General features: G+C 37.5%; 2 protein-coding genes across 3 annotated transcripts; both read left to right on the forward strand.

Moving 5' to 3' along the window:
• Positions 1-9939: 9939 nt before the first annotated feature.
• On the forward strand, positions 9940-11116 carry LOC132351617 (heterogeneous nuclear ribonucleoprotein A3-like). 2 transcript variants are annotated; one of them, XM_059901529.1, is made up of 2 exons: positions 9940-9951; positions 10024-11116. In XM_059901529.1, the coding sequence occupies exons 1-2, from the start codon at positions 9946-9948 to the stop codon at positions 11086-11088; spliced, it is 1071 nt and encodes a 356-aa protein (XP_059757512.1). In that variant the 5' UTR covers positions 9940-9945; the 3' UTR covers positions 11089-11116. The 2 variants fall into 2 exon arrangements, with proteins under 2 accessions (XP_059757512.1, XP_059757511.1); XM_059901528.1 differs by having other exon boundaries at positions 9946-11116.
• Positions 11117-24850: 13734 nt separating this feature from the next.
• UBE2W (ubiquitin conjugating enzyme E2 W) lies at positions 24851-93590 on the forward strand. The gene is made up of 6 exons (XM_059901988.1): positions 24851-24923; positions 64821-64912; positions 72787-72889; positions 81948-82103; positions 85350-85425; positions 93497-93590. Exons 1-6 carry the CDS (start codon positions 24909-24911, stop codon positions 93508-93510), a joined length of 456 nt encoding a protein of 151 aa, XP_059757971.1. The 5' UTR covers positions 24851-24908; the 3' UTR covers positions 93511-93590.
• The last annotated feature ends 40978 nt before the right edge of the window (positions 93591-134568 follow it).

The following is a 134568-nucleotide window of genomic DNA, read 5'->3' on the forward strand; positions in this document are numbered from 1 at the left end:
TAGTGTTTTTTTAAAAACCTATTCTGATCTTAGAGCTGTCATTAGCATTACTAGAGTTATGCAATTGCATATAATTGCATTATAAACATGTTTATAACTTAGCCAAAATATTGATTTTTATAACTGTCAAAGACATGAGAGTTGAAATTTCTTATGTGTCTTTTGATAAACTGCAGTATTGTTTAAGTGTATCTTGTCTTTTTGTTTATTGCTACAATTTAAGAACTTTATTTAAAATCAATTTTGGAAGATTACTAGGTACAGCTTTTGGAGCAGAGACTTTTTGAACTGTAGCCACATGGTCAACAAGTAAACTACATGACTTAAGTTTCATGTGCATTGTGCATTTCGGCCAGTCCATTGACTATAAAGTTTCCTTTGCAATATTCATTCTTACATAGTCCCTTGTTGTGATTACACTTCTCATTATTTAAATATGTTTTAAAAGACTCACTATGAACTTTTTCATCTAGATCCTAAGAGCAAGACTTCTCTGACAATTCCAGTCTTCCTCCATTCAACTGAAATGTTATAAAATAAGAAAAACGTGGAGAGATGCAGTAATAATGCACTTTGATGTAGTATATTAATTATCTTCTGTTAATTAAAGTATGTCCCACTAGATGTGATATCCATAATCTGGGTCTTCTACTGAACTCAAACTTATAGAAGAGGTCATTCAGCTTTTACACTAAGACAAAAAAAATTTGAAGAACATTATATAATAGAGCGTCTCTGCTTAGTCGTGGAAAAAGAAGCACTAGAGTTGGGTTTATTATTGTCTCTGTCTTAGTAGTAAAACAAAGCTGTTATTATAGGGTCTATAAATTTAAGTCTTCAGCTTACTTCTTTAAGACTGGTTCAATATGGACCAGTTTTTCTAGAACCTGCAAAAACCATAAACAACCAAGATCAATAAAAGTAATTTTTCCTCTTAGAAGACCTAACATTGTTATTGAAAGCAATTAAATATAAATGTTAGTTGCATATATTTTAGTAACATCTTAAGACATACTGTTACATATTTTAGTATAGAATTATCAAGTACAAGAATTATATTCTGCTACTTGGTGACAAATAATGCCAATTATAAACCTAAGTGGTGATCTTAAAGGTCAAGGTGATAGCTAGAATACAGTTTAACTTTGACCCATTTTAGTAGGTTACTTTATATGTTAGGTCCAGAAGTTACCTTAAGTTCAAAATATTGAAACAGAACTGAAAGATTAGGAAAAACTGTATAGCTTGCGACAAATGATACTTGCATGTTAATAAAGACTATTGACTGAAAGGTTTGATGAACACTTGGTGTTTGATCTTTTTAGCCTTAATTTTCTCTTTTTCTGAAGATGTATGAAACTATTGGCTTCAGGACATCTTGCCATATGATTGAATAGCAGGAATTTTAATTTGGTTCAGTTTAAGAGACGATTTTATATAGTATTGAGACCTTAATAGTTTTCTGACACTTGGTGATTAGTTTACTTTTTGAATTATGTGCAAATCTACCCAATACTTTTTCTGCACAGAAAATAGTACCACAAAATCCTTTGTTTTATTCAGTTAATATTTCATTTTTGTATTGTCTAGATTATTATATGCTTTTTAGACTGCTTATATTTCATGCAGTTATTATTGGCAGATAAGTCTCCTTTTGAAGAGCTGTTAATATTGAGGAATACAATTTACTATAAGTAAATTCAGCTCATGTTAAAAGAGAAATACATTTAGAGACATCTTGCTATATATGGAGCTGTCAGCTGTGGGTCGTTTTGCTAAATTTATCAATTCTTTCAAAATGGTGCAGGTATTCTGAGAAATTATATAAAGTTGCTGTTAAAGATTGAAGAGTGTTTAAATCTAGTAATTCCTATCTATGTAGAGGAAAATTCTTACAAATTAACAAAGCTTGGTTGTATTTAGACTTAGCAGTGCTAAGTTGAGCTTCTGTTTAGTTATATCTAAGTTTGGTAAAACACATAAGATCTGGAAATCAATAGATGTGGTTGATTTTATATATGGTGTTTTATTTGCAATATATAAATCTGATTTAATTCCAGGCTAGTCATATTTGTGCTAAGTCTTTATATTCCTATTAGGCTACAATAAGAAACTCTTAAATATTATATATTACACCTAATGGTTTGTTGGTTTAAACAAATATTTATTAGTCTAGAAGTATTTTGGTATATCACAGCACCAAACTAAGAGTTAAAAAGTATAAAATCTTGTGCTAATAAGCCATGTTATCTTGAACAGGTGACTGGGTCTTCATTTCACTTCTAGGAAATTAAGGAGACTACACATCAACAGGGTGATGTTTACCACAGTTCTTAATGAACAAGATTGTGTTTGTGGATATTGCTTAAATCTAAGATTGTAACATTACAGATGATCAGATTAGAAGAATTATAAATGAGAAAAAAAGCCTTTCTTGCTGCATCTTTTAAGTAACAGTCTATAAATTTCAGCTTTTGCTACTTTTGATTAAGCATTAAATATTACACACAGTACTAAATACATTAACTAGATTAATTTAGATACTTGTTTTCTATTGCCTGCTATATAAAGAAAATTCAATTTTAGTGATGGTCATCATTAACTTTATGATACAAAGGGAAATTTATGTGCGGTTTTCATACCAGTATATGCAATGCCAGGTCAGCCCAAAACTCAGTTTTCATTTATGCTCTAATATAGTAATTTATCCTGAATTAGGTACATATGTATTTTCTTTATTTACTCCATATTTCTTTATCTGAAAACAGAAGACTTTTTTTTTTAATGCCCTATAGAATATTCAGTTTCCTTTCTCCACATTCCCTTAGTTGCCCACCCGCCCCCCTCCCCATACACACACACTATGTTTTTTAAACTGGGAAAATTTTAATATTGCTTTGAGATAGAACTCATGGTCTTAATCACCATATTCTATAAGTTTTGTGTTTATGTTATTATTCTAATATAAGACACAGGTGCATCAGTATTAGGTTTGTTTTCCGCTCTTTATAGTACTAGATGCTTACCATCATTTTTAATACAAAAATGTTAATATTAGATATATATTTATATGCTAACACCTTTATTTGTGATAGCATCTATTGCTTCATTATTTAGAGAAGCATGTATAAGATGACAGCTTATAAGAAAAATTCAAATTTCATGTCTTTTTATTCAACCAGAATTGTCTAAATTTTTTTAATTTCAGCCGCCTTTTACATCATGAAGTAAAGCTTGTGATTAATTCTGCCTATACATACCAGCTGGCCCAGATCCACTGTTAGGATTTTTTAAATACATCAGTAGAATTTTAACTATAGGCATATTAAATTTTGATGCAGACTTATCAAATATATTTTCCTTTTGAATCAGTATAGTGTCATTTCTGCTCTAGAAAACTTCAAGGGTCTGTACATCCATCTCAAGTATAATTTTGAATTGTACATTTTCTTCAGACCATCAAAGAAAATTTTTGTTTTTCCGTAATTTCACTCAGCTGTTTCTGAAAATGCATGTTTCCTTAGTTTCTTACAGCCACCATTTGAATCAGCCGATATGTTCCTTTTTGATATTTGGTTTTTGTTTTAATGAGGATCCAAGACAAAAAGTTATGGTAGTTCCAAGGTCACAAGCTAATTTATGGTGGGATTCTAGATCCAGATCATAGTTCAAATTAGAACAAACATGGTGCTTAGATTCTAGAAACACCCTGTGAATGCTACATCCAGAAAAGATGTTTGTTAAGAGTATTGAAAAATAATATACAGAATATTGAAATGGTGGCATTGGGATAGGGAGTTAATGCATGAGCTGGGCTTATAAAGTAATAAATGCCTTTTAAAGTATATAACATTTCTATCCAAATGAACATCTTCCTTCACTTAGTAGGGCTACTGTTGCTCAAAAATGTTTCTGGAACTGACTTCAGAGCTTATAATAAATGTTCTTTTGAATAGCCTCAGTGGTGGGAGATGCTTTTCTTTAAATGTTTTGCAACAGTCAATGAATGTTTTTGATCCAAACCTACTGAATAAAGATGAGTGGCCAGGCCAGGTCAGGAAGAAGATATGTAATTAAAGGAATTAGACTAGCTTTCTCATGCAGCCAGTAATCATGCCAGTAGCATGACATGTCACAAAACCAAATTTTAAAAAGCTGCATCAAAGTTGTGATTCAAATGGGTTTTATAAAATTGTTACCTTACAGTGTAAAACATCATCTGTGTTACTTTGTTCAAAGTAGACAAGGTTTAAGCCTTGTGCCTCCAGCAGTTTGGTTTCTCTGCAACATCATATTAACAGACAGTTTGGGGAACTCCCTGGCAGTCCAGTGGTTAGGGCTCGGCGCTTTCGCTGCCGGGCCCAAGTTCAATCCGTGGACATGGAACTGGGATCTCGCAAGCCGGGCCGCACGTTCCCCCCGCTCCCCAAAAAAAGACCGTTTTTCTGTTACCGAGAAGAGTATGATCTACCTGATAAAGTACCATTCCATCCTTAAATACTGAAGGAACTCTCCAATGAAAACTTATATTCCTAAAGAGCTGAGTCTATGAAGTTACTTTGACTGGTGGAATGGCAATAGTAAAGCCATAAAAAGCCAAGAGCTAATGAAAGCACAATTTAAGTTATGTGATTGTTCTTAAATACAACTATGTATTTCTTCTTTTCCTAATGGCAATTTTCGCCTTATCTTCTAAAAACTAGATTGTAAGAAAACAGGAACAAAGAAGGGAATTATTTCATATTTTGAGGGGGTGTTGATCTCATTCTCTCTCCCAGTCCCTAGCAGGGTGCTAAACATGGTAGGCGTTCAATAAATGTTGACTTGAATCAGGCTCATTGGTGTGGAAAGGTAGTACCTCAATCATATGCCACTGGATCCTTCAGTTTTATGTCTTAACTAATGTTGAAATAAAAGATTTGTCTGAGCCTAACTGCAGATGTCTACACATCATCCAGTCCGCCATTTGCAGGGAAGAATACTGAATGCGAAGGCAGGAAAGCTGGGTTCGAGATTGTTGTTGCTGAACTAGATTCTTGGTGTTCTCCCATGAAAAATAATAGCAGTCTCTGAACAAACATTTCTCCAAAGAAGATGTACAAATGACCAACAATTCCTGAAAATCTGCCCAAGTCATGAGGCATTAGGGAAATGCTAATCAAAACCACAATATGATATTTCACACCCCCTAGGATAGCTATAATAAAAAAGATGGACATTAACATATTGACCAGGATGTGTAAAAATTACAACTCAACATTGCAGGTGGAGACGTAAAATGGTGCAGCTACTGTAGAAAATAGTTTGGTGGTACTTCAAAACGTCAAACCATGTGACCCATCATGGTATAGGCCTAGGTATATACTCAAAAGTACCCGTTGAAGTTTTTAAACATCAAATAACCACAGAGAAAAAAGTTATGATTGACGACTACTCTTTAAAGAAAGGATAGAGTAACATTTTATGAAGTGCAGCTATCCATCCTAAGCAAATTCATAGCCTTTATTATATATGAGAGAATGAGAAAACAAACTAAGCATTAAATTCAAAGTGTTTGAAACAAATGCCAATGAAATCAGGATGAAAGAATTAACAAAAATAGCAAAAACAATTAGAAAATAGGAATTAGTAAGTTAGAAGGACATTTATAAATAGAAGAGCTGGTTCAGAACAGTAGAAAAACATGGGACATGTCAAGAGAAAAATGAGGAAGCAAAAATATATGGATGAGATAGAAAATAATACTCAACATTTGTTATGAGAAAGTTAATACCCCAAAACAGAGAAAAGCTCTTAAATTATAAGAGATTATTATTTATACCAAATTTTTAAATTGTGATTGATTTTCTAGGAAAATAGAAATTATGAAAATTAAACCAAGACAAAATCTGAATACATCAATAACCATGAAAGGAAAGTGAAGTAGTTGTCAAGATATTTCTCCCAAAGAAACATAAGACTAGATTATTCTAGTATTTTTTTTAATCTTCAAGGAGCATGATTCACAAAGATAGCAAATTTCTAAATTCCTGTTACAAAGCTAGTATAATCCTGATATCAAATCCTGAGATAACAGCCTTAAAAAAAAAAAAAATTCCTATAGGCCTATACCACAGGTATATAGAGACAACAATCCTAAATAAAATACTAGCAAATCAAATCCAGACTGTAGTCAAAGTATACTACACCATAATTAAATGAGGTTTATTCTAAGAAAACAAGGATGGTTTAAGGTAAGAAAATTTATCGATATAAATTTACTGAAAGAAAAATGTAGGATCATTTCAATAGAGGTTTAAAAATAATGTGGCAAAATATCATTTCCACTCCTAATTTTAAACTAATACACTAGGAATAGAATGTTTCATTTATTATTTTAAAGCAACATTAAGCTAAAGTTATCATACTTAACAAAAAACATTTATCAGAGGTGCTCTCATTGAAAATGAGGACCACTTAACAAGTGTGGGTGAGGATGTGGAGAAAAGAGAACCCTCATGCACTGTTGATGGGAATGTAAAATGATGCAGCCACTATGGAAAACAGTATGGAGGTTCTTCAAAAAATTAAAAATACAACTACTGTATGATCCTGCAATTCCACTTCTGGGTATTTATCCAAAAACAAAACCAAAATCACTAACTCGAAAAGATATACGCACCACCCCCCTGTTCATTGCAGCATTATTTGCAATAGCCAAGATATGAAAACAACTTATGTCCACCAAAGAATGAATGGATAAAGAAATTGTGGTATATAAATACAATGGAATATTATTCAGCCTTTAAAAAGAAGAAAAGCTTGCCATTTGCAACAATATGGATGGACCTTGAGAGCATTAAGCTAACTTACATAAGTCAGAGAAAGACAAATACCATACAATCTCACTTATATGTAAAAACAAAACAAAACAAAAAAACACCCAAGCTCACAGATACAGAAAGCAGATTGGTGGTTGCTAGAGGTGGGGGGTGAGGGGTGAGCAAAATGGGTGAAGAGGGTCAAAAGATACAAACTTCCAATTATAAGTCATGGGGATGTATGTACAGCATGGTGACTGTAGTTAGTAATATTATATTACACATTTGAAAGCTGCTAAGAGAGTTAATCTTAAAACTTCTCATCAGAAGAAAAAAAAATTTTCTTTGTATAGTGACAGATGTTAACTAGACTTATTGTGGTGATCATATTGCAATATATACAAATATCAAATCATGTTTTACACCTGAAAATAATATAATGTTATATGTCAACTATACCTCAAAATAAAAAAACATAAGAATACTTGCTATCAATACACTATTCAGCATTTCTTGGAAATATCCAGACATTGCTGTATATTTTGTTTATGTAGGTATAAATACTGGAAAAGGAGAGACAAAAATATCTGCAGGCAATATAGAATCTCACAGGAGAATCCCGGAAGTGTCAACTGAAAAATTCTGAAATCTAAAAGAGAGAAGTAGAAAATGTAGTGGACATTTGTAGAATGTTTTCTTTTCTTTTCTCTTGGCTGCACAGCATAGAAATCCCCACCCTGGGTTTGGGAAATACCCATTATCTAAATCCAGGTGAAGGGGGCATCCCCACCCTGCTACAGAAATCAAAAAAGAGACTTCTTGCGGACTTCCCTGGTGGCGCAGTGGCTAAGACTCCGTGCTCGCAATGCAGGGAGCCCAGGTTCGATCCCTGGTCAGAGAACTAGATACCATATGCATGCCACAACTAAGAGTTTGCATGCCACAACTAAGGAGCTCACGTGCCTCAACTAAGACCCAGCACAACCAAATAAATAATAAATAAATTTTTAAAAAAGACGGAGACTTCTTCCCTGCCTCCTGACTGCCAGGGCACAGGAACATGACCAAGGAACCCTCCACATCCTTCCAATAATTGCCTTCTCTTTTCTACCTAGGCTTTCTGTTGAGAATTATAACTCCTACAGAAATTGATATTGAGGGTAGGTTGCAGGCAACAAACCCTCCAGAAAATGGAGGAATCTAATTGTGATTACCTTGCCCAGGTAGGGCCAAAAGTGGTGGCAATTCCACAATATTCATAAATGGGAATCTGAAATCAAAGAGCTCAAGAAGGTTAAGTAGCTATTCAAGTTATTTCTTTACTGTTGAGGACAGGGCTTTGGATGATTTCAATGCACCTATGAAAGAATAAGATGGAAGACATCAAGAATTAATGGTGTGAAACACAAAAGACCCCCGAATAGCCAAAGCAATGTTGAGAAAGAAAAACGGAGCTGGAGGAATCAGGCTCCCTGACTTCAGACTATACTACAGAGCTACAGTAATCAAAACAGTATGGTACTGGCACAAAAACTGAAATATAGATCAATAGAATAGGATAGAAAGCCCAGAGATAAACCCACACACATATGGTCACCTAATCTATGAAAAAGGAGGCAAGAATATACAATGGAGAAAAGACAGTCTCTTCAATATGTGGTGCTGGGAAAACTGGACAGCTACATGTAAAAGAATGAAATTAGAACACTCCCTAACACCATACACAAAAAATAAACTCAAAATGGGTTAAAGACCTAAATGTAAGGCCGGACGCTATAAAACTCTTAGAGGAAAATATAGGCAAAATACTCCTTGACATAAATCGCAGCAAGATCTTTTTTGATCCACCTCCTGGAGTAATGAAAATAAAAACAAAAAAAACCAAATGGGACCTAATTAAACTTAAAAGCTTTTGCACAGCAAAGGAAACCATAAACAAAATGAAAAAAATCCTCAGAATGGGAGAAAATATTTGCAAACAAAGCAACTGACAAGGGATTAATCTCCAAAATATACAAACAGCACATGCAGCTTAATATCAAAAAAATAAATAACCCAATCAAAAAATAGGTGGAAGATCTAAATAGACATTTCTCCAAAGAAGACATATAGATGGCCAAAAAGCACATAAAAAGATGCTCAACATCACTAATTATTAGAGAAATGCAAATCAAAACTACAAGAGCTATCACCTCACACTGGTCAGAATGGCCATCATCACAAAATCTACAAACAATAAATGCTCGAGGAAGTGGGGAGGAAGGGAGCTCTCTTGCACTTTTGGTGGGAATGTAAATTGATACAGCCACTATGGAGAACAGTATGGAGGTTCCTTAAAAAACTAAAAATAGAACTACCATGTGACTCAGCAATCCCACTACTGGGCACATATCCAGAGAAAACCAGAATTCAAAAAGATACATGTCCCCCAATGTTCATTGCAGCACTATTCACAATAGCCAGTACATGGAAGCCACCTAAATATCCATCAACAGAGGAATGGATAAAGAAGATGTGGTACATATATACAATGGAATATTACTCAGCCATAAAAAGGAACAAAATTGGGTCATTTGTAGAGATGTGGATGGACCTAGAGACTGTCATACAGAGCGAAGTAAGTCAGAAAGAGAAAAACAAATATCATATATTAACACATATATGTGGAATCTCAAAAAATTGGTATAGACAATCTTATTTACAAAGGAGAAATAGAGACACAGACATAGAGAACAAATGTATGGATACCAAGGGGAAAAGTGGGGGTGGGATGAATTGGGAGATTGGGATTGAGATATACACACTATTGATAGTATGTATAAAACAGATAATTAATGAGAACCTACCATATAGCACAGGGAACTCTACTCAGTGCTCTGTGGTGACCTAAATGGGAAGGAAATCCAAAAAAGAGGGGATATATATACATGTATAGCTGATTCACTTTGCTGTACAGCAGAAACTAACACAACATTGTAAAGCAACTGTACTCCAATAAAAATTAAAAAAAAAAAAAGATGCATGCACCCCAATGTTCATTGCAGCACTATTAACAATAGCCAGGACATGGAAGCAACCTAAAAGTCCATCAGCAGAGGAATGGATAAAGAAGATGTGGTAGGGAAGAGGCGAGGCCGGTCTCAAAATGGAGGTAAAACCGCCGCCCGGTCGCCCCCAGCCCGACTCCGGCCGTCGCCGCCGCCGCCGCCGCCGGGGGGAGGAGGGCCATGATCCAAAGGAACCAGAACAGTTGAGAAAACTGTTTATTGGTTGTCTGAGCTTTGAAACTACAGATGATAGCTTAAGAGAACATTTTGAGAAATGGGGCACACTTACAGATTGTGTGGTGATGAGAGACCCCCAAACAAAACGTTCCAGGGGCTTTGGTTTTGTGACTTACTCTTGTGTTGAAGAGGTGGATGCAGCAATGTGTGCTCGACCACACAAGGTTGATGGGCGTGTAGTGGAACCAAAGAGAGCTGTTTCTAGAGAGGATTCTGTAAAGCCTGGTGCCCATCTAACAGTGAAGAAAATTTTTGTTGGTGGTATTAAAGAAGATACAGAAGAATATAATTTGAGAGACTACTTTGAAAAGTATGGCAAGATTGAAACCATAGAAGTTATGGAAGACAGGCAGAGTGGAAAAAAGAGAGGATTTGCTTTTGTAACTTTTGATGATCATGATACAGTTGATAAAATTGTTGTTCAGAAATACCACACTATTAATGGGCATAATTGTGAAGTGAAAAAGGCCCTTTCTAAACAAGAAGTGCAATCTGCTGGATCACAAAGAGGTCGTGGAGGTGGATCTGGCAACTTCATGGGTCGTGGAGGAAACTTTGGAGGTGGTGGAGGTAACTTTGACCGTGGTGGAAACTTTTGTGGAAGAAGAGGCTATGGTGGTGGAGGTGGTGGCAGCAGAGGTAGTTATGGAGGAGGTGATGGTGGATATAACGGATTTGGAGGCGACGGTGGTAACTATGGCGGTGGTCCTGGTTACAGTAGTAGAGGAGGCTATGGTGGTGGTGGACCAGGATATGGAAACCAAGGTGGTGGATATAGTGGCGGTGGTGGAGGATATGATGGTTACAATGAAGGAGGAAATTTTGGAGGTAACTATGGTGGCGGTGGGAGCTATAAAGATTTTGGAAATTTTAGTGGACAACAGCAATCAAATTATGGACCCATGAAGGGGGGCAGTTTTGGTGGAAGAAGCCCGGGAAGTCCCTATGGTGGTGGTTATGGATCTGATGGTGGAAGTGGTGGATATGGTAGCAGAAGGTTCTAAAAACTCAGAAGAAAAGGGCTACAGTTCTTAGCAGAGAGAGAGCGAGGAGTTGTCAGGAAAGCTGCAGGTTACTTTGAGACAGTCGTCCCAAATGCATTAGAGGAACTGTAAAAATCTGCCACAGAAGGAACGATGATCCGTAGTCAGAAGAGTTACTGCAGCTTAAACAGGAAACCCTTCTTGTTCAGGACTGTCCTAGCCACAGTTTGCAAAAAGTGCAGCTATTGATTAATGCAATGGAGTGTCAATTAGATGTACATTCCTGAGGTCTTTTATCTGTTGTAGCTTTGTCTTTTTCTTTTTCTTTTCATTACATCAGGTCTATTGCCCTGTAAATTGTGGTAGTGGTACCAGGAATAAAAAATTAAGGAATTTTTAACTTTTCCAAAAAAAAAAAAAAAGATGTGGTATATAAATACAATGGAATATTACTCAGCCACAAAAAGAACAAAATAAAGCCATTTGCAGCAACATGGATGGACCTAGAGATTGTCATACTGAGTGAAGTAAGTCAGACACAGAAAGACAAATATCATGTGATATCGGTTATATGCAGCATCTTTAAAAAAGGGGTACAAATGAACTTATTTACAAAACAGAAGTAGAGTCACGGATGTAGAAAACAAATTTACAGTTACCGGGGATAAGGGGGAGAGGGATAAACTGAGAGATTGGGACTGACATATACACACTATTATACATAAAATAGATAACTAATAAGAAGCTGCTGTATAGCACAGGGAAGTCTACTCAATACTCCGTAATGGCCTATAAGGGAAAAGAATCTAAAAAAAAAAAAAAGAGTGGATATATGTATATAACTGATTCACTTTGCTGTACACCTGAAACTAACACAACATTGTAAATCAACTACACTCCAATAAAAATTTAATAAATAGTTTTTTAAAATGTAATGGAAATAATTTCAGGAAAAATTAAAAACGCATCAACTGATATTTTGTTCTGAACAAAAGCAAAATGTACTAAACTCAGTTTCTGATTTTATCTTACCAGTAGCCTGTACTCCAATTATCAGTTAAAATAACTAAACCCTGTTTTCAATTAAAAAAAACAAAAAAGAATTAACGGTGTGAATTTATAGCCTGAGAAGTGGAATGGTTGCTTTTCTTTTTTATTTTTTTGGCCACGCGTGTGGCTTGCAGGATCTTAGTTCCCTGACCAGGGATCAAACGCGTGCCCCCCCTTCAGTGGAAGCATGGAATCCTAAACACTGGACCGCCAGGGAATTCCCTGGAGTGGTTGCTTTTAATGGTACTGGATGGCTTAAAGAAAGAGGACAACCTCAAATCCCACAAATTTCAAGGCACAGTAGAATCCTAGGAAATTTCTAGTATTCTGTTCTTTAACCACAGATAGCTTTCTGATCATTGTAAAACCAAACTTGAAGATTGATCCAATAAGCCGAATTAAAATGTCAGTTCAGTTAGCGTCTGGTGGTTATATGCCTACCATGTAAAATTTAAGATATTGATTGAGAAAAGGGTGGTAACCTAAAAAATTGAACAGGGATCATTTTGAACCCCTCATGACCCTCCTCAACAGTTAAATCAATCTGCCACCATCTTTTGGTAAGAAGCAGGGACTCCCTTATACCTGGAGATACCTTCTGGGGAGAGGCAATTCTCACCTCACCTGCCGTTGTTTCAGAGTAAGAATACAAATGGATCCCTGGGGACTCCCAGGATTCAGCATCAAAGTTAATGGAAGATTACTGCCAACTCCATAAAGACAAGATCACCAGGAGCTTAGATCCCTCAGGAATAAAAGTTCGAGTCACGCTACTGGGTAAAAAACTCCAGCCAGGAGGTTTACTGGCTGACGGCAAAGGAAACATAGTAATGGAAGAGGAAAATCATAAAAACCTGCTTCAACCTTACTACCTGTTGTAGAAATGACAATTACAAACTTTCCTTTAAATTCTTCCCTGCTATGCCCTGTGTATATTTACATGTGTTAACTACTTTCCTTTTTTGTTTTTCCCACCATCTCCTTTTTCCACCACTATTTTATTTAGGTCTTTTGGAGGTTTAACTTTATAATTAGTCCTTGAGGGGATCACAAGAGAACTAGACAAGAAACTGATATTATTTAGAGAACTCAGATTTCTTTTTTAATTCAGTAACTGGCAAGACAGTTGCTCCTTTTCAAGAAAAGAAGGGCTAGTGCTTATTTTTCCCAGTTTTACTGAGATATAATTGACATGCAGCACAGTATAGGTTTATTTATCCATTCCACCTTTGATGGACATTTAGGTTGTCTCCAGTTTTGAGCTGTTACAAAAAATACTGCTATGAACTTTTTTGTACATGGCTTTTAGGGCTCATAGATACACATTTTGTGTAAAAGCCAGAAGTCAAGTTGCAGATTCATAGGGAATGCATATGCTTGGTGTTACACGTTTTTGGCTAATGGTTTCCTAAGGTGGTCGTACCAATTTATGCTTTCACCAGCAGTGTATGAGAATTCCAGTTACTCCACATTCTTATAAACCAACACTCAGTATTGACATTTTTATTTTAGCCATTCTAGTGGAGGTGTAGTTGTATTGCATTTATTTAGATATTCTCACCCATGCACCTGATGGTCAATTAATCTACGACAAAGGAGGCAAGACTATATAATGGAGAAAAGACAGTCTCTTCAATAAATGGTGCTGGGAGGGGACTTCCCTGGTGGTCCACTGGTTAAGACTCCACACTTCCACTGCAGGGGGTGAGGGTTCGATCCCTGGTTGGGGAACTAAGATCCTGCATGCTGAGCGGAGAGGGCAAAAAAAAAAAAAAAAAATAGTTCTGGGAAAACTGGACAGCTACATGTAAAAAAATGAAATTAGAATATTCTTTAACACTATACACAAAAATAAACTCAAAATGGGTTAGAGACCTAAATGTAAGACTGGGTACTGTAAAACTCTTAGAGGAAAACATAGGCAGAACACTCTTTGACATAAATCGCAGCAATATCTTTTTCAATGCATCTCCTAGAGTAATGGCAATAAAAACAAAAATAAATGAATGAGACCTAATTAAACTGAAAAGCTTTTGCACAGCAAAGGAAACCAATAAACAAAACGAAAAGACAACCCACAGAATGGGAGAAAATATTTGCAGACGATGCAACCGACAAAGGATTAATCTCCAAAATTTACAAATAGCTCATGTGGCTCAATATCAAAAAAACAACCCAATCAAAAAATAGGTAGAAGCAACTATACTCTAATAAAAATCAATTTAAAAAAATGCACGGAAGACCTAAGTAGACATTTCTCCAAAGAGGACATACAAATGGCAAAGAGGTACGTGAAAAGATGCTCAACATCGCTAATTGTTAGATAAATGCAAATCAAACTACAATGAGATATCATCTCACACTGGTCAGAATGGCCATCATCAAAAAATCTAGAAACAATAAATGCTGGAGAGGATGTGGACGAAAGGGAACACTCTTGCACTGTTGGTGGGAATGTAAATTGATACAGCCACTATGGAGAACAGTATGGAGGTTCCTTAAAAAACTACAAATAGAACTACCATACGACCCAGCAATCCCAATACTGGGCATATACCCTGAGAAAACCATAGGTCAAAAAGAGTCATGTACCAAAATGTTCATTGCAGCTCTATTTACAATAGCCAGAACATGGAAGCAACCTAAATGTCCATCGACAGATGAATGGATAAAGAAGATGTGGCACATATATACAATGGAATATTACTCAGCCATAAAAAGAAATGAAATGGAGGTATTGGTAATGAGGTGGATGGAGTTAGAGACTGTCATACAGAGTGAAGTAAGTCAGAAAGAGAAAAACAAATACAGTATGCTAACACATATATACGGAATCTAAGGGAAAAAAAAAAAAAAGGCCATGAAGAATCTAGTGGCAAGACGGAATAAAGACACAGACCTACTAGAGAATGGACTTGAGGATATGGGGAGGGGGTGGGGTGAGATGTGACAGGGTAAGAGAGTGTCATGGACATATATACACTACCAAATGTAAAATAGATAACTAGTGGGAAGCAGCTGCATAGCACAGGGAGATCAGCTCGGTGCTTTGTGACCACCTAGAGGGGTGGGATGGGGAGGGTGGGAGGGAGGGAGATGCAAGAGGGAAGAGAAATGGGAACATATTGTATATGTATAACTGATTCACTTTGTTATAAAGCAGAAGCTAACACACCATTGTAAGGCAATTATACTTCAGTAAAGATGTTTAAAAAATAATAATAATAATCGCAGTGAAACTTTGGTATAAGTTGCTGAATATATGTTACTTTATCAAGCAAGATGGAAAGAAGAGACCTATTCAAAATTATGTTTAACAGTCAATTAAGTGTTAAATTTTCATATTACTAAAGCAAAGTTAAAAGAAAAAAAAAAAAAATGCACGGAAGACCTAAGTAGACATTTCTCCAAAGAGGACATACAAATGGCAAAGAGGTACGTGAAAAGATGCTCAACATCGCTAATGGTTAGATAAATGCAAATCAAACTACAATGAGATATCACCTCACGCCAGTCAGAATGGTCATCATCAAAAAGTCTACAAACAATAAATGCTGGAGACAGTGTGGAGAAAGGGAACCCTCCTACACTCTTGGTGGGAATGTAAACTGGTACAGCCACTATGGAGAACAATATGGAGGTTCCTTAAGAAAGTAAAAATAGCACTACCATATGATCCAGTAATCCCACTCCTGAGCAAATATCCAGAGAAAAACATTGTTTGAAAGGATACATGCACCCCAATGTTCATTGCAGCACTGTTTACAATAGCCAAAACATGGAAGCAACCTAAATATTCATCAACAGATGAATGGGTAAAGAAGATGTAGTACATATATACAATGGAATATTACTCAGCCATTAAAGAGAATAAAATTAATGCCATTTGCAGCAATATGGATGGACCCGGAGATTATCATACTAAGTGAAGTAAGTCAGACAAAGACAAATATCATATGATATTGCTTATGTGCGGAATCTAAAAAAAAAATGATACAAATGAACTTATTTACAAACCAGAAATGGGAATTCCCAGCAGTCAGTGGTTAGGACTCCGCACTTTCACTGCTGAGGGCCTGGGTTCAATCCCTGGTCAGGGAACAAAGATTCCACAAGCTGCGAGGCAGGGCAAATTTAAAAAAAACAAAACAAAACAGACTCACAGACTTAGAGAATGAACTTATGGTTACCAGGGGGAAAGGGTCGGGGAGCGGGAGGGATAGATTGGGAGTTTGGGATTGACATGTACACACTGCTATATTTAAAACAGATAACCAGGGCTTCTCTGATGGCACAGTGGTTGAGAATCTGCCTGCCAATGCAGGGGACATGGGTTCAATTCCTGGTCTGGGAAGATCCCACATGCCGTGGAGCAACTAAGCCCGTGCACCACAACTACTGAGCTCCCACTTCCATGAGTTTTTGCTTAAATGATTCTAAAATTTAGGACCACATTTTCCCTTCCCCAAGGATTTTTAAGACACTAATTCACTGTTTGCTAATACTAAAGTGGAGGATTCTGATGCCAAACTGATTTGTTCTTGATTTTTTTAAGGCAATATTTACAGTTTTCTTTCTTTTTTCTTTTTTTTTTTTTTGAAGTATAATTGGCTTACAATATTATCTTAGTTTCAGGCATGCAACACTGTGATTCAAAATTTTTATAGATTATACTGCATTTATAGTTATTACAAAATATTGACTGTATTCCCTGTGCTGTACAATCACCACTCTTTATGTTTAAATACCAGTATTTTTATTAGGCTATGTCTGTGCGCTGATTGAGCTGTATTACCTTTCCAAAATTTTCATTAAAACACACTTTTAATCTTTCCATCAATTTTTATGATAAAAACTTTCAAATGTTGAGAAAAGTTAATAGTACAATGAACATCCATATGCCCTTCACCTAGATTTAGCAGTTGTTAACATTTGCCACATTTGCTTTATCTATATCTATATCTATTATTTTATCAGTCAGGATTCTCCAGAGAAACAAAGCCAATAGGATATATCCATATCTATCTTTCTATCAATCTGTAGCTCTATATAGATATATAGTTCTTTTTCTCTTTCCTTCCCTCTCTCTATAGATAGGTAGATAGATAGATAGAGATATATATACCAAGATTTAGTTTAAGAAATTGTCTCATGCGGGACTTCCCTGGTGGTCCAGTGGGTAAGACTCCACACTGCTCCCAATGCAGGGGGCCTGGGTTCGATCCCTGGTTGGGGAACTAGATCCTGAATGCTGCAACTAAAAGATCCTGCATGCTGAAATGAAGATCCCAAGCGCCACAACTAAGATCTGGTGCAGCCTACATAAATAAATAAACAAATATTTAAAAAAATAAAGTCAACTGGATTCTAGATGTACTCATCTACAAGGTACAGTTGTCCCTCCTTTTCCCAGGAAATTGGCTCCAGAAGACCCAGAAGCCCCTGTGGATACCAAAATCCTCCAATGCTCAAATTGCTTATATAAAATAGCATAGTACAGGGACTTCCCTGGTGGCACAGTGGTTAAGAATCCTCCTGCCAATGCAGGGGGACACGGGTTCGATCCCTGGTCTGGGAAGATCCCACATGCTGCAGAGCAACTAAGCCCGTGCACCACAACTACTGAGCCTGTGCTCTAGAGCCCGAGAGCTACAACTACTGAGCTCACATGCTGCAACTACTGAAGCCCACGCACCTAGAGCCTGTGCTCCACAACAAGAGAAGCCACCGCAATGAGAAGCCCGTGCACCGCAGCGAAGAGTAGCTCCCGATCGTCACAACTAGAGAAAGCCCACCAGCAGCAACGAAGACACAACGCAGCCAAAAATAATAAAATAATAAAATAAAATAAAATAAAATAAAATAAAATAGCATAGACAATATGGATACTGTCGGCCCTCTCTACCTGCAGGTTTCACATCTGCAGATATGGAGAGCCAACTGTACTGTCACAGCAATACCTTGATTAGTGTTTGATTAAATAACTGGGTACTATAGCCTAGCTGAACTGACACATCAAGTTAACTATCAAAATTATCTATATGGGACTTCCCTGGCAGTCCAGTGGTTAAGACTCCACGCTTCCACTGCAGGGGGCACGGGTTCGATCCCTAGTGATGGAACTAAGATCCTGCATGCCATGCGGCACAGCCAAAAAAAAAAAATTATCTATATATTTCTCTATATGTCTATAGCTCTCTCATTATATAGAACACATATACGTGTGTGTGTGAAATTTGCAATTTTCTGAAAGTTGCAGAAATCCTGACACTTCGCCCATAAATACTTGAACATGTTTCTCCTAAGGACTAGGTTATTCCCCGACATAACACAATACAGTGAGGACAAGGTAATTTAACTTTGATTCGATAACAGTAAAATTTCCCAAACTGTTCTAATAAATTTTTTTTTATATAAATTTATTTATTTTTGGCTGCATTGGGTCTTCGTTGCTGCACGTGGGCTCTCTCTAGTTGCAGCGAGTGGGGGCTACTCTTTGTTGCGGTGTGCGGGCTTCTCATTGTAGTGGCTTTTCTTGTTGTGGAGCACAGGCTCTAGGTGTGCACGCTTCAGTGGTTGTGGCTCGTGGGCTCAGTAGTTGTGGCTCGCGGGCTCTAGAGCGCAGGCTTCAGTAGTTGTGGCGCACGGGCTTAGTTGCTCCGCGGCATGTGGGATCTTCCCGGACCAGGGCTTGAACCCTCGTCCCCTGCATTGGCAGGTGGATTCCCAACCACTGCACCACCACGGAAGCCCGGTTCAGACAAACTTAAATGACCAACTCCAGGTCACAGAACTAAGTAGCAGAGTTAGGATTCAAAGTCTAGCCCTTCTGATTCCAAGTCTAGTGTCTTTTCTTTTTTTTTTTTTTTAATAAATTTATTTATTTTATTTATTTTTATTTTTGGCTGCATTGGGTCTTCATTGTTGCGTGCGGGCTTTCTCTAGTTGCGGCGAGCGGGGGCTGCTCTTGGTTGCCGTGTGAGGGCTTCTCATTGCGGTGGCTTCTCTTGCTGCAGAGCACGGTCCCTAAGCGTGCGGGCTTCAGTAGTTGTGGCCCATGGGCTTAGTTGCTCCGCGGCATGTGGGATCTTCCCAGACCAGGGCTCAAACCTGTGTCCCCTGCATTGGCAGGCAGGTTCTTAATCACTGTGCCACCAGGGAAGCCCTAGTGCCTTTTCTAATATGTGTTAAGTGGAGATAGGCAAAAAAGGGGCACACACACACAGGACGGGAAAGGTAGGCAGGAGGTAAAGTCATAGGATAAGAAAGAACTGTCTGGCAGGGACAAAATCACTAGGGTTGCTATCCCTCCTAAACAGCAGAGGAAGGGTAAATATGTGTTTGGGCAATGATGGCTTTATAAGTAGGTAAAGAAGGACAATATAAATTATGATAACACAATTATGGGATTTTTTGACAAGGGAAAGAATTTATCTGGAAAGCTTTGAAGAAACCATTGACTCTCCATTTTACAGATTAAAAATCTAGACCCAGGGAGACACCTGACCAGCCTCTGATCTTATATCATTAATGGGAAAGCCAGTCTGAAGACCAGCCGGGACTTACTGTTATGGTTGTTTTGTTAAAATATTGAAATGCTCTTGTTTTTAAACAGCTTTATTGGGGTATAATTCACATACCATAAACGTCACCCATAATAATTACTCAATAATTTTCGGTAAATTTAAACAGTTGGTCAATCGTCACCATAATTTTTAGAACATTTCTATCATTCCCGAAAGAAAACACTGAAATACTTTTATAGTGGTTAGTAAATAGCCACTGCCCTCAGACCCCCAAAAGAATCTCCTTCTGTGGCCTCGGCATCCCCCCCACAGCTACCCATGATCTGACTACAGATACCTGGCCCTTGGGGCAGAGAGCATCCAGGCCCTTTCTCCAGCACTGAGCAGCTTCTGTTCTGCACAGTTGGTACCTGTGCCACATCTGTTGTTAAGTAAGTTTAGTATCACCCCCGGGAAGAATCAAGTGATCAACTCTTCTGGTTCCCAATCCAGAGCTTCTCACACAGCACACTGCTTTTCAGAAGGACAGGAAAATAAACAAGAGAAAAAAAGAAAACAAGTGCTATGAAATTGTGTCTACGTAAAAGATAGACAGGTTTTAAAAGGGGCAAAGGGTATCCATCATTGGCTCTTCAGCGGAGGTGTTCTTACCTTGAGGTTTACAAACTTCCGCCAATGGATGGACTTCTGAGGGTCAGGTAACCCCCTAAAATACAAAATTTTATGAGTATGAGCATTTTTCTGTGGAGTGGGTCCATGGTTTTCATTCGGTTTTTAAACGGTTCCTCCTTCCCCCCAAAAGGATAACTTTCTAAGAGGTCTAGGGGAGAAGCAAGCAAGGAATGTGCTCAAGGTCTGCAGACCTGGGTAAGAGAATTCTTGATAGGGAGGCACAGGGAAAGGGGAGAAAGTGAAGACAAAGTTCTCCTGACTTGCAATCCTATTTACAAACCAGATATGTATATAAATCAATTGTTTTTGACATGTAAAGTAAGTCACGCAGAATAGGTCACATATACAAACCATCTGTTATTTTGTTAATTTTCGTTGTCTCTTCTTAGGAGATCCACATGAAATGACTAGTTTAGATTCAAAATTAGAAAAATAATACTTTTTTTTGTAGATATGCTTTTTTTAAAGTATCACTCTAAATCATGAATTTGGAGTTTTTGATACTTTTTTTTTTTTTGTCTGCGCCCCTGCGGTGTGTGGGATCTTAGTTCCTCGACCAGGGATTGAACCTGGGCCCAAAGCAGTGAAAGCAGGGAGTCCTAACCACTGAACCGCCAGGGAATTCCCCTGATACTTTTTGAAATCCCATTTACAGCTCAGCTGGATTACGTTAGCATTTTTAAATTGTTAACTAAAGCACCCCAGTATTTCTACAAAAATTACAATGAAGCCAAGTTCCTTATTTTACTTATAAAAGTGATTTTTTTTTAAACTCAAAATAGTACATCATTTCCATTGCATTTTATCTTAGACTTTTAAACATAGTATTTTAAACAAATCATTTCAAATTTTGATTCCCTCTGATAGGTGCGAGGAATTTGAAATCTGGAAAGAAAACTTGAAGATTTTACAGTCTGATTTACTCATTTTATTGATAAGGAAATAAACCCAGAGAAGTTAAGAGCCTTGACCAAGCTTGCTAATGACAGAGCTGGGATAAGAATACAAGCCTTGGATTCCTGGCCTGTTGCCTTTTCCAATCCAATAACCAAGCTGCTGGTTGCTAAACTGCCTCTATTTCTCTGATGAGATCAGCCAGTGGGAGACTAAGAATAAACCACTCTGGGGAGACACAGACTCAAGTAAGGACTCGTCAGCTCTGCCTCTTCATGCTCCAACAAGAATATTCTCATAGGACTGCTCCTAACTCACCGGTCTACTGAATCACTAGAATTCAAGCATTCATAAATCACATGACATTATCAATATTGCAGTATTTGCCCATTGATCCCTTTGTGGGTCCTTTAAGAAATTAGACTATTTGGTTTCCCATATTTCTTCTCCTTTTCTGCCAGAAAGTCCAGCTGCTTTTAGTCCCCTGTGTCATAGGCTCTGCCTTTTCCTTGGCAGGGAAGACCTCAGGCACATACACAGCTTGTGTATGTCCTGGTTTTATTCTTCCAGGGAGATGGAGGTGGGGGTAGTTTGTGAGGTGAAGGAGAATCTCTTCCTTGAACCTGAGGGTCATTTCTAATGGCTATGGAAATTTAAAAATGAACATCATTATCAAATCTAACAAAGACAGTTATTATTCCTTAATATTATCTGATACCTATTTTCTGCTTAAATTTCTCCAGTTGTCTCCAAAATATCTTTTTTTTTTTTTAAGAGAGAACTTTTATTTTTTATTTTTTGGCTGTGTTGGGTCTTTGTTGCTGCTCACGGGCCTTCTCTACTTGCGGCGAGTGGGGGCTACTCTTCGTTGCGTTGCGTGGGGTTCTCATGGCGGTGGCTTCTCTTGTTGCAGAGCATAGGCTCTAGGCTCGCGGGCTTCAGTAGTTATGCGTGCGGGCTCAGTAGTTGTGGCTCGTGGGCTCTAGGGTGCAGGCTCAGTAGTTGTGGCACACGGGCTCAGTTGCTCTGCCGCATGTGGGATCTTCCTGGGCCAGGGCTCAAGCCTGTGTCCCCTGCACTGGCAGGTGGATTCTTAACCACTGCGCCACCAGGGAAGCCCTCGTATAGAGTTTATGAGAGCGCCACTTCCTCTCCTACTTTTGGAATTGTCAGGCATTTTGTCTTTTGCCTATCTGATAGGAAGCTCCACTCTGTAAAGAAATGAGATGTGTAAAAAACAAGCAAAACAAAACAAAAACTGAAGAAATGAGATGTGAGCCTAGTCCTCAAACACTGTATAATCAATTGTTTTAGATATAAATATTTCATGCTTCCTGGAGTTAATTATATGCTCCCACCCCATCTGAAAGTCACTGTTTTAGCTCCTGAGTACATCAGGATCTTCTATATATCAATGAAAGAATGAAGAAGATAGTGAAGTAATTATGTACTATTTACTATTTCCTGGAAAGATATGACTGGTACTGACTTTTCCCTCCTATGAAGATCCTCTTTTTTTTTTTTTTTTTTAAACTTTGGGTTTATTTATTTATTTATGGCTGTGTTGGGTCTTCGTTTCTGTGCGAGGGCTTTCTCTAGTTGTGGCAAGTGGGGGCCACTCTTCATCGCGGTGCGCGGGCCTCTCATTATCGCGGCCTCTCTTGTTGCGGAGCACAGGCTCCAGACGCGCAGGCTCAGTAGTTGTGGCTCACGGGCCTAGTTGCTCCGCGGCATGTGGGATCTTCCCAGACCAGGGCTCGAACCCGTGTTCCCTGCATTGGCAGGCAGATCTCAACCACTGCGCCACCAGGGAAGCCCGAAGATCCTCTTTAACACATATAAAATCCAAGGGACCAGATGTTGATTTTACTGTGAGGAGTGTTAGGATTCCTGTAACCCTTTTCTTCCTTATTGGTATTTGTCATGGCAGGTTGTTGATTCTGATGAAGTCATAATGCTTTGTTTGTGGGGTCATCTAAAGACACATACCTTAGGAAGAATTGGCTTTTAAACAAAGTGAACCTTAGATGGTAAAGCGATCAATTTTCTGAGATCATAGGGATAAAGATCTCCAGAAGAAAATGTATCTGGAAAAGCTTTCCTCTTTCATGATATGAGTTTTACTCAGTTGAAATGTAGGCAACACAACCGGGCTGACACCTGATATGTTTCTGGATCATCCTTGGTTGCCAAAGGCTCCAAACATTCCTCAAGGACACAGTCATTTTGCACAACAAAGGGAAAACCAGCCTATTTCTGGCAATCGGGTGGAAGTCTAAGAGGGAAAAAAGTATACCAGTATAAATTCCTCTCTAGCGATGAAGAATAGGGTGTTTAATATTATACCATAGAATAAGTAGGGTATTTTAAGGATCTTTTTTCCTTTTCTGAACACATTTTACCTTAGAGAATTTCACAGAGAACATAATGATCTAAAGAGTGGGAAGGATGATATCTTACATTGCTCTTATATTTAAATCTTATATAAATTTCTTAAAAGAACTCCAAGTTAATAAAATGACAGATTTTTAAGCTTTCATTCTGGTAAAGTAAAAGCCTTCTACTCAATGTATCAGCCACCTGCATTAAAAAAAAACACACACAACAGAACAGGAAGTGCAAACATTTGGCTTCCAGTTTCCTTTTATAAACCAATAACATCTTCAGTTCTAGAACAGCTTTTAAATATGTGGCTTCTGATAAATGTTGGCAGAACTGGTGCACTCCCAGAATAAGTTCTGTGTACTCAGCTCTCCCTACTCATATACATCCCTAGGTGGAACGACCACAAAACTGCCCACTACAAAACAGGCTGAAGAGAAATCTGGATGTGACAGAAGGTATAAGTGTATATTATAACGTGACACTGATACTTTATTAAAAACAATTTCATGTCTAGGGTCAAATCTCTAACCAAATGTGAGTGCCGTAACAATATAACTATTACTGATACACGTGAAGTTTCAAACTGAGGGGCTAGGGTAATGGGGCAGAAATTGCACACAAACAAAAGAAAAACTTCCAAATGTTCTCTTCCCCTTCAGGCAAGTTTCAGTTCTACAAATCTACCCTTGCCTTTAAAATATCAAAGTGCTGTTGTGCCCTCAATTCTCATCCCGTTGTGCAAGGAAATCTGTGTCTCTCTTCCCCGAATTAGGAACATGAGAAGACTTCCAGGTCCGTAAAGACCAGAAAGCAGCCCTGCGGGAAGTTTTATCTTGCCCCAAAGCTGTGAAAGTGGGCATGGTAGTGTGGAAAAAGCATCCGAAAGGAAAAAATCTGTAAACCATACACCTGTGGTTGGAAAAACAAAACAAAACAGAAAAAAACCCCCCAAACCCACGGATCTGGACATCATCAGGATCTCGGGGTATAGACAGAAAAAAAAGAACAATCGTGGCTCGGGTTAAAACCCGAGCAGCGTTTCCTAAGCGATCGGGATAGCAAGTGGGGATCTTAGTGGACACTGGGGAGCTGGATGTGACCGAACGTACGGACACCGCCATTCACCGCTGCCGGGTCCGCGCCTCCCGCGCCGGGCGCCTAGTGCGCCAGCCAATCCCCTCGCGCACTCCCCTTCCCATTGGAGGCCCCGCCCCCCGCGCCCGGGATGCTGGGCCCCCGCGGCGTGACGCAAGCACGGCAGCTCCGCCCCCTGCGTCTCTGGCCTCGCCGGTGTTGGGGGGGGATGGTTCTATCATGGCGTCAATGCAGGTAAGAGGAGTTTGCAGCATCTGGGCGGGCTCCGGAGCCGCAGGGAGGATACGAGCGTTTCGTCCGGGGGGGTATCTGGGACTCTGGGGCACCTGGGCCGGCTCCGGAGCGGTCCCGGTGGCCGGTCCTTCCCCAGCGTCCGGGCGTTGGGAGGGGTGAGAGGCGGCGAGAAGAAGGGGGTTTCTCGGTCGGTCGAAGCGGACACCAGCCGGCCGGGAAGTTGGGGGATAAAGAAGGCTAAGGGGAGGAAAGGGCGAAGTTTGATGTTCGCTCAGCGGCAGTGATCTCGGAATCATCTCCAGCTGACACGGACGGCTCCCGCTGGCCTGACCCCCGCCCCAGGGATGTCTTTTCCTCCGCGGTCCCCGGCTGAGCGGAAACAGCTGCTCTCGCCGTTGTCGCCGGGGCAGGGGCGGCCCTGAGAGGGGCTGAGTGTGGGGAGCTGAAAAGGCGTTCCCGGAGAAGGCGGCTGGCTGCAGAGCGTTTCGCGGCCTCTGTTCAGGCCTCCCACGCCCGGCCTCCCTGGCTGCTCGGCCCCTCGGCTCCCCTTTTGACTCTTAGTCCTTTGCCCCAGGGGTACCTTCCTCTCTCAGCCTCCGCACTCTCAACGAACATACGTCCAGCAGCCCGTTTTCTCACTCTCCCCGAAGCTGCCCTTAGCCCATCAAAATCATTTGCCGCCTAATATGCAATCTCCTCGAGAGACAAGTCACCAGCTCCCCATACCTCCCGGGATAGATAGCTCTCCCTCAAATCTTTTTATTTCCTACGGTGCCCCACCCTTGCGGTCGCGGTTAGGCTACAGCCTTTTACCCCTCTTCCCCAGATCTTTAGTGGAACCTTAGTTTGGTAGGAGGTGTTTTGTTAACCCGTGTTGTATTTACCTGACTTGGCAATGCGTGGTTTTCTGGTTTTCCAACTTAATAGGCTCCTTTTTACCAAATCCACAAAGAGTTTGATTTTTTTTCAGGCAAAGATGGCATCCACAGTTGCAGTTTTGTAGAGATTAACTCTGCATTATCTATAGCTTGCGTTTAATTTACAGATGAAGACTAGCTCTGTCAAAACATAGGAAGAGAAGGCAGAACTCCCGTTTGGAGTGTCATCTGGAGCGCTTTTTAGAGTTTTAACAACATCTTAAAGAAGGAGACCACGTTTTTCTTGGAAGGATTTTATGCTTTTGTTTCTAGAAGAATAAGCACGTTTCCCTGTCCCCCTTCCATTTTTTCCTCTTTTTAGGAGAGAAAAGTGCTTTTCTTTCATCTCTTTTCTGCATCTTCTTCCTCTTCTGTGCACGTATTTGCTTCACATTTACTTCTGTGCTTTTGTGTTGTCTGTCCCCTTTCAGCCTCTCCATTCAAGACTCTTTTTACCTTTGCTTCTCCCTCTGGACTTTCCTGCAGAATAGAAAAAGAAAATTGTATATACCATTCCTAGTTGAAGAGATGTCATGAAGTAGTACAGAGGAAAAAAACAAGAACAATTTCAGGAAACGTTATACTTTACCCTAATCTCCCCAGAGACGTTAGAGAAGTTTCATCATTTGAGGCCAAAAAAGGAACTGTAAAACACTAGTTGAACAGTAGATCGGCTATATGACCAATTTAAGATTATTTGTATTAAAAGATTAAAATCCACTATACTTGTGATTATATTTGGCAGGAGGATTATAGAGATAACTAATTTGCTGATTAGATTTAGACTTTTAGTGTCTGGAGAAGACAGATTTCAGTTTTTAAGAGAAAAAAATTTGAGTCGGTACAAAACAATGTTGACAGTCTTGAATTTTACATGGCGACTTAAGCAATGGAAACAATGCTTGGCAGTGCAATACTGCGTTTTTCTGCATCCCAAGTACTACCTCTGACTGTCTTTTCACCCTTTATTCCTTTCTGTCTTCTGATTAGGGGAATGGAAAACTGATGTTTCCTATTTTAATTAAAACTAAATTCTTCCTTTTATTTGTATTTTAAAAATACCTGATACAGATTTTCTGGTAGTATCTTTTTTATTAAAAAAATTTTTTTAACGAAGCATAGTTGATTTACAATAGTTTATGTTTCAGACGTACAATATAGTGATTCACAATTTTTAAAGATTATACTCCATTTATAGTTATTAGGAAATATTGGCTATATTCCCTGTGCTGTACAATATATCCTTGTAGCTTATTTATTTTATACATAGTAGTTAATACGTGTTAACCCTGTCTCCCTATCTTGCTCCTCTCCCTTTTCCTCTCCAGTGTTAACCACTAGTTCTTTATATCTGTGAGTCTGTTTCTTTTTTGTTATATTCACTAGTTTTACTTTTTAGATTCCACATGTAAGTGATACTGTATAATATTTCTTTGTCTGACTGATTTTATTTCACTGAGCATAATACTCTCCAAGTCTATCTATGTTGTTGCAAATGGCAAAGTTTCATTCTTTTTTTTACGGCTGAGTAATATTTCATTGTTTGTGTGTGTGTGTGCGTGTGCGCACGCCAACATCTTATTTATATGTTCATCTGTTGATGGATACTTAGATGGCTTCCATATCTTAACAATTGTAAATAGTGCTGCTATGAACATTGGAGTGCATGTATGTTTTACATTAGTGTTTTCATTTTCTTCTGATATATACCCAGGAGTGGAATTGCTGTATCAAATAGTAGTTCTAATTTCTGTTTTTTGAGAACCCTCAATACTATTTTTCATAGTGGCTGCACCAATGTACATTCCCACCAACAGTGTAAAAGGGTTCCCTTTTCTTCACATCCTTTTCTGGTAGTATCTTGAAAAATATTTTAATATAGATAAACTGAGCTTTTTGAAACACAACACTTTCTGTGTGGTTATTCTGTGTCTTTGAACAAAATTTTTTCCTGACCATCTTAATGGCAAAATTTAACTCCTCAAAACAAATAAATTATACATAAAACTACAGCTAAATTATGAAATTTGTTCATTCACTCATCAGTTATTTTTTTGAGGGCCCACTATGTGTCTGGTATTCATCTAGGTGCTGGGGATACAGCAGTGAACAAAAGCAGGCAAGGTTTCTGCCCTTGTGAATGTAATAGTCTGGTTAGGGGCAATGGATAAGAACAAAATATTTAAGTTAATCACTATTATATTAGAAGGTGATAATGCTATGGAGAAAAATTGTGGAAGGAGGTTAGGAAATATTTTTTGGATTTTAGTTTGAGTGCTTAGGAAAAAATAAGCTATACATGACTGCTGCTCTAACCATGTCCTTACCTAAAAAAGTTTTCAGTAGATTTCTTTATCTTAACCCACACCAGGATATTATTGCTGATGAAGAGGTTACTTAAGCTGTAAGAGGAACTGTATTTTAAAAACATGCATATTATACAAATGTAACAAGATTTGATTACTTACATTGATAAAAATAAATAAATAAAATAAATTAGCTTTTAGGATCATCAGGATATCAAGTAAGGGTAGACTTTGAATTTCTTCTTTGGAGAGTATGTTGTTGTTTTGTCGTTTTTTTGTTTTTTTTTTTAATTGAAGTATAGTTGATTTACAGTGTGTTAATTTCAGGTGTACAGCACAGTGATTCAGTTATACATTTATATGTATATCTGTTCTTTTTCAGATTCTTTTCGGAGAGTATGTATTTTAAAGTTGATGTTGTAACTACTGCAGTATACTCTATCAGTGCCTCTCAACCTTTTTTTAGGCTGTGGCACACACAGAAAATACTTTTTGAATTGCACACCAGGGTGGGTGAGATTGTTGGAGGCTACAAGCACCTGGCCAGGCAGCTCAGAGTGAAACACTGGGGATGAGGATCAGTATTCTAGTACACCTGTAATGCTGGGGAAGCTCTGCTCTGTAGTTTTGCTAGAGTTGTTCTTCAATATACAGTTCAAGATTGTGGTTTTCAGATTTATATGAGCCCTTTGAGATGTTCTTTCCCATTTTTTTCTTTTTCTTTTTTCTTCCTACTGTTTCTTCCTAAAACAAAGTCACAAATCACCAAGTAAGATATGATTACATTATGTTTTAAGAAACCATTCTTTGAGAATGGTGGGTTCATGGTGATACTTAAAATTGGCAGGAGTTAGAGTAAAGAAATAGATTTACGTTTAATTTTTATGATTCTAGAATTCTTAAAATATTATGTGGAAAGTTGTCGATAACAAATTTTTAGATTTAGCATTTTCGGGACTTAGATAATTTGGTACAGACTTTCTATCCCCAAACTACAAAAGCATTATTAAAGTGAATTTTTATGTGATTCAAAGCATTTCTTAAAAGTGTAGCAATATTAGGGTATTCTGTTTTCAGCTAAACCATAAAATAGTATTTTTTGTGTTATGTTTCTTTTTTCATTTTGTACCTAATCTTTTTTTTTCCCCTATTGGCTCATTTCATATTATAAAATAATTAATATTGCCTCCCAGATATGTTTTCTGATTTTAGAATTTAGCTGTTTCATTCAGCCTTTATGTTGGAAGTTTTTAAGTATACCTGGTATACTTTTCTAAGTTAACCATCTAGATTTACTGATTTTAGGTAATGAACTACTTTTACCTTATGTCTTAAGATCTTAGAAAGTCAGTGTATAGTAGTTGATATTTGTCAATTCCAGAAATAGTGATATAATTGAAAGAAATGGTCAGTTGAATTATTTTTGCAGATTTTCTGTGTTTTCTTCCTCTCTCTTACTTAATTGGGTCTTAGACTATTGACTGTTGACTTGACTAGATGGAAGGAGATTGAGACTTAGTAACAGGAGATGGATTATGAATGTGTGCTTTTTCTTAGATGAGTTAGAAATAATAAATTATTTTGGATTATTCACAACTCTGCATTGCTGTTTACTCAAATAATTGGCTGTAGTGATTGAGAGAGGTAGAGTATGGGCTCTTGCTGAAATTATTATTGTAGTCATGTTACCTTGACAATTAGATTTCATATGACTGTTTGTTGACATCATTATGAAGGGTTACAGCATAATCAAAAGTTAGAAGACTGACTGTCATCATGGATCCTGAGGCTTACTGAGCACTGGATACTTGGGATGTATAGCTAGAATTACAGTATATGAGAAGGTTGGCTAGGTACCCTGGCTAGGAATGGGGCTGACAGGGAGCTGTTGGAGCAAGTGCTGAAGGAAAAGGGGAACAGCATAGAGTAGAATTGACGGTGTTCTGTGTGAATGAGAAGCGTAAGTAGATAGTAGACTACGTTGTGAACAAAAGCATAAAGTTGGGGTCATCATCTTAATTCTCAAAGCAGTCATTGTGGTATTTTTCTTTTTGCTATTAATCAATTACTACTTTACAAGATGCCTTTTATTTTTGTCCTAAAGTGTTGTTTTGGGTCTTTCATTTAACTTTTTAGGTCTCTTCCACTCCTCTGGGCCATAGATTACATTAGAATAGGAAAAAAAAAAATCCTTTCTCACTGTTCCTTAAATGTGCACATAGTGACTACAGTAAATGCTTGTCAGTCACTTGACATAGCAAATTCTGCATTAATTTAGTTCTATTTTAGAGAAATCCAAAAAATTTCACAATTTGTTTGGAAACACAAACGATCCTGTATAGCCAAAGCAATCTTGAGAAAGAAAAACGGAGCTGGAGGAATCAGGCTCCCTGACTTCAGACTATACTACAAAGCTACAGTAATCAAGACAGTGTGGTACTGGCACAGAAATAGAAATATAGATCAGTGGAACAGGATAGAAAGCCCAGAGATAAACCCATGCACATACGGTCACCTTATCTTTGATAAAGGAGGCAAGAATATACAGTGGAGAAAAGACAGCCTCTTCAATAAGTGGTGCTGGGAAAACTGGACAGCTACATGTAAAAGAATGAAATTAGAACACTGTATACAAAAATAAACTCAAAATGGATTAAAGACCTAAATGTAAGGCCAGACACTATCAAACTCTTAGAGGAAAGCATAGGCAGAACACTCTAAGACATAAATCACGGCAAGATCCTTTTTGACCCACCTCCTAGAGAAATCTAGTAAGCAATTTTCTTATAGTAAGGTTGAATACCTATAAAGGAATAACTTAAAATTCATATTTATATTACATGTGTATTCACCCCAAAGTTTGCTTTTTTTCTTGATTTATGTGTTTGCCATAACTTTATGTTTTTCAAAGTATTTTCATTTTCTTCCTCTCTGGATTCTTATTCCAGCCTTGTAAAATGGGAAGTCAGATAATCCCATTTCATTCTATTAGAGAGAGTGACTTTTGATAAGTAATCACTTATTTGGGAAGTGACTTACCCAAAATTTCATTGCAACTGAGTAGTGAAGCTGAATTGGAAACCAAGCTCTAAAATCTACTGATGCTGTTAAGTTGGAGGTAATGAACATATTAACAAGTTTGGTATTGTTGAGAAATCATTTGGATAATTATTTAAATCTTCATTCAAGAATTTAGCATTTACTAAAATATTTTATAGCTTCTATAGTTAAGAAAATGGGAGGAGAATATTCCTTATACTTTAAAATATAAAGTCACTTTATCAAAATTTTTACAGAGGTTCTTTATGCATATACTTGTGCACTGAGTAAAATTATAATGGCAAATCTTTACTGTTCAAAGATAATCTTTATTATTAAGGAGAATTTTTAAAGGGGTGATCTGGCATTTTTCTGAAAATATACTTCTGCATAGTATTTATCTAAATTGAGCATTTGTTAAATGAATTTTATTGCATCTTTATATCATTGTCTGCTTCATTATTTTACCTACATAATACTTGTTCTTGTTTGTCAGGTGTTTTAAGAATGTCTTCATTTGATAGCCTTTATTTGGGAATGCAGTTTTTGGAGTACCAACAAATGGTGCATGCCTTTGAGTTACTTTATTCTGAGAAAAACTAGTTTCATTCAGTTGCTTTTGTAAAAAAATTCATTAGGAAAACGTGCTCAGGATCTGGAATCAAAAGACCTGGATTCAGGTTCTGTTTCACTACATAACAGTTGTGTTGCACAAAAATCAGTGTAGTGAAGTGGTTAAGACAAAAGTAGATTAACAGAGAGGTAAAAATTTGTAAAACTCCTTTCTTGATTTCCCTTCCCAAACTTGTTCTTTCTATAGTATTCCCCATGTGGTACATGGCAACTTCATTCTTCCAGTTGTTCAGTCAGAAACCTTGGTTTCATCCCACTCCGTAGTCAAACCAGCAGATTCTATCCAGCTCTACCTTCAGAATAAATCCAGAATCCAACTGTCTGCTCTTCTGCATCATTACCTGATGTAAATCATCATCATCATCTGTCATCTGTATTATATCAACAGCTTCCTAACTGGTTTCTCTGCTTCTGCCCTTGTTCCCTTACAGTCTTTTCTCAACTCATCAGATTCTTTCAAAACAAAAGTCAAATGTCACTTCACTCACATCCTTACTGTGGCTTCCGTATTTTACTCAGAATATAATCCAAAATCCCTGTTAATGACCATCGCCCCACCCTCCTCACTTCTCTACAGCCTTATGGGCCTCCTTGCTATCTTTGCCCCTGTTATTTCCTCTGCTTGGAGTGCTCTTCTCCACGTATCTGATGGCTCACTTCCTTTTTTTTAAATCTCAGATCTTTGTTCAAATGTTTTCTCAGAGAAGCCTTCCTTGATCACCCAGTACAAAACAGTCCTCCCACTGTGGCACTTGCAGTGCCCCTTTCCCTGCTAAATTTCATCTTCATATCCCTGACATATTGTAAATTAACATACTATTTCTCCTGGACATACCCCAGTGCCTGGCATGTAGGGCCTCAGTAAATGTCAATGGAATAAGCACAGCTTTTGGATTCAGATAAACTTGGTTTGAATTCTAGTTTTGCCATTTAATATCTGTGTAACCTTTTTTTTACCCATACTATGGGTAATTACTTCATGTCATAGATCTTTGGAATTGTTTTTGAATTATATCTTATAATTCTTATAATAGACCTCTTATTTTAAACTACCTCTATCAAATACTCACTTTAAAAAAATTTTGATTCCTGGTCCTGTGTTGGCTACCAATGGAAAAAAACAAATTTCCTTTATATGAAGTCTCTCCTTGTATTTACACACCACAGGAAGGAGAGAGGAAGTATGATTTCTAATTAGCATGTATTCTTTGCCAATCTTCTTCAGAATTTGAGAGTTAGCCAAGTAAAATTTTGAGCCTCTTACATCAGTTTTACATGGCATGTTCAGTTTTTTTTTTTTTTGGCCATGCCGTATGGCATGCTGGATCTTAGTTCCCTGACCAGGGGTCGAACCCATGCCCCCTGCAGTGGAAGTGCAAAGTCCCAACCACTGGACCGCCAGGGAAGACCCAATTTTTTTCTTTTTTTAATTGAAATATAACTCACATATCATAAAACTTAACCTGTTTTTAAAAGTATAAAATTCAGTGGTTTTCAAAATACATTCACAACCATCGTCACTAAAAGAATATATTCACAAAGTCACCCCCAGAAGAAACCCCTTACCCGTTAGCAGTCAGTCTGTTCCCAGTGTATCGTGTTATCCGGTCCCCCACGTCCCCACCTCCACCCTTGGAAATCCCTAATTTGTTTTCTATCTTTTTAGATTTGTCTATTTGGGGCATTTCATATAAATGGAATCATACAATATGTGGCCTTTGGGACTGGCTTCTTTCACTCAGCATAATGTTATTGAGGTTCATCCATATTGTAGCTTGTATCAGTACTTCATTCATTTTTAGGCTGAGTAATAGTCCATTTTATGGTTATACATACCACAATTTGTTTATCCGTCAATTAATTGACATTTGGTTTGTTTCCTGTTTCTATCAGTTAATTGACTGTATTATTTCTGCTTTTTTTTTTTTTTTTTTTTTGAATAATGCTGCTATGGGTATTTATGAACATGTTTTTGTATGGACATGTTTTATTTGTCTTAGGTATATACCTAGGAGTGGAGTTGCTGAGTCATTTGGTAACTCTTATGTTTAATTTTTTAAGGAACTGCCAGATTTTTCCACGGTAGCTGCACTATTTTACATTCCCACGAGCAGTGTGCAGAGGTTCCGGTTTCTACATATTCTGGCTAATGTTTGTTGTCCATTTAAAAAATTATAGCTATCTTAGTGGGTGTGAAGTGGTATCTCATTGTGGTTTTGATTTGCATTTCCCTAATGGCTAATGTTGGACATCTTTTCTTGTGCTTATTGGTACATTTCTTGGAGAAATGTCTATTTAAATCCTTTGCCATTTAAAAAGATAAGTTATCTTTTTATTGCTGAGTTGTAAGAGTTCTTTATATATTCTGAATTTATCAGACATGAGATTTGCAAATATTCTCCTATGTGAGCTGTGTTTGCACATTTTTCATGGTATCCTTTAAAGCACAAATATTTTTAATTATGATGAAGTCCAGTTTATTCTTTTGTCATTTGTACTTTTGTTTTCATATCTAAGAAATCATTACTTAATCCAAGGTCATGAAGACATACTTTATTATACCTCTCTTCTTCTGAGAGTGTTATAGTTTTAGCTCTTACATTTATGTCTGATTCATTTTTAGTTAACTTTTGTATATGGTCTGAGGCATATTTAGCTTTTATAGCATTAATATGGCAGGTTGTTTTCTTTCTGAAGTTGTATAGGTCCAAGATGAGAGTCCATCAGGTTTGATAATATCCTGCTGGATTCAAATTATTTCTCTTGGTGAGTGGAGCTGTTAGCTCTTTTTCAGATAAGAATTTATATTGCAGCCCTACTACTAAAAAATGTGATTATAATCCTGATAAACTATTACTGAGAATATTTATGTATTCATATATTGGCTTTTATTATAATTGAAATAGACACACGAACTTTGGTTTTTAGACTTGCAAAGCATTGAGTCATTGGGCATTTTAGAGGTCATCTAGTCCAACCATCATACCTTTAAATCATTGCTGCATTTTGTGATTAGAGCTAGTTGATAAAATGATTACTTTTGTACTGCATGAAAGGAAGCTATATTGAGCAAATTGATATATAGTTTTTTTAGTATATAGATTTGATATGAGAAAAATTGTTACGTTTCCTTAAATAGGAAAACCATTTTAAGGATTTTAGTGGAGAAAATTATGTAGCTGGGCATATTGGTGCCATCTTTGCTCTTTATGTTGCTGGAAACCTCAAATTCCTATCTATATAGCAATTAGTTTGAGCTACTTGATTTGATATTTCTACAGTCTGTCCACGTTATTCATGAATTCTGTATTTGTGAATCCACCTACTTGGTAAAATTAATTTGTAACCCTAAAATCGATTCTCATGGTGGTTTTGTGGTGATTTGCACACATGTGCAGAGTGGGAAGATTTGAGTTGCTGATGTGCATGTTGCAGCTCAGGTAAAACAGGGCAACTTTGCAGCTGTCATACAGTAAACAAGTGTCCTTTCTTGGATCTGTTTAGTGCCACTTTCTTTCACATTTTTGTGCTTTTAGTGATTTCACTGTTTAAAGTGGCCCCCAAGCATAGTACTGGAGTGCTGTTCAGTGTTCCTAGTTGCAAGAAGACTGATGTGTCTTGTGTAGAAAATATGTGTGTTAGATAACCTTCATTCAGACATGTACTGTTGCCCTTGGGTTCAGTGTTACTGAGTAAACAATATATATTAAGAACTCTGAACAGGAACACACACAAATTAAGGTTATTACTGATTGGATGAATGTGAGTGGAGGATCACAGGAACCTAACCCTGTATTTCCCCTAGGAACAGTGTTTCACTGTTTGCTAATTAAGTATTTGCTGTGACTTTACAGAATGTAACTACTGTGAATAATGAGAATTGACTGTATTTTGATTTAAATTTCAGTCCACCTTTGATTTGAAATGTACTGAAGCCAGGTTAAAACTGGCAAAATGTAATGTTACTACATTCAGGTTCCTTGTTTGCCTTTTTTCCATTTCCTACTGTAGATAAGTACTGTCCCCCAGTTTTTTTCTTGAGTTACCCACACAGTCCAAGTTAGTGGTTTTCAATGTTGGCATTATATTGAAGACACCTGGTGAGCTTTAAAAACAACAACTATCCACAGAGATTGATTAATTGGTCTGGCACGCATCTTGGGTATTGGAATTTTTCTCAGCTCCTTGGTAAGTCTGATCTGCAACCAAAGTTGAGAACTCATCTTAGCTACAATGGGAGAATTTAGCTGTGCAAATTATGTAAATTGGATAAGATATAATAAATCTCCAGATTTAGGGTTCAGGAGATGGTAGACATTTCAAAGTTGATACTTCTGGAGAGATCTTTTTAAGAACCAAATTTGAGACTATGAAAATGTTTATGTTTCTGGCTGTTTACATGATCACAGTTCTATCAAAGAACATCCATTTTCTGTACGTATCAGAGCAAATGTTGACTGCCTTTTCAATTTTTGTGAAATCTCGTTTGGTGGCCATTTTATAGAAAGAAACAACGTATCTGCCCTGAGAGTTCTTTGTGGAGGAGGATTAGTAAACAAAGTACATTAATATGCTGCTGCTGGTTGGTCCTCTAGGCTTAGTTATGAGCTTAGTGATTCTTCTGTGCCAGTTGTCTACCTAGACAAACTTACAAATTTTACATCAGAAATCTTTGGAGTTGAATATGAATAATTACAGTCTTAAGGGTTTCTTTGTTTTAGTTTGGTTTGGTTGTTTTTGATTGTTTTAAATAATCTTAGGAGTCCTTTATTAAAATGTGAATAGCCCTTGGAATGTTAGTCTTGTTTTTAGTCTTTTGGCCATTATTGTTGTTACCCCATGCCGCTCCCATTTTAGGCCTATGCTGAGAGCTTTTTGTCAGTCTGTTAAAATCACTGAGAATCAGGCTTTTCATGATTCTGGGTCCTGGGTCTGTCTTTCCTGTCTTTAGGCTGAACTGGACATTACTGCAAATTTGTAGATTTTGTCAGTAGCCTTTCCCTGCTATGAATACTTAATCTTTTTAGTCACTTTTTAATAGTGAGCTTCCACTTTGAATTCTGGGTATTTTCACAGTTCTCAGTCTTGTCTTTTCATTGTTTCTGAGATTTTTTTTAAACTTATCTAGCTAACTTAGTCCTTCTACTCTTTGTGTTTTTGTTTATTTATTTTTAAAAATTTTTGGCTGTGTTGGATCTTCATTGCTGCACGCGGGCTTTCTCTAGTTGCCACGAGCGGGGTCTACGCCACGAGCGGGGTCTACTCTTCGTTGGGGTGTGCGGGCTTCTCACGGTGGTGGCTTCTCTTGTTGCGGAGAAGGGCTTCTCATGGGCTCCAAGTGCGCGGGCTTTAGTGGTTGTGGCATGAGGGCTCAGTAGTTGTGGCGCACGGGCTTAGTTGCTCTGCGGCATGTGGGATCTTCCTGGTCCAGGGGTCGAACCCGTGTCCCCTGCATTGGCAGGCGGACCCCCAACCACTGCGCCACCAGGGAAGTCCCTGTACTTGTTGAATTCAGATTTTACTCGAAACCCCATTAGTTCTTTAAATCTTTATATCTGGCATCATGAAAACACCAAACTTAGCCTCAGTCTCACAGCTGTACACACTTCTTCTTACCTTGCGTGCCCTCACAGCACCTTTTACCTCTTTCATAGGATTTTCACTTCTGCCTTGTACTTACTATAAAGGTACTTTATTAGATTTTTAAGTCACTAAGGGCAGTGTGTTGCTAGTAGTAAGTACTCCAAGTGTTTTCTGAGTAAATAAATAGAACAGTTACTCAAGTAAATACTTTTTTCAAAATAGATCAGAAGTGATATCAGAACATTGCTTTTTTGCCCTATCTCTGATTCCTTTGATGTCTGTCTTTTGTTTCAGCTTCTGCCCTGGCCCGATTAAAGAAACTAAAGAATTGAATTGAATAGGAAAAAGTATATAGTATTTTAAAGTTAATGTTCATTTCCTGTTAATTATATACATCTCTTTAAACTAGATTAATATTTGGTTTGTAATTCTTTCACTTTGGACGTAATGCTTCAATGGAAATCTTCTTTTTTTTTCTTCCTTATGGTAGGTTTTTTCCTTAAGCTTCGAGTCCACAACGCTTATTTTGACAGCAAATAATTTTAGGTCTTGCTTCATTGAGACTAAAATTATGTGATTGCTCTCTCCCTAAGTCCAAATTTGTTGTGTCTCAGGATACTTCTCATTCCTGAAATTCTATTCCTTTTCTAAATGTTTTATTTGTAGGGTGTGTCTGGGTGTGGATCTGTTTGTGCATGTGGGAGGAGGAGGTATGAGGTTTTATTGGGTGGAGGGGTTTTGGTATAGGGAGTTTGTGATTGGTTCTTTCATATGTAGCAGAGGACAGAACATCTGTTGATGGTCTGTGAAGTGTGGACTGGGCTTACTGATAAGCGTTATTACCCATAAACATAGTATTGACTTAAAGAAAGGCACAAAACGTAAGAGTTACGAGTTTAAATTTTATTCAGGGTCTCACTGAGGACTATAGCCAGGACATAGCCACTCAGCTCTGAGGAAACTGCTCGAAAGAGGCAGGGGAGAAGCCAGTTTTTTTTTTTTGTTTTTTTTTTTTTCACACACGAGAAGCCAGTTTATATATGACTTTTGGCTGGGAAATACATGCAGTCAAGCATACATCTTGGTAAAAGATTACTGCTAATCACCAAGAACAGATATCTCAAGTGAATGATTTTAGTGCTTTTCTATGTATGGGAAGATACAAGCATCTGGGATCATTGAAATTCTTCCTGAGATATGCATCTAACTATTTAAGGGCCTGTTTATCCAAAGCACGGAGTTCCTTATCCTGTTTTTCACTCTGAATTCCTCTCAGGTTGTACTGTTGTTGGGCAGCTGCAGTGGGTTACTACTTAACTCTTGTAGAACTGGGTGGTGAGCAACAAACACTCTTTGTTCTTTGTCTATGGTAGTGACAGTTTTTTCAAAGTGACAGAGCTTTACTTCAGATTTTTTCAATTTAAATTATAATGGAAGAAATTGGTCAGTTTGGAATACTTCTACCAAAAACCACAAAAAACAACCCCTACAAGGATATAGATGTCTGGCTTAATCCTTGCAAGCCTCTAGTTTTCAGAAGTTTGATGACAGTGATTGAAGTACCAGAGGAAACTAAGACAAGTTAATGGTGATGGCTTGGAAAGGATTATCTATGATCCTGAATAGCAAAAGTGGTGTGAATAGGTGTTACTTCTTCCTTTTTTTCTCAGCACCTATTCTAAAATTGGCTGTTGTATCTGGTTGTGACTGAAACCAGATTTTTCTGTTTAAGATACATTGAATTTTTTTTTTTTTCCGGCTTGTGGAGTTGAACCCGGACCACCACAGTGAAAGCCCGGAATCCTAACCACTAGGCCACCAGGGAACTCCCCCATTAACGTTTTTTATTATCTTATCTTAGATCCTCATAAACTGGCAAAAATTAAGACTAAATTTTTAAAAATTCAGCAGCCCTTGTTTTTGTAATTGAAAAAAACAATTGAAAGGTAAATTGATAATTTCTTAAACTAACAGCATAGGATGCCAAAATTGATTTTATAAGTCAGTCATTTATACTTTCATATTTCTTCATTCTTTATTAGAATGAAACTTGGTATAAATACATTTTATGTTTTCTTTATTTTTTTAATAAACTGAGTTTTGCGTTGCTCTCCGAAAAAAACGAGTTGTTGGTTTTTAAAAAAAATTAAATCCTAATAGCCTTGTATTCCCAGAGATTTTACATATTAATGTTAAAGAAGTTGTTGACTTCTGAGTTTGCATAGAGTGAGAGAAACATACTAAAGATATTCTTTCTGAGAATCTCAGAATCATACTGTTGCTATTTTTGACAGCTGAGGCCCAAATATGTGTAAATTTGTAAGCAAAAATTGTTTTAAAGAAGACTTAGAGATTTGAATTTGATCTTTATTTAAAATAGTGGTGTTTATACTCTGTAGCTTTTTTTTTTTTTAAATAAATTTATTTATTTATTTTTGGCTGCATTGGGTCTTCGTTGCTGCGTGCGGGCCTTCTCTAGTTGCGGTGTGCGGGGGCTACTCTTCGTTGTGGTGCACGGTCTTCTCACCGCGGTGGCTTCTCTTGTTGCGGAGCATGGGCTCTAGGCTTGTGGGCTTCAGTAGTTGTGGCTCGCGGGCTCTAAAGCGCAGGCTCAGTAGTTGTGGCGCACGGGCTTAGTTGCTCCGCGGCATGTGGGATCTTCCCAGACCAGGGCTCGAACCCGTGTCCCCTGCGTTGGCAGGCAGATTCTTAACCACTGCGCCACCAGGGAAGCCCCTGTGTATCTTTTTAATAACACATTGTTATTGTCTTTTATAAAACACAAATTGAAACTTCTGAAGAAAATCAGTTTTATTTTGGTCACTTCTATACGTATGAGACATTCTGCTGTCTACCTTAAACACCAGTTCTTAAGCATATTGCTGTATTCCTTATGTTAAAAAATCTTCCCGCCAGCATTAAATGTGATCCTTTTTTCTTACTTTCTAAAGTTAATGCGTCTAACTAGTATTATGAAAGTTTCCACCGACATTATCAAGAGAAAATATTGGTGGAGGAAGTCCCTAAAATCACAGCATGGCATAACCGAGCATACACATATTGAGGAAGAACAAATGGCTGTATACATTGAATGTAACAAAAAAAGTTGCCCAAGCTGTCTTTTCATTAGATGGATATTTGGGTTTTGTGAGGTAACTAACCAGGAATGTTAAGGTTAGTAGTTCATTTTATAAATTATTTTATTTATTTATTTTTGGCTACGTTGCATCTTCGTTACTGTATACGGGCTTTCTCTAGTTGTGATGAGCGGGGGCTACTCTTCGTTGTGTGCAGGCTTCTCATTGCAGTGGCTTCTCTTGTTGCAGAGCACAGGCTCTAGGCGCATGGGCTTCTGTAGTTGTGGCACGTGGGCTCAGTAGTTGTGGCACCTGGGCTCTAGAGTGCAGGCTCAGTAGTTGTGGTGCACGCACGGGCTTAGCTGCTCCACGGCATGTGGGATCTTCCAGGACGAGGGCTCGAACCCGTGTCCCCTGCATTGGCAGGTGGGTTCTTAACCGCTGTGCCACCAGCGAAGCCCTAGGAGTTCATTTTAAGATTTTATTCCTGCTGATAGAAACTCTCTTTGTAAATAATGCCTAGAAATGCATGGGGTTATAATATTTTGTGTATGTTTAAGTGGGTAAGGGGAGCAAGGGGGAGGAAAATATTTTATACTGACTAGCTTTTCCCCAATACTATTTTTAATTAAAACTGGAAATTTATTTGCCTTAGATAAGATACAAGGTAATGATAACATGAGTTATGAACATATTTGGTTTTATAGTGGTAATTTGTTCATTTGGTTAACAAAAAAAGTTTGTGCTAAAAACAGCTTTATATTTAGTTTTTTGGAACATTTTAAACCATTATAGTTATGTAGGGATATGAATATATATAAATAACACTACTCACATTAGATGAGGTTATTATATCACACAAGATTTATGAGATAATATTGAGAAGTGCTTAAAACCATAATGAGAATATGTATATCACTTGTAAAACTACAGAAAAGTAATTATAGGTATATATGACTGAATTAGGCTGACAGTGTATGTGGAGGAAGCTTTAACTTGTGAAAATTAAGTAGAACCTGGGTTCTGGAATTTTTGAACTAAAAGAACTCTATAGAGAGGGACTTCCCTGGTGGCACAGTGGTTAAGAATCCGCCTGCCAATGCAGGGGACACGGGTTCAAGCCCTGGTCCGGGAAGATCCCACATGCCGTGGAGCAACTAAGCCCGCGAGCCACAACTACTGAGCCTGCATGCCACAACTACTGAGACCCGTGCACCTAGAGCCCGTGCTCTGCAACAAGAGAAGCCACCACAATGAGAAACCCATGCACTGCAAGGGAGAGTAGCCCCCGCTCACCGCATCTAGAGAAAGCCCGTGCGCATCAACGAAGACCCAATGCAGCCAAAAATAAATAAATTTATTTTAAAAAAAAATAAAAAAAAAAGAACTCTAGATAAGTTAATCTTTTTTTTTTTTAATGAAAAAATGGGCCCAGAAGTTAGGTAACTTGCGTAGGTTTATGATACTTAAGGTGTACCTGCAATTCAAGAAGTGGCCTCCCTAATTTAAAGTATTTGTAATTTGTACTTTTCAGATAAATTTACCTGACAGAATAAAAATGTTTTCAGATTATTTATAGTATCAATTTTATTTATCCAAGATGAGTTCCATTGCAAAACCAGGTTTTATGTTCACTGAAAAATGTTGAACGTAGAACAGTAAAATTTGCAGTACGAATGCAGTACATCTTTAAGAATACATATTTGTTAGAAGAGTATTCTAACAGTAATGCCCAGTAAATTATAAATAACCAGATGTGTGTTCCTTTGAGACTAAATCTACAGGAAGGATAAATCTATGTAACTAAGATCCATCTATTTTTACAGCTTAAGAAGAATCTTATAAAATCTTTTTAAGTCACAAAACTTTAAAGATAAAAGTTGTGGAAGCTGCCTTTTGGTATAGAGTGTTGAGCGTCAGTACTTGTTCTAACAGTATGTCATGATCTAATTAGCCGTATTCCTGTTTCCACTTTTTTTACCATTGTAAGCTGTCTGTGTGCTGCTCCCTCTCCCCCCACACCCAGTTTTGTGTTATTCTTTTTTTTTTTTTAATTTTTTTCTTTTAATTAATTAATTAATTATTTTATTTTTGGCTGCATTGGGTCTTCGTTTCTGTGCGAGGGCTTTCTCTAGTTGTGGCGAGCGGGGGCCACTCTTCATCGCGGTGCGCGGGCCACTCACTGTCGTGGCCTCTCTTGTTGCGGAGCACAGGCTCCAGACGCGGAGGCTCAGTAGTTGTGGCTCACAGGCTTAGTTGCTCCGCGGCATGTGGGATCTTCCCAGACCAGGGCTCGAACCGGTGTCCCCTGCATTGGCAGGCAGATTCTCAACCACTGCGCCACCAGGGAAGCCCCTTGTGTTATTCTTTAGGGTAAGTTTTCAAGAATGCTGTTAGTAAGTCATAGAATTTGTATTTTCTAGCTCTCAAAATACTTGATAGTGAGTTGAAAGTTGTAAAATGTGAGAAGTATCGCAGAAATAGGAAGAGAGCCAAGTTTGGTATAATAGAATCAAAGGGGGAAAGCTCTTCACATGAAAGATTGTTAAGTGATATGCCTGTGAAATAAGACCTCCAGTAGGTTTAATAAGCAAGTGGCTTGAACTCTGAGAAGCTTGCAGGCATTGAAGTTTAAGTGAATGTATTAGAGGGGAAGTAGAGGCAGTGGGTGTTGACCAATTTCATGGAGTTGGACAGTGAGAGGAAAGGAAGGAATGGACAGAGAAGATAAATGATGACTGTTTTAAAGCTAGGAGAGACCCAAATGATGACTGAAGGGAAGGGGTTATGGACTGGGAAAGAGTGAAGTTATTAGAAACCAGATTATTAACCCTGAGAACAATATCCTGGATGAGTTGATAAGGCATGAGGTCCAGAGAGAGAGGTGGGAGGGTTTCAAGAAGGGGAGAGAATCTTCTTTCTCTGGGAGTTAAGTGAAGGACCAGAGATTGACTTTAGGGATGGTGTGATTTTTATTTATTTTTCTTTTAGTTATTGGCTAAAAATAGGGAAACAAGTTGGCAGTTTGCATTTTTTTGCATATTTAGTATTTTTGCTTAGAAGGAAGCTTTTCATTAATGAATTTTGGAGAATATTTGTGACAGAGTTTATAGATTTGAGCTGAAAGAAAAGCTGAAGTTTATTATTTAAAATATTACCCCAGGGAATTCCTTGGCAGTCCAGTGGTTAGGACTCTGGGCTTTCACTGCCAAGGGCCCAGGTTAAAAAAAAAAAAAAATTCCTTCAAACAAATGAAGTTGATACATATTTTCATGAACTTCAAAATATTTTTTAAAATTTCAAAATATTAAATTTGCTGACCCATCTCATTCTAACAATCTGAGGTAGATATTTAATTATGTAGAAATTAAGCTACAGATTATTATTTATCCAAAGTCACACATATTACACACTCCTGGAAAGCAGGTGTTGAGTTTGCCAATTGAATATATCCTTTATAGCACTTGTATTCTTTATTTTTTGGGGGGCTGCACCACATGGCTTGCAGGATCTTAGTTCCCCCACCAGGGATTGAACCCAGGCCCCTGACAGTGGAAGCGTGGAGTCCTACCCCTGGATTGCTTGGGAATTCCCATGTTCCTAAGGCTTGAATTTTACTTAACATTTTTAACAAATAAGTGACAGATCCTATTATCCTAAATCCTAATTCTTGTCTCTTGTGATAGATCTGCAGTTTGATTTGTAGGTCAAGCCAAACTTTGCACTCAGCATATATTTATTTAAGGCTTGATGTGTGCCAAACCCTGGCTATAATCTACATTTTCCACCACATAGCATGTCTTATGCTTTATGACATTATATTTGTTCCAGCAACTTTATTAATACTTATCAAAGCCTCTGAATGTAGCCCAGCATGACCAAATCTGGAAGGTATAATAAAAAATTTTTAATTGTACCTTTACAAGGAAAAAAACCACCACATTTAAATATTCTTCCAGTGTCAAAAAAGGTTAGCTAAAATGAGACCTCAACTCTTATCAGGCTTAGTGCTAATTACTGCTTTTTACCTATAGCATGAAATGTAGTGATCACAAGGGCAGAACAGTAGACTCAGAACTGTAGTTTATTTCATTTGGAGTCAAGGTTTCTGGGTAACTTAAATAATTTTTTTGGAGCGTTAATTTCCAAAACACCGGACAGATAACTTCTGAACTAGCTTGAGAAATTTGGGTTTGATATTTTATTTGGAGCGTTAATTTCCAAAACACCAGACAGATAACTTCTGAACTAGCTTGAGAAATTTGGGTTGTGAACTCATTGCCTCCTGGAGCTGAGGTGGTTTAAAAAGTACGCGTGATGGATCCATTAGGTTCATGGTAGAGAGCATACCCAGCCTAGAGTTTTAAAAGGCCAGGGGACTTCCCTGGTGGCGCAGCAGGTAAGACTCCGTGCTCCCAGTGCAGGGGGCCCCGGGTTCGATCCCGGTTAGGGAACTAGATCCCACATGCACACTGCAACTAAGCAGCCCGCCTGCCGCAGCTAAGACCCGGCGCAACCAAATAAATAAACAAATAAAAATAAAATAAAAGGCCAGGCTTCAGCTCTGGTTGATTCAGCTATTTTTGTCTATCTGAATATTCACGGGAAGTTTGAATCCACGGGTCCAAATGTCAGCTGCCTCCAACCCCACATAGACAGAGACTAGCTGCCTCTACCTGTTCCTCCTCCTGCATTTGTTTCAGATTAATAGTACCACCGTTACTCAAGCTAACATCCTGGAGTCGTTCTCATTTTCTTCTTTCTTACTCCCCCTATCATTTACCACTAAATCCAGTCTTTTGTATCTCGATTGTTCACTAGTAATGTCTCACCTCTTTATTTTTCTAAGTAGTTTTCAGTATGGCTTCCTGGCCTTCATTCTGTCTTAACTCCAGTACATCTGCCACACTGTTGTCAGTTATCATTCATTTTATTAAATTTTTATGTATGTTCATTGTTGAAATGTTAGAAAACTACCGATTAGTAAAAAGAAAAATCACTACCCTGAGAAGATGAATGGATGGTGAGATTAAGGGGTTATTTTAATTTTTAAATATTTTGGTTTCTATCTTTTCCTTATAAACATGGCATTTAACGTTGAAAAAAACGATTCCCTTGTTAACTCAGTCCCTAATCCTAAACATCTCCTCACAGATATTTCACATGTCAGTTATCACTCCCCTTTCCTCTTTTTTTTGATTCGTCTCATAAATATTTACTTATGCTAAAGTTTCTTCTCTGTTCTTTCACAACCAAACTTTTTGAAGTGGCCCCCAAAAAAAAAAAGGGTATGATGCCTAAAAAAGAATTTAAAAATCATAAGTGACTATTTTAAGGAATATTAATAAAATAATAAAGATATTAATATTCATCTAGCTTAAGAGATAAAAGTTACCATTACTTTTGAAGCCTCCTCTATGTACCTCTTCTAATTGTACCTCATTCCTTCCCAGAGTAAATTGCTCTCCTGGATTTTGTTTATCATCCCCTATTTTTCTTTACTTTTTTCTGACTTCTTTTGTTTAACCTTTTAAGATTAATCCATCTTGATGGATGTAACAGTACATTTTTTAGACTAAGTAATATTCCATGTTACAAAGTCTTTTATAATTGTTTATTTTACTCCTAATTTTTTGTGAACATAGCTGCTTTAAATATTCTAACACACCTTTCCTGATGCACATGTGCATGGTTTTCTCTGGGGTATGTGTATATATCTAGGAGTGGACTTGCTGGGTTGTACTATGTCTTTGTTCAGTTTTACCAGGTAATGTCAAAAGTGGTTAAATAAGTTTATGTTCATGCTGGTAGTACAGGAGTTCCAGGGACACCACATACTCCCCAGCACTTGGTATTGTCTGACTTAATTTTTGTGGAAGACATCTCATTGCAGTTCTGTTTCACATTTCCTTGAATGATAAAGAGGTCAGATATCGTTTTTATTTGTTTATGGGCCATTTGTGTTTCCTCTTCTATGGAATGCCTATTGACTGTTTTTCAGTTTGGTTATCCTTTATTGATTTTTATAGGAGTTCTTTTGTATGACTAAATTCTTTTCCCAGTTTAAGATTTGATTTTTCACTTTCAGTGTCTCTGAACTGCAAAGAGAATTTATCAGTCTTTTTCCTTTTTGGTTTGTACTTTCTCTGTTTTAAGAAATCCTTTTCTACTGTGAGCTCATGAAATTTTTCTAAAATTTTGTCCTAAAATGTTGTCTTCTAAAAGTCTTGCAGTTTAGTCTTTCACATTTAAGTCTTTAATCCCTTATGGGTTGAGTTAGGGATCCAATTTCTTTTCTTTTCTTTTCTTTTTTTAACGAATACCCAATTTGTCTTAGCGCCATTTACTAAGAAGCTTTCCTGTTTGGTCAACAGTCAAGTTTCCAAATATGTGTGGGTCTGCATCATCTGGGCTATCTCTTCTGTCCCATTTGGCCTGTATGTGTCCATATTTGAGTTTATGATGAAATCTTGATGCCTACCAGGGCTAATCCTGCTGCCTTTCAAATCTAGATGTCTTTTTAAAAAAAATCCAGATGTTAAAAGAAACTAGCAAAAATGTAAGATAAAGCCACCTTAAGAAAAATGAATAATTGAAAGGAGTTTTATATTTCACTTAACTTTGCCTTTCCTGATCAGAGTATGTTTACATATGCTTGTATATCATATGTTTACCCTTATTTTTAAGAGCTTATGCTTCTCATTTTATTTTTTATTGAAGTATAATTGACCCACAACACTATGTTAGCACAACATTTAATATTTCTATGCACTACAAAATGATAATGGTAAGTCTAATTACCATTTGTCACCATAAAGTTATTACAGTATTGTTGACTATATTCCCAATGTTGTACATTTCATCGCTCTGACTCATTTATTTTGTAACTGGAAGTTTGTACCTCTTAATCTCCTTCACCTATTTCTCGTTCCCCCACCCACCTCCTGTCTGGCAGCCACCTGTTTGTTCTCTATATCTATGAATCTGTTTCTGTTTCTTTTTGCTTGTTCATTTGTTTTGCTTTTTAAATTCCACATATAAGTGAAGTCATATAGTATTTGTCTTCCTCTGTCTGACTTGTTTCACTTAACATAATACCGTCGAAGTCCATCCATGTTGTCACAGATGGCAAGATTTCATTCTTTTTTATGGCTGAGTAATATTCTGTTGTGTATATATACCACATCTTTATCAGTTCACCTTTCGATGGACACATAGGTTGCTTCTATGTCTTGGCTATTGTAAATAATGCTGCAGTGAACATAGGGATGCATATATCTTTTCAAATTACTCTTTTTGTTTTCTTCAGGAAAATACCCATAAGTGGAGTTGCTGGATTGTATGATAGTTCTATTTTTAGTTTTTTGAGGAATCACCATGCTGTTTTTCATAGTGGCTGCACCAATTTACATTCCCACCAACACTGCATGAGGGTTCCCTTTTCTTCAAACCCTCCCCAACATTTGTTATTTGTTGTCTTTTTGATAATAGCCATTCTGACAGGTGTGAGGTGATATCTCATTGTGGTTTTGATTTGCATTTCCCTGATGATTAGTGGTGGTGATCATCTTTTAATGTGTCTGTTGGACATTGTATGTCTTTTTTGGAAAAATGACTGTTCAGGTCCTCTACCCATTTTTTTAAAAATAATTAATTAATCTAGTTTTTGGCTGTGTTGGGTCTTCGTTGCTGCATGCAGGCTTTCTCTAGTTGTGACGAGTGGGAGCTACTCTTGTTGTGGTGCGCGGGCTTCTCATTGCGGTGGGTTCTCTTGTTGTGGAGCACGGGCTCTAGAGTGCAGGCTCATTAGTTGTGGCGCATGGGCTTAGTTGCTCCACGGCATGTGGGATCATCCTAGACCAGGGCTCGAACCTGTGTCCCCTGCATTGGCAGGTGGATTCTTAACCACTGTGCCACCAGGGAAGTCCCCCTCTGCCCATTTTTAAATCAGGCTGTTTGTTTTTTTGATGTTGAGTTGTATGAGTTCTTTGTATATTTTGGATATTAATCCCTTATCAGATAACATTGTTTGCAAATATCTTCTCCCATTCAGTAGGCAGCCTTTTTGCTTTGTTGATACTTTCCTTTGCTGTGCAAAAGCTTCGTATTTAGTTTGATGTAGACCCATTTATTATTTATTTTTTTTGCTTTTGTTTCCCTTGACTGCAGCAGCATCCCCCAAAATATTACTAAGACTGATGTCAAAGAGTGTACTCCTTAAGTTTTATTCTACAGGTTTTTTGGTTTCAGGTCTTACTTTTAAGTCTTTAATCCATTTATAATTTATTTTTGTGCCTGGCATGGGAGAGTAGTCCATTTTGATTCTGTTGCATGTATCTGTCCAATTTTTCCAACACCGTTTATTGAAGAGGTTGTCTTTTCCCCATTGTGTATTCTTACATCCTTCTTGCTGATTAATTGACCATGTTAGTGTGAGTTTCTTTCTGGGCTCTCTTTTCTGTTTTATTGACTTATGTGTCTTTTTTTGTGTCAGTACCATATTGTTTTGATTTCTGTATCCTAGTAGTATAAGTTGAAATCAGCAAGTGTGTTGCCTCCATCTTTGTTTTTCTTTCTCAAGTTTGTTTTGGCTATTTGGAGTTTTGTGTTTCCATTATAGATTTTAGATTTGTTCTGGTTCTGTGAAAAATACATTGGTGTTTTGATAGGGGTTGCATTGAATCTGTAGATTTCTTTGGGGAGTATGGTCATTTTAGAAATATTAATGCTTCCAATCCATGAGAATGGTGTATTTTTACATTTGTTTGTGTCATCTTCACTTTCTTTCATCAATATAGTTTTCAGAGTAAAGATCTTTAACCTCCTCCGTTAGATTTCTTTCTAGGTATTTAATTTTTGATACAATTGTAAATGGGAATGTTTTCTTAATTTTACTTTTTGATAGCTTCTTGTTCATGTATAGAAACACAACAGATTTCTGTATATTACTTTTGTATCATTCAACTTTACTAAATTCATTTATTAATTTGAATAGTTTTTTTGGTGGCCTGTCTAGGGTTTCCTATGTTTAGTATCATGTCATCTATAAACAGTAATGGTTTTACTTCTTCCTTTCCAATTTGGATTTCTTTTGTTTCTTTTTCTTATCTGATTGCTGTGATAATGCCACTTTTCATATATAATACATTTTGTATTGGAAATAGTTATTTTCATAAAACAATGTCTGTTAATAAACAATGAATTTATTTTTATTTTTAAATAAACAAAATTTAAAATTTCACAGTTGTAATTTCTATTGCAGTAAATAGCAATATATCTATATTTTCCCCCTATAAGCAAAAGCTTTTTGGGTTACTCAAAAATTTATAAGTGTAAGAGGCTCCTGAGACCAAAAAGTTTAAGACCTATTGCTCTAAAGTAAACATTTAAAACTCTTAATATATACTTTGTTAAGTACACTTTTAGCTATATTCCACACCTTTTGATAGGTAATATTTTTGTGATAATTCCTTTTTTTTTTTTTTTTGGCTGTGCTGCGGGGCTTGTGGGATCTTAGTTCCCCCACCAGGGATTGAACCTGGGCCCTCGCCAGTGAGAGCACGGAGTTCTAACCACTGGACTGCCAGGGAATTCCCATGATAATTCATTTCTGAATATGTTCTAGTTTTCTTCTTTGATCATTGAGTTGTTGGAAGGTGTGTTTTAAAATTTCCTAATGTATGTGGGTTTTTTCCAGTTCTTTTTGCTGTTGATTTCTAATTTACTGCATTGTGGTCAGAGAATGTGATTTGTATCACAGTTCTTTGAAATTTGTTGAGGTAGACTCTGGCTTCACACCAGTTTTTATAAATGCTTTGTAAGTGCTTGAAACGATTTTTTTCTCTAGTTAGTGTCAGTGTTTTTAAAATGCTCTATTGATCAATGAGCAGGTAGGAAAATAGTAAATACTCTAGATACTTTTAGGCAGAGGGAGATTTCATGCAGGTAATAGGTTACAAGGGTGTGGTTAGGACTAGAGCAGCAAAAAGGGTAGAGAGGGTTTGAGAGGAAGAGGGAGGTTGTCTAAGGATCTGGGAGTTGTTACTACCTATGGCTGGAACCAAAGAGCCTGCACTTGCTACTAAGCTGCTGGAGCACTGGTACAAGTTACTGCTACTTGGTAGAACCACGCACACTCCTGCAACTCAGCAAGAACCCAGGAGCTCAACTTTTGCTGATTTTTCTGGAATCTACAGCTGCCAGCTCTTGACTTCAATAGGAGACACCTTCCGTTGGAGGTGTTTCAGAACCAGGAGTAAAATGGGAGGGGGAATGGCATTTTTCTTCTACTTTTTTTCCCCTCAGTACCTTCTTTTGGCAGAATGGAAGACAGAGGAGTCTGACAGAAATAGTTCACAGGCTTTTTTGTCTGCTTGATCTATCCATTACTTTGAGAGATCTTAATAAAATTTCCTACTATGAAGGTAGATTTGTTAATATTCCTTTGCTTGTCTATTTTCAAAGCTAAGTTGGGTATATACAAGTTTTTTTTTTATCATTTAAAATTTATTTTATTTTTTACATAGCAGGTTCTTATTAGTTATCTATTTTATACATATTAGTGGGGTGTATACAAGTTCTATGCTTTTGATGAACTGAACCTTTTATCATTATATAGTTTGTTTTTTTTAAATCTCTGTTAGTATTTTTGGTCTTAAAGTCAGTTTTACTTGATATTAGTGTAACTTTGTCAACTTTCTTTGGCCTGGTATCTTTTCTGTCCTTGATTTTGAACCTTTCGGTGCCCTTATCTTTTAAAAATCACATAAACTGTATATTGTCACCATCCATTTAACTTTATCTTTTAACTAAAGAACTTTCATTTTTTTACTGACTAACTGATATAATGGACTTTATCTTTTAACTAAAGAACTTTCATTTTTTTACTGACTAACTGATATAATGGAATTTCTTTCATTTTGTATGATTTTCATTTGTCCTTTTTTTGTATCTGTATCTTAGTATGGATTGATTTCTTTTTCCTTTTTCTCATTTTGCTTTTTCCACCTCTCCACGTTTGGAACTTATACACTCCTATTCTTTTACAGGTTACCCTAGCTATTTTTGCATTTATTTTGCTGTTATCATTCTAGTTTTTATTTCATACTTTTTGTTACAAAAATTTCAATCATGAGGAAAAGTACAAAAAAGATAGTACAACATCTCTAGTCTTTATGTAGATTCAACAATTAACATTTTCTGTATTTATTTTTTCTTTCATTTATTTTTTTGTTTAATAAACATTTTTTGTTTTTGTTAAGTCTTACTGAGAAAAAACGCACATACCATGATCATTCAAAGTATACAGGCTAATGGCTTTTATTATTCAGAGTTGGGCAACTGTCACCACAGTCAATTTTAGGACAGTTTAATAAATGCTTTTACTAAAGTGTGTGTAATGTACAGAAAAGTACACAAATCTAAATATAGAGTTCACATATTCACAAAGTGAATGCATCCTTTTAACCACCACATGAAATGGAATAATACTTATACCCCAGGAGCCTCTCTTATGCCCACTCCTAATGACTCTTTCCTCTTCCCAAAGGTAACCACTGTCTTGACTTCTAATGCCATAGGTTACTTTTGCCTGTTTGTGAGCTTTATGTAAATGAAATTATATGATATGGGTTTTTAAAAATTTTTGGGTTTTTGTTTCATTTGCTCAACATTAGTTTATGGGATCCATGTTCTGTGTAGAACAAATTCGTTTTTATTGCATTGTATGAATATATCACAGATTATCTACTCAATTTACTGTTGATAGGCATTTGAATTATTTCTGTTTTGGGCCTGTCATGAATAATGCTCCTATAAACATTCTTGTACGTGTGTTTTGTCGAACATATGTATGTTGGGTATATACCTTAGAATAAAATCGGTGGGTCAGAGCATATGTTTATATTCACGTTTACAAAGAAGCACCAAATGGTTTGCCAATCTACACTCCATCGAACCGTGTATGAGAGTTACATGTCTTGAACATACATACTTGCCAACTTGGTCTCGTCAGTTTTTAATGTTAGCCATTTTGGTAGATATATGTTACTATTGTAATGTGGCTTTAATTTGCGTTTTTCTGTTCCCCACTGAGGTTGACCCCTTTTTCCTATATTTATTGGTCATTAAGATGCTTTCTGTCAATCATGTGTTCTAGTTTCTCACCAATTTTTCTGTTCGGTTGTTTGTCTTTTTTTTTTAAATTAATTTGCAGGAATTGTGATAGCTAATTTAACATACATAGTTATCAAAATCTAAAGTTTTATCAGTATGTTTGCACTCTTTTCAAAAAATAAAATGACCTTGGAAGGCTTTAACTCCCATCACCTGCCTACCAATTTATATGTTGATTGCCCTAATCTTACAGATTAGGCATTTCTGGCTAATATTCTTTATTGCAAATCCAAAATCTGAAAAAAGGCTTAGACTCACAGATATAGAGAACAAATCAGTGGTTACCAGTGGGGAGAGGAAAGGGGGCAGGGGTGAGATAAGAGGCACAAACTATTATGTATAAAAAAAGCTACAAAGTTATATTGTACAACACAGGGAATATAGCCAATGTTTTATAATAGCTATAAATGGAGTATAACTTTTAAAATTGTGACTCACTATAGTGTGCACCTGTAACTTATATAATATTTTACATCAGCTGTACTTCAATTTAAAAAAAGAAAGAGGACTCCCCTGGTTGTCCTGTGGTTAAGACTCCATGATCCCAATGCAGGGGGCCCAGATTCAAACCCTGGTCGGGGAACTAGATCTTGCATACCACAACTAAGAGCCTGCATGCTGCAACTAAAGATCCCACTCGTGGCAACTAAGACCTGGCGCAGCCAAATAAATAAGTACATAAATATTAAAAAAAAAAAGGGGGGGCTTCCCTGGTGGCGCAGTGGTTGAGAGCCTGCCTGCTAGTGCAGGGGACGCGGGTTCGAGCCCTGGTCTGGGAGGATCCCGCATGCTGCGGAGCAGCTGGGCCCGTGAGCCACAATTACTGAGCCTGTGCTCTAGAGCCTGTGCTCCGCAACAAGAGAGGCCGCGATAATGAGAGGCCCGCACACCGCGATGAAGAGTGGCCCCCACTTGCCGCAACTGGAGAGAGCCCTTGCGCAGAAACGAAGACCCAACACAGCCATAATAAATAAATAAATTAATAAATAAACCCAAAGTTTAAAAAAAAAAAAATAGGAAGAACACTGACACAAATCACAGCAAGATCTTTTTTGACCCATCTCCTAGAGTAATGAAAATAAAAACAAAAATAAACAAATGGGACCTAATGAAATTTAAAAAGCTTTTGCACAGCAAAGGAAACCATAAACAAGATGAAAAGACAACCCTCAAAATGGAAGAAGATATTCACAAACGAATCAACGGACAAAGGATTAATCTCCAAAATATATACACAGCTCATGCAGCTCAATATCAAAAAACCAAACAACCCAATCAATAAATGGGTGGAAGACCTAAATAGACATTTCTCCAAAGAAGACATACAGATGGCCAAGAGGCACATGAAAAGATGCTCAACATCACTAATTATTAGAGAAATGCAAATCAAAACTACAATGAGGTTCACTTCACACTGGTTAGAATGGGCATCATCAGAAAATCTACAAACAATAAATGCTGGAGAGGGTGTGGAGGAAAGGGAACCCTCTTGCAGTGTTGGTGGGAATGTAAATTGATACAGCCATTATGGAGAACAGTATGGAGGTTCCTTAAAAAAACTAAAAATAAAATTACCATATGACCCAGCAGTCCCACTACTGGGCATATACCCAGAGAAAATCTTAATTCAAAAAGACACATGCACCTCAGTATTCATTGCAGCACTATTTACAATAGCCAGGACATGGAAGCAACCTAAATGCCCATCAACAGACGAATGGATAAAGGAAGATGTGGTACATACATACATACAATGGAATATTACTCAGCCATAAAAAGGAACAAAATCAGGTCATTTGTAGAGACGTGGATGGACCTAGAAACTGTCATACAGAGTGAAGTAAGTCAGAAAGAGAAAAACAAATATCATACATTAACACATATATGTGGAATCTAAAAAAATGGTACAGATGAACCAGTTTGCAAGGCAGAAATAGAGACAGATGTAGAGAACAAATATACGGACACCAAGGGGGGAAGGGGAGGGGTGGGATGAAATGGGAGATTGGGATTGACATGTATACACTAATATGTATAAAATAGATAACTAATGAGAACCTGCTGTATAGCACAGGGAACTCCACTGTACAGTAGAAACTAACACAACATTGTAAAACAACTATACCCCAATTTTTTTTAAAAAAGTACTTTTTTAAAAAATAAAGTGGAAAAAATAAATTTAAAATGGCTTAGAAATAAAAACTTTTTGGAAGTTGACTACAAATTTTTCTTGTGGCGAAACCTGAAATGAGTGGGTATGCGATTGCCTAGTGTTTTTAAAAATTTCATATGCTGTAAACATTCACATATTTGAGTGCGAAATACTAATTAGTTTGGTGGGGTGCATTGTTATTATTTTTATAAAATCCAGAAAATTCTTAATTTTGAAATATCTGGCCCCAGGAATTTTTACATAAGGAATTGTGAGCCTGTGTTGTTTTATACAATCATTGTTTAGATTTACTTACATATTTACGTATTTTTGCTTTCTATGTCTTCTTGCATCTTTCACCTGTCATTTAGAATTATTTTCCAGAAGGAAATTAAGATTTATTGTTTAGCTGCTTAGTGTTGGTGGTAAACTCTGTTTTATCTGAAAATACCTTTTTTTCACCTGTGTTCTTGAAACTATATCTAGTTTTGCTAGGTATAGGAGTTAAAATTGTCAATTATTTTCACTTAGATGAAAGATAAAATTCCACTTGTTTTCTAAATTCTAGTATTATCTGACTTCAATTATTGCTCTTAAAATGATAGCCATCAGTCTAATTTTGCATATCTTTGTAGGTAATCTTTTCTCTAGTTTTAGGATTAGCTCTTTTTCAGTTGGTGTTCTGTACTTTCACAGTGATGTGTGTGAATTTGGGATTCTTTTTATTTATACTGTTTGGAATTCATTCTGGACGTGGACTTGAGGATTGATGTCTTGAACAGTTCTGGAGAATTCTCACGCATTATCTCTTTAAATGTTGCCTCCTATTCTCTTGTATTCTCTTTGTCTCATGTTTTCACCTCTGTTTCTCTGTTACATCCTGGAAAAATTCTTCAGACATCTTCCTAGGTATTAATTCTCTCTTCACCTGTGTTTAACCTACTGTTTAATCTATCCACTAAGTTTAAAAAGGGTTTTTTTTTTTTATTTAGGTACACTTCACATGCCATAGAATTCATCCACTTAAAGTGTACAATCAGTGATTTTTTTTTTTAGTATATTTACCCAGTTATGCAACTGTCCCCATTATCTAATAGAAAATTTTCATCATCCCCAGAGGAAAACCTTGTACCCATAAGCATTCACTGTCCATCTTCTTCCCATCTACTGGCAGACACCAGTCTAATTTTTAGGTCTATAGATTTGCCTCTTCTGGGCATTTTATATAAATGGTATCAACCTATATGTGATCTTCTGTGACTGACCACTTTTACTTACCATAATGTTTCTGAGGTTCCTCCATGTTGCAGCATGTATCAGTACTTCATTCTTTTTTTTTATGGCCAAATAACATTCCACTGTATGAATACAACAGATTTTGTTTACCTGTACATCAGTTAATAGACATTTGGGTAGCTTCTATTTTTTTCTGTTATGATTAATGCTGTTTTGAACATTTGTGTTCATGTTTTTATGTGGATTTGTTTTCTTCATCCATTGAGCCCTTAAATCTAATTATACAAGAAATACACTTCTACATTCTTGTCATAAAAGAGTCATAATATAAAAGTATATAGTGTGAACAGGGGTGTCCTCTTTCTCCTCCATTTTTGCTGCTAGGAGGGAACTACTGTAAAATAGTTGGATGTGCTTCCTTCTCTCTTCCGTATGCGTTTATATGACGTTTGTATAAATCTCTTGCTTTTGTTTTAATATAAAGGAATTATATGTATTTTTGAGGCTTTCTTTTTTTTCCATTTCAGTATGTTTTGGGATTCTTCTGTTGTTGTTAGTACACAGAGATCCACATCATTCTTAATGGCTGTGTAGCCTTATTTCCATATGCCATAATTTGTAAAATTATTGATAGACACATATATTGTTTCTGGATTTTGCATACAGTGAAGCAGTCAACATCCTTATTAATTTTTTAAAAAAGCATTTACTGAGGAAAAACATTATTTATCAGGCACAGTTTTGAATGCTAGGATTACAAAGATAAGTAGACCATAATCTCTGCCTTAGAGTTGCTCACAGTTATATAAATGCTACAAGAACATAAAGTAAATTAATTGGGGATCTGGTGCTTTTCCAGCTAGGAAGATAGATTTGTATTGCATCAGGTATTTTATGCTATTGTCTTCTGAATAATTTCTCATTTGGTTCTTACTACTTTTTTAAAGTATTTTTCTAGATTCTGAAAAGACAAATTGTTGCCTTAGTGGATAGAACTTGTATTCCCCAGGATTTTTTTTTTTGCTTCTGTTAGTTGCCTGGGGCATTACTTCCTTGACCACTTGATTAAATTCTTGCCTAAGGTTCTCAGCAGGAATTCAGACTCAGACCCATGTGGGTGTCTGCTTGAGATTTTGACATTTCATGGGAGACATTTTTTTCTTCCTATACCCATTGCTAAGTTCTAAGCAGGCAGATTTCATTGTTATCTCTTTCTGTGCCCTTTATCTTATTCACTATTACACTGAGGGGTCATAGTTTTATGCAGGTCTTCCGAGAGCTTCCTCACTTTTTGGTCTTGCCCCCCTTGGGTTTGGTAGAAAACCCCAAAGTGAAATCCAACCCTGATCCTTTGAATATTTCAGAGTTCATGTGTTCACTTTGTTTTTGTTTTCTGTGGAATTATTCAGAATATCTACATTGTGCTGGAAATAAAATTTTGTTTAGTCTTTAAATGCATTCTTCCTTTAGCTTTCAGTATACCACAGTCCTGGTTTTTCTCCCCTTTGATCACTCTCTTTTTGAACACTGCTGTACCCTGAAATCATGTAGAGATTATTTACGTATTTGTCTCTGTTTTTAGACTGTGGGCTCTTCACAAACAGGAATCATTTAGTCTTGTCATTTTTTTGCATCCCAGTCTGATTTTTGAAAATGTTAGTTTATTTTTTAATTTTTTATTCTTTTGGCCATGCTGAGCAGCTTGTGGGATCTTAGTTCCCCGACCACTGATCAAGGTCACTGCCAGGCCCCCAGCAGTGAAAGTGCCGAGTCCTAACCCCTGGGCCTCCGGGGAATTCCCAAAAATGTTAGTTTAAAATAAGAATGAACACCTTGATTTGTTGAAGCCTTTCCATTTCCTAAAAGGGGGAAAAGTTTCAATAAATAAATGTTAGAATTAAGGGCTATAGAAGTATACTTAGGAAAAAAGTATTTTTTCTTAATTTGCATGAATCAAATTCTACCTTATTTTAAAATAAGGTAAGATCGTTTCAGTGCCGTGTCATCTCACCCTGAAAGAAGAAAAATGTTGAAATTGTTTAATATTGTTGGGGGGAAAGTAGTAATTTATTAGTGAAATTATATTAATGTGTATGGTATTCTTATTTTTTTTCTATCACACCCTCCTATTGTTAACCTTCCACCTTTAGTTGATTGTTAGATGAAATTAGAGAAAACATGTTGGGCATTTTATATACAGTTGCATTAGCAGTCATTGTCGTATATCTCTACATTTTTAATGTTTTCCCCTCACTTGTTTATATTTCTCCCTACCCTAAATAAGGATTTCTACCCTTTAGAATAGTTTCTCAAAGTGTCAGTTTTAAATAAAATTTTACAAGATGTGAGGCCTAACTCTCCAACTCCTTAACTTGCTCCATTTTTCATCACATTTTAATATACCATACACTTATTTGTTTTTGTTATTATTTATTAACTCTCTTCTCTCACTAGAGTTTAAGCTTTACAGGGCCAGGAATCTTGTCAGTTTGTCCATTGATGTACTGCCATTATTAGTATCTAAGAGGGATATACTCTCTCCTGGTTTTGATTCATAACCATAAGAGTATCATTTAAATATTTTGTGGCTTGGTTTCAACATATATTAGTGTGGGATGATACTTACACAAATACATTAGTTTAGAAGCTGAACTGTTTTATATATGAATGAGCTTTTTAGGATGCTATTTAAAATACTTAGTCTTTTTTTCTTTTTTTTTTTTTATTAAGAGCATTTCATTGAGTGTGGTATTCTTCATTAAACAGTAATGTTCTCTGTCATACAAATGTAGTAGTACTTTTTTATACAGTCATACCCATCATCCTCAGCTGTCTGAAAAAGCAAAAACTTGAACTAATATATAAGCATGAGCATTGATGAAAATGATCAGAAGCCGAGGAGGTAAAGATGGCATCATTGGGATGAAACACCATGTTTTAGCACCGTGCTACACAAAGTGTGGTCTGTGGACCTGTTACTGGGCTGTGCTTTTCATTTTATGAGGACTTGGAAAAATTGTACCTAATTTCTCCGGTTAATTTCAGTGAGGGAGTATAGTATGGTTTAAGAGCAAATGAAGCAATAAATGTTAGCCAGTGTTAAATGCCAGCACTGGAGATGGGTTAGGATTTGTTGCACGAAAATAATGTGATATATTCACCAAAATAAGTAAGCCCTTTTGCTTGGTAATGTATGGTGGGGCTAGGGAGGGGGAAACAGCAAATAAAAGAGAAAGAAGAGGAGAAAGCAAGAGAATGTCAGTGACTAGAGGTTAGATATTATGACAAGTTATTGATAGTCGAAGAGCAGATGACAGTTAAAAAAGTGAAAACTGGGGCTATCAAGCTATCAGAACTATATACTGAAGGATCATGTGGGCTTGTAGACCTCACTGTTGTCTGAGGATGTCACAATAGAGTAATCATTATTTAAAAAAAAAAACTTTTTTTGACGTCTTTATTGGAGTATAATTGCGAGTAATCATTATTAACAGGCTAAATTATGTTCAGTAGTACACATAATGTCAGGGATCTGTATTAGAGTTTAGAGTTTTACCATGTTCATTTAAAATTTTTTTGATATTTAAAAGTATTAGTCTTCATCCATTTTATCTCATTTCCTGATCATGCCAGGGAAGCACATGGCATATTCAAACTTGGTTTAACATTATGGGTCTGTGTTGGGATAGGCATTGATATTATCAGTTGGGGGAAATGGAACAGGACTGATTAGAACATAGTGATTACGGTTTTTTTTTCTTTTTTCCTTTTTGGCTGTCCCACACGGCATGCGGGATCTTAGTCCCCTGACCAGGGATCAGACCTGTGTCCCCTGCAGTGGAAGCGCAGAGTGCTAACCACTGGGCCTCCAGGGAATTCCCGTAGTGGTTACAGTTTTTAAAGTGATCTTTAAATTGCTTTTACTCTTTTGTATAAAAACTGTATCTTGCGCTTTCCGAGGACTTTAAATCTCATAAGGCTAAGAGTAATAATATGTGTCTGTTTTATTCTGTTGGCCTTTTTACGCCCCCACACTTGACCTTTGCTGTGGAGCAGCTCCTCTGGTCATTCTTGGGGATGCGGTAGTGGAGAAGAGGACACGTTAAGCTCCTGGGCAGCCTTTTCATGTTACATAAATACTTTCCTCGACCCCTGTAGTAAGCTCCAGTCACAGGGAAGAGTAAATCTCAAGAATAATCCCTCGTGTGTACTGAAGCGGGAAAAAGTTTTAGGAACTGAACTTGTGTCACTCTTAAGTGCAGGGTCACACATCCTAGGATGTTGTAGCAGTCTAGAGATTCTCAACCATCGTTCGATGACGTACAGGAATGCCATTCACTTTTGTGGTGTTTCCCAACATCTTGTCGTTGATGATAGTTAACTGCAAAAGTTGTCAGTGGTTTTCTTACCCCCAAAAGTAGTAAATTTCAGTGGATTCATATCACTTAGATTCATTTGCATTCATGAGGAAGGAGAGAAAGGGAGGTGCTGGCTGGACTATAGAGCCATTGAAAAGCCAAGCCAGTTCTGAAAGTGTTAAATCTTTTTTTTTTTTTTCATGGTATTTAGATACATCAGGATCTTTTTTACTGAGTATATAAACCCACTTGGGTCTCTTAGAAGAGCTCAAATTCCTATGAGTTTTCCAGACTTGAGCCAACACAAGATGAGGGCTAGATAGAATTTTCAGGTTTACTCTAGATTTGGGATGCTTTAAAACAGTTAGATTCTGGGCCTGGCCTTTTTGCCTGGGGTGCTTTAAAACATTTAGATTCTGGGCCTGGCCTTTTTGCCTTGGAAGACAGATGTACTGCTGTACACAGTCTGGGAATAAAGTGCATCTTTATAGATTGAGATCATGTATCGCCAGGTATGTGTTAAATATTGAGAGAAGAATCATTTTAGGCATATTAAATTTACTCAGAAAATTAATTTTTATTTTTCAGGTGGTTCTAGTACTTGAAAAGTCAGGAAAATTAAACTTTTTTTTTGAAAGTGGGTTGTCTACTCTAGCCACTTTTTTTTTTTAGTATTTGTTTATTCGGTTGCGTCAGGTCTTAGTTGTGACAGGCGGGCTCCTTAGTTGCAGCTCGCCAGCTCCTCAGTTGCGGCATGTGAACTCTTAGTTGTGGCATGCATGTGGGATCTAGTTCCCTGACGAGGGATCGAACCTGGGCTCCCTGCATTGGGAGTGTGGAGTCTTAACCACTGTGCCACCGGGGAAGTCCCCAGGAAAATCAAACTTTTATTAATGACATATATCATATATTTTTTAATGCATATTTTTCCCCTACTTTAACATATCTGAAATCAAGATGTGTCTAATGAGTGGTGTGTAATTGTTTAATTGGTAGCAGTTTTCCTTTCCTAGTATTACATGAAATAATAGTGTGTCTTATGATTGATGCTGTGTCTTAGATTCAGAGAACCATGGTACATTTGTAATATATGTAATTAATTTTCCCATCTCTCTCCAATTTAGGGACAGACAGGGTGATATTTGGCTATGAACCTTTGGAACTGTTAATTTTTAAGCCCCCTTAGCTCCCAGTAGTTTGTAAGTAGTTCTGCTTCTTTACTTAGTTACCTTCTGCAGTTATTTTCCAGTTATCTCCAGTTATCTCAATTCTAGGCTCTTATTTTCACCACTGTCTAGGAAAGCAGCCAATGTTGCCCCGATGGTCTAATAATCTGGTGGTATCACTGCTTTTGCTAGTGTTCTAATGCACGTGTTTCTCATCTACTTTTGCTAACACTTTGTCTTCAAAGTTAGGAGGTGAATGCTTCCTCATGTGATGATAGCTTTCTGTTGATAGATGCTACATGGTATGATCTCTAAACACATGGTATTCTCTCTAAACAGTTATGCTAGTTCTTCACATTCTCAAGTGAGTATGAATTTTCCTTTATTTTTACGTTGAACTCTTTAAGTCCTCTTTTTTTAGCTTCTGTGTTCATATTCAGTTCTTAGAAACGGGTTCTTAGAACCAGTTTCTTAGAAGAGCCAGAGGACCCTTGAGGGACCTGTTTGCTTACTTAAAGACACTTCCTGCCCTCTTTAATGATTATTGTTCCAGGAAGGATACCTAAGAGTGAATTCCCTGTTTCTATGAGCCTGCCAGATACACTGTTTGACCTTCTACTCTTACCTTTTTTTTTTTTTTTTTTCGGTAAGTTTTATTAGTACACTGGTAAATCATTAGTTTTATTAGTATGCTTAGTAAGTACTCATTAACCCCCCAAATGTTTGTCCTGCTCTGTCTCTTTATTGCAGAGGATGTGGATGTGCAAGGTAGTTTATTGCCTGATAGCAGAGACAGTAAGGGACTGGCATGAATTGTCTTTTTAATGTAGTGACTCCACCCCTCAATGAAAAAAAATGCTCCAGTGAATGTCTTGGATTCTGACCTGTGATACTGAAATTGAAATGGATGATTTCAATGGATGAAAATGGATGATAGTGGATGATAGCCTCTTCTAATGGGGAGAGGTTGGAGCAGAGGTTCTGTATTAATCATCTTTCGCTGTGACAGATTACCCCCAAATTTAGTAATTTGAAAGAACAAGCATTTATAATCCCATGTAATTCGAAGGGCCTTGAAGCAGAGAGTTGGATTCTGGCTTGAGTTTGCAGGCAGTATACTGGCTCCAGCTGCAGTCATCTGAAATCTTGGCTGGAATTGGAGATTCCAGATTGGAGATTCTTCCAAATCATCCATGGTTATTGGCAGGCGGCCCTAACCTTACCGCGTAGGCCTCTGAATTGGACTGTTCACAATATGGCAAGTGATTCTAGAGAGAATGACCCAGATGTAAATCATAATCTTTCATAACCTCATCTTGGGAGTGACATACCATCATTTCTGCTGTATTCTATCGGTTACACAGACCAACTCTGGTACAGTGTGGGAGGGAACTACACTAGGATGTGAATACCAGGAGGCAGTTACTTGGAGATTCTCTTGCAGTTTGGCTATACCACAGGTCCCTTTCTTTGTGGACATATAAGAAGTAGTGTCAGGGTGGGGGAAACTTTTCTTTTTCCACAGTGCTCTTCACCGTTATCTTCAGGAGACCTAGGAATAATTACACCAACACGAGTCTTCTTAACTTGCCTTTATATCCTGTTTCAGTTGGTAGCTATGCAAATCGACCTTCCTTTATATCTTAATTCAGTAACAAGGGCTGTCTTCCTTGTCTTAGTAAAGTTTTCAAGGTCTGGAGGATTTCCACAGCAGTGTTTCCCAAAATGTAGTCATTGAAAGAAGACTTTTCCAAGATGCCCTACACTGAGAGGATTCCAGTACTTTCGGAAGCCTGTATGTTGTCTTCCTCCCCTTAGAGAATCATTGTGCAAGTTAGTATATCAGAAGTCTATGAGAATTCCTGCTTTAAAAAAAAAATCCTTTTTTTTTTTTGTTGTTGAGCCCAGTGTTTCTGAAAATTTACTTGATCACAGAACCCACATTTGTTGACAGAAGTAGGATAAATTAAAAACCCTCTTCTAACATAGACACTTACAACGAATATATTCCTCCTTTATTCAAAACAAATTGTTTATGCAGCTTTATTTCTGTATTTTGGATAATTAAAATTTTTCTAAAGTAATTTTCAATTTGTAATTTTGCATTTTGGAAGGCAGCTGAGGTCAGAAATTGCAATTAGTTGATATCTTATTTTCCATGTTACTAGCAGTTATGATATTGCACCATCTGAGGAAAAGTTTTCACTTTTGGCAATTTAAAGAGCCATTGATTCTTAGCAAAGAAGGGAGGAGTTTTTAATTCTGTAGTGTTGTTAGATGGTGGTAAGCTTATTTAAAGGCATTATGAATTGAAAAGATCTAGAAACATTGCTGTATTGATAGTAATATTTCACTGTCTAGAAAAATCAGAAACTAGCTTTTAAGTAGAGAGTTGTTTGGAGTTCTGAACAGAAATCCATGCTTGTGTGCTTTAATCCAAGAAAAGATGTTCATTAAGAATCTTTATAATGTTACATGCACTTCTAATAACATTGGTTATTTTGCTTTTAAACCCGTAAATTATGGGCTGCTGTGGTTTTTGTTTTGCTTTGTTGTATACTGAAAAAGAATGTCCACTGATGATAACAAGGGAAGAACTGAACAATAAAAGCTGTACAAACAAGAATGCAAATACATAGCCATTTTGGGACATCTAGTATGTGAAAAAATAACTTTATGTATCTCAGGCCCTGGTATGTTATATTCTGGTGTTGAAAGATTAAATTATATGTGAATGATCCTATTTTAAGAAAATAAACAGGGGCTGTAAATTGTAAATTAAAATTATTTTAAACTTTTTCAAAAGACTTTTTAACTTAATATAGTTCTTCTGGAAAGCCTGTCTGTCTGAAATGATGCATTTTTTAAGGATTATGGAGAACTGTGGTTTTTATAATTGAAAAGCAGTAAAGGAAACCCTGCTAAGACTTTTAAGCATTTATAACCTTATAACTTTAATGGAGTAGTTTTGAAGTTTTATAGGTAGCTGGCTGCTCTTCATAACCACTTTACATCATCAATGTTTGCAAATATATTTAGAAATATTTTGGAAATAGATTGTGAATTATAGGACAGGCAATTAAAAATTTGAGAATTAGGCATGTAAAATATATAGAAGATATAAGGGGCTTGTAAAGGAAAAGGCATGAGCATTTGGACGAAATTTAATCAAGGATTTCAGACTGTGTGCATACAAGTATATTGTATTATGTTGTAAGGAAAAAAAGTACAAGTTATTATTGATACTCTTTTCTAGAAACGACTACAGAAGGAACTGTTGGCTTTGCAAAATGACCCACCTCCCGGAATGACTTTAAATGAAAAGAGTGTTCAAAATTCAATTACACAGTAAGTGTTTAAGTTTCAAAGTTCTTGTTTGTTTTTCTTTTGTTATCAATGTAATGTATGAATATATACTCATTTTAAAAATACAGAATTATTTTCGTATTTCATCCCATTCTCTTCCACCAAGAGCTAAGTACAGTAAACAGATCTTATTCTGTGCATTTATATATACAATTTTGTTTTATAAAAGTTTCCTGCTAATGAGGCAGCGTTTAAAAACTTTGGTCTGACTTTGTTATGAAATGTTCTTCACCTGTAATAGAGCAGTTTGGTATGAGGTTATTTATCAGACTTTTCAGAAACATTTAAGGCTCTGAAGAGAATGACAGTCAAGAGGTATCTCTATCCCTGTCCCCTGAACATATTACGTAGTTGCTTTCTTTACAGAAGGGTAGCTAAATGAATGTCAGACTCTTAGCATTCTCATTTAATAGATAAGAAACTTTTCCATGAGGATGAAAAAGTGAAGGGTAGAAGGAGGACGTAGAAGTATTCTCTAATTTAGCTCCTTCCGTGGGAGTGGAGCAGAAGTCTCTTCCCAGGTATGTGCCAAGAAGAGTAGCGATATGGGTCCCCTCCGTTAAAAATGAGCATTTGAATTAGTTTAAAGTGTTTTCAAGAGTATCATCCTAAGATTTCACAACCCAGTGTGGTCTGTCCTTACAACTCCTTTGATTTAACAATTCTGTTAGACAAGAGTAAATGTTCTAAAATGGGAAATTTTTAAGCAATTGACTCTCTCCTTAAAAAAAAAACTCCAAAAATGTAAAAGGGGTAGAAGCCAACAAGAAAAAGTTTACTGTAGACCAACTTGTAGGACAAATTTAACAATTCAAATATTTAGTGATATTCTGGGTCCAAAGAGCAAAAGTGACCAAAGCTCACACAACAGGGACATATTTATTTTCAGAAGAAACAATTTTGGTTACCTTTGACTTTGACATTTGAGTCAGTACTTAAGACAGGAGCCAAGCTTTAAGAACAGGAATATGAGGAAAGGATATGTTGATGTTTGAATGGATATACTGATGTAGTATGGGGGACTTCCCTGGTGGTCCAGTGGTTAGAATTCCATGCTTCCACTGCAGGGGGCATGGGTTCGATCCCTGGTCTGGGAACTAAGATCCCCCATGCTGTACAGCACAGCTGAAAAAAAGAAAAAAAAGAAAATGTAGTGTGTATTACTACATACTATAGATACTATAGAGTATCTAGCTCTATAATGATCTCTTTAAAACATTGCTGGGTTCTCAGTTAACTGAGCAGTTTTAGATTCACTGCCAAATGAGTGGAAGGTACAGAGATTTCCCATAGACCCTCTGCTCCCACACATGCCATAGCCTCTCTAATTTATCAGCATCCCCCACCAGAGTGGCACATTTGTTAGAACTGATGACCCTACACTGACATGTCATAATCACTCAAAGTCTGTAGTTTACGTTACAATTCACTCTTGATGTTGTACATTCTATGGATTTGGACAAATGTAGCGACATGTATCATCATTATGGTATCATACGGTACTTTCACTGCCCTAAAAATCCTCTGTGCTTCGTCTGTTCATCCTTCTCTCCCCTCCCACCAACCCCTGGCAACCACTGATCTTTCTACTGTCTCCATAGTTTTCCCTTTTCCAGAGTGTCATATAGTTAGAATCACACAGTGTGTAACCTTTTCAGATTGGCTTCTTTCACTTAGTAATATGCATTTAAGGTTCTTCCATGTCTTTTCATGGCTCTCAATTGACTTCTCATTTATCTCAAACAGAATTTAAAATGGAGCACACATTTAGAGTATAAAGCATTTGTTCTATATGATTAAACAAGTGACTGTTTTTTGTTCTATATCATTAAACAGGTGGATTATACTCCATTTTCATCTTTTTCCTCTTTACCTTTGTTAGCCAGCCTCAGAATATCCTATAAGAGCTAGCCCTATAGTTTTCAAGGAAGTAGGTACCAATCGTTTCCACTTTCAACCTTTACTTTTTTGGGGGTGGGGAGGAACTACACAACATAATGATTTATAAAAAGTTAAAGGACCATTTTACGTTTTTAAAATGGAAATATTTGTATAGATAGTTCTACCACAAATTATAACTACTGGGACTTCCCTGGTGGTGCCATGGTTAAGAATCCGCCTGCCAATGCAGGGGACATGGGTTCGAGCCCTGGTCCAGGAAAATCCCACATGCCGAGGAGCAAGTAAGCCCGTGCGCCACAGCTACTGAACCCACGTGCCGCAACTGCTGAAGCCCGAGTGCCTAGAGCCCGTGCTCCGCAACAAGAGAAGCCACCGTAATGAGAAGCCCACACACTGCAACAAAGAGTAGCCCCTGCTCGCACAGCAATGAAGACCCAATGCAGCCGAAAGTATAACTACCAAAATAACAGCGTCTTTGCTACAGAATAAACCTGTCACTTAGAGATATTTGTCAGGCAAGAATTTTTCTTTTAAAATAATTTACTGTAAATGAACCACAAAAGTTTTATTATCTTTGGACCATCTTCCAGGATATGAAAATAGTCTTGTAAAAATTAGATCTTGGGAATTCCCTGGCGGTCTAGTGTTTAGGACTCCCCTTCCACTGAAGCATTATCTCCAAAGTGGAAGAATTACAAACCAAATTTTTTTTTTTTTTTTTTAGTTAGTAGTCATCTTTTCTTTTTTAAATTTATTTATTTATTTTTGGCTGTGTTGGGTCTTTGTTTCTGTACGAGGGCTTTCTCTAGTTGCGGCAAGTGGGGGCCACTCTTCATCGTGGTGCGCGGGCCTCTCACTATCTCGGCCTCTCTTGTTACGGAGCACAGGCTCCAGACGCGCAGGCTCAGTAGTTGTGGCTCACGGGCCCAGTTGCTCTGTGGCATGTGGGATCTTCCCAGACCAGGGCTCGAACCCGTGTCCACTGCATTGGCAGGTGGATTCTCAACCACTGCACCACCAGGGAAGCCCCCAATTTTTTTTTTTATAAGTTTATTTATTTATTTATTTTATTTTTGGCTGCGTTGGGTCTCCGTTGCTGCACGCGGGCTTTCTCTAGTTGCGGCAAGTGGGGGCTACTCTTCGTTGCGGTGCATGGGCTTTTCATTGCGGTGGCTTCTCTTTGTTGCGGAGCATGGGCTCCAGGCATGCGGGCTTCAGTAGTTGTGGCTCGCGGGCTCAGTAGTTGTGACGCACGGGGCTTAGTTGCTCCGTGGTATGTGGGATCTTCCTGGACCAGGGCTTGAACCCGTGTCTCCTGCATTAGCAGGCGGATTCTTAACTACTGCGCCACCAGGGAAATCCAAACCAAATATTAATCTAGTTGAAAGAGATGCATATAATTAACAGGAAATAAACACTGATTTTAAAATACTATTGTATATATACTTTTTCCTATTCAGTTCTTCAGTTTCTTTAATCAGGCCACGGCAGAAGCTGAAGCAAAAGATAGACATCAAAGCAGTCAGAGATAGGGCAAAAAAGCAATGTTCTGATGTAACTACTGACCTATTCTAAAAAATTATTTATAACTTGGAGAATTCCTTGACAGTCCAGTGGTTAGGACTCGGCACTCTCACTGCCAGATCCCAGGTTCAGTCCCTGGTCTGGGAACTAAAATCCTGCAAGCCGTGCAGTGTGGCCAAAATAAAGAAAAAAAAAAAATTGTTGTTTAAGTGGGCTTATATGGGATGGGGTATATGGGAAAGGAAGATGATGAAAGCACGTTAAGCTTTGTGGAAGACAGTTTGGTAGCACGTAGACCTTGAAAAATATGCGTATCATATCCTTTGACCTAATAAATCAACCTATATGCTGTCCTAAGGAAGGAACAGAGTTACAGAAAGATTGACTTAGAACTAATTAAATAGGGAAATGGTTTCTCAATGTAGTAAAGTAAAATGGCACCCCTTGAGTTACAGCCCATAGACGTCATATCATGTAAGGCAAAAATTTTGTGTAGTCATAATTGTCTTTGAACATCCCTTGAGAGAGGCTATATTGGTATATATCCTGTATTAATATACCCAGCAAAGCTAGTTTTTCCTTCAGAGTGGCATAGATGGTTGTTTCTTTGATTAGGAGCCATGAATGTGTGAAAAATACCTGTTTTAAACATTAGAATCACAGAACAATGGGTATTCACAGGAGGTTAAGAAGTGAGACTTCTCCCATCATCCTTACTCTGGGGCATGTGTGCTCATGACTGGAATTGTGAACACTGATGATTTGAATGTAATGTAATTTAAGTGTGCACCTAATGCAACTCTACTGGACTTGGAGTCCATTGATATAGAAACTGCAAAATGACTAGAATGAAATTACCCTAAAAACTTTGACAGTGATTATCTTTGGGTGATTTTTGTTTTATTTATGCTTATGTAAATTTTCTATAGTGAACATATGTTACTTTTTAAATTAGCAAAATGTTATTTTAAATTATCTTGCACAATGTTGAGAAGTATGCCTTCTTTGACCTATCTCACCCACATACTGCAAGGTGTCTCTTAGCTATTATTTAAGAGCTATGCTTGGATAGGTCACATGTCAATTTATGGTACATTATGTGTCCTTAGAATTGCCTTATAAACAGAACGAAAGGGCACCAAGAAGTCCTGTGATTTTTTTTCTTGGACTACCCCAGCATAGTAGGTGGGAGTGGGGGGTGAGGGTAAAAAGGGATGTTCGTGGCTAGGAAGGACCTAGTTTGGTGGGTTTTGTTTTTTGGTTGGTGGTAGTGGTGGGGTTTTTTGTTGTTGTTGGTTTGTTTTTGGCTGCACCACACGGCATGCGGGATCTTACTTCCCTGACCAGGGATCGAACCTGTGTCCCCTGCAGTGGAAGAATGGAGTCTTAACCACTGGACCACCAGGGAAGTCCCTGTTTGTTTGTTTTAAATTTAACTTTAGTTGATTTACAATGTTGTGTTAGTTTCAGGTGTACAGCTTCATATTCTTTTCCATTGTAGGTTATAAGATACTGAATATAGGTCCCTGTGCTATTATACACAGTAAATCCTTGTTTATCTATTTTATATATAGTGGTGTGTATCTATTAATCCCATACTCCTAATTTATCCCTTCCTCTCCCCTAAACCCTTTGGTAACCGTACGCTTGTTTCTTATGTCTGTGAGTCTGTTTCTGTTTTGTAAGTTGATTTGTATTATTTTTTTTAGATTCCACATATAAGAAGTTGATACATACAATATTTGTCTTTCTTCACTTACTGTCTGACTTACTTCACTTACTATGATAATTTTTAGGTCCATCCATGTTGCTGCAAATGGCAATATTTCATTCTCCTTCGTAGCTGAGTAATATTCCATTGTATATATGTACATCTTTTTTTTGGTTATATATATATATATATATATATTTTGAAGTATAGTAGATTTACAATTTTGTACCTATCTCTGCTGTACAGCAAAGTGACTCAGTTATACACGTATATACATTCTTTTTTTTATATTCTTTTCCATTATGGTTTATCACAAGATACTGAATGTAGTCCCATGTGCTATACATTAGGACCTTGTTGTTTATCCATTCTAAATGTAATAGTTTGCATCTACCAACCCCAAACTCGCAGTCCATCCTTCTCCCTCCCCCTTCCCCCTTGGCAACCGCAAGTCTGTTCTCTACGTCTATGAGTCTGTTTCTGTTTTGCAGATAGGTTCATTTGTGCCATATTTTAGATTCCACATAAAAGTCTCTTTCTGACTTACTTCACTTAGTATGATAATCTCTAGTTGCATCCATGTTGCTGCAAATGGGCTTATTTCACTTTTTTTATGGCTCAGTAGTATTCCATTGTGTATATATGTACCACATCTTTATCCATTCATCTGTCAATGGACATTTAGGTTGTTTCCATATTTGGCTGTTGTGAACAGTGCTATGAACATAGTGGTGCGTCTATCTTTTTGAATTATAGTTTTGTCTGGGTATATGCCCAGGAGTGAGATTTCTGGATCATATGGTAATTCTATTTTTAGTTTTTTAAGGAACCTCCATACTGTTTTCCTTAGCAGCTGCACCAATTTACATTCCCACCAACAGTGTAGGAGAGTTCCCTTTTGTCCACACCCTCTCCAGCATTTATTGTTTGTAGACTTTTTGATGATGGCCATTCTCATTGTATGAGGTGATACCTCATTGTAATTTTGATTTGCATTCCTCTAATAATTGGCGATTTGGAGCATCTTTTCATGTGCCTGTTGGCCATCTGTATGTCTTCTTTGGAGAAATGTCTGTTTAGGTCTTCTGCTTATTTTTTGATTGGGTTGTTTGTTTTTTTGATATTTAGTTGTATAAGCTGTTTGTATATTTTGGAAATTAAGCCCTCGTCCGTCTCATTGTTTGCAAATATTTTCTCGCAGTTTGTAGGTTGTCTTTTCATTTTGTTGATGGTTTCCTGTGCTGTGCAAAAGCTTATAAGTTTGATTAGGAGGAAGGACCTAGTTTTAAAGAGAATAGGTTTTTTGTTTTTGTTTTTTTAATGCGGCTTTTGCATTGTATTTTATTTACTGTGTACTGGTTCTGATGTCAGGAATGTACTAGGTTTTTTGCATGTGTAACGTGATGTATCTTTCCAACAACACTTTGAGGTGACTTTTTTTTAACTTTAGCAGTTAATTTTAAAAAATACCTATTTTACAATTGAAGTACTTAAAACAAGAGAGGTAAAACAGCTTACTCAGGGCCCCACAGCTAATTAAGGGACAGATCTGTTTAATTTTACTGTAAAATATTGCCTCTTGGGTCTGTGGTTGCATCTTTTATTACCATGTAAGGTATTTAGCGTGCACTGTGAAAATGAATAGCCATGTTCTTAAGGGTTTATGTGTGTTCCAGCCTGATTGCTTTCAGAGAGTCGGCACATTTATTATTTTACATATTCCTAAGTCCATAATATGTGAGGTGCTCAACAGAACCCCAACAGTGTATCCTCAATCCTCCTTTTGTTTCCCTGTATTTAAAATACGTTTTTATACCTGAAAAGTATACGATTAAAGGAATTGACCAGGTATACAATAATTATAAGTGGCATGGATATAATTAGGAACTCATTTTGCTTCTAAATTCTGCCCCATCATCTTTGTCATAGTAATCTCTATTCCTCTACCCGCACTTTTTTTTTTCTAAAGAACAAGAGATAGTTCTTGTTATAAGAATATAATTATAAACAGATTTATATTCATGATTGTTATATATGAAAACAAAGTAAGCTTACATAGATGCCATAGAAATCTATTTGGGGTTTTATTAAACAATTGAAACATAATGAGAGACAAAGGAAGGGCCTTCTAGAGCCTTAACTAGCTATCAGAGTAAGTGTCCTGATGTCAAGTTAGCTTCATTTTTCCTGTTTAGCCTTCTCTAGAATGCTGATGAGAAAATTGGTCTGATAGCTACAGTTCTCTGTAGTCATTGCTGATACTGATTTCTCTCATAGCTTCTAAAATAATTGATATCAGAAAGGTAATTGATTAGTTTGATATTATCTATAAAATCTTTTCCATAATTGTAAAGATAGTCTGAAAAAATAAGGTAGCATAAATTGAGTAGGAAGAGTGCAGGCTTTGGTGTCAGCACACCTAAGTTGGGTTTTATTTTGTTTTTTTTTTCCAGACCTGGGTTAAAATTTGGCTCTGTCCTTTGTTAGCTATCTCACCTTGATCTAGCTATTTAACTGGAGTGTCAGAGAAGGAAGTAGGGCCAGGGGTATTAATACCTGCTCCTATAATTGTTGGGAGGATGAAGTGTGTTGGTATACACGAATGACTCTTGTCCCTTGTCTTGCCTGGCATAGAGGAATACTTGGTGTTCTCTTTTCTCTTTCTCACCCCAATCCTTTATAACTGAAGTTTAATTTTTTTTTTTTTTTTCTATTCTAGGTGGATTGTAGATATGGAAGGTGCACCAGGTACCTTATATGAAGGGGAAAAATTTCAACTTCTATTTAAGTTTAGTAGTCGATATCCTTTTGACTCTCCTCAGGTAACTGTTTTGCTTTTTAAATTTTTATTGTATTTTTGGATTATAGCAAAATGCTAAATTAGCAATTTTTGACTAAGTAAAAACTTATAAAAGAAATTCATTGTAATTATGTGAATAGATTTGTTCCTTTATCTTATTTATAATATAATGAAGATCATATGAACATTTTACCTTATTGAGATTAGGGCTTTGCTGCTTTTGTACTTCTGAAAACTTAAGACTGTTTCTTATCCATTCATGTTAAGCAGAAAAAAGGGATGGAAATCTAACACAGGCCCATGGGTTGTGGGAGAACTTAGCATTTGGAATAACTGGAGGCACGTCTTCCTAGATAAGATGATGATAGAATGACATTGTTAAGAGGCAAGTGCTTTTTGGGAAGGAGCACTTCTTTGATTTCGCATTGGCATGCTGTCTTTTGCAGCCTTTTAGTATTGCAAGGGCAGAATATATTATTACAAGATGTTAAATATCTAGACATCAGCCCCAAATCTGATCATTATAATTTGAGGCAGAGTCAATTTAGTTAATGTCTTAAAACTTGGACAAGGGATAATGGTGGTAGAGAAAAAATTTTGAGAGCTGCTTAACTGTGGTGAATGATTAATCCTTGGACGTTAGAGAAAAGGAGACTCTAGGATGAATTCCAGATTTCTGGCTTGGTAAGATGGGTAATGAGTTACTAGTAGCAAAATGATAAGACAGTGCCCAACTCTGTGTAGCATTGTTAGGTAATGAGGTGTTGTGGATAGTGAAATTTCCCAAATAACCTGAAATTCAACATGTGAGGTGCTAAAATATGCTATTTTTGAGGAAAATCATATTTCATTGCTACTTTAAATAGAATATACCAAACAGCTTAATCAATTCTCTTAGCCATGTAGGAGTATAGATGGAAGTCAGTTATTGTATTGTGCTATAGATAAAGAGATGATTGTTTTAAGGCATAGAATTAAATGGAAACGGACTCCTTGAGTTCTGAAGTTTCCATGTGAGCAGAAAATTAAGAGGTTGGGGGCTCCTTTTTATCTTTTTCATAAAAATAAGACAGAGACGTATGTATTGTCCTGACCTCTAGGCTTCTGTAATAACCGTGTGTAGACTGTAATCAAAAACCGAAGCAAATGTATTCCTTCTTTTCAGAAAATGAGCTTCATTTTCTGTTGTTGCCTTTCGGCTTATCAGCATCATCTTACTGTTATTGCTTGAAGGCAGTGAGGTATCCACTTGTCACCTTCAACCTAAGTTCGTTGAAGGTATGTGAAGGAAGAATACAACTCACCAGCTCAGGAACTTTGCCTAGGGGACTGTTGGAGAAGGCTTACTCTGGGAACTCACAAATTTTTCATCAGAGGGAAATAATATTTCTGTAAACATGAAACCAAGAGAAAAGTGTTCTCTAAACTCTCAGTTTTTAGTTCTAAATCAAATATCAAGCTTAACCATCAGTTGAATTTCATCTTTAATATTTCCGTAAGAACCTTTGTAATAAATTCTATCATCTTATCTCATATTCCTTTTATCCTCCTTCCCTGGTTTTACTCGTGCTTGCTGGTCTGATTTTTGTGTCCTCCGGGTTCTTTTTTTTTTTTTTTGACATTAATATTTTAAAAATTAATTATTTATTTTTGGCCACGTCGGGTCTTAGTTGTGGCATGTGGGCTGTTCGTTGCAGCACGTGGCCTTCTCTCTAGTTGTGACAAGTGTGGGCTCAGTAGTTGCGGCACGTGGGCTTAGTTGCCCCACGGCATGTGGGATCTTAGTTCCCAACCAGGGATCGAAACCGTGTCCCCTGCGTTGGAAGGCGGATTCTTAACCACCGGACCACCAGGGAAGTCCCGTCCTCCAGGTTCTTTATTCAGTGCTCCCTTGTTCTTCTCACTTTTTAAAGTCTTTAACCATCTTAAGCCACTAACTCCCAGATCTCCAACTCTGTGTACAATCTCTTTCTGAGGTTTAATTTCACACCCTTGTTGGACATCTCTACTTGAACACCTCCAGATGTCCAAATTTAACACAGCTGAACTCAGTTTTTTCTAATAACAAAATAAAATAAAAAAAAGAATTTTTTCTTGGGTTTCTGTCCACCTAACTTCTCATGTTAAATTTATTTCATTTCCCTCACTCTTAAATGCAGTTTTTCAGATCCTTTCACAGACTTAAGGCAGTCCACCACTTTTCTTAGCTTATCATCAGTGCTGTGTGGTCCAAGCGTTCAGCTTTTATTTGGACTATTACAAAATAGCCTCTAGTTGTTTCCACTGCTAGCCGTCCTTTCACAGTGCTGTTAGATTTATTTGAAGGTGCAGTTACCTCATTGGTTTTCGCACATACATCCACCACCACCATCCCCACCCTTCTTGGTAAATCCTGTGATGGTTCTTATTTCCTGTGGAGTCAAATCAAGCTTAGCAGTCCAGTCCGTTTATGGTTGAGTCTGAACTGAAGCATTTTAGCCACACATTACCTCCATGCCTTCTACTGTGTAGTAATATTTGCATCATACTTTATTAATGTAGCCATTAAGTAATGTTATCTCTGAAAGTGAAAGATTACATGTAGAATGATGTGGAAACCCTAGGGGGGTTGTTCCCAATCTTTTGGAATACGAGTTTTTAACATCAGTTAATTTATATATTTATATATATATATATATATATATAATATTCTAATATCCATGATTGAGAAAATAACAGACCACTCTGAGTCCAGTAATACTTTTAAATTATTTTTAAATTCTATTAATCACGTCATCTGTATGATTATAAAATAATTATAACATGTCCAGTAATCAAAGCTTGTTGTACATACAGATTTCAAGATTTTTCGGATAACTAAAACTTTCCAAAGGTCCATTGCATTGCTCTGGATAAGGGCAGTAAAATTCGCCATTCACCAAAGATTTTATTTGTTCAGATGTGGAAGCATTGGCTCTTGTTAGGTAATTAGTCTTTCATTTTCCTATGCAATAAGCAGTACTAAATTTACCACTACTTACCAGAGTAGAATTTGAGGACATATCCGTAGAATAAGCATCTCATTGTGAAATTATTAATTTTGTGTCAGTGAGATCTTTGTCTGTAAATGAGATCTATAAGACTATACATAAAATTTGTAGGCTGTGTTATTTTCTTCTACTAGTTATAATTAATTTCATATGTATCTCACTTTACAGTGAAAAGGCTACCTATGTAAAACATGGTGTTTGGCCCAATCATTTGCTTTAAAAGAAACAATAACAGCAACAAAAAACTTCCTCAGTTAAAATGGGAGCAGAGATGAGGTACCTTTTCATCACTGTTTTCTAGTAATGTGCACTTCCCAGCAGCCGTACAGAAAATAAAATTCTTTCTATATAGTGGATTTTGTTTCCTTATGCTAGGATACAGGTAAATGGTTGGTTAATTTAACATGTATTGAGCATGAACTGTGTACTTTAGAGATGGCAGAGAGTACAAAAATTAAAAAGGAATTGGGCCTGACTTTAAAAAGCCAATAATCTGTTTAGTATTTGGATAGATAGACATTTATTCATTCATTCTGTAAGTATTTATTGAGCATGTATCATAAGACAAACACTTTACTAGGTGTTGGCAATTCTGTGGTGAACAAAATGGCCCTCCAAAAACCCTCCTTATGTGGAGTTTGCATTCTTGTAGAAAGAGAAGGACAGTAAACAAAAAGCAAAATATATATAGTATGGAAGATGGTGAAAAAAAGTAGAAAAGAGGAGTCAGGGTGTTGCAGCATTGGGTAGAGTGAGCAGGAAAGATGTCATGAGAAGGTGACATTGGGGCAGAGATCTGAAAGAGTTGAGTGCATAAGCCACATGAAAGGGGTGAGAGAAAGGGCAGGTGAAGACAAAATGCAATGGTCCTGAATCTGGAGCATGCCAAGTGGTTCCCTGGAGTGTTGTATAATCAAGAAGAGGAGAGTAGGGCCTAGGTCAGAGAGAGAATTTGGGCTGGAAGGTCCATTAGAGATTGGATAGGACATTTATAGCCCATCGTAAGAATTTTGACTTTTACTCTCAATGAGGTAGGAAGCCCTTGAAGATGCTGAGCAGAGGAACGACATGCTCCTACTTAAAATTAAAAGGAGAAACTTGGCTGTTATGTGGCACATTGACTTCTGGAGGCACAAGGGTGCCCCTGTTGCAGTGATCCAGGTGAGAGGTGATGGTGATTTGTACCAGAAGGGTAGCAGTGGAGGTTGTGGAAGGTGGCAATATTTTGGACTTACTTTAAAGATGCTAAAAATATACTTGCCTTGATTATAAAGCTTTAGAAACATTGGGGCAGAAGAGTAATCACTTTCCCCTCACCCCTGTTCCCCCTCCTGTTCATGCCCCTTTAACACGAACCCTTTTGTTATGTTGCTTAAAATTCCCTCATTGCAGAGATCCAGAACTTGTTTTCATAGTGTCCTCATCCTTTTGTCCGTGGTCTGATTCTCCCTGCTTTGGGGAAGCCATCAGTATTCATGCTGCTGATACACATTAGATGACTGAAAGGGGAGGACTGAATGGAGAACTATGCTAAAATTCTTACCCCCGTCACTTTTGTCAAGTATTTATCACTTATTCTAGACTACCTATGTCATATATATTATTCATAATGAGATATTTGATTTAGTTTATTAAACTCTCTGCTTGTATATTCAGTTTTTATAGTTGCCCTTTAAATATTGTCATCTACTGACAATTTTAATCAGAGAAAACATCCCCTCATATTGTCCCTGTAGAAATCTTGGTATCTATATAGTAGATTGGCTTTATAACTGTAGCCTGTTATGTATTGCTCATTCTGTGTATATTGTATTTGCACCTAGCTTGATATACCATATTAGGTGTCTGACTTTCTAATCACTTCCAGAGCACTGGTCTGAACACATTAGTATGCCTTCATTGTGCTAAGATCTCAATACTGTGAGGTCACACAGTACTGAGCCTGATCTTTGGACGTCCTCAGGTATGATTGCCATGAATTTCACGTTAGAAACAGTTAGCTAATATCCATCCTTTATATTGTCACTGTTGGTGGCTTTCAGTTTAGGTTTTTTAGTACCCAAAGGTTACCCAGAGGTTGGCCTGCTTAAAATGTTAGGTTGGATGTGGGACATGCGAACTTACCTCCAAAATGATATGGATCCTGAGCTGAGTTCCTTCTCACATCTCACCTGCTCTTGAACTTGAGCCACACTGATGGGGGATATTTGGAAATTTAGAGACATATGAGGACTTCTTCTAATGCACACTCAGAACTTAAGATGTGGTTCACATGCATTAGATTTAACATCCTTTTCTAAAATTGTGACTTTTTTTCCATTTAATAGCTTGTTCTTAAAAATCTGTAATTCCATTTTACTCAGTATGGTTTATGCAGTGGGGAATGTGTGCAGTCTCTGGTCGCTGTTCAATCTATGTGACTACTTTGAATCTGAATAAATTGTTTAAAAAATAAATTAGCAAAATTCTTTATTCCCTTTGGTTTCAAATTCATCGTATTCAGTTATATTGTCACATCTGTTTTGGATAGTTTATCAGCTATTTGCGATTCCCCCCCAGAAAGGTTTTTGAACTCTGGAAACAGCTTCAAGTCTTTTAAGTTTTCAGAGCCTACTTGGCTGTATTAAAAAAACTGAAATGTGCATTTCCTCCTCTGGCTTGTACTGCATATTAAATAAACGAGGATAGTTAAGAGTGTGGTCTTGGGACTTCCCTGGTGGCGCAGTGGTTAAGAATCTGCCTGCCAGTGCAGGGGACATGGGTTCAATCCCTGATCCAGGAAGAATCCACATGCTGTGGAGCAGCTGAGCCCATGCACCACAACTACTGAGCCTGCGCTCTAGAGCCCACGAGACACAGCTACTGAGCCCGCGTGCCACAACTACTGAAGCCTGTGCACCTAGAGCCCGTGCTCCGCAGCAAGAGAAGCCACCGCAATGAGAAGCCCACACACCGCAACAAAGAATAGCCCTGGCTTGCTGCAACTAGAGAAAGCCTGCGTGCAGCAACGAAGACCCAACACAGCCAAAAATAAATAAATAAATAAATTTATTTAAAAAAAAAAAAAGAGTGTAGTCTTGAAGAAATTCAGTATTGTTTACTCTTCTGTCACATGCGGAGAACCAGAATAGCAAAGTTTGCATCAAAACTGTGCAGACTGCTTACCAGCCTTTACATGAATAAACTGTTGAAAAAATTTTTTTCTTATATTTCAGGAATTCATCTGAATTCCTGAATGGAATTCAGGAAATCCTGGATGGAGCCTGTCCATGTTTAGACAAACTTCTAAAATTCTCTATCTGCCAGGTTGGGTTCTAGGGGTTACCTGTACCATGTACAACAAGTTAGTTCCCCTGTTTTTGGTTGCTAGAAGTTTTAGGCTGGTTGCATTTGCTCTGAATGCAGCAGGTTTAAAAGCCCCTGCTTTTTTTTTTTTTTTTTAAGCATTATTAAGATCTGATTTATTTTAAGCATTATTAAGATCTAATTTATTTTTATTTCAGTCCCCTCAAACTTCAAAACTCTTTCTTTCTCCTTGATTTCTGGCTCTCTTCTCTGCTTATAGAATGTCTGCTGCTTCTGCTGTAGGTGTCTTCCACTGCTCCTCATCCCCTTTCTTTCTCTTCTCTTCTCCTTTACTTTTGGTTCATGCATACTTCTTGGCTCTCAGACCAAGTGATTTAGTTTATAATCATTTCTCTCCAAGAAGAATACTGCTTTCCTTCTGCTTTGTGAATTGGCTAGTCAAAGCATCTCGTGATAACCTTTTGGTTGGCTGTCTGTGTATTTTCCTTGATGGTTGTTGATACATTGCTTCATTTGTGCCAAAAGAGATAACTTGGCAGTTCTTACTTTTCTGGCACCAGAGCACTGTTCTACATGACTTGTTTTAAAAAAGACCTTACTGGAAAAGAAATAGCCTTTAAAAATAATTGTGGCCAGGGAGTAAGCTCTCGTGGGCACTGCTTGTGTTCTTCATGAAAATATCCTATTAGTCAAATGGCATTTTGTGGCAGAATGAACAACCCAAAGCAGATGCATATTCTGTGAGGTTTGTAAACTCCCACTCTAGACATCCACAACACATTGTGGGAATATCAAATGCATATAATATAATAAACTGTAGTTCACATTTATAAAAAAATTAAAAAATAATTGTGGATAGACTCATGGAGCTGCAAGACCTTTAAGCAGTCATTTCCCTTTGCAGAGCAGTACTTTTTTAGCAAAAAATGATGAAAAAGGCACTAATTCTGATAGATATAATTGATATAAATGGTGCTTCAAACACAGCTGTGCCGAAGTCTTTCGGGGGGGTCTTCTGCAATTGGGCCGGACAAGTCACTTGATATCTCTTGTTTTAAGACTTTACTTTTAATTTTCAGCTTTACTTTAGCTCTTTTTTCATGGGAATGGAGGGTGGATCACCAGAATTTAAAGAAAAAAAAAAAAAGAAACACAAGTGTATGAAGACATTCCTTTGAGGAAAAAATTCCTCTTCCTGTCTTATATTAGCTTCAGCCAAGGAAATGAGGCCCATTTGTTAGCAGTATATTTGAAATATTTGAGAACTCCTACTTATATGAAAGAGTGCTTTGTTAAATGTAAATATTTGTAAAATTGTAATAAAACCAGATATGTAGGTAGAAATTTAAAAATAAAAGCAAAACCTAGCTTATGGTAGTTTCCCATAGCATATCGCATATTAAAATACGGCATACCTTATTCTGGCCACCCTTATTTCACTGGCTGTCTTCTGCTCTATAAAGGAAAAAAGGGGGCTTATGCCTAGAGCAATATATTTCATCAGTTTGTCATCACTTAAGGTAGGGTTTCTCCTTACTAAGATTCCTCTATATCTGAGTGTGAGGTAATTTGCAGGGCTAAGATATACTTACTGTAAGCCTAGTTTGGGAACTATTGGTTTATATTTGATGAGTTTTATAAAAATGCCATCATACCTAGTGAATCAGAATCTGGGAAAGTGGGGCTCTTGAATTTGTATTTTTAGCCAGCTCTCCAGGTGATTTTTTTTTTTTTTTAAGGGCCAGATCAGGAAATAGGAATTACTCCTAAGCAACAATAAAAATTATATATTATACTGCAGTATAAAATTCACTTAAAAGATTGACAGATTAATTTTTATATCAAAGTAAATAATTTATTATGAACTAACATATATCTAAGCATTCTTAAATATGAGACTTCTACTTTGACCTACTTTGGGCTATGCTTACAGATTCCTCAGGATGTATGAATTTACTCTCCTGCCTATTCAGATGCTTAGGTAGATATGTTTAAGAAACAGTATTATTGAGACATTGAATTATTAGGGCAAAGGAAGGAAATAATAGATTTATTACCTTTCAAAACAGTGCTGAGGCAAGATGGAGAAAGGGGAAAACGTAGAAGAACTGAGTAAAAGAAAAGGCAGAGAAAAAACAGCAAGTAATTGGGAGACGCATTCAACCTTTGTTTTTTCATCTAAGCACATAGATATTTGCTGATTAATAAGTGGTAGTTTGTGCCCATCATAATGGAAGTGTGAGTTTAGATGAGGTGAAAGATGTAGCAGTCATTTCTTTTTGCATATGGCACCTAAGGTAATAACATTGTTATAGGTGGAAGTGGTGTTCCTACCGCGTGTAATTCATATTGTCCTAAAGTTGAATACTTTCATTTGAAATTTTACTGTATTTGATTTCTGTTTGCAGAGAACAATGAGTAATTTGAAAAACCATTCTTGTAAATATAGTTGTCTTTCACTAGTCTAAAAATACATGGTAATTTAGAAAATTTTAAAAGGAATTTGTGAAAAATAGCTGAAATATAAAATAGGTAATCTGGAGTTTTTTCCTACTACATGGTCATTCATATAGTGAAACCAGTACTTACTGAATTGATAAGAACAAAGCAGTTGTTTATCTTGTTCCTGGCATTGATTTTATTTGTTTTTAATTTGGTTTTAAAAATATTAACTTACCTGGAGAACATTTTATTTTTTGGTAATACGGAATATTTGAGTGTTAATGGAATTTTGTTCTTTCTTAGGTCATGTTTACTGGTGAAAATATTCCTGTTCATCCTCATGTTTATAGCAATGGTCATATCTGTTTATCCATTCTAACAGAAGACTGGTCCCCAGCGCTCTCAGTCCAATCAGTTTGTCTTAGCATTATTAGTATGCTTTCCAGCTGCAAAGAAAAGGTAGGACTTTTCAGAATTATTCCAGGTATAGTTCTTCTTTTAGTTTGGGTAGAGAAGCTATTTTAATACATAATTTATTTGAAGAAGGACTTAATGCTTTCTATTACGAAGTTATAGGGAACGTTTTAGTAATAGATTGGAAAATAATTTGATAATAGAAGTCAGACATTGTTTCATATTTCTTAAACAGGAAATTTCTGCAGATGTTCTTAAATAATCTGAATTTTATTTCTGTAAGCATGCACAGGTCAAAAATGTACAAGAAATTATTGTTTCTAGATTTCACAGTGGAAAGACCCAGGAATAAGCATTATGGCTCCCTTGTCCCCACCCCCACCCCCCCACCCCCCCACCCTGCTGGCTTCCACCCTATCAGCCTCTTTTAGGGGATTTCCCAGGAACCAGAGCTCTCCTATCATAAAGCCGAGGTTGAAGGAGGACTAGATTACCAGTAGAATTTTCAGGACTTTTCCTCTTATTCTCCTTTACTAATCTACAGATTCTGTGTCTGATGGAGAAGGGGGGAAAAGACCAGAAAGAAAAATCATGTGAGTTAAATTTAGAATACCCTTTTGAAATATCTAAATCCTCTCTGTGTTTCTGCCCTCTTGTCATTCCTGCTTGAGGGTTAGTGTCTTGTCATTCCTGCTTGAGAGGTTTTAAAGCATCTCTTCTCCATGGGGGTTTCCTTTTGTATTCTCTTTAAAGGAAAAACGAATTTACCTTAGAGATTAGGGAGCTGTGGGGTTATTCATTTATTTTAGCAGGTTTTTTTTTTTCTTCTCCAAATTCAACTGTCATTTTTATTAATATTTAGAAAACTTTTAGATAGTACTTCATTTTTAAATGGTGGGTTATCTAGATTTTGAAACACTCTAAGCCACTTGTTTACAAAGTGAGTTTCTTGAAATGTTAGTTCCATAAGAGGTTTCTTGGTGTTAGGTTTAAAAAAATTTTTTTGTTCAAATAAGAATGGGAAATAATGGGTTAAATTGTATATGTATTTTTTAACCGTAGCATCAGAGCCCTTAATATGCAATTTTATGTACAAGAGGAAGAATGAAACTTCTGGCAGTTAAACTATGATACACCATTAGTTGAAAGACATGTATCCCCATTTAGGAATATTAAGAAAAAAATGTACATCTTAGAATAGATGAAATAGGGTGCCTATTATCTAATGTTAGTACCACCTTTTAACTTGAGTTTCCTCCTTGTTAGCTTTTCTAAGCTGCATTTTAGGCTACACTTGAGCTTTTGTTAACCCCAAGGGCTTGGAAACAAGTTTCTTTCGTTTACTGCTTCCATGTTTTCTCCTCTCCCCATCTCCACCACCATCCCACATGCAGGCTTTGGACCTTCAGGTGTGGCATAGAGCAGTTTCCAATCACAGGGGCTTCTCTTAATGTTAATGTCTATAGAAAGATGAGGGAGTAACTCTAGGGTTTAATAAGAGAAATTAAGATTAACACGAGTGGTGTCTGCACATAGCCCTTACATGTGCCTTACGATTACTAGCTTTGTTTACATTTAAAGGTAATGATTTCCTGTTAAAAGCTAGAAAATGATTACGTTCTCTAACTCCTTCATCCTTTTCTAACCCTCATCTTTCCCTTCACATTCTAGTTGTCTGCTGTTAGTGTTTCTTGCACAGTTAGTATAAGACTAATCATTCCATTTAAATTATTGATAAACTATATTATATAATATAAACTGTAAATTATAATTTATTCAACCAAAACGATAATCTGGAAGTCAGAATTCTGGCAGCATTAGTTTTGTAGAAAATGATAAAATTCAGACATTATTAGGTACCTGCTATGTGCTGTTGTTACTGTGCTAAGTACTAGATTACTAAGAAGAAGAGGAAACGTGCTTTGGCACTGAGGGGAATCTAGCACCAAATAGGCTTTAAAATGTCTTTTAAATATTCACCGAAAGCTGTTCTATTAAAACAGATGAATTTTATTCTGTGGTGGACATGGTTCCGTGAGTGTCACTTTCCGTTGTATTCAGAGAGTAGTCAACTCCCTGAATACAAATTTTAATTTAACTCTAGGCATTTTTTAGTCATAACTCTTTCGTTGCAGTTTCTTTTTTCACAAAAAGAAACTTATTTTTTGAAGATTGGGTTCTGATAAATAGATGAGTTTATTGTTTGTTACAGTAGTAGCAGTTTATTCCACATGAACACAGGTTATGACTTTACAGGACAAACAATAGCAGATCATCTATTCTTTAAAGTAGACATATAATTTCATGATAATAATTTTTCAGGAATTTTCTCTAACTGTATAAACAGGGTGATCTTGGTATAGTTTCGTGTCTTATGCTCTACTCTTTCTTTCTGTTAAATTACTGTTATTATTATCTCATAAGAGTTAGATCATAGTTATGTATATGAATTTTAGAAGTGCCAAGTGGACTGTCAGTTTTCCTTCCTGCTACCTAGGTAGTCCTGTTCACCATTGCTATTTGGTTGGACCTATCATATTATCTACTAACCTGCCCTCAGTGGCTTTAATACAAATTTGACATGTTTCCAAATCTTTGTAGAGAGGCACATATTTTTTTGTGTCTGATCAACATCCAACAGTTTTCAAGAAAATTCTTTCATAACCTGTCTTCAGTGTTGTTAGTTGTAGTTACAGCTATTTCTGATGTAACTCCTTGCAGAGCTGCCGTATGCTTCTAATATTGTGCTAGTCAGGGCGTATGTATTGCAGAAATGCTAATGTGTCTTTTCCCCCTTTTGCCTCTTACATACATTTTGGAAACCAAATCCTTTGGTCTCTCCTTGATGATACGTGTTTACAGGAAAACAATAATCCTTTGTGGAGGATTATAAGTTGCTAGAGTTTCTCAGACAAACCTAGTTAGGTAGAGTTTTGTTTTGATTAGCTCACAAAAGTAATTATTAAATTATTTCTGGGGAGATAAGATAAATGAAACCAAAATTCTTTATAACCTAATGCTGCCACTTTAGGTTGATAGTCATTGTCTAGTAATCCCATTGGAACCTAACCCAAACCACATATGCACACCTGTTTTTTTTTTTTTTAACAATTTCAGTGTCAAGAGGTTACACTTCCTGGAATATATTATTTTTTCAGTTATGACATCTGCATTTATATTGTTTCTTATGCATTCTGTAATATTTTTGCTAGAGCTTTTATTAAAACTATCTCCCCCTTATGTTTTCCTGTTTTACAACTTCTTATCTATTTAAATTCTTTTTGGTTTCAGAGACGACCACCAGATAATTCTTTTTATGTTCGAACATGTAACAAGAATCCAAAGAAAACAAAATGGTGGTATCATGGTAAGCAGTTTTATTTTAGAATGATAACTTTTCAGTATTTTGGTTTGAAAGATTATATATATGCTTGCTTGGGAAAAAGAGAGAATATATAATTGATGTTGTACTTTTGTAATATGGAGATGAATCTTTAAAATAGTTTAAGATATTTTATGGATAAGTTAGACTAGATTTTTAATGGGGCACATAAAATCATGGCCATCATACAAGTAAAATCTAAAATCGCTTTAACATTCTGCTCTACCATTGTATTGCAGAACAGAAGTCCGTAATAATATTGAGTCAAATTAGAACTAGCCTATTGGGAAACCTGTTACTTGATACAGAAGTTATGCTGCCTTGTGTACTCATTTAGTTGTGGTACTGTTGTTAGGGTGGAGGATCGCATTGTTAGAGATGGCCCATTAACTTAGAGAAAGCTCTTCCTATTCTAATAGTTATTCCTGAAAAAAAATTTGAGGTTCTACTGATTGTAGCTTTATGAATACATTATGTTTAATAATTTAATTTCTATTGTTTCTGTTGGGTAATGGTAGCTTAATAATTGAAGGCTGCTAGCATCTTTTCTAAGCTGACTACTGCTTCCTCAAAGAGGTATTTGAAATTAGGAACAGAAACTTTACATTCATGAGAAACCATAAAATTATTTATAAAAATTATTTTTAAAGTATTATAAAAATGTATATTCTTTACAAATTATTGGTTTAATGTAATTCAGTAGAATGATAGAGTGGGTGCTTTTAAGGTTTGGAAGAAAGATGAGAAGAGCAGTTTGAATTTTGAATTAAAGGTTGATGAAGGAGGATAAGTCTACCAAACACCGAAAGATAATAATGCAAGAATAGACATTGAAATAGAATTACTCTTTTCGGGCTTCCCTGGTGGCGCAGTGGTTAAGAATCCACCTGCCAATGCAGGGGACATGGGTTCGAGCCCTGGTCCGGGAAGATCCCACATGCTGCAGAGCAGCTAAGCCCGTGCGCCACAACTACTGAGCCTGTGCTCTAGAGCCTGCGTGCCACAACTGCTGAAGCCCACACGCCTAGAACCCGTGTTCTGCAACAAGAGAAGCCACCGCAATGAGAAGCCCGCGCACCGCAGCGAAGAGTAGCCCCCGCTCGCCGCAACTAGAGAAAGCCCGCGTGCAGCAACGAAGACCCAACGCAGCCAAAACTAAATAAATAAAATAAATTAAGAGAAAAAAAGCATGGAAAAACCTCAAATCACAGTCAATATAAAGTTAAAAAAATAAAATTGTGAAAGACATAGCTTGATTAAAAATAAAGACCATTTATAATAGTTGCTTAAGAATAAATTAATTACAAGCGTGGGCAAAAAAGTTCAGCACAGTAAAATAATGACAAATTTAATATTTTGAAACTTACTGAATTGGCAGAATTTTATAAAATGAATGCAGTGTTGGAGGAGGAGAGTAAAGGGTAGAATAAAACTGGTTTCAGGGGACTTCCCCCGTGGTCCAGTGGTTAAGGTTCCGTGCTTCTACTGCAGGGGGCACGGGTTCGATCTCTGGTCAGGGAAGTAAGATCCCGCATGCCCCATGGCCAAAAACAAAACAAAACAACAACAAAAAAAACCTTTTCATATTTGCTGGTGGTGTAGCAAGTTAGTGTAATCCTTTAAGGAAACAGCAGTTCAACAGTATTTAGCAGTTCAGCGATATTTAGCAAGCTTAAAGTTCGACTGAACCTTTTGTCTTAGTTGCTAAACTTCTGAGAATCCATCCTTGGAAAATCATCTTTAATACAAAAAATGTTTGATGCATGACGTGCTCCACGGAGCGTTATTTATAATAGGCGCTCTAGTCCTTATCCTCTGTTGTTTCCACGCGTGCTGTATTTGCCTGGAAGGACTCCTTCCACTCTTCCTGGGAACTCTTTCACCAAAGCCTTGTTGATTACTCCCTCCTTTAAGGAATCTGATCAACTTTCTTACTGTGCCAGAATGCTGGTTTTGTTTTACTTTTTAAGATATCCCCAATAATTCTGATATAGCTGGTCACTTGATAACTACTGTTTCAGGGATTCTTAAATATAAAAGGACAGTTTTCCCATGGGAATCTGAACACTGAAGGTCCACTAAAACTAAACAAGATCCTACTTGAATTAATTGGCCATTTCCTTCAGTTTACATTTCTGGCTTCTCATTCTTGCACATCCTCTTGCCTTTTAGGACTAAATACTAAGCTGTCTCTTCCCTCTGTGCCTTTACAAAGAATCTTTTCAAAAAGAAAAAACATTCCTTGAGTGTCACAGTCCCCTTTACCTTTGCATAATAAGTTCTTAAATTCATCAAAAATTAAGATTCGTCAATCAGGAATGTTGACAAATACAACTAAATCAAACATTTTTTAAAATGTCAAAGTTGCCAAGATAGTAGTCATTCTATTTCAGACCCAATCTCACTAATAATAGAAAAATTCCCCAATTGTCTTTTCCACAGTGTTTTTAAACCACTTTTAAGTTTTTTTGTTAAACTTGAGAAGAAATTGTCTTAGAATGATGTAATTTTTAAAATATGTATATTTTGAAAATAACAGTTCTCTTTGCCACTCTATCCCACCCCATTGTTAGACCGTATATTCCCATTTTTCCCTTCCTTATTCCCTGGTAGGGAAATTTCAAAAAGATAATCATCTCTTAAGCCCTCTAATGCTGCCTTGTATAGTCAGAGGGACTTATCAGAAGGACTTAAGAATACTTCCAGAATTTCTTATTGCTTGCTTTTTTTTTTTAATATTTATTTACTTATTTATTTTAATTTTTGGCTGTGTCAGATCTCAGTTTCGGCACGAGGGATCTTCATTGCAGCATGTGGGCTTCTCTCCATTTGTGGTGTGCAGGCTTAGTTGCCCCACGGCATGTGGGATCTTAGTTCCCTGACCAGGGATCGAACCTGCGTCCCCTGCATTGGAAGGTGGATTTTTAACCACTGGACCACCAGGGAAGTCCCTTATTGCCTGCTTTTGAATAAGAAAACTTGCATAGTAAAACTGGAAATATAAAAATTCTTTAAAATAAAATATACTTCATAGTAGAAGTTATTTTTCATAGTTAATGGCTTTTATCTATTACTTGAGAAAGCCATACTTTTATAACTAAAGTAGAAAAGTCTTTTAACAGTTTAAAGGTGGATCATCTCCCAAGTTAGCCAAGAAGTACTAAGAAAAGAGGCTTTTCAAACTAAATTAACCTCTTACATAATGTAAAATGGTACAGGGTTTGTATAGGAATTCATTTTCCCAGTAAACAGATTAAAAGTATCCCCCTCAATACAAATCAGCCATTTTAAAAAGGCACCTGATTCTAATTCACCTGAATCATGACTATCCTTTTCTAGTTTCCTGTCCCAGGTACAGATAACTTTTTTCGTTTACAGATCATCCTGTTTAAAACCTCCTCAGTTCATTGCCTTACAGTGACCATTCTTATCTCACTGTGTTTTTTGCTCCTGCTTGAATCCTATATGCCTGAACCATTCCTCTCCTGCATTCTCCCTTAAATGGACGGTTTTGCTCCATGAGTGAGTGTCATACGAAATCAAAGAAGGGTAGTGTTCATTATACTTTGAGATGATAGAGCACCCGCTCTGTCGTACAGGTGGTTGGGTACAGGGACTCTTCCTTGAACTGTTCCTTTACCTTTACAAAGCTAAAGCATTTCAGCTGTGTAGTGTATATTGTCTTCTCCTTTATACATTTCACAGTAACAGTTATAAACAATATGAAAAATAGCCCACCTTGGTATTATAGTTGAATTTGGAAAATCTTATCAAAAAAGGTAATCATACTCGTTTAAGCAGAACCACATTAGCTTTGTTTTGGAACTTTTGAAGTTTCAGCTTATGTTTTTCCGCTTAGCTGCTTTAGTTCCAGAAGATCTTCATTGATTATGTTCTCCTTATAACTAATGCCAGTTACCAAGAAATACGGGCTCTAGTTATTTTCTTACCATCATCTAATTCTGAAAGGATTGCAAGATCAGAGTAGTGTCCTGATGTGACCTGCAGTGCTAAACAAAAAGATCAGAGACTGAACAAAGACTTGCTTGGAGTTGGAAGAACTCACTGAAACACTTAACATTTCAGTTTCTAGAAACCAAGCAGAATTGTAGGCCTCATGTCAAGCTCCACAGCCCCTCTGTGTGGTGCTGACCAACATACTTGGGTCAGCGTGGGTCAGAGTGTTTGTCAGGTGTAATCAAAGAGGCAAGAGAGGTTTTGGTTCAGATTAGTGACATCTGTGTACCTCAGAGGGGGCTTCCAGGATGTAGGATGGAGGCATTATTAATGAAGAACAACAAATCTGAAATTGAGTTGATCTCCTGGTTTTAGAAGAGAAGGACTCAGCTGACACACCAAAATTGAGCTGCCAGATACCACTGTTGGATTCTTGAAAAAAAGCCTCTCTGAGCGTAAATTTGTGATCTTCCACATTATTAGTATACCTTGAAAATTAGGCCAGTCATGCTACCCCACTGTTACTGTCTTTGTACACATCACACCTTATATTATTGTATTTCTCTTGAGATTCTTCTCTAGAACGCAATAACTTGTTAACGTGTAAAAAGTCATTGGTATGTGAGTACATATTCCTTGTTGTTAATTACTTGAAGTTGACTATCAATCTGTTGTCCAGAGCTCTCTTATAGTTTCTGTTCACTAAGGAATTAAGGTCTTTCCTGCACTGGAATGCAGATACTCTGTGTTGCTGGTTAAGGTGGGGGTCCATATGCTTTGAAAAATCAGTTGAGCTGAGAATAGGGCTAAAAAAGTAAAGAGGCCTGTGACCAAAATAGGTGTTTGAATAAGGCAGCTCATCTCAGCATACAGAAGGGCTGAAGAAGTCACCTGTGGTTCAGGTGTAGAATCTTCCTTAGAGAACAGATCTGTACCCAGTTCAGTGCACAAATTAGTGATTGAGCCTCAGAGTTCTGTATCATAAAACAGACATAATCGTTCTTAAAAAAGATGGAAAGTATCTTTTTATGAGATCATAAGAATACTTCAGTGAGATAACCAACTAGAGTCCATTCATGGTACCCATCAGTTTCCTGGGATCAGTGTTAAACATATATGACTTAGTTTCATAAATGGTTGCTTTTCACAGATGGGAGTACAGATCTGTGGTTCCTGAAGCAGTTTCCTTAAGGTGATAGATAATTGAACAATATAGTTTAAGACGGCTGCTGAGTATGGGCTGCAGAAAACTAGGCTTATAAGAACTAAATTGGCATAATGTTTCAATACTATGTCCAGTAGACTGATGAGATGGTAATTTGGGGAGGAGTAGAGCAATATTTTTTATAAAACTATAGACTACATTCGGGTTCCATTCAGCTGGAACATTTCCTTGTAGGATAATGTGGAGATAGGAACACAAAACTGTCTCAGACTAGTATTAACAAACTCCTTTTCTCCCTGCCTAATAACTATCCGTAGGTTTACCTATGTTAGTTTTGAACCTTTTTATTTGTACTACCTTTTAGGGTTACAAAGCCACTTTCTAAATTCCTGAGTCCAAACTTTCACTCTAGTTTAGGTCTTTGCCCTTTATTTCCTGCGGGATAACAACTCTATTGTCTACTGTGTAATCTTTCTTGAATCAGTTCATCAAAGGAAAACTTTTAATTCCCTAAACTGTTGAGACACAAACTTAACTGTAAAGATTTATTTTTGTGTTTCTTGGAGGTAGCATCCCACTTCATATCTACTGACCTCTTACTATGTTCCTTTTCTTCTAGTCTTCTCTCCCTGGGAATATCCAGGGAGATGGTTTCCAATATAATGTGATGGTTTTTATACTTTGGGGAAAATTAAATGACCACCTTCTAATATAGTTCTCTCATTCACATTTCCCAGAAGCCCAGTGAAGTTAGCCGTGGTAGGTGTCACCTCTTTGGGACTGGTATTTTATGTATTATATTTGAGGGTATAATTTTAGTAGGTTCTTCTGTAGTTCCAGAAAAAATTTAAGTTGTTTATTATGAGATTTTTTTTTTTTCAGGCCATAATTTTGCCACAAATACTTTAGCCAAGAGGCTAAACATATTGTGTTCTTTCACCACCTTTTATAGACCTGTATTTGTCTTGATCCAAGATAGGTTTACTCTACCAACTTTTTTTTTTTGGAAGCCAGTCCTAGTATCCAATAATCCTTTTCATATAGCTAGGAAACTGTGTTCCTTCTGTTAACAAACGAGTGTTTTGCTTCTTAGTGATTCCCTTCTTATTTAGGGAAAAGGTAGACATGGGTTTGGCTCATAACCTGCCTTCATACTGAACTTTTACTCATAGATTCCTTATTACATATAGCCATCATGGATATGTAATGTTGTAGTCCCTTTGGGTCCAGCTATCAGAAATAATTGAAATCCATCTTCAGAACTTATTTAATAAGCTTACTTCTCCAAAGATAGAGGATTCAAAGCAAGTAGTATCGTGTTAGTCCTAAACTTCTTTTAACATCTGACCCAAGATGGGGATGGGGATTGGGATTGGGAGAATGGCTTCTCATAGATCTCCTAATCATTTTGGTGGTTGGTAGCACATTCATACAACAGCCTACTATACTGAAAAACTTTCAGAGTAAACAATCTGATAAAGATACATTTATGGTTCCACCTATCAAAGATGATATGTCTTTGGAGATAAAAGCTATCTAGTTAACTAGATAACTTTATGTTTAAGTTGGATTTTATCTGTCACTTTTCTTATTGTAAACATTGTTACGTGGTACGATACTAAACTTCATCCCCAGTAGTTTGACATACTCTACTAGGTAGAGTTTAGTGCCATCTTTTAGCTTAGAGATTTACATGTTTTAGTATTAATTTCAAGAGACCCTAGTGTTATAAAATACTCTATTGGAGAAGTGACGTTTTAAGGGACCGCCTCATATTCTTAAGCTTATTCTGATCCATGGCAAATATATCCTCTTTATTGCAAGATCCACAGTCGTTGAAGAAACAGATACTTTAATGTGACAGTTAGAGGCTGTAAACTATTTACTTGGTCCTCTTCTTAAAGATGTTCTTATTTATTTATTTATTTATTTAAAGGATTCTAATGATTTAGATACAGTTTATTTTTAAAATTTAGTCTGTTTCACCCTTTAGATCACCCTTAACGTATAGGATCATGGAATGTTTCACCAATTTGCCCAGCATAGAAGTCAGATTTACTGCTTTTTAGCTCTCATTGAGTCTTTATGAATGAGAATTTTATTAGCAATATATCAATCCTAACATGGGATGGTTTGTGTAAAATATTTTGGCCAGTTGTTTAGAATTTTCTCCTTGAGAGCTTTCAGAACTTTGGGGTAGTTGCCACTAGTCTTACTTCTTTCTAGAGATTCTTTCTGAAGAATAACCAGTCCTCAAAATCCTTCAAATAGGTTTTGTGAAGTAAATTTTGTAAAATAAGTCATCAACTCCCAAGAATTTATATGTGTTACATAAATGTGTTGAGGCTATCAGAATGTGTTACTATACCTATGGGATTGTTTTTTTTAAAATGACCTCCTTTGCATGTATATGTATACTTGCTGAAAATTTTATTTTCTGAAGAGAAATTAATAACATTTACTACTGATTGATTTAGAGATTGTAGCTCATATGTGAAGTTACTTCTTTCAGTGACATACTTGTATTATTCTGTGTTAAGTAGCATGACAGTGTTGGTCAGGAGTTTCCTTCCTGTCTCATTACAGTTTTAAATTGTTGCCCATAAAAGAATTCTCTTATGATTGGTAAATCATGAATATGTGCTAACATATATCAATTTATTATTTGAAATAGAATTAACATACTGATAATAATATCATTTTAAGATTTGTGTAAACTACCATTTCCCTGAAAGAATACAGCTTGATTTGCTTGTCACTATATACTCGAACACAAAATGGACTTTTTTATTTGCAGGGATTGGGGGAGACAAGTCAGAAATGTAAACCATGTTCTTCTTGCTACTTGAAATTATTTCTGTATTAGACTAACTTGTAGATTTTACTTACGCATGCTTGACTGTTTTAATTATCTTTTTTCTCCTTTTCTTAAAGATGATACTTGTTGATGCCACTGTTATCATCCTCCTAGCAGAAGATAGTCCTACTGAGAAAATGAGCACTTTGATCATTCAGTCTTTGAACTTTAACCTTTGACTGGAAGTGACCTATAGGCAATGAAGACTACTTCCTTTTACTGCATTTTTACTCGTGTGCATTCTGGGCGCATGTTGATCGCTGGTTCAGTCCAGGCAACTGACATGCTTTTATTAGTCATACAGTATTAATGCAGGTGTCAGGAAATGTCAAATATAATTCCATTTTTTATTTTTATTTTTTTAAGCTTTTGGAAAAGTTCCAGGTCCTCATGTATTGTGCAATAACAATGACTTCCTTGGCGGTTTTGGGACGTTCATTGCCGGCAATGGACGTTGTAACAGGAAAAATTTTCATTAACTCCTGCCACCCAATGATTAATGCATGATAGGGCCTATGAAATGAACTTACCAGTTAGAGTGGGATTATAAATAAAGTGAGGGAACCAACATTACTTTGAAAGTCACCCCAACTGCTTACATTTGGATTCTATGCACTGTGAACCCTAAGGTTAACAGCATGAATTAACATGCGTCTTTAAAGGACTGTAATGAAAGATCATTGCATATTTATTGAATTGTTTATATCTGCTGTCAAGTTGTTTTGACATGGACAGTTTTCAAGTGACATTGGCAGAGAGGTACAATATGTTACCCCTATGGTGAAAATGAATTCATCTGTTGTACATATATAGTTCCTCAGTCTCTGAAGTAAAGGTGTGAGTAATATAGGGTATGAGTGGTTTAATCAAGGCTTTATTTTGGAAGTAAGAAAAATGGCAGTGACAAGTAAACTGCTGCAGTCCATGATCTGGGCGTGTCGTTTGTACGTTAACGACTTCCCCAAGCAGATGACACTCTGCTACTTCCCGCTAGCCGTCAGCATGAGCCCTGCTGCCTCGACACTATTCCATTTATTTATGTTCGGAAAATCCGTAAACATTTTTGTTTGCAGTTTTGTTTCTTTTGTTATGTTAAGTCAAGTTTGAATGTTACAATACTTTAATTGAAAAACTTTTGTCAAGTTTTTTCTTGTAAATTTTCTTTACTTGTATCATCTTGTCCTTCAATCCTGTACCCTAAAATAAGAAATACATTTTTGACAGAGGCTTAATGTTTTAACAAAAGAGTGTGGACATTTTTATTTTAAAATTTAGGCAGAAGTACGCTATAGAATGGTATGTTTGCTTATTTGTCTCACACAACCATACAGTTTTGTTCTGGAGGGATTTGTTTTGTTTTGCTTTGTTTTGTTGGTATTTAAGACTTTGCTTACAAGCTAGATAACATTTTTCTGTAGAAAAAAAAAATGTTTGAAAGGTCCAACTCTCAGTACCATGTAAGTTAATGATACTGCAACTAGGTTCTCTTTTTAAAAAGCAATTAATGTATTTTATAAATTACCTTTTCACATATGCAAAATCTGTTTCTACTACAATGTTATTTTTACTAATGCCTATTGTTGCACTCTTTTTGACATATCCTGCAGTGAATATAATGAATCAATTTGGGCTTAAAAATGAAAGCCAGTTGGCTAAAAGGTTTGAAATATGTACCCCAGCAAAACCATCCAGTCAATAATTGGCAAAGAATATTTTAAAACTTGTTTTTAATCTCTGTATAGATGACATTTTGTAGCTTTGTACATGTTGTTAATTAAGGGCGTATAATTTTACACTCTAAAAGTATAATTGTTGAACTCAGGGGTGGGTAGACTTCTAAAATATGTCTGCTGTAGAAATAACTTGAAAAAAAATTTTAAACTATGGCCAGCCACCAAATTGTGGACACCGTTTATACTGCTGGTTAGCAACTACCAGTGTTTAAACTTAAAAACATTTTTGTTCTTGACTAGATATACACCAATTCTCACAGTGGTCTCTATCAGTCTTATTAGTTGGCCGATTTAACCAAGACAAAAAAATGTTTTTTGGAATGCTTTGAACTACTCTTAGTTTTTAACTGCTTTTTAATATGAAAATTGCAGCTGTAAATTATGTATTTTTCATATTTTACGTAACTGCTCTAAACTACTGATTCACTTGATCATTCTCTGGGGTGGGGTGAGGGTCTCTCTCCGTACTGCTGGTCCTCTTACTAAAATCCTTTTATAAAGAAATGACCTGTGACATTTATTCACCAAAGGAATTAATATACCAGGTCAATGGTTAACAATGCTATCGTATAGATTAATAGGTCATATATAGCCTCAATTGAGTTTTTTAATACAAATAATAGTATTTTAACATACCTCTCTCTCTACTTAGAGATACCGTACAATAAATTAAAATGACACAGAGGAAAGCAAAGGAAAACCAGATAATTTTGGTACATTTTATGGTTTAAGGAGAAGAAGATAGGATGAAATATCCTGAAATACAGAAGCACCAACCATTCAAAATTTGCAATCTGGTAACACCTATGCGTTACTTCCTTGAATTTAGGAATCATTGAAAACTCCTGTGCACTTAGATTTAATTAAGTTAATTTTAAATATAAGTTACATTATTAAAAGCATAAGATGTTTACCTGAGTCATTGCTCAAGAGAGGGCAATTAACGGCTTTGTAATAATAAAAAGAATATTTCTGTGTATTGCGTTGTTGAATGTCAACCAGAATAACTAAGAAAGTGTACATAGGAACATGCTACTTCCCTCTTCCCTGCATTCCCTCTGTGAGGCACTATCTGCTGCATAGGTCTACAGAATTATAACTTCAGATTTAGGACAATATGTACTCTCTTCTTTTTTATTTATTTATTTATTTATTTTAAGGCCATTCTTCTGGTTTGCCAAATTCTGTTAAGGCAGTGATACATTCAGTTCCTTATTTTGCATGTTTAGATCATGAACTTGGTGCCCTTTCCAAAAAAAAGAAAAAAAAAGAAAAAAATTATGTCAAGTAGGTAATGCCATAGATTTTAAAGAGAGAAACGCTTTTCAGTTTTTTAAGATAAATTTTTAAAAATAAATTTTATGGCTGTTCTCTTAAGGAATTTAATATTCATCTCTAAAGGACTTACTTGTAGTGTACAAATTCCTCCTTTTTAGCTAGCAGGGAAATAAGGCTTTTTTTTTTAATCCCCGGAAGAAAATGCTAAAAATAGCTTTTATATAGAGTTCATCTGGAGAAAGATCTTAATACTAATTGTTTTGACTAGGTATATAAATATTTCGTATAAAGTAACTAGAATAGTTTACTACTTTTTCCCTTCAGAAATTTTAACTATATGCAAAAATATATATCATTAGATTCCTGTGGTGGATAATAATTTCTTCAGATTCTAAAACCAGGTATCTAGTGACTGCTTAATTGTTCCCAGATTGCATCAAAGATGAATTGAAATGAGTAATGATATGAAAATGGTATGTAACAACATATTACTTGTTTCTGGTAATCAAGTCTTATTTTTTAAAAAGCCTATTGTTTTTGAGAATTGAGATATTTAAAAACTTGTTAAAGCTTCTTCCTAAAAATAGAAGAGAAGAGGAGGTACTGTGTGTTTAAAAAAAATTTTTTTTAAATAAAGAATTCAGTGTCACTAGTTCTAAGCCTTTATGGTTACTGCTGCTTACATTTCTCCATCTCACTTTTATTTAGTTCTTTGTACATATTTTAGCTGAATGCTTAAGATTTGTAATTGTGCACATAAGTTTATTTTCAAAAAGAGCTGAGGCTTAACCATGAGTCTTTTCTGAGGATTCATTGTTATCAAAATCAGCTACTGCACTGTTCTGTTATGCTAATGCCTTTGCATGATTAAGATCTGTGAAAAAGTTATCTTTTAATCTGCACCTCCTGGCCCTAATCCTCTTTGCAGTCTTTATTTTTATTCCTCCTTTATTCTTCTTCCTTCCTGTCTCCTCACAGATACCAGTGGATCAGTCTTCAGTGTCCCTCTGACCTCTCAGATTTTCTCCCCTCTTCCCGCCCTTCTTTCCTTCCTTCCCTTTCCTCTCCCTTTCCCTTTCTTGAGGTTAGGAAATCTGGAGAAGGAGGATTATTAAAATTATATCAGAAAATAATTTTAATAAAAGGATTCCATCCTACAAATAAAATAATTTCTGATACCTAATCTTAGTCCATCAGTAGATGGCTAAATTTGCTGAATAATTGACTACTTGATAAATAAGCTGTTGTTAGCTATAATTTAGTTCTTAAACACTGATATTGAGGGAATTTCATTTACTTTTTGGATGTGACTCTCTCAAAGCCTAATTATTGCCCAAATGAATTAAATTACTTATTTTGGTGAAAGTGTTTTTCCACTTAAGTTTCTAAACCATTTTGAGACTTGGAACTATTTTTTAAAAATAATAATTTGTGGGAGACTTTTACTTTCTCAGCATAAATTAAAGACAGATTTATGTACATCATTATCATTAGAGGCCCGTGGAATCTAAACATGTACTTCAAACTTAGATCTCTGTCCTTCAAGTTGAAGTCTCTGGTCCTGATAATTGAGGTGTTTATTGTGACTTTAATTCTCAAATGTTAGCATTGGGACTTATAGTTGGGGATGAATCTCCAAAATTATTACATGAATATCTTTCTTATGAAAAGTTTTTTGTTAATAAAACTGTGATACCTGAAGCCATTTTGAATATGTGGAAGGAATGTCTGAATAGAAGCCAGTACGTCTTCACATACCTAAAGAACTCAAGTTTTACAAGTTGAGCGCAGTTGATTGGGAAAGGAGAAATAGTTCTTGTTCTATTCCTTGGCACATACACCATCAGGGTTTTGAGAAAAGTTTGCTCCCACAGTAATTCTCAGAGCTGTTTTCTCAAAGGCAAAAGCACGGTTTCAAAACTCACCGGGCTTTGGCTTGTTAGGTGTGACTTCACTTGTCAGATTTCCTGGCACATCAAATTACTGAATAATCTTGCCTCTCGAATTAAAAACCTGAAACAGGACGAATAAAGAATTTGGTAGATTGTGTCAGATACCCTGGAAATGCAAGTCTCTTCATAGTTAATCACAGATTGTTTACGTAATGCAAACTGATTGTCAAGCTCAAGGAACATAGTTGTTTGAATAGATTATTAGGTCAGTTATCTAGTAGCCAAGAATTAGGTGCATGTTCAAGTCATAATGGATACGTTATTTTTAGTTGGTACCATTTTTCTCTGAATATTCAGAAATATAGATTGTGCATTTTATTAATAGGAATGGAAGCTCATGCTTGAAGATTTGCATAGGGCGGATGTATGTATTTTATAAAATCAAGTTGTAAAATATGTAAAGCTACTGCTTTTTAAATAGAATATAAATGTTGACAGATAAATCTATATATTATATATTTTTAAATACATGTATCAAACTTTTGTTAGTTGAATACAAACTACATTGTGTGCTTTATGGAATTCAGTAACTTTTAATAATAAAGCAGTTGTCATTGATTTCTTTTTCTGTAGACTTCAATGCTAAATTGGATAGATATTAAACCTTTTTGTAGTTTATGATAATGTGAAAATTTATATAATAGTTCCTCTTTATAAAAGACTGTGATCTTTAAAGGATTATGGAAATAGTAACATGTCCATTTCCAAAATGAATACAACAGAATGAAGATAGTCACTAAAGCCACTTGTTTTTTTAATTTAAAGATCATCTTTGCTTAGTAGTGTAACCTAGTGTGTTTTAGTGGTTCTTCGTGCTTTAACTGAGTCCTGATAAAAGACTGGGCATTTTCAGAAAAGATGGAACTGAGACTGGAGCACTCGCTCCGAGTTACCATGAGTCTGGGGCTCCTGAGCTTCGAGTTGTACGATTAATAAGGACATGCTTTCCCAAGTATACAGACAGATCAACTAACTCACATACGTGACCGACTCCTGAAGCTATGGGAAGAGAGAAGGAGGTAAGCAGAAGAAGGGGATATCTCCACATCTCAGTTATTCCTGGCAGGAAGAAATTCAGTATGTCCCGCTGCTATTCTAAGTTTTCTTTCCACAGAGGATCTACTTACCCAGGAGCCCTGTACTCCTCACTGGGGCAGCTGTACTACCATAACGCTCTCTTATCCCAACAAGCTGCTTCTGCAGCCCTAAACAACTAGATTAGTAGCTGGTTAGATAGATGCAAGATTCATCTTTCTTTGTACTTTGATGCCACTCTCTCCTTTTATTATAATCCTTAAAATAATTTCTGCCTCTGAGAGAAGGTATAACTTTTCTTCACTAGTTTAAGCTACTGTGGATAAGTGGTTTTGTTGAAACCCTCCCTATATTCCACAGTACTTTTCATACTAACGTAATACATGGGTAATTAAACATGAACTGAATAAAAGGGTCAAATAAGGAAAGCTGAAATAAGGAAGTAAGGTGGAGAATATCTTCTCATACATGAACTTGACCTTCAAGGACCTAATGTGGGTAGATATGTATCATCAGGCAAGACCCTCATGTGGTTGGCTGTATCCTGCAGAAAAGGCAACTTAACATGGAAAATTTCTTATCTCCACTCTCAGCCCCCCAAATGCCTATTTCTTTTATCTTGTATGTGGTGGGTTTTTTTTTTTTTAACTTTTTATTGGGGTATAGTCGCTTTACAGTGTTGCGCTAGCTCCTGCTGTACAGCGAAGTGAACCAGCCATATGTATACACATATCCCGTCCCACCCAGGTCACCACAGAGCACCGAGTAGAGCTCCCCATGCTATACAGCAGGTCCACTAGTTATCTGTTTCATACGCAGCAGCGTATATATGTCAATCCCAATCTCCCAATTCATCCCACCCCCTCTTGCCCCGCTGGTGTCCACACGTTTGTTCTCTACATCTGTGTCTCTATTTCTGCTTTGCAAATAGGTTCATCCATACCATTTTTCTAGATTCCACATATATGCGTTAATATACGATATTTGTTTTTCTATTTCTGGCTTACTTCACTCTGTATGACAGTCTCTAGGTCCATCCACGTCTGTACAAATGACCCAATTTCATTCCCTTTTATGGCTGAGTAATACTCCATTGTGTGTATGTATGTATGTATATGTGTGTGTGTGTGTGTGTATATATATGCCACATCTTCTTTATCCATTCCTCTGTTGATGGACATTTGGGTTGCTTCCATGTCCTGGCTATTGTAAATAGTGCTGCAGTGAACATTGGGGTGCATGTATCTTTTTGAATTATGGCTTTCTCAGGGTATATGCCCAGTAGTGGGATTGCTGGGTTATATGGTAGTTCAATTTTTAGTTTTTTAAGGAACCTCCATACTGTTCTCCATAGTGGCTGTATCAATTTACATTCCCACCAACAGTGCAAGAGGGTTCCCTTTTCTCCACACCCTCTCCAACATTTATTATTTATAGATTTTTTGATGACGGCCATTCTGACCGATGTGAGGTGATACCTCGCTGTAGTTCTGATCTGCATTTCTCTAATAATTAGTGATGTTGAGCATCTTTTCATGTGCCTCTTGGCCATCCATTTGTCTTTCTCTGTTATAGTTAATTGCATTCCTATCTGACTTATTTATCAAAATGAAGAATCTAACACTATTCACTAGTCCTCTCTGACATTTTTCAGTCCTGTTGAGCCTACCTTCAAACCATCTCTGGAATTTCTTTCCCTTTTCTCCGGTCTCCTTGTCATCATGACTTATCACTGCCTGGTCCCGATGTTCCGTGGCTGCTTTTCAGCCCTCCACGTACCTTGTTCCGTAAGTAGCAGTGCCACAAGACTACCTGTACTTTGCTAATGTTCTCCCCTGTTCCTAGAATGTTCATTATCTGCTTTTCTACCTGCAAGGTCCAGTTCAGATGTCGTTATAAAGTTACCATCTTTGTCCTTCGCTCTTTACCCCCTACCAGTCTTCTATCTGGAACTCTTTACACTGGGATAGTGTCTCAGTTGCGTTTGTGTATACAGCATGTAGCACACAGTACATATCACATAAGCTTTTTTTAAAAAATATTTATTTATTTATTTGGCTGTGTCGGGTCCTGGTTGCCACATAAGCTTTTAATAAATGTTAGCTGAATTAACCTGATTGTACTTGTATTTCTATCCTAGCTTTTTCAAAGAAACTTAGGCAGTAGCAATTTTGAAACATACATCTAAACCAAACCACCATCTGTGTGAAATGTTATAGCAGAACACCCTACCCTTCTGTCCCAGAGAGTTTGAAAAAAATTGCTTTAAAGTAAGTCATTTGTCATTCTTAATTGGTTTTGCTTTCTTTTATAAAATGCTTTATCTCTGAGGTAAATTGCTTGAATGTATTCACAAATTAAGAATATAATTGTTTTAAACTAAATACATCTAAGGGACTCTGAGATCATAAAGGTAAACCTGACACTCATTAAGGTTAAAAATGGACATTAAGCAAATACTTAGTGATGACCTCTCCTATACCAAGAAGGATGGCAGATAAGAGGAAGCATATATCTTCCCAAGGCCTATGATAAGGGCGATAAGAAATAGATAATACAACAGTGATAAGCCTGAAGGGGTACAGATAAATGGCAGTTTCTGATAATCAGAGGAACACATGGTTTGCAAAAAGTGTTGTCATGACTTGAAAAATACAAACTTTGTGGACGGGTTCTAGGCAAGCACAAAGGTAACAAGTGCTTTAAAAGCTCTAGGACAGGACTTGTATGAAGGTCAGCCCAGAGGGTGATGTGTCTGGTTCAGAGACACATGGGGGAGCAGAAGCCAAAGGCCAAATGATAACAGGGCTTTACGAGTCAGGGTAAGATTGAAATTGATTTTTCAAAGTTTCCGCTAAACAAAGAGATGAGCCTAGCACTCAAAGATGCCTCTGTGCTCAGGGCATTTGTCAGCTGGGAGGGAATTAGGAAGCTGAGCCAGCGTGTGGGCAATATCACAGGGAAGTTTGCCCAGAAAACAAAGCCCAGGCTATGCCCCAAATGAGTCTTGAGTCACTACACCAACATCCCACCCATCAAAACTAACTTAAAGCCAGAACCCGGTGGAATTCCACTCCCAGAGTAAAGGTCACTTGAGGAAACAGCCCTGATTCAGACTTGCACCCTGGAGTGATTTGGGGAATGTCAGGCTGTGGACCTAGTTTAAGAAGAGGTCCGTGACCGGCCATGTCCTCAGGAGGTGCTCAGAAGCGACTGAAACTCCTCTCTGGAGAAAGCTATTCTCTTTGTAGGCCTCAAATTATTCCTCCAAGGGATTTATTTCAATACAGTGATCAGTACACAAAGATTATCTGGGAAACAGGACATCATGATAAAAAAAAAACAACAACAGAAACAACAGACCTAGAAAGCATTGGAGGTGTAGGGTGGGGAGTGACACAGTCTGACGTGGTTTACTGATCTGCATGCCACACCGTGTTGGGAGTTTCTCAAGAACAAGAACCTGTCTTGTTCAACTTTATACTCATTCACATATTGAGTGCCTCCTGGGTCCCAAGGAGCTTATGATCTGGCAGGGAAGGACAGTGGTGTCATAGGGTAATGAGAGAATGCTGAGTGAGCATCACAGCAGGACCAATCACAAAGTAGATGACTAATAAGAACCTACTGTACAGCACAGGGAACTCTGCTCAATACTTTGTAACGACCTATACAGGAAAAGAACCCAAAAAAAGAATACATATGTATATGTATAACTGATTCACTTTGCTGTACAGCAGAAACATGATTTACATTGTAAATCAACTATATTCCAATAAAACTTAATTTAAAAAAAAAAAAAAAAGCAGGAACAATCAAAGCTGACTAAGGGAGTCTGGAAAGAATTCCAGCGGAAGTGAAGAGTGTTTGCCAGGCATATGAGATAAAGCACACAGCAAATGCAAAAACCTAGGGTGAGAGAGAACAGCGTTTGTAGCATTCAATTTGGATGAGGGAGTGGTGGAAATAAGTCAAGAGATAAAACTAGAGCTAGAACATGAGAGACCAGGTTATAGAGTTTTGATTTTATCTTATGGGCAGTAGTGACTGACAGAGTCAGATTTGCACTTCAGAAAAATTACCTTGGCCATAGGCTGGAGTGTGTGTTTGGAAAGGTCACAAAACTGGAAGAGAAAACAAGAGGCTTAATTGTAATCCAGACAACAGAAGATGCTGACGTGAATTGATTGTAAAGTGTTGGCATAAATATAGACATACACATCAATGGAACAGAAGGGAGAGTCCAAAGGTAGGGTCAGTTGATTTTCAACAGAGATGCCAGGGCACTTTTAGAAGAAAAGAATAATCTATTCAACACGTCGTACTAGAACATTTGAAGAGCCACTTGCAAAAAATAAAAATCCCACCTCATACCATATACAAACATTAACCCCCGATGAATCATAGACTAAATTAAGAGTAAAAACTGTGAAACTGCTTTAAGAAAATGAGAAAATCTGACATCTTGAATTTGGCAAAGATTTCTTAACTGTGGCACAAATTATTGAATACAATTGATAAAAGAAGATGCTCAACATCGCTAATTACCAGAGAAATGCAAATCAAAGCTACAATGAGGTATCACCCCACACCAGTCAGAATGCCATCATTAAAAAGTCCACAAACAGTAAAAATGCTGGAGAGGGTGTGGAGAAAAGGGAACCCTCCTACACCGTTGGTGGGAATGTAAATTGATACAGTCACTATGGAAAACAGTATGGAGGTTCCTTAAAAAAGTAAAAATAGAGTTACCATATGATCCAGCAATCCCACTCCTGGGCATATATCCAGAGAAAACTCTAATTCAAAAAGATACATGCACCCCAGTGTTCATAGCCCCACTGTTTACAATAGCCAAGACATGAAAGCAACCTAAATGTCCATCGACCGAGGACTGGATAAAGAATATGTAGTGTATACACACACACACACACACACACACACACACACCCCACAATGGAATATTACTCAGCCATCAAAAAGAATGAAATAATGCCATTTGCAGCAACATGGATGGACCTGGAGATTATCATACTAAGTGAAGTAAGTCAGACAGAGGAAGACAAATATCATATGATAGCACTTATGTGGAATCTAAAATATGATACAAATGAAATTTACAAAACAGAAACAGACAGACAGACAGACATAGAAAACAAACTTATGGTTACCAAAGGGGAAAGGGTGGGGGGAGGGATGGATGGATGCAGAAGATGTGGTATATATATATATATATATATATATATATATATATATATATATATATACACATACACACACACACACACACAATGGGATACTACTCCACCGTAAAAAAGAATGAAATTTTGCCATTTGCAAAAACATGAACAGACTTGGAGGGTTTTATGCTAAGTGGAATAATTCAGACAGAGTAACACAAATACTGTATGTTATCACTTATATGTGGAATCTAAAAAATAAGACAAACTAGTGAATATAACAAAAGAGAACAGACCTACAGATATAGAGAACAAACTGTTGGTTACCAGTGGGGAGAGTGAAGGGGAAAGGGGCAAGATGTGGATAAGGGATTAAAAGATGCTACTATGTATAAAGTAAGCTACAAATTGTACAGCACAGGGAATATAGCCAATATTTTTTAATAACTATAAATGGAGTATAGTCTTTAAAAATTGTGAATTAATATGTTGTACACATGAAACTTACATAGTGTTGTAAATCAGCTAAACCTCAATAAAAAAATAAATCAGATAAGTGTTTGCCAGAGGATATGGAGCGGTGGGAACAGGCATGAATAAACTTTCAGAGGTGACAGATATGTTCTTTATCTTGATTATCTTGATTTCACAGATGTGCATGTATATAATTATATATATACACACATACGTGTGTATATATATATGTGTGTATGTGTATATAAACTCATTACACACTTTTCTTTTGTTCTACATTGCACACTTTAAATAATTTTAGTTTATTGAACATCTTACCTCAATTAAACAGAATTATGAGGCTTCCAAATAAAAGACAAAGGATGATGATGGCCTAAAATAGAGTATGAGAACGTAGACAAATTTAACTGTAATTAACTTGCTCAGAATCACAGCTGAAAAGTGATAGAGCTTGAATTTAAACCTGAGTGACTGACTCCAAAATTTCATGCCCTAAGTCAATATGCTTATACTTCGAATGACCCCCCATATTCTTGGGTTGGATAACTGAGTGGAGATCTATGACCTTCACCAAAATACAAGGAGGAGAAGCAGGTTTGGGAGAGGAGGTATGTTTATATACCCCATAGCACCAAGTATGGTAGCTTATATAGTCAATTACTGAGTGGAGATGCAAGCTGAAGTTTTTAGGTGACACTGATAATGAAATATTTAGTGTGATATTTTCTTACTTAGTTCATGAGCTTATTGCCTATTGTCAAAAAGCTGGAAAGGAATTTAATATTTTCTAGTCCAATAACCTAACCAAACGAATTATTTCTCAACGTCTTTGAAGCGATCACTCCTGACTACCTTCACTGATGGGAATTAACCTAACTCAGAAAATTATTGCACTTTTGAATAAACCTTATTATTAACAAGTTATTTCTTCCGAACTGAAATCTGTCTCCATGTTGGATTGAATTGTGTTGAAATCTTTACTCCCAGTACTTCAGAATGTGACTGTATTTGGAAATAGAGTCGTTGAAGATATAATTAGTCGGTGAGATCCTACTGGCGTAGGGTGGACCTTAATCCAGTATGAGTGGAGGTGTTCTACGATTGGAAAAGACCCAGAGACGCACACGGGGAGAACACCATGATTGCCAGGAACCACCAGAAGTTGGAAGAGCCAAGGAAGGAGTCTTCCCTAGGGCCTTTGGAGAGAGCATGATCCTGCTGACACCTGACCTTGGACTTGTAGCCCCAAAACTGTGAGAGAATAAATACCATCCAGTTTGTGGTAATTTGTTACAGCAGCCCTAGGAAACTAATACAGACTCTTCATCTCTTTTTTCTAGTTCTGCCTTCTGGAGACACATAGACTTAATCCTAGTCCCTTCTCCGGATGTTTCCAAATGTTTTGAGAACATATTTCTCTTTCAGGAAAACATCTCCCCCACTGGTTTTTTACATGACACATTTTCATATCCTTTCGTCATTCTTTTGTAGGGTCAAGATTTTTAAGGATGCTTTAAAGTGTGGTAACCAGAATTGATCTTACTACTTCAAATACTCTGATAGATGAAAGAGAATGGAATTTACTCTCCGGTTTAGGTCAGAGATTTTTAAGCTGTTTCTCACAGCTCTAGGAATTCCTTGGAGGTACCTCAGAGACACACTTGAATATATTTCATATTGATGTTCTGCATATGCTTGCGTTAGGAGAAAGGGTTTGCTGTTTAGAACAAATTTGAAAAACACTGGTTTAGACACTGCTTTTAATAACACCTGTGATTGAATTCACTGTTTCGGGCAGCCACACCACACATGATTTTGATTGGTAAACCTATGTTTTTCATTTTGCTTATATCTGTACAGGTTTTTTTTTTTTTAATTATTATTATTGTTTGGTCCCATGTAAAGTATGTTACTTATTTGTGTAAGGCTTCATCTTGTTTAGTCCTGCCATTCTATTGAGCCTTGTGTTTTTTGTTTTCTTTTTCCATCTTGCAACATACTCTCTGCCTCCTTTTCGGTATCACCTTGAAGCATTTGTTCTACCTCTTTTCCATGTTTAAAACAAGCAAAAGACGGCAGCTTACAGAATACTATTTAGTATCCACAGCTCAGTGTATTCTTTAACTTACTATCTAATACTTTTCTGTCACACATTAAACTGTCACCACTCAGGCCATATTTCTGTCTAGCTTTATCAAAGAAAGGAGATGCTTGTTTTCTGGTGCAACTTGTTTTTGGTGAGCTTATGCTGGTTCCAAATGATCAGTCCTTTGGTTTCTATTTGAATAACTAAATTCTACGTATTGCCAGGCAGTTTCTGATCTGTTGAAATGTACACATTCCACTCTAAAAAATATATCTCGAGTGACCAAAAGGTGAGTGTGTCACCACGGGGGTGCACTGCTCTCATCTCCCTTTGTGAAATAACTTGCTGGTCAGGTGCAAGCAGCGCAGTTAGCTGGTATCCACCAACTGTAGCCCTTCAGGGATAATCTGCCTCTGTTTTTAGAGCCAAAGTCACCCTTTTCCCAAGCATCCCTCAGCCAAAAACAGCATGTGGAGGCCTGGCCCCTTCAGCTCAAAGTGGGACTTCTCCAATAGGTAATCCTTGCTCTAGATCTTCCCAGTAGGGCGGTGAGACTTTGTCAGATCTGCCTCTCTGCATCTCATGCTCTCCCTACCCAAATCTGCTTCCTACTCCCTTTCCCTTCACAGGTTTCAGATCTGCATCATGGCTTGGTTTTCCCAGCCCCATCCGTCTTTTATCTTTCAAGCATTACACAACCCCCTCCCCTCAACGAACGTCTCACACCCCTAACTCAGTGTCTGCTTCCTGCACAACCCGAATCAACAGAGTTGGCACTGGGTGTTGTCAAGAAGATGATAAGATGGAGTTTTGCGACTCAGTCACTCACTGTCGCCCTGACAATGAGGTGGTGACTTGGAAGAATGTTCCATTGGAGGAGGCTGCCTTGGACAGTACAATGGTTCAAGCCTTTGGAAAATATGAGAGAACAATGACTATAAGGACAATGGAATTGGCTGGTTGTTAATAAATTGTGTTGACCTCTCTCTTGGTCAGTTTGGGCTGCCATGACAAAATCACATAGATGAGTGGCTGAAACAACAGAAATTTGTTTCTCACAGTGTTGGAGGCTGGGAACTCTAAGATCAAGGTGTTGGCAAAGTGGATTTCATTCTGAAGCCTCTTCTTCTGGTAGGCAGCTGCCATCCTTCTGCTCACATGATCTCTTCTTCATGAGCTCACAGAGAGAGAGACAGAGCTCTCTCTTCCTCTTCTTATAAGGGCACTAATTAATCCCTTCATGAGGGCCCCACTCTCATGACCTCATCTAAACCTAATTATCTCCCAAAGGCCCCATCCCCAAATCCCAGCACATTGGGGTTTAGGACTTCAACATATGACTTGGGGATTGGGGGAGTGGGGAGCACAAATCAGTCCGTAGCATCCCCAGTAGAGGGATAATGCAAAATTGAGGGCAGTTAACACACAGTTGAAAACTGAGTCTGAACACCACAGGGCCTCTTTGGTAACTGCCAAGGAAGGTCTTATTTCCTGCAGTGGGAGAGCAGGAAAAGCTGAAGACCAAAGAAAATTTAAAACAGCCTTGAGTTTCAAAGATATTTGAATGCTCAGCTGAGTGGGGTTTCTTATGCCAAAGTCAAGACCCCGGCTGGGATAATTTGAGACTCTGACACTTGGGAGGGAGACATCTGGGTGGATAAACCCAAATATTTTGGCTCCCTTGACCCCTGTGAAATTTTAGGGCCTGTAGAGATGGCCCAACCCTCCCTATTTAAGAGCTAACATGCTGGGAATTCCCTGGCAGTCCAGTGGTTAGGACTTGGCACTTTCACTGCTGGAGGCCAGTGTTCAATCCCTGGCTGGGGAACTAAGATCCTGCAAGACATGGGGCCAGGCCAGAAAAAAAAAAAAAAAGCTAAAATGCCCTCCCCTGCCAGAAGACCCATCAAGGACCCTCCTCAAGATCTGCCTCTGCCTCTTCTAGCTGCCAAGCCCATATGTAGGTTTAAGATACAGCAGAACCTTCCTGAAATATGCTGTGGAAATGGAGGAAAAGAACTATACTTTTTTAAAAAAAAATTAATCTTTTTCCAGTGTTATTGAGATGTAATTGATATACAACTGTATAAATTTAAAGTGTCCAATGTGGACTTCCCTGGTGGCCCAGTGGTTAAGACTCCACGTTTCCACAGCATGGGGTGCGGCATTGGATCCCTGGTTGTGGAACTAAGATCCTGCATGGCGTGGCCAAATACATAAGTGTACAGTGTGATGACTTTCTATACTTATATATTGTGAAATTATTACCTCAGTAGGGTTAGTTAACACTTCCATTGCCTCACATAGCTACCATTTCTTTTTTGTAGTGAGAACATTTAAGATCGACTCTCTTAGCAACTTTCAATATATTTTAATATACATTATATATAATTATTGAATATATATAATATATTCAATATAATATATTTTTTGGCTTTTTGTTTTTTGGCTGAGCTGCACAGCCTGTGGGATCTCAGTTCCCCGACCAGGGATTGAACGCGGGCCATGGCAGTGAAAGCCCAGAATCCTAATCACAAGGCCACCAGGGAACTCCCTATAATATGGTGTTATTAACAGTAATCATGCTGTACATTAGACCCCCAGAACTTATTCATCTTACTGGAAGTTTGTACTCTTTTACTAAAATCTCCCCATTTCCCCCACCTCCAGCCCCTAGTAACCACCAACATTCTACTCTCTGTTTCTGTGAGTTCAGCTTTTTTTATATTCCATATTTGAGTGATATCATATCATACAGTATTTGTTTTTCTCTGTCTGACTTATTTCATTTAGCATAATGCCCTCAAGGTCCATCCCTGTTGAAGCAAATGGCAAGATTTCCTTTTTTGTTATGGGTGGAAAAGATTCCATTATATATATATATATATATATATATATATATATATATATATATATCTCAATTTCTTTGTCCATTCATCTATAGAGGGACATTTATGTTGTTTCCACATCTTGGTGATTGTGAATAATGCTGCAGTGATCATGGGAGTGCAGATATCTCCTTGAGATCCTGATTTAATTTCCTTTGAATATATACCCAGAAGTGGAATTGTTGGATCATGGTAGTTTTATTTTATTTTTTAAAATAAATTTATTTATTTTTTATTTATTTATTTTTAACTGTGTTGGGTCTTTGTTGCTGCATGTGGTCTTTCTCTAGTTGTGGCGAGCGGGGGCTACTCTTCATTGCAGTGCACGGGCTTCTCATTGCAGTGGCTTCTCGTTGTGGAGCCCGGGCTCTAGGTGTGCGGGCTTCAGTAGTTGTGTCACAGAAGCTCAGTAGTTGTGGCGCACAGGCTTAGTTGCTCCGTCGCATGTGGGATCTTCCTGGACCAAGGCTCAAACCTGTGTCCCCTGCATTGGCAGGCAGATTCTTAACCACTGTGCCACCAGGGAAGCCCCTTCTTGAGGATTTTCATATTTGTATTCATCAGTGATGTTGGCCTGTAGCTTTATATCTTGTAGTGTCCTTATCTGGCTTTAGTATCAGGGTAATGCCGGCCTCGTAAAATTGAGTTTGGGAGTATTCCCTCTTCAATTTTTGGAAGAGTATGAGAGGATCAGCATTAATTCTTCTTTAAATATTTAGTAGAATTCACCAAAGAAACCATTTGGTCCCAGGTTTTTTTTTTTTTTTGGTTGGGAGACTTTGGTTACTGATCCAATCTCCTTACTCATTATTGATCTGCTCAGATTTTCTATTCCTTCATGATTCAAGTCTTGGCAGGTTCTATGTTTCTAGGAATTTAACCATTTCTCCTAGTTTATTCAATTCGTTGGCATATTATTCTTAATAACACCCTACCCGTATCTTGCCCCTCGCCTGCCCTCTCTCCTTTAGTTTGTTCTCTGTATCTGTAAGTCTGCTTCTTATTTTGTTATATTCACTAGTTTATTATTTAGATTCCTCATAAGTCATAGCGTACAGTATTTGCCTTTCTCTGACTTATTTCACTAAGCATAATACCCTCCAAACCCGTCCATGTTGTTGCAAATGGCAAAATTTCATTCTTTTTTATGATTGAGTAGTATTCCATTGTGTGTGTGTGTGTGTGTGTGTGTGTGTATCACATCTTCTTTATCCATCCATCTGTATATGGACACTTAGTCTGCTTCCATATCTTGGCTATTGTAAATAATGCTGCTGTGAACATTGGGGTGCATGCACCTTTTCAAATTAGAGGTATATACCCAGGAGTGGAATTTCTGGGTCATATGGTAGTTCTATTTTCAGCTTTTTGAGGAAGCTCCATACTGTTTTCCACAGTAGCTGCCCCAATTGACATTTCCACCACCAGTGTACGTGGGCTCCCTTCTGTCTACATCCTAAGGAGTTTTAATTATTGTAATAACTGTCTAGATTTGCAGCTGAAGGGGCCTGAACTTCAGAGAATTCTGGAGATGGTTAGAACACAGAGCCCCAAAGGAGTAAAATAGAAGCAACCAATGAGAATATTGCTCATTATATATCATTAAATGAAAGCAAGAGTAAACCTAATGTAGAGCATGGTGACTATTTTGCTAAGTGTAAATCTCAAGTGTCACACACACACACACACACACACATACAAATGGTAACTATGGGAGGTTATAGATATGTTAATTAGTTTGGTTGTGGTAATCATTTCACAGTGTATACATATCAATGTATCAGAACATCACATTGTACACCTTAAATATATAACATTTTATTTGTCATAAATAAATAAATAAATGCAAGAATGGTTGAACAGGAGGCTGAGTGTGGTCAGCTCGATAAAATTACATGGCTTGCCATGTTTTCAGACAAGAAACACTATTTAGACCCAGGACCCATGGACTGTAAGGGTGGTTCCAGCCCCCAGAGGAAGAAACCTGCAGCACCATGTCAAGTAGCTACTATAACGATGCCCCCAGTTGTTCCCCAAAGGTACCTACAGTTAGTTAGTCAGGTGATTATACAGTGAGGAAAGGAGGATACCCAGACATTTCTTGGACTGTTGAACAGAAGAAGCCTGAAATGTCATCATGGCTCCCCTATCAAAGAGGTCATACATGGGGGGGTCAGTAAATAAATAGGGTCCTTGGCAACTTCTAGTTTACAGTGGGTCCACTGGGTCTGTGCCCCTGCTCTGTGGTTACTCCCTCATACCTGGATGTATACCTGGGATTGACTTATATGGCAGTTGAAGTAAACCTTATACGAGTCCATCAGGAGGGGTGCGGTCAAAGCCACCATATTGGGTAAGGCCAAGCGGAAGCCCCTGCTACTGTCCCCCACCACTTTGCCAAAGTAGAATGTCTTTTTTAAAAATCACAAACTTCTTCAGCCAAGATGAAGAAGCCAGGATCAATTTAAAGAAGTAAAAGAACAGAAAAGAATGGAAAGAACTAAAAAGCTAGATGAAATATATGAAACAACAGTTTCCAAAACATGGACTCTCAGGCAAGAAAGGACAGCAGTCCTGAGAGAAGGGAAACGGAGGTGGCAAACCCCACACTCAGCCCAGCTTTCTGCCTGGCGAGTGCTTCCAGGCTGCTGTGCAGAGAGGGGACCAGGTGGAGCCCAGCAGCCTCCTGGTGTGAGGAGACACAGCTGGAAGGCAAGGGAGGCCCAGGGTAACGAGAGCTGTCAGGTCCAAGCGCTGGCGAGCAGAAACACTGTGGAGAGAGCTCCAGTACCACAGGTGGCAGCCAGCAAGTCCTCAGTGGGTGGGGAAACCATCTGAGGCTGGGGAAGGAACCACCCCAAAAGAGCAACTCCCAGAGATCATGAAAAGCTGGGAAGAATTTGTGTTCTCACCAGCCAGCGTGGAAAACCCTGTAATTCCTGGGCATAGGGTGGAATATTCAAAAGAGCATTGCCTGGGCTTCCCTGGTGGCACAGTGGTTGAGAGTCTGCCTGCCAATGCAGGGGACACGGGTTCGAGCCCTGGTCTGGGAGGATCCCACATGCCGTGGAGCAACTGGGCCCGTGAGCCACAACTGCTGAGCCTGCGCGTCTGGAGCCTGTGCTCCGCAACAAGAGAGGCCGCGATAGTGAGAGGCTCGCGCACCGCGATGAAGAGTGGCCTCCACTTGCCGCAACTAGAGAAAGCCCTAGCACAGAAACGAAGACCCAACACAGCCATAAATAAATAAATAAATACTTTAAAAAAAAAAAAAAAGTAAAAGTCTATAAAAAATTTTTAAAAAGAGCATTGCCTAAGTAGTGAGGAAAAATGAATCCCAAACTCTGCGCCCACCACAAAAAATCCGAAAGGCAAAGTGTCAAGAGGATCAAACTCTCTCCAAGCAACTTCACTGCATTACAGAACAAAGCTGTAGAATATTTGTAGAAATCTATATGTGTGTATTCTCATTATTCTCATTTTGATGCTCCCGGAATTACATCTGTAGCTCAGTCTTGCATGGTGAAAGTGTTTCCTCTGTTCACAAAGCTGAACAGATTTTCCTGAGCTCACGGATGCTGCCCAGCGACAGGAGAGATGATGTTTTATATCTCTGTCTCTTTAAGAAAAAGTTATAACTTCTTTCACTATAGCATTGCTGAGTGTTAAATCAATTCAACTCAGTCTCCTTCCAGTAAGATATGGAATGGAGCCAGAATTCATACTTTAGGGGATTAAAGCTCTCCTGGACGATTCTGACGCAGCGCCAGAATCATCTGAGGATGACTGGTTTAACTCATTTCCAAGTTTCTTAGGTTACGAGCAATGTTATTTCTCCTTCTTTTCCAGAAGGACAGAGACAAAGTAATTTTCAGCTGTAACTCAGTATCAGGAGTGTAAATACTCGTCTGGGAGAATAACACAGCAAGGGAACAACAGCAATATGTACAAACTTTAATTCTCTTGCAGAAAGAGAGGAAGTTATTTAAACTGCTAACTAAAAATTAAGAGGAAATACAATTCCTATTTAGAATAAATATGGGATTTTAGTTGAGAGAATTGTTTTGAGATCAGTGACAAATCTCCCCAGTCATCAAAAAGGAATTTCAGATTATTTTTACACTCGATCTTAGCCAAAAGTCTGAGAAGCAATTCAGATAATTTTTAATGTTTGCAAACATCCTTCCCATTTCTCCATGTTTCAAGCTAGACCCGGGCTTTGTATTAGGGCTATTTTTGTTTGCAAGTAAAACTAGCTTAAGCTAAAAGGGATTAGTTGGTTTTTAAAACCAGCGAGTCAGAGGTGGCACTGGCTTCAGAAACGCTGGAAACAGGGCCCAAAGGTGGTAGTCAGGGCTCTGTCTTCCCCTCCCAGCTCTGCTTGGCTTTATTCTACAGATTCTCCCCAAATGGTGAGCAAGAGGGTCACTGACAGCTATACTTCCCAGCTTCGCAGCCCCAAGAAAACCCTTTCCCAGTGTTTGTAAAGCCATCTTAAAGCGGACTCTGCTTGTTCTTTTTTGGATCTTATGTCTGCAACACCCCTCAGTCATCACTGAGCCTGGGGGTACCAGGAACTTTGACAAGCCTGGGTCTCATGGCTGCCCCTGTGGCAGTGAGTTTACAGCCCCATCAGGACCACGTGAAATTGGGGAGGAGTATCCCAACACAATGAGAATGAGGTTGGGGTATTGAATGGGCAGAGGACATCTACCTACAATGGTCCACTGCAGGATTTTCGTATTGCCCAAATGGCAGGTAAGAGATTGGCATTTGTGTGTGTACTTATCTAAAATATTCCAACCTGTGAGGTTGTGTATAAATATAAAATATCTGGTGAGTGGGGAGAGACGTAGCAGCTGGGGACAGCCCTGCCATCCAGGTTTCAGTGGCTTATGTCTAAGCTTTTCTTTTTTTTTCAGATATAATTGACATATTATATTAGTTTCAAGTGTACAATATACGATTCGATATTTGTATATATTGTATATATTCCAAAATGATAAACACAAAAAGTCTGGTTAATATCCATCACCACACATATTTACAAATTATTTTTCTTGTGATGAGAAATTTTAAGATTTACTCTTTTAGCAGCTTTCAAATATACAACACAGTATTATTAACTATAGTCACTATATCGTACATTACATCCCCAGGACTTGTTTTATAACTGGAGGTTTGTACCTTTTGACTCCCCCTTCACCCATTTCGCCTACCCCACCTCCTCCCCGTCCCCGGGCAACCACCAATCTGTTCTCTGTCTGAGTTTGGGAATTGTTTTTGTTTCCTTTTTTGGATTTCAAATATAAGTGAAATTACATGGTATTTGTCTTTCTCGCTTATTTCACTTAGCATAATGCCCTCAAGTTCCATCCATGTTGTCACAAATGGCAAGGCTTCCTTCTTTTATATGGTTCAAGAATATTCCATTGTGTATATGTACATATACCACATTTTCTTTAGCCCACTTTTCCCACATTTCCACACTTCCCCTAGGCCTTTTGTACCTTATATGAGCATTTTTTCACTATTGGAAAGAAAATAAATATTTGCTAAGTGATGCTTAAATGGTGGTGGAAAGCTAATTTTCTTCTTTTATTATGTTTGTTGGGACTCAATCTACTGAACTTGACAGAGTAAAACCTGCTTTCTGGCATTTTGTTAACAAAGTCAGTATTAACCTATATTTTATCATCAGTTGTATTTTCTATTGAGGAATGTTTGAAAGGTATTGATAAGAGACATCATAAGAGGTATTGATAAGAGATGTTTCATAGAGAAATTCATTGTATATTTTAGAGGTAAATTATATGTATTTGTCCTCAATTCACTTGAATTCTACTATTTAAAAGGATGGATATGGGACGTCCCTGGCTGTCCAGTGGTTGGGACTCCACGCTTCCAATGCAGGAAGGGTGTGGTTTTGATCCCTTGTCGGGGAACTAGGAGCCCGCACGCATGCCGTGTGGTGAGGCCAAAAAAAAAAAAAAAAAAAAAGAATGGTTAGGTGTCTAATGCACAAACACATTTATGATTACCGTTATGGGATATAAATGATATATTAAGTTGCATAATGATTTAAGTTCCATTCAAGCAATAGATTTGAAGGTAAAAATGGTATGACATATAAAGTTCCTGTATGTAATATGTTAAAATAGAAAACTAATTATGAGCTTGCATAGAATGACGTGTCACTTGCAATGGATTTATTTCTAGGATCTAACAACTCAAAGACAAAGGGCTGGAGGTGACCTGTTATTCAACACTTCAGTAAAACCAGCAAAGATGCTACTAAATGCTAATTCAAGCACATTTTCAAGTTTTTACTGTTTTATAATAAGTCTTAGACAAGATAGGTTAAATATAGGATGCTAATTGAATCTTATAAATTATTAAAACTGTGCTAAATATCCTAGAGGTTACATAAAATATAGCTCTATGATAGACACTAGACAATATATTACTTGAGGACTACAATTGAGAATGACAGGATTTGTGCTAGAATTAGTAGCCTAGAAGTAATTTTCAAAATTCAACTTATGATAATTGAGATTATATAAATTATGCATCATTATCTTCACATAGCAATATTTTGTTTAAAATACTAGAAGCAGGGGACTTCCCTGGTGGTGCACTGGTTAAGACTCCGAACTTCCAATGCAGGGGGCACGGGTTTGATCCCTGGTCAGGGAAGTAAGATCCCACATGCTGCGCTGCATGGTAAAAAAATAATAATAATAAAATAAAATACTAGAAGGGGAAGTTCCCTGGTGGCCTAGAGCTTAGGAGTCCAGGCTTTCACTGCCATGGCCCGGGTTCAATCCCTGGTCAGGGTACTGAGATCCCGCAAGCCACACAGCGTAGCCAACAAAAATAAATAATAAAATAAAATAAAATAACTTACTAGAAGAAAGTGATTCTGTACGTATTAGGAAAGTCACAAAAACAGAAGCTCACTGTAGTGAACACCAGGTGATTATTAGAAGATGTTCCTAATCATCTGATCTTGAGATGTCGTGCTCAACTGTAAACTTGAAATTATAAAACTCTTATCTTGGCGTCAATATTTAGGATCCTTTATTAATAAATCAAATGATTTACAGTGATTCATAAAATAAATAATTTAGCATATCAACTAGATTAGTATTAACTTTAAAAAAGAAAGATGGTAACAGACCAGTTAGAAAAGTCATAAATTCCAAGTCTTAAAAATAATTTTTTCTCTTATAACTTTTAATACAGTTGGTAAACTGCTACACGTGCAGGAAAGTAAAGTGCAAATAATTGTAAAGATAATAAAACCACCCATAATTCCACTTCTCAGAGATAACTTTAGCATTGGATTGAAATCAAGCATAAAAAAGCAGTGTGATTCAGCATCTTAGGTCATAAGAGAATGGCACATTAAGACAACAATGAGGGACTTCCCTGGTGGTCCAGTGGGTAAGACCCTGTACTCCCAATGCAGGGGGCCTGTGTTGAATCCCTGGTCAGGGAACTAGATCCCGCATGCATGCCACAACTAAGAGTTCACGTGCTGCAACAAAGAAGAAGTCCGCATATTGCAACTAAGACCCGGTGCAGCCAAAAAAAAAAAAAAAGAGACAACAATGTGTTATTAATACCACTATGCACCACTTAATTAGAATTAGCTAAAATCCAAAGCACTGACAACAGCAAATGCTGACAAGCTGTGGAACAATAGGAACTCTCATTTATTGCTGGTGGGAATACAAAATGATACAGCCACTTTGGAAGACAGTTTGGTGGTTTCTTACAAACTAAATAACATCTTACCATATGATCCAGCAATCACTCTTCTTGGTGTTTATGCAAAGAAGTTGAAAATTTGTGTCCACACAAAAACCTGCTCTTGAATGTTTAGAGCAGATTTTTAAAAAAATTTTTATTGAAGTATAGTTGATTTACAATATTGTGTTAGTTTCAGGTGTACAGCAAAGTAATTCATTATATATATATATATATATATATATATATATATATATATATATATACATACATACATACACACACACACACACACATATATTCTTTTCCATTACAGGTTATTACAAGGTATAGAATATAGTTCCCTGTGCAACAGTGGGTCCTTGTTGTTTATCTATTTTTTTTAGCATTATTTTTAAAAATTAATTTATTTTTGGCTGCGTTAGGTCTTCGTTGCTGCCTGCAGGCTTTCTCTAGTTGCAGCGAGCAGGGACTACTCTTCATTGTGGTGTGCAGGCTTAGTACCTCTGTACCTCTGTACTAAGAAAGGATAATAATTACTTACTTTAGAGCATTGTTATAAGACTTAAATCAGCTAATACATTAAAGTGCTTATAGTAAATTATCTATAAATGTCAGTCATTATTAATTCAACCTGCTCCTTCCTCAATTAAGATGCATTAAAGGGTTCTCATTCAATTTTATAGTATTCTGTTTTAAGTTTTGGTATTTTAACTTTACTGTAATCATCGTGTATTAATTTCCTATGTCTGCTGTAACAAATTATCACAAACTTGGTGGCTTAAAACAACAGAAATTTATTATCTTACAGTTCTGACGTCAGAAGTCCAAAATCAAGGTGTTGGCAGGACCACTGTCCCTCTGGTGGCTCCAGGGGAGAACGCTTCCTTGCCTCTTCCACCTCTTGGGGTGGAGGGCGGGGGCGATGTCCCAGGTGTTCCTTCGCTTCTGTATACTGTCTTCAGTGTGTCTGTTCCCAAACTCCCCCAACGCTTATAATTGCATTTAGGGCCCACCCTGATAATCCAGGATAAGTTCCTCCTTTCAAGATCCTTACCTCCATCACATCTTTTGTTATACAAGATAATGTTCACTCTTTAGGGATTAGGACAAGGACATGTCTTTTCAGCAGCCACCATCAGGCCACTACACATAGCAAAGTGGGATGCAATAGCCTTTTGCCGTCTTGTGTAGGAACCCAACACCACTTAGGATATTGTTTCCCTGAGGGTATGAGATTGATGTTCCATAGGCCAAAGAATTTCTACAAGTAACCATTTTCTTAATTTTTAAAAAAGTATTTGAAATGTTTTACTGGTTTAAAAAATTTTTTTCAAGAGTGGTAGGTGCTTGCTGAAGATGTCGAAGAGGTGTCTATGTTTTGGTACACAAACCACACTTCTTGAAGCTCTCTGCGTATCTCTTCTCAGCATTCATTTTCTCAGCTTCAACGTCATTTCTCTGACATTGTTGTCTAAACCAGCACCACTGCCCTGGTGCCAGTCTCATTCCCAGTCACCTTTTTATTCCTTTCATTGCCTTTGTTTCTAGTCCTCTGAAGTTCACCTTCTTCCTCCCCCACCCCACCCCTCCATTCCCTCCTGTTCTCCATATACACATATAACCTGAGCTCACCCTCTAATAGACAGGACAAAATACTACCCTTATGCTGTGCTAGAACTTGTTTTTATTTCCCCTTCCTTCCCCTTCCCTCTCTTCCTTCTTCCTTCTTATTTTCTATATTCCTTCCTTTCTTGTCAAGTTCTTTGTCTACTTGCTTATTACCTGTCATTGTTTTCCTCCCACCTGGAACATAATTGTTCCTCAGTACATGCTTTTCAAATGAATGAGTGAATGAATGAACTAAGGTAAAAGTTTCTCCCTTCCTGTCCCTTTTCTCCCAGCCCTTAAGGGTAATGAATATAAACAGTCTGGTCCCTATGTTTTTAGCTATTTTTCTACCCTTTTACTATGTAAATATATACACACAGCCTGGGCCCACTCTCTAGTGTATAGCACTACATGCTATATACAGTGCTGTGGAATTTGCTGCTTCTTTTCTTTAATTCAAAAATGGAACACGGAGCAGAAGCAAGAAGAGCTACAATCCTGCAGCCTGTGGAACAAAAACCACATTCACAGGAAGATAGACAAGATGAAAAGGCAGAGGGCTATGTACCAGATGAAGGAACAAGATAAAACCCCAGAAAAACAACTAAATGAAGTGGAGATAGGCAACCTTCCAGAAAAAGAATTCAGAATAATGAGAGTGAAGATGAACCAGGACCTCGGAAAAAGAATGGAGGCAAAGATTGAGAAGATGCAAGAAATGTTTAACAAAGACCTAGAAGAATTAAAGAACAAACAAACAGAGATGAACAATACAATAACTGAAATGAAAACTACACTAGAAGGAATCAATAGCAGAATAACTGAGGCAGAAGAACGGATAAGTGACCTGGAAGACAGAATGGTGGAATTCACAGCTGCAGAACAGACTAAAGAAAAAAGAATGAAAAGAAATGAAGACAGCCTAAGAGACCTCTGGGACAACATTAAATGCAACAACATTCACATTATAGGGGTCCCAGAAGGAGAAGAGAGAGAGAAAGGACCCAAGAAAATATTTGAAGAGATTATAGTCAAAAACTTCCCTAACATGGGAAAGGAAATAGCCACCCAAGTCCAGGAAGCTCAGAGAGTCCCATACAGGAAAAACCCAAGGAGAAACACGCCGAGACACATAGTAATCAAAGTGGCAAAAATTAAAGACAAAGAAAAATTATTGAAAGCAGCAAGGGAAAAACAACAAATAACATACAAGGGAACTCCCATAAGGTTAACAGCTGATTTCTCAGCAGAAACTCTACAAGCCAGAAGGGAGTGGCATGATATACTTAAAGTGATGAAAGGGAAGAACCTACAACCAAGATTACTCTACCCGGCAAGGATCTCATTCAGATTCGATGGAGAAATCAAAAGCTTTACAGACAAGCAAAAGCTAAGAGAATTCAGCACCACCAAACAAATGCTAAAGGAACTTCTCTAAGTGGGAAACACAGAGAAGAAAAAGACCTACAAAAACAAACCCAAAACAATTAAGAAAATGGTCATAGGAACATACATATCAATAATTACCTTAAATGTGAATGGATTAAATGCTCCAACCAAAAGACACAGGCTTGCTGAATGGATACAAAAACAGGACCCATATATATGCTGTCTACAAGAGACCCACTTCAGACCTACAGACACATACAGACTGAAAGTGAGGGGATGGAAAAAGATATTCCATGCAAATGGAAATCAAAAGAAAGCTGGAGTAGCAATACTCATATCAGATAAAATAGACTTTAAAATAAAGAATGTTACAAGAGACAAGGAAGGACACTACATAATGATCAAGGGATCAATCCAAGGAGAAGATATAACAATTATAAATATATATGCACCCAACATAGGAGCACCTCAATACATAAGACAACTGCTAACAGCTATAAAAGAGGAAATTGACAGTGACACAATAATAGTGGGGAACATTAACACCTCACTTACACCAATGAACTGATCATCTAAAATGAAAATAAATAAGGAAACAGAAGCTTTAAATGACACAATAGACCAGATAGATTTAATTGATATTTATAGGACATTCCATCCAAAAACAGCAGATTACACTTTCTTCTCAAGTGCGCACAGAACATTCTCCAGGATAGATCACATCTTGGGTCACAAATCAAGCCTCAGTAAATTTAAGAAAATTGAAATCACATCAAGCATCTTTTCTGACCACAACGCTATGAGATTAGACATGAATTATAGGGGAAAAAAACGTAAAAAACACAAACACATGGAGGCTAAACAATACATTACTAAATAACCAAGAGATCACTGAAGAAATCGAAGAGGAAATCAAAAAATACCTAGAGACAAATGACAATAAAAACCTGACAATTGAAAACCTATGGGATGCAGCAAAAGCAGTTCTAAGCAGTTATAGCTATACAATCCTACCTCAAGAAATGAGAAAAATCTCAAATAAATAATCTAACCTTACACCTAAAAGAACTAGAGAAAGAAGAACAAACAAAACCCAAAGCTAGCAGAAGGAAAGAAATCATAAAGATCAGAGTGGAAATAAATGAAATAGAAACAAAGAAAACAATAGCAAAGATCAATAAAACTAAAAGCTAGTTCTTTGAGAAGATAAACAAAATTGATAAACCATTAGCCAGACTCATGAAGAAAAAGAGGGAGAGGACTCAAATCAATAAAATTAGAAATGAAAAAGGAGAAGTTACAACAGACACCCCAGAAATACAAAGCATCCTAAGAGACTACTATAGCAACTCTATGCCAATAAAATGGACAACCTGGAAGAAATGGCCAAATTCTTAGAAAGGTATAACCTTCCAAGACTGAACCAGGGAGAAATAGAAAATATGAACAGACCCATCACAAGTAATGAAATTGAAACTGTGATTAAAAATCTTCCAACAAACAAAAGTCCAGGACCAGAAGGCTTCACAGGTGAATTCTGTCAAACATTTAGAGAAGAGCTAACACCCATCCTTCTCAAACTCTTCCAGAAAACTGCAGAGGAAGGAACACTCCCAAACTCATTCTCTGAGACCACCATCACCCTGATACCAAAACCAGACAAGGATGTCACAAAGAAAGAAAACTACAGGCCAATATCACTGATGAATATAGATGCAAGAATCCTCAACAAAATACTAGCAAACAGAATCCAACAACACATTAAAAGGATCATACACCATGATCAAGTGGGATTTATCCCAGGAATGCAAGAATTCTTCAATATATGCAAATCAATCAATGTGATACACCATATTAAAAAATTGAAGAATAAAAACCATATGATCATCTCAATAGATGCAGAAAAAGCTTTTGACAAAATTCAACATCCATTTATGATAAAAACTCTCCAGAAAGTGGGCATAGAGGGAACCTACCTCAACACGATGAAGACCATATATGACAAACCCACAGCAAACATCATTCTCAATGGTGAAAAACTGAAACCATTTCCTCTAAGATCAGGAACAAGACAAGGATGTCCACTCTCACCACTATTATTCAACATAGTTTTGGAAGTCCCAGCCACAGCAGTCAGAGAAGAAAAAGAAATAAAAGGAATACAAATTGGAAAAGAAGAAGTAAAACTGTCACTGTTTGCAGATGACATGATACTCTGCATAGAGAATCCTAAAGATGCCATCAGAAAATTCCTAGAGCTAATCAATGAGTTTGGTAAAGTTGAAGGATACAAAATTTTTTTTTTTTTTTAATTTTTATTTATTTATTTATTTTTTTATTTTTGGCTGTGTTGGGTCTTCGTTTCTGTGCGAGGGCTTTCTCTAGTTGTGGCAAGCGGGGGCCACTCTTCATCGCGGTGCGCGGGCCTCTCACTATCGCGGCCTCTCCTGTTGTGGAGCTCAGGCTCCAGACGCGCAGGCTCAGTAGTTGTGGCTCACGGGCCTAGTTGCTCCGCGGCATGTGGGATCTTCCCAGACCAGGGCTCGAACCCATGTGCCCTGCATTGGCAGGCAGATTCTCAACCACTGCGCCACCAGGTAAGCCCCAAGGATACAAAATTAATGCACAGAAATCTCTTGCATTCCTATATACTAATGATGAAAAATCTGAAAGAGAAATTAAGAAAACACTCTCATTTACCATTGCAACAAAAAGAATAAAATACATGGGAATAAACCTACCCAGGGAGACAAAAGACCTGTATGCAGAAAACTGTAAGACACTGATGAAAGAAATTAAAGATGATACCAACAGATGGAGAGATATACCATGTTCTTGGATTGGAAGAATCAATATTGTGAAAATGACTATCCTACCCAAAGCAATCTACAGATTCAATGCAATCCCTATCAAATTACCAATGGCATTTTTTACAGAACTAGAACAAAAAAATCTTAAAAATTGTATAGCGACTCAAAAGACCCCAAATAGCTAAAGCAGTCTTGAGGGAAAAAAGCAGAGCTGGAGGAATCAGACTCCCTGACTTCAGACTATACTACAAAGCTACGGTAATCAAGACAATATGGTACTGGCACAAAAACAGGAATATAGATCAGTGGAACAAGATAGAAAGCCCAGAGATAAACCCACACACCTATGGTCAACTAATCTATGACAAAGGAGGCAAGGATATACCATGGAGAAAAGACAGTCTCTTCAATAAGTGGTGCTGGGAAAACTGGACAGCTACATGTAAAAGAATGAAATTAGAACATTCCCTAACACCATACACAAAAATAAACTCAAAATGGATTAGAGACCTAAATGTAAGACTGGACACTATAAAACTCATAGAGGAAAACATAGAAAAACAGTCTTTGACATAATCACAGCAAGATCTTTTTTGATCCACCTCCTAGAGTAATGGAAATAAAAACAAAAATAAACAAATGGGACCTAATGAAACTTAAAAAGCTTTTGCACAGCAAAGGAAACCATAAACAAGACGAAAGGACAACCCTCAGAATGGGAGAAAATATTTGCAAACGAATCAACAGACAAAGGATTAATCTCCAAAATATATAAACAGCTCACGCAGCTCAATATTAAAAAAACAAAAAACCCAATCCAAAAATGGGCAGAAGACCTAAATAGACATTTGTCCAAAGAAGACATACAGATGGCCAAGAAGCACATGAAAAGCTGCTCAACATCACTAATTATTAGAGAAATGCAAATCAAAACTACAATGAGGTATCACCTCACACCAGTTAGAATGGGCATCATCAGAAAATCTACAAACAACAAATGCTGAACAGGGTGTGGAGAAAAGGGAACCCTCTTGCACTCTTGGTGGGAATGTAAATTGATACAGCCAGTATGGAGAACAGTATGGAGGTTCCTTAAAAAACTAAAAATAGAATTACCATATGACCCAGCAATCCCACTACAGGGCATATACCCAGAGAAAACCATAATTCAAAAAGGCACATGCACCCCAATGTTCATTGCAGCACTATTTACAATAGTCAGGTCATGGAAGCAACCTAAGTGCCCATCGACAGACGAATGGATAAAGAAGATGTGGTACATATATACAATGGAATATTACTCAGCCATAAAAAGGAACAAAATTGGGTTATTTGTTGAGACGTGGATGGATCTAGGGACTGTCATACGGAGTGGAGTAAGTCAGAAAAAGAAAAACAAATATCATATATTAACGCATATATGTGGAACCTAGAGAAATGGTACAGATGAACCGGTTTGCAGGGCAGAAATTGAGACACAGATGTAGAGAACAAATGTATGGACACCAAGGGGGGAAAGCAGCGGAGGGTGGGGGTGGTGGTGGCATGAACTGGGAGATTGGGATTGACATGTATACACTGATGTGTATAAAATGGATGACTAATAAGAACCTGCTGTATAAAACAATAAATAAAATTAAATTTAAAAATTCAAAAAAAAATGGAACATGGACATCTTTCCATGTGATACACACACATACATCTCATGTTAACCAGCTACATTCCATTCAATAGTTTGGATGTATTTTAATTTTTAACTATCTCCCATTGATGTCCACTTAGTTTGCCTGCTGTTTTTGTTTTTGTTTTTTCATTGTGAAATAATTGCAGCCCTTTCTATAAATGAATGGTGTTTGTGCTATGCTCTAATGTAGGACTATCAGACAATCTTATCTCCCTGGTATGATTGCTATTTTGAAATTTCTGTTCCTGTAGCCTCTTGCCTCTTAAACTATTTTAAGATTTAATATACAATTTCAAGAATCTGGTTGCACACAGTTTGTAGAACTGTGTTTCTCAGAATTTGTCCATGGCCCTGTGTCTCTGTGTGTACTATTTGTTAACAGTCTGTGAAGAAATGAGTACAGAAATTGAGAATACATATTTAAACACTTTAATAGCTATTTGATGGAGTAATGTTTTATATATATATATCTATTTATCTAATAATGAGAATTTGGCTTTGTTGTTCATATGTGTTTGTTTCTTAATTTCATTTTTCTAGTAATTCACTTTTATTGAATTTTACACAAGCAATTAGTTTGAGTCACACTATTCTAGAGTGCTTGGTAAGTACTTTATTTATTTGTGATTGCATTATTCTGTCTTCATTTGGGAAGTAAAGATATTTTAACAACTTAATGGCTCCCTTTTAAGTTTCCCCTTGATTTTAGATTTTCATTGACTTCGAGTTAACTAATGTCACCTCTATTTCTTTCTTTTTTTTTAATAAATTTATTTATTTATTGATTTTTGGCTGTGTTGGGTTTTCGTTGCTGTGCACAGGCTTTCTCTAGTTGTGGTGAGCAGGGGCTACTCTTTGTTGCAGTGCACAGGCTTCTCATTGCAGTGGCTTCTCTAGTTGTGGAGCACAGGCTCTAGGCATGTGGGCTTCAGTAGTTGTGGCGTGTGGGCTCAGTACTTGTGGCTCACGGGCTTAGTTGCTCCACGGCATGTGGGATCTTCCTGGACCAGGGCTAGAACCCATGTCCCCTGCCTTGGCAGATGGATTCTCAACCACTGCGCCACCAGGGACGCCCATCCATATGAATTTTAAGATCAGTTTGTTAATTCCTGCAAAGAAGCCAGCTTGGATTTTTATAGGGGTTATATTGAATCTATAGATTAATTTGGGCAGTATTGCCATTTTAACAATATTAAGTCTTCCAAATCTGTACATGGGATATATGTCTTTACTTCCTTTATCAAATTTATTCCTAAATATTTTATTCTTTTTGATGCTGTTTCATATGAAATTGTTCTCTTACTTTCAATTTCAGATTGCTTATTGGTGGTATATACAAATACAGTTGGTTTTTTTGTATTGATCTTGGATCCTGCAATCTTGCTGAACTTGTTTATTAGCTTAAATAGTTTGTGTATTCCATACATTTTTTCATAATATGTTTATACCTTATTATTTTATTTATCCATTTTAGATATTATCCTAGTACGGTGTATAAGGATTTAAATAGCTTAGCTACTTCCCTACCTCACTGCTTACCTCCCTTTATTCTCATCATTGCTTATATGATAGCTATGTGAATATTATTCCCTGATGAGCCAAGTGGCATGTTGTGATTTTTTTCCCTGTCTTATAAGCATTTTCTGACATTAATAATTGCCTCTTTAACCTTTTTACTTTTTATATTCCTAGTGCCTTGGGAAAAATTCCTGACATATGCTAGGAGGTAATAAATATTTGTTAAATGAATGAATGTAATTGCTTAATTTTACGGATACCTATCACAAAGTCTTCCCACATTCTTTTTTTTTTTTTTAATTAATTAATTAATTTATTTGGCTGTGTTGGGTCTTCATTGCTGCGCTCAGGCTTTCTCTAGTTGCAGTGAGCAGGGGCTACTCTTTGTTGCAACGTGCAGGCTTCTCATTGTGGTGGCTTCTCTTGTTGTGGAGCACGGGCTCTAGGCACGCAGGCTTCAGTAGTTGTGGCACGTGGGCTCAGTAGTTGTGGCTCGTGGGCTCTAGAGCGCAGGCTCAGTAGTTGTGGCACACAGGCTTAGTTGCTCGGCGGCATGTGAGATTTTCCCGGACCAGGGCTTGAACCCGTGTCCCCTGCATTGGCAGGCGGATTCTTAACCACTGTGCCGCCAGGGAAGTCCCCACATTCTTAAAATACAGTTTTCCACTTGGTCAAAAGTATCAGATAACGTATCAGTCAGAACATAGGTCAGGTGGTGGTAACGAATTACCCCCAAGTTCCAGCAACTAACAAGAGCAAAGTTTTTTGTTTGGTTTTTCTCATGATATAAGTCTGTCAGAGTTCAGCTGCATGCTGTCTCTACTCTGGGGCTGAGTGAAGAGCAGCCTCTGTTTGGAACGCAGCGGGTCGTTGGCAGACAGGAAAGGGCCTGTGGCAGACCACACACTGGCTCTTAAAGCTTCTACTCAGAAGCAACTCATCACACTTTACTCACCATGTATTGGGCCAAGTAGGTCCTTTGGCAAAGCTTGACATCCACGGGGCAGGGATCTGTAGTCTCAGGAAAGGGCCCTGAAAGGAGTGGCATCATGGGAAAAACCAAAATATTTGGCAGAAGGGGAACAGTCTTCCACAGGTAATTTATCAGATCTGTTTTCTCTAGGAGTCATGCCACCTAAGCCTTGCGTTCTCCTGTTTTGCTCTGGATTGTTTGCCCTGAGGGCCTGCCCCACCGCTGTCGTGCAGGGACTTCCCTTTACCAACACTCTTGGGAAATCCCTTTGTGCGTCACATATACTGAATACCTTTTACTGGGTCTGGTTTCTTTCCCCTTCTTTGTTTACTTTCTCATTTGCTTTCACTCTCCCAGTAGAAGGAGAAAGCAGGCACAGGAGGTAAATTTTGAGACCCTTCAGGTTTAAAAATGTCTTTACCGTTTTACATGATTAACAGTTTCACTGAGTATAGAATTCTAAGTTGGAGATCATTTTTCCTCAGAATTTGTTGTAGGTATTTCTTCACTAACTTATAGATTTCATTTTTTTTTTTTTTTTTTGAGAAGCCAATGCTGTTTTTTCTAATTCTTTTGTATGTGATATGTTTCCTCTCTGGAAACAAAAGTTCTAGAAGATTTTGGATTTTTTTTTTTTTTTAAATCACTGAAGTACTAATTTTCATGATGACATGCCTTTGAATGGGTTTCTTTTTCAGTCATGTGTGGGGTGCTTGATGGCCTCTTTTGATCTAGAAATTCCTATCCTTCAGCTTGGGGAATTTTTCTTTTACTGGTTCTTTGGTAATTTCCACCCCCTCATCTACTGTTTTTGGAACTCTCAGTAGTGGGATGCTTCATCTCCTTAACTGATTCTCTAAAATTCTTTTCTTTTCTTCTTTCAAAACTATTGTTCAGGAAATTCCCTGGCGGTCCAGTGGTTAAGACTCCGCACTTCCACTGCTGAGGGCCTGGGAACCCTGGTTGGGGAACTAAGATCCCACAAGCTTTGCGTGGTGCGGCCAAAAACAAAAACAAAAACAAAATTATTGTTCACCTCTTTGCTTATTTGTTTCCGTTTTTTTTTTTAATTTTCTTTTTTTGGGGGGAGCTGTGTTGGGCATTTGTTGCTGCGTGCGCGGTTTCTCTAGTTGTGGCGAGCAGGGGCCTCTCTTGCTGTGGCTTGTGGGCTCCAGACGTGCGGGCTTCAGTAGTTGTGGCATGTGGGCTCAGTAGTTGTGGCTCGCAGGCTGTAGAGCGCAGGCTCAGTAGTTGTGGTGCACGGGCCCAGTTGCTCGATGGCCTGTGGGATCTTCCCAGACCAGGGCTTGAACCCGTGTTGCCTGCACCAGCAGGCGGATTCTTAACCACTGCACCACCAGGGAAGTCCCTGCTTATTTGTTTCTCATCTGATTCTTTTACTTTAATGTTTACTTCAGTTATTTTAAATTTCTGAGAACACGTTTTTCAGATTATAAATTTTTTTAAACCATCCAGTTCTTTTTATTTTTTAAACATTTATTTGTATTATTACGTTATCATGAATAACAAGCTCTCTGTTAGATTCCAAACTTTCATTTTATTTTATTTTATTTACTTATTTCTTTGTGGCCTCACCACGCAGCACTTGGGATCTTAGTTCCTCAACCAGGGATCGAACCTGCAACCCCCCGCACTGGAAGCGTGGAGTCCTAACCACTGGACCGCCAGGGAAGTCCTGATCCAGTTCTTTTTTTTTTTTTGAATTTTATTTTATTTATTTTTTTATACAGCAGGTTCTTATTAGTTATCTATTTTATACACGTTAGTGTATATATGTCAATCCCAACCCGATCCAGTTCTTTTTAAAGGATACAATATTGCCTCTAAACTCTGATTAATGATATTTTTAAAAAAAAACAAACTTCTGGGCTTCCCTGGTGGCGCAGTGGTTGAGAATCTGCCTGCCAATGCAGGGGACACAGGTTCGAGCCCTGGTCTGGGAAGATCCCACATGCCGCGGAGCAACTAGGCCCGTGAGCCACAGCTACTGAGCCTGTGTGTCTGGAGCCCGTGCTCCGCAACAAGAGAGGCCGCGATAGTGAGAGGCCCACGCACCGCGATGAAGAGTGGCCCCCACTTGCCACAACTAGAGAAAGCCCTCACACAGAAACGAAGACCCAACACAGTCATAAATAAATAAATAAATAAATAAATAAATAAATAAATAAATAAAACAAAACAAAACAAAACAAAACAAACCAAACTTCTGTTCCTTGCATTGTCTCTCTTTCATCTTAGTCCTTTTTTTTTTTTTTTTTTCCCTTTTCCTTTTCGGTCATTGTCTTTCATGTTAGATACTTTCTTCCTGTGTCTGGGAGGCACAAAAAGCTGCCTAGGTCCCTGTGCGTGGGCAAGGCTTATTAACGTGTAGGATTTACTGCCCGTGATGAGGCAGTAAGCCTGGTTGTGTTGCTGTTGTTTGTTGTTGGGTAGCTCCAACAGTATCTGTAAATCGTTTCTCTGCAGGCAACCAGATTCTTCAGGGAACTCTCTAGTCTCTTGCCTGGGTGTTAGCTTGCCTGCCACACTTCCGGGAGCTGGGGGAGGCCGTTAATTAGGATAGACCTGCTATCTACTGAAGAGATCCAAAGTGCAGGGGCTTGAAGAACAAAGCTGTCTTTTGCATAACTGTCAGGGTTGGGTAAATGGACTCTCTGTCCCACCTGGTCATTCAGGGATCCAGTTTCCTTCTACTTAGGTACATCCCTAGGGCAACAGTTCTCAAAGAATGGTCTCTGGACCAACAACATCACCTAGAATATTGTTAGAAATGCACATTTTCAGGCCTACCTTAGACTTAACATATCAGAACCTTTCAGGGGTGGGGCTTAGTGTTTTCATAAAACCTCAGGTGATTTTGATCCCTGGCAAGGTTTAAGAACCACTGCCCGAAGGCATTGTCCTTCTCTATGTAATTGAAACAGGATCTCAGACTAACCCTTGTCCCAGCCTGAGGAAAGGGGAAAAGCCAGGAGCAGTTCAGGTACAGGAAAGTGTCTGTTGACATTCCTCTGGTGAGAGCTTAGTCATCTGACCACTCTTAGCTGCAGTGGGACTAGGGATGTACTTGCCATCTGCCATCCCACTTGCCCAGCTACAACTCAGCTGTCATAGAAGAAGAGAGAATGAATTTTGGTGGTCACGTAGCCGTCGCCAAGAGAGAGGGAAGGGTTTTGTACATGTGTCAGGCCCAGTTCACTTTCAACAAAGCCCTTGTGGTCAGCCTTCTACCTTTGCCTGCCCTGGGCCTGGTGTTCCCTGGGTCAGCTTCCCCAGAGACTAAGCCTCCCATCTCCTCGGGGGACTAAACAAAGGAGAGTTGCTTAGTTGTTTGCTGCAGGGGTAGAAACTAACTTATTGGCTCCTTATACAGAGTTTTCAATCAGTTCTTATGCTGTGAACTCAATTCATTATCCCCTCTAAGCACTATCTGGTGCCTCAGTTTCTGGGCTGTTCCTGGATTCTTCTTGGTAAATCCGTTCATTTTTCACTGGGCACTTAGGTTCTGCTTTCTTGGCTCATTACATTAGCCATCACTTCTTCATCCACTGTGTACATATTCTCAACCTTCTTAACTATTTTTTGTTCACTAGTGTTTCTTTTATTTTTCTTCCTGAGCTTATAACTTTCGAATTCTTTGACTTTGTTATAATAAGATGTTGGAGGGACAAGAGATAAATGGATGTGTTCAATCTGCCATTTTTAACCAGAAGTACCAACTTGAACAAATGGTTTCCATGTACCTTTCATTAGGAGGGAGGTTTCTTCTGGAAGTATGGAAAGAGAATGTTGCCTGCCATTCCAATAAACAAAGAATATTGCCCTCCATCAAGCCATTAGCCACTGCAGCCACCAACACCTCCCCCCTCCACCCATCAGTGTGCCCTTAGGGGAATTCAGGACAGAGAAAAACAGGAAGCATTCTGTGCTCTGAATACTGGCCCTAGGTAGTTGAAATGCATATCTAAGGAAAAATTTCAATGAGATCAGACTCTTGTATCTTCCCATACATAGAAAAGCACTAAAATCATTAACTCGAGATGTCTGTTTTTGTGATTAGCAGTAATCTTTTTTTTTTTTTTTTATAAATCAAGACTCTATGGCTATTTTTTATATTACACTTTTTCAACTTCATGGGATTCAAATTTTCACAAACTATATCTTTTTTTTTTTTTTTTAACTTTGGGTTTATTTATTTATTTATTTATTTATGGCTGTGTTGGGTCTTCGTTTCTGTGCGAGGGCTTTCTCTAGTTGTGGCAAGTGGGGGCCACTCTTCATCGCGGTGCGCGGGCCTCTCATTATCGTGGCCTCTCTTGTTGCGGAGCACATGCTCCAGACGCGCAGGCTCAGTAGTTGTGGCTCACGGGCCTAGTTGCTCCGTGGCATGTGGGATCTTCCCAGACCAGGGCTCGAACCCGTGTCCCCTGCATTGGCAGGCAGACTCTCAACCACTGCGCCACCAGGGAAGCCCAAGCAGTAATCTTTTGATGTTTGACTACGTGGGGTTTTTTTGTTTTGTTTTTTGTTTTCTCAGCAAAAACTCAAATATATCCTGGCTCCTCCCTTATCTCCTTAGAGCAATTCCTCAGAGCTACTGAGAGGCTGTCTCCCAGGCTATTGTCCTCAGTAAGGTCTCCAAATAAAACTTAACTTGCAACTTTTAGGTTATGCATTTTTTACCATTGGACTTAACCACTGTACCTCTGGGGAATTCCCAAGTTGTGCATTTTTTTTTCAGTCGACAGTAGAGGGTAGAACTCTCTGAGAAAAGAGAAAGGAGGGACTTTCCTGGTGGTCCAGCAGTTAAGACTCCACACTTCCACCACAGGGGGCACAGGTTTGATCCCTGGTGGGGGAACTAAGATCCCACATACCATGGCGTGGCCAAAGAATTAAAAAAAAAGAAAAACAAAAAAGAGAGAGAGAGAGAAAGGAAAACTTTCAGAGTACATAGAGATGGCTAAATGGCACGAAATACGATTAATTGCATCATTTCAAGTTTAAACTAGCAAAATTCATTGAAATATGACTTTGGAAAAGACTGAATACTGAACTAACACTACCTTCTATTTTAAGTAAGGGCTGGCAAACTTTTTGTATAAGGAGCCAGATAGTAAATATTTTCAATTTGGCGGTGGCGGGGGGGGGGGGGGGGGGGGCGGGGGGGGAGAGTGGGAGGGGGTCCTACAAACTCTATTGCAAATACTTAACCCTGCAGATGCATGAAAGCAGCCGTAGAGAACTTCCCTGGTGGCGGAGTGGTTAAGAATCCACCTGCCAATGCAGGGGACACAGGTTAGAGCCCTGGTGCAGGAAGATCCCACATGCTGCGGAGCAACTAAGCCCGTGCGCCACAGCTATTGAGCCTGTGCTCTAGAGCCCGCGAGCCACAACTACTGAGCCTGCGTGCCACAACTACGGAAGCCTGCGTGCCTAGAGCCCATGCTCCACAACAAGAGAAGCCACTGCAGTGAGAAGCCCGTGCACCGCAATGAAGAGTAGCCCCCACTCGCCACAACTAGAGAAAGCCTGCGTGCAGCAACGAAGACCCAACACAGCCAAAAATAAATAAATAAATAAATTTATTAAAAAAAAAAAAAAAAGGCAGCCGTAGACAGTATGTAAATGAAAGTGTGTGACTGTATTTTAGAGAAACTTTATTTACAAAAACAGGCAGCAGGCCATTTTTGACCCATAGGCTGTAGTTTGCTAAACCCGCTTTAAAGCATTAAACATAATTTTAGACATTGGGCCGTCAATAGTCCTTTCAAGATGACGTTTTAGATCTTAGAATTAAGAAAATGGAGACTAGAGACTGGCGAGAAAGACCTACAAAAATAGGGTCAGTTGGTGAAATGTACGTCATTATACCTTTGGCCAAACCCGTAGAAAGTGCAACACAAACAGTGAACCCTCATGTAAACTATGGACTCTGAGTGATAATGCTGTGTCGGTGCAGCTCCATCAGCTGTCACAAATGTAAACAGGGTGTTGGTTCAGGTGGAGGGTGTGGGTAATGGGGAGGCTGTGCGTGTGGGGGGCAGGGGTATATGGGAAACCTCTGTACCTCCTGCTCAGTTTTGCTGTGAATCTAAAACTGCTCTAAAAAATAAAGTTTATTCTAAAAAATGATTCATTGATGATTAAAGATGGGGCGGGGGCAGGAATTAGCAATGTCATGGCCTTTTTTTTGGTTTTTGTTTTTTTTGAGATTTTTTTTTAAACATCTTTATTGGAGTATAATTGCTTTACAATGGTGTGTTAGTTTCTGCTTTATAACAAAGTGAATCAGTTTTACATATACATATATCCCCATATCTCTTCCCTCTTACGTCTCCCTCCCACCCTCACTATCCCACCCCTCTAGGTGGTCACAAAGCACCGAGCTGATCTCCCTGTGCTATGCGGCTGCTTCCCACTAGCCTTTCTTTTTTTTTAATTTTTTTAATTTAACATCTTTATTGGAGTATAATTGCTTTACAATGGTGTGTTAGTTTCTGCCTTATAACAAAGTGAATCAGTTATACATATACATATGTTCCCATATCTCTTCCCTCTTGTGTCTCCCTCCCACCTCCCTATCCCACCCCTCTAGGTGGTCACAAAGCACCGAGCTGATCTCCCTGTGCTATGCGGCTGCTCTCCCAGTTCCTAGCTGGGAATTGGAGCCTTTAGCTCCATCTACAGGCAGAATTCCTCTGTGTGAATTTCAGCCGTGCCTAAATATTTCCCAAAATGTGCTCCCTGGATGTGCTCCCTGCC

This window comes from Balaenoptera ricei, chromosome 17 (genome assembly GCF_028023285.1).
Source record: "Balaenoptera ricei isolate mBalRic1 chromosome 17, mBalRic1.hap2, whole genome shotgun sequence".
Lineage (NCBI taxonomy): Eukaryota > Metazoa > Chordata > Mammalia > Artiodactyla > Balaenopteridae > Balaenoptera > Balaenoptera ricei.

What these genes read in the sequence shown, in the direction of transcription:
- UBE2W (XM_059901988.1), top strand. An exon ending in ATCCTTTTGACTCTCCTCAG is followed by an intron (nt 72,890 to 81,947) that starts GTAACTGTTTTG and finishes GTTCTTTCTTAG; the next exon opens with GTCATGTTTACTGGTGAAAA. An exon ending in TTTCCAGCTGCAAAGAAAAG is followed by an intron (nt 82,104 to 85,349) that starts GTAGGACTTTTC and finishes TTTTGGTTTCAG; the next exon opens with AGACGACCACCAGATAATTC.
- LOC132351617 (XM_059901528.1), top strand. Translation starts at nt 9,946, where the DNA reads ATGGAGGTAAAACCGCCGCCCGGTCGCCCCCAGCCCGACTCCGGCCGT.